The sequence below is a fragment of the Brachypodium distachyon genome, chromosome 3 (assembly GCF_000005505.3).
Source record: "Brachypodium distachyon strain Bd21 chromosome 3, Brachypodium_distachyon_v3.0, whole genome shotgun sequence".
Classification (NCBI taxonomy): Eukaryota; Viridiplantae; Streptophyta; class Magnoliopsida; order Poales; family Poaceae; genus Brachypodium; species Brachypodium distachyon.
Window position 1 is genome coordinate 33,728,352 of NC_016133.3, and position 138,719 is coordinate 33,867,070.

The 138,719-nt window shown below is 49.6% G+C and overlaps 15 protein-coding genes across 16 annotated transcripts; 13 read left to right on the forward strand and 2 right to left on the reverse strand.

Moving 5' to 3' along the window:
• The first annotated feature begins 20,208 nt into the window (after positions 1–20,208).
• On the forward strand, positions 20,209–24,893 carry LOC100841867. Its single transcript, XM_014900527.2, has 4 exons — positions 20,209–20,788; positions 20,907–21,287; positions 23,922–24,260; positions 24,369–24,893. Exons 1-4 carry the CDS (start codon positions 20,459–20,461, stop codon positions 24,708–24,710), a joined length of 1,392 nt encoding a protein of 463 aa, XP_014756013.1. The 5' UTR covers positions 20,209–20,458; the 3' UTR covers positions 24,711–24,893.
• A 2,277-nt stretch (positions 24,894–27,170) lies between these two features.
• LOC100841559 (probable glutathione S-transferase GSTU6) lies at positions 27,171–28,441 on the forward strand. The gene is made up of 2 exons (XM_003574183.4): positions 27,171–27,734; positions 27,849–28,441. The coding sequence occupies exons 1-2, from the start codon at positions 27,408–27,410 to the stop codon at positions 28,188–28,190; spliced, it is 669 nt and encodes a 222-aa protein (XP_003574231.1). The 5' UTR covers positions 27,171–27,407; the 3' UTR covers positions 28,191–28,441.
• A 1,390-nt stretch (positions 28,442–29,831) lies between these two features.
• LOC100841253 (translation initiation factor eIF-2B subunit gamma) lies at positions 29,832–38,620 on the forward strand. Its single transcript, XM_003574182.4, has 13 exons — positions 29,832–29,992; positions 30,078–30,173; positions 30,245–30,322; positions 31,926–32,006; positions 32,098–32,314; positions 32,396–32,454; positions 34,970–35,019; positions 35,114–35,201; positions 35,271–35,513; positions 35,605–35,697; positions 36,336–36,440; positions 37,976–38,092; positions 38,331–38,620. Exons 1-13 carry the CDS (start codon positions 29,927–29,929, stop codon positions 38,394–38,396), a joined length of 1,359 nt encoding a protein of 452 aa, XP_003574230.1. The 5' UTR covers positions 29,832–29,926; the 3' UTR covers positions 38,397–38,620.
• Positions 38,621–44,203: 5,583 nt separating this feature from the next.
• Positions 44,204–46,519, reverse strand: LOC100842160 (probable xyloglucan endotransglucosylase/hydrolase protein 26). The gene is made up of 4 exons (XM_003574185.4): positions 46,297–46,519; positions 46,086–46,186; positions 44,995–45,188; positions 44,204–44,884 (listed from the first exon to the last, which is right to left on the reverse strand). Exons 1-4 carry the CDS (start codon positions 46,469–46,471, stop codon positions 44,485–44,487), a joined length of 870 nt encoding a protein of 289 aa, XP_003574233.1. The 5' UTR covers positions 46,472–46,519; the 3' UTR covers positions 44,204–44,484.
• An 11,794-nt stretch (positions 46,520–58,313) lies between these two features.
• On the forward strand, positions 58,314–59,348 carry LOC100843078 (probable glutathione S-transferase GSTU6). Its single transcript, XM_010236635.3, has 2 exons — positions 58,314–58,734; positions 58,826–59,348. Exons 1-2 carry the CDS (start codon positions 58,411–58,413, stop codon positions 59,204–59,206), a joined length of 705 nt encoding a protein of 234 aa, XP_010234937.1. The 5' UTR covers positions 58,314–58,410; the 3' UTR covers positions 59,207–59,348.
• Positions 59,349–60,836: 1,488 nt separating this feature from the next.
• On the forward strand, positions 60,837–62,596 carry LOC100825008 (probable glutathione S-transferase GSTU6). Its single transcript, XM_010236636.3, has 2 exons — positions 60,837–61,365; positions 61,458–62,596. The coding sequence occupies exons 1-2, from the start codon at positions 61,042–61,044 to the stop codon at positions 61,845–61,847; spliced, it is 714 nt and encodes a 237-aa protein (XP_010234938.1). The 5' UTR covers positions 60,837–61,041; the 3' UTR covers positions 61,848–62,596.
• Positions 62,597–66,915: 4,319 nt separating this feature from the next.
• LOC100843378 lies at positions 66,916–73,250 on the forward strand. Its single transcript, XM_024461425.1, has 4 exons — positions 66,916–67,709; positions 70,536–70,561; positions 72,203–72,532; positions 72,616–73,250. The coding sequence occupies exons 1-4, from the start codon at positions 67,007–67,009 to the stop codon at positions 72,988–72,990; spliced, it is 1,434 nt and encodes a 477-aa protein (XP_024317193.1). The 5' UTR covers positions 66,916–67,006; the 3' UTR covers positions 72,991–73,250.
• A 1,668-nt stretch (positions 73,251–74,918) lies between these two features.
• Positions 74,919–79,255, forward strand: LOC100842777. Its single transcript, XM_003574187.4, has 2 exons — positions 74,919–75,753; positions 78,243–79,255. The coding sequence occupies exons 1-2, from the start codon at positions 75,036–75,038 to the stop codon at positions 79,073–79,075; spliced, it is 1,551 nt and encodes a 516-aa protein (XP_003574235.2). The 5' UTR covers positions 74,919–75,035; the 3' UTR covers positions 79,076–79,255.
• An 847-nt stretch (positions 79,256–80,102) lies between these two features.
• On the forward strand, positions 80,103–81,234 carry LOC100825619 (probable glutathione S-transferase GSTU6). Its single transcript, XM_003571949.4, has 2 exons — positions 80,103–80,605; positions 80,692–81,234. Exons 1-2 carry the CDS (start codon positions 80,282–80,284, stop codon positions 81,088–81,090), a joined length of 723 nt encoding a protein of 240 aa, XP_003571997.1. The 5' UTR covers positions 80,103–80,281; the 3' UTR covers positions 81,091–81,234.
• Positions 81,235–84,594: 3,360 nt separating this feature from the next.
• Positions 84,595–85,598, forward strand: LOC100842469 (probable glutathione S-transferase GSTU6). The gene is made up of 2 exons (XM_003574186.4): positions 84,595–85,028; positions 85,115–85,598. Exons 1-2 carry the CDS (start codon positions 84,705–84,707, stop codon positions 85,475–85,477), a joined length of 687 nt encoding a protein of 228 aa, XP_003574234.1. The 5' UTR covers positions 84,595–84,704; the 3' UTR covers positions 85,478–85,598.
• A 25,500-nt stretch (positions 85,599–111,098) lies between these two features.
• LOC100844797 (probable glutathione S-transferase GSTU6) lies at positions 111,099–112,217 on the forward strand. Its single transcript, XM_014901061.2, has 2 exons — positions 111,099–111,550; positions 111,662–112,217. Exons 1-2 carry the CDS (start codon positions 111,218–111,220, stop codon positions 112,046–112,048), a joined length of 720 nt encoding a protein of 239 aa, XP_014756547.1. The 5' UTR covers positions 111,099–111,217; the 3' UTR covers positions 112,049–112,217.
• Positions 112,218–112,362: 145 nt separating this feature from the next.
• On the forward strand, positions 112,363–113,898 carry LOC112268493 (probable glutathione S-transferase GSTU6). The gene has a single exon (XM_024461245.1). The coding sequence runs from the start codon at positions 112,648–112,650 to the stop codon at positions 113,389–113,391; it is 744 nt and encodes a 247-aa protein (XP_024317013.1). The 5' UTR covers positions 112,363–112,647; the 3' UTR covers positions 113,392–113,898.
• Positions 113,899–113,930: 32 nt separating this feature from the next.
• On the forward strand, positions 113,931–118,541 carry LOC106865377 (uncharacterized mitochondrial protein AtMg00810). Of its 2 annotated transcripts, none has more exons than XM_024461244.1 (2): positions 113,931–115,076; positions 115,310–118,541. In XM_024461244.1, the coding sequence occupies exon 2, from the start codon at positions 117,069–117,071 to the stop codon at positions 118,044–118,046; it is 978 nt and encodes a 325-aa protein (XP_024317012.1). In that variant the 5' UTR covers positions 113,931–115,076; positions 115,310–117,068; the 3' UTR covers positions 118,047–118,541. The 2 variants fall into 2 exon arrangements, with proteins under 2 accessions (XP_024317012.1, XP_024317011.1); XM_024461243.1 differs by having other exon boundaries at positions 115,310–117,069.
• A 646-nt stretch (positions 118,542–119,187) lies between these two features.
• LOC100844487 lies at positions 119,188–121,460 on the forward strand. Its single transcript, XM_003574193.4, has 2 exons — positions 119,188–120,062; positions 120,496–121,460. The coding sequence occupies exons 1-2, from the start codon at positions 119,379–119,381 to the stop codon at positions 121,300–121,302; spliced, it is 1,491 nt and encodes a 496-aa protein (XP_003574241.2). The 5' UTR covers positions 119,188–119,378; the 3' UTR covers positions 121,303–121,460.
• Positions 121,461–132,291: 10,831 nt separating this feature from the next.
• Positions 132,292–134,811, reverse strand: LOC100845104 (transcription factor RF2b). The gene is made up of 4 exons (XM_003574195.4): positions 133,887–134,811; positions 133,659–133,791; positions 133,484–133,568; positions 132,292–132,771 (listed from the first exon to the last, which is right to left on the reverse strand). Exons 1-4 carry the CDS (start codon positions 134,666–134,668, stop codon positions 132,545–132,547), a joined length of 1,227 nt encoding a protein of 408 aa, XP_003574243.2. The 5' UTR covers positions 134,669–134,811; the 3' UTR covers positions 132,292–132,544.
• Between the last annotated feature and the right edge of the window lie 3,908 nt (positions 134,812–138,719).

Sequence of the window (138,719 nt, forward strand, 5' to 3'; positions counted from 1 at the left end):
GCCCCCGGGACTTGCTCTTCCCTCTCGGCAACGAGCACGGAGCTCACTACCTAGTCTGTCGCTGCCAGGTATAGCAGCAACGGCTTGCCCGGCTTGGGGGCGACGAGAACCGGCGGCGATTTTAGGTACTGCTTCAAGTACTAGAATGCCGCTTCCGCCTCGGGAGTCCAATTGATTGGACCCTTCTTCTTCATCACCTTGAAGAAAGGCAGGGCTCACTCGTCCAGCCTTGAGATGAAACGCCCAAGTGCCGCAACGCACCTGTTGAGGTGATGGACGTCTCTAACCTTGCGGGGTGCCTCCATCTTCTCGATCGCCTCAATCTTCAGTGGGTTGGCTTCGATTCCCCTGTGAGACACCAGGAAGCCCTGCAAGTGCCCCGAGTCCACACCGAACTTGCACTTCTTGGGGTTAAGCTTGAGCTTGATCCTGCGGAGGTTGTTGAACGTCTCCTGCAGGTCGCCGAGGAGCGAGTCCCTACCCCGCGACTTGACGACGATATCGTCCATGTAGGCCTCGATATTCTGGCCTAGCTGGGGGCCCAGACACTCGCGCGGGGCGCGCTGAAATGTCGAGCCCGCGTTCTTCAGCCCGAAAGGCATGCACGTGTAACAGTAGCAGCCAACTGGGGTGATAAACGTTGTTTTCTGCTCGTTTTCGACTGCCATCTTAATCTGATGGTAGCTGGAGAAGGCATCCAGAAAGCACAAAGACTCACAACCTGTTGTAGAATCTACTATTTGATCGATTCGGGGTATAGGAAAGGGGTCCTTAGGACATGCACGATTAAGATCAGTAAAGTCTACACACATGCGCAATTTATTTCCAGCCTTAGGGACTACAACAGGGTTTGCTAACCAAGTGGGGTACAACACTTTCCTGATCGCCCTGGCGTTCTTGAGCTTCTCCACTTCTTGCTGGATGAAGTCTTTTCGTTCCTATGCTTGCCAGCGAACCTTTTGCTTGACGGGCCGATGCTTGATCACCTCCGTAGGGACTCTGAGAAGATCTGACGGCTCCCAAGCGAACACGTCAGAGTTCTCCCGGAGGAAGGCGACGAGGGCGCTTTCCTATTTGTCGCTGAGGCCCGCACCGATGGAGACAGTGCGTGCCTCGTTGCCGGCATGCAGGGGCACCTTTTTGACCTTGGTGCCCTCCTCCTTCAGCTTCGCGCCCTTGCTGACGCGTGGGCTGGAGCTAGAGCTGCCCCCGGTGTCCGGTCCGGGAGCGGCTCGTGCCTTCATCTGTGCGGGTTGTTCACCCGCAAGTGGATCCTCGTTCCTGGCAATGTCATAGTCACCGGGATCCGCCACTGCGGAGGTCTTCATGACCTCGCCCACGCACCAAGCAACGTTCTTCAGGTCACACTTCATGGAGAGTACGTCGTATGTTGACGGCATCTTCATCACGCCATAGACGCAATGGGTTGCCGCCATGAACTTGATCAGCGCTGGCCGACCAATGATCCCGTCGTACGGCAACGGGGTGTGAGCTACATAAAAAACGATGAGCTCATTCCGGAACGCTTTCGGGAACCGAAGGTCACCGGGAGCGTGATTTGCCCCATGGGTTGCACCAATCCGGTGTTGATCCCTCGGAACAGGTCGGTGGGCTTCATCTGCTCCAGGGGCAGCTGAAGCTTCTGCAGTAGCTTGGCGAACAGCAGGTTGAGGCTTGCCCCGCTCTCCACTAGTACCTTGGTCAGCGTCACATTGTTTATGATCGACGACACCACAAGGGGGAGTACCCCTGACCCCAAGGGACGGATCGGGTGATCGTCCGAGTTGAAGGTGATCAGCATATGCGACCACCTCAACGGCTGCTGCACCTCCATACTGGGGAGGAGGTCGCAGACCTCACGCATAATCCGCTTCACGGCAGTGTGAGACGTGAGAGCGTACGCTCCCCCGTGGATGTAGGCGATGTCACGAGGCTCCTGGAGGCCGGGCTCGTCGGTGCCGGTGCTGCAATCATCCTCGCATTGTTCGGCGTGAGGCTTGTCGTATCCTCGGGGAGGCTTGACTGCGACCCCCCGCGGGTTCTTCTTTGTCACCGCTGACTGCGCCCCGGCCTGCTCCGCTGCGGGGGTTGTTCGGGCAGTCCCGGGAGAGGTGTCCAATGTCCCTGCAGTTGAAACAAGCCCCGGCAGCGCGGCGCTCCTCGTGGCGCTGCTCGTGCTTCTCCTTGATGGTCTGGAGAGTGCGGCAGTCCTGCGCACCGTGGGTGGCGGTAGTATGGATGGGGCAGCGTGCGGCCACCGCCGGCTTGCTACCCGATGCTCCCACCAATGCCGCCTTCTTGGTGGGCCTCTGGGGAGCTCCCGGCTCCGCGGCAAGCACTTGCTTCCCGCCGCTTTTACGGGAGCCCTTCTTCCCGGAGCCCTCGGGTGGGTTAGCCGCCGCTTTGGCGGCAAGCACTTGTGCGCGAGAGCGTAGAGATCCCTTGTAGTCCGGATCCAGTGCGTGTTCAGCTTCTCGCGCATCTTCAGGACGCGGACGTTGATGGCGTACGTGTTGATGATGGCGTTCGCTTCCGCCTTAGGGATGGAGTAGGAGAGGTTGGAGAACCTGTTGGTGAAGTCCCGCAACGTCTCCTCCAGTTTCTGCACTACCGTGTGCAGTTCCACCATCGTTCCCGGACGCTTGTAACTGCCCTGGAACACGTTCACGATCTGCTCGCGCAGGTCAGCCCAGGAGGTAGGGACCCGGCGGGCAGGTTGAGCAACCAAGTCCTCGTTGATCCTTTGAGGACTATCGGGAACCAGTTGGCCCTGATCTTGTCGTCGGCACCGATAGCGTGCATGCCCAACGTGTAGGTCAGGAGAAAATCCTTGGGATACACGGTCCCGTCGTACATCCCGAGCGTCGGCGCTCGGAACTTGCAGGGCCATGTCCCCTGTCATCGCACAGGGCTCCGACACCGGTGATGCGCGGGCACCCCCTTTTAGGTTCGGCAGTGGGTTGCGGGGATCGCTCCGGCGATCGCCAGCGAGGCCAATGCGAAGCGTAAGAGCACAATAAACACGCATGCATACACTTTTTACCCAGGTTCGGGCCACCCGGCGGTGTAAAACCCTACGTCCTGCTTGTCTGAGCTTATATTACCAGGAGATTTTGCGTTTACAACTTGCCGGGGAAGGGTCCCCGGGTGCTCTCTTTTTGGCTAAGTGCTCCTTACTATTCTGGGCTAGTGGTAGTGAACTGTGACTTAGTCCACCGAAAAGCAAACAAACGAGCCAAGCAAAGACCGAACTAACTGAAAAACGAACCAACGACTGAACCCTTTGACCGTTGGCGGGCGTCCTCCTTTTATAGCCAAGGGGATACCACAGGTGCCATGGTGCATGGATTACAAGTGGCGAGCAGGGAGCTTGGGCAGCTCCTCCTCGGTGCGCTGGCATGCATGCAAGAGCGCCAACCCCGCGACTAGGGGTCTAAAGCCTAAAAGCTAGCCCTGAGCAGCCACTGTTTGCCTGACTGGACGGATAACCCCCCTCCTGTCGGGTCATTAAATGCGCCGTGCGCCTCACTCCTCGTCCTGGCGACCCTGCACACCGGGCGCCTGTCGCTCGCCCACGTGGCGCTGCTGCTCTGTCCGCTCGGCCCCGCCCTCACGGCGGAAACCTGTGCCCGGGAACGCCTCCTTCCGGCAAGTGCCTTCCAGGGAGATGCCCAGGCGGAATTATTCCCCGAAGCCCCGCTAGCCTTGCCGGGCTGGTAGCTTGCCGGGCAGCTTGCATGTTGCCTCCCGGGGTGAGATCCTTTCGGGAACACCGCGATGCGACCCACGTGTCGTACAGCAGTGGCACCCTGGGTGCCACTGGTGCGACAGTAGCCCCCGGGCGTGGGCCAGCAACACCTGTCCCCAGGCGAACCCTTCCCTGGTCGGTTGCTGGGCTGCGCCCCAACCGACGCGTGGGTCCCGACTCGCCTCGGGCCTGCGTCTCTTTGCCGTCCCAAGGACCCCGCCATTACAGACGGAGTAGTGGGTGCGAGATTTCCGCCGTAACCTCCCCCCTTGAACAGGGAAGTTAAGTCCACTCTTCGCATTATCCTTTTGATTAGCAATTATCCCAGCGCACCCGCTCGGTGCAGAAACAGCGTTACCGAACGGCGGAGTGTTATAAAGCTTTTACTGCTGCGCTGAGGGGGAAACACTTAGCCCCCCAGCCTTCTTCCTCTAACTTTTCGCATCCTGCGCCCAAGAGCCTTGCTAGCTTCCCCTCTCGCTCCCCATGGCGCCCCCCACGACCAGGAAGGGAAAGGAAAGGAAGGCCCCAAAGAATCCGGCGGCCAGCAAGAGCGAGGCGGCCACCAAGGCCGCCGCAGACAAAGATCAGAAGAAGCATGCGATGAGGGCCACGCTCACCTTCTACCGGCCCGGCTACAACGGCAAGGCGCTGGACAAGATCCGACACACTGTTGCCTCCGGGTTCAACGAGCACGAGGAGACCCTGATCTTCCCTGCCGGCGCCGACCACCAGGAAAAAGACTTGTTACTCCATGCGCTCATGGAGTCGTACCAGCTGCAGGTGGCGCAGCTCCACCCCATGTCCCTCTATCTCCTCGCCACTTTCCAGTTCCTCTGTGAAGCGTTTGTCGGAGTAATGCTGTCGGTGGCACTGTTCCGGCATTACTTCTACCCCCGCATCGATAACGCGAATGCGATGTCGTCGGGAGTGGTGTTCCGCGCCCGCGACCGGATGAACTCTGAGTTCATCGTCTGGTCGGAAAAGAAGATCGAAAAGGAATGACGGGGCGACTGGTGCTGGGTCCGGGTGGAAGACCCTGAGGAGTTCATGCTCTCGCCCACCGAGCTGCCGCAACCCAACGACGGCTGGCAGGACCGGTATCACCGCGATGCCGATCTCCTCCCCATCGTGGAGAAGATCAAGGCCTTGCGGCTAGTGGGGCTCACCGACATTGACGTGGCGTGCACCTTCATCAGCCGGCGCGTCGCGCCGCTCCAGCTGCGCTCCCTCCCCGCGTGGATGTACACAGGGTCCGGGGACAGGACACGCGTCCACCGCGAGGGCGTGGACCGGGAATCTCCCCAGGTGTGGGTGAAGGGGATCTCCGGCGAGGACATCCCCGCCACGGGGTTCCCGCCGGGGGTTATCTCCCTCCACGCCAGCGTTCTGGGGCTGAATGACATCATCGCCTCCTTCCCGCCACACAATGAGTGGGGGCTGATGGACAACTCCCCCACTCGGATCCCGCACGCTCCTCCGCCTGCACCTCGCAGGAAGCAGGTGCTTGAAGAGAGCGGGGGCGAGTCGGAAGTCAGCTGGCCCTCCCTTCCGTCCTCAGACGACGAGGCGGGCCCGCCTTCCGCGACCCGGGTAGTCGTCCTCGTGGACGACGAGGAGGAGGACAGCGACGACGCGCCCCTGATCGTGCGCAGATCAAGGGCGCACGTAGCGGCTGCAGCGGCATTCGTCCCTGCGGCGGCTCCCAGCTCCGTGGCGGCGACCACCAGCCCCGCAGCGGTTGCCGGAGCCCTGGCGGCGACCACCCTAGCAGCAGCTGCTGGAGCCGCGGCAGCAGCCACACCCGCAATGGCCGCCGATGCCGTGGTGGCTCCTTCGACGGTTCCCGCGGTGCCCCGGGCCGCGGCACCCCACAGGCACCCCCAGCTCAACCCGCTCAAGGGATCTTCTGGGGATTCGTGCTCCGGTGCAACCCCCCGAAGGCCGACTCGTCGGCAAGTGCCGGCAAAAGGGGGAGGGACGACTCTCCGCCTACCGCGCCGAGCAAGAAGGCGCACACGGACACCGGCAGCGGCGCCAACCCGGCCGACACCAAGGCCAGCGGCGCCGCCCCTGCATCGGCTAGCGACCCGCCCCGATGGAGGTGGCGCCGGGGACAGGTACAGCCCCTTCCCGCTTACTTACCTGCACTTCCATTTACCAATTAATCCTGCAACTGTACCTTCTCTTTCCGCAGGCGACACTCCGCCCGCAGCAAACCTCCCGGAGACACTTGCCGGGACGGTCCCCCCGCAAGACCAGTGGCTCCGCAAGGTAATCATCCGAAGGCCCCACGTCTGCCTCCGGGCAACTCGTTTAGCTTCCCGCTTCTCATCCTTCTCGCTGTTGCAAGCCCAAGCACGCCTGCACCGGGAGCGGGCGCTACGGTGGTTGACCTCGACTCCAATGTTGAGGTTACGGGGGCGGCGGAGGAGCTGGAGGCAGTCCCCACGCCAAGCCCTGCTGCGCCGGGCGCAGCGGCAATGGCGACCACCGTCGCCACCGGGACGGCGTCCGGAGACGCGCCAGTGGCCGCAGACGCCACTGACACGGATTCTTCTTCCGCCCAGCAGGGGGCGGTCCCTGCCAGGGGCGCGGCAACCTCACCAGCGGGTGAGGGGGAGGTTGCGGAGGAGGAGCAACAGGATGCTCCGCCGCAAGCGGATGACCCCCCGCCCAGCTATACGGTTGCGGCGGGGGCTTCGTCGGCGGCGGCCACCACCTTCGACACCGACCTCGGCACCCTTGTCGGGGTGGCTTGGAATCCCATCACTTGGGATCCGAGCGTCTTCGACCGGGGGCATCGGTTCCTTGACGCTGTCAAGGACCAGCAGCTGGCCTTTGTCACCTCCTTCAACGAGGTGAGGGAGCACCACGCGATTGCCAAGAGCCACCTTGGCGAGCTACGGCTAGCCATGGAGAAGGTGCGGCAGGAGCTCTCCCGGCAGCGGATGCTGCCACACCAGTCGTCCCCGAAGAGGAGCTCTACCGGCGACTGGAGGCTCAGCGCGCTGAGCTCCAGGAAGCTCTGGATTCACTGGTGGCGGCTCAAGCGGAAACCAAGAAGGACCACGCGGAGGTGCTCGCTGCGTCCCAGGCTCAGATCGACGAGAAGAGCGATCTGATCGCCAACTATCTCAGCGAGATCCAAGGCCTGCGTGTTAAGCTGGAGGTGCAGATCAAGGAAACCGAAAGTGCGGTGGATGCGTCAGCCCGGCACGAGATCCAGCTCAACGCTGCTAGGGACAAAGCGGCCCGGCTCGAGACCGAGCTGGCCACTGTCCCGGAGGAGCTCGCCAAGGCCGGCGAGGACAACGCGGCCCTGGCCACGGAGCTCGTGTCGCTAGCGAGCTGCCTCCGCAAGGCCAAGAAGGCCACGCTCGACGCCCGGCTCCACCACGGCACGCCGATCGGGCAACGACAGCTGGAGACCGAGAAGCTGCTCAAGATCGCCCAAGCGTTGCGCGACCTGCTGCCTCGATTCGAGCTGCAGGCCGCGGAGGTGGACGGCACGGACGTCTCCACGCTGATCCCGTTCTTCTCCGACTTGGTGGGGAAATTCGCGGCGCTCGACGTCTGGATCGCCAAGTGGGGCGCTGACGAGGTTGCCAACTGCACCCGGGAGGTTTCCAGGACGATCCTTCCGAGGGTACACCTCCGGGACCCGGAGTTCCCCTTCGAGACGCTGCTAGACGCCTGGTCGGACAGCGAGGACGAACCCACCCACACTCAGGCGGTGAGTGGGTTTGTCGATGAGGTGGTCGAGCGGATGCAGTGGAAGCCGGACCTCGAGCCGTCCCCGGAGCCCCCGACGGAAGGCACCGGCAACTAGCTGCCGCAGCCTCCTGCCGGCCCTTGCCGTTTCTTTGTTTACCTTCTTTTGTTTTCGATCCTGCAGGTACGGCGCTTGGCGCCGTTTGAACAATTATTGTTTCATTAGTTCATGTAATCGCTTGCTACTTTGTCAATCCAGCTCTTCAGTTCTGTTTAATCCTTGTTCCTTGTTCCCGGGGCTGCCTCGCTGGGTGGATCCCTTCGCCCTTGTGTGTTGTGCTTTGTGTTGCCGGGGACTCGCACGTCTCACCCTTGACCTGACCAGGGACCCGGGACGAACCCGCAGTGCCGACCTGGGGTCAAGCAGCAGTGGCGAGCCACTCCGCTTGCAGGGTAACTACTCCAAGCCATGCCCTCCCGGGACAGACCCGGAAGCCGCACGGGGAGCGCACTCCCCCCGCAAGCGTCCTTCTAACACCCCGGGCACACGCAGGTTTTGGGGCCACACTTAGCGAGGCAGCGTTCAAATACATTTAGTTCCTAGAGAGTCTATCGTTCAAATTCAAGCACTTAGCTTTTCGTTCGGTCCCATGCTCGGTATGCTTGGCGGAGGGGTGCACCTGGTACGTCGCCCTTGAGAGAGCCTGCTTGAGGGATGCGGCAGGAACGCCGCGGCAGGATCGCGGCCGGCGACAAGCGCCGATGATGATGCTACCGCCGCGTCTCCGCATCAACCCTCGCCTTTGTAAGAGCCCTTGCTTTCGAAGGAACCTATTCCGAGGGGTGCAGTAGGGACGCCGTGACATCCTCGCCACCACCGGCAGACGCGGGTGGCGAAGACATCACGGCGTCCCCACAGCAGCCCTTGCTGCTTGGGGAAAGTCCACCTGAGGGACGCAGCAGGGACGCTGTGGGGGGCCGGAGCGAACGGCGAACGCCGACACCGGCGCCATCACAGCGTCCTCACGACGATCCTCGCCTCTGGAGGGGTGCGGCAGGGACACTACGGCAGTGCACCCATCGGCACTGAGCGCTGATGGCATGCACCACCCTGGTGTCTCCGCGGCAACCCTCACTCCTTGCGGAGATACCCTCTGGAGGGATGCGGCAAGGGGCACTGCAGCAGTGTACCCGTCAGCGCATGTTGCTGGAAGCCCGGCAACTGCATGTCCCGTGCCGGAGTGATCCGGCAACGGGTTTACGTTTTCGAGGCTCCGACAGCCCCCTGCTCACAACCAAGTATGGAAAGATACTTCTGTGCACCTAGAGCAGGAGACAAAAGAAGGAGTAATATGCAAATAAACGAGGCAAACTTGAAACTCAGGAAGCAGCACTTATCTTTATTCGAAGTAACTAGTGGTTTACAAACGGGGGTTGCCCAGCTACACTAATTCGAGAGGTATGCATCGGCGGCATCACCTGAGGGTCAGGCTCCGCTGCTTCACGGGTAGAACTCGCGCAAATGCTCAATATTCTAGCTATTTTGCACCAGCAAGCCTTCTTCGGTTTCCAGCCGGACAGCCCCCGGCCTGGTCACCTGCACTACCCGGAACGGGCCCTCCCATTTCGGAGTCAACTTGTTCCCGGCCTTCGTTCCTTGTATCCGGTGCAGGACAAGGTCTCCGTTCTCGAGCCCCCGGATACAGACTCGCTTGTCGTGATAACGACGGAGTCCCTGCTGGTAGCACGCGGCTCGCACAGCAGCCCGACATCGGACCTCTTCGATGAAGTTCAGATCATCAACCCTTTGCTCGTGTTGGCTGGAGTCGCCGTATGCGTGTATTCGGGGAGATCCGTGCTTGAGCTCGAGGGGCAGCACCTCTTCTGCCACGTAGACAAGGGCGAAAGGAGTTTCGCCCGTTGCCCGACTAGGTGTGGTCCTGATTGAACACAGCACGGGCTGGAGTTCTTCAACCCAGTGCTTCCCGTGGCCTTTGAGCTTGTCAAAGGTTCTCGTCTTGAGCCCCTGTAGCACTTCTGCGTTGGCTCGCTCCGCTAGCCCGTTACTCCTTGGGTGAGCAACAGACGCGAAGTGTATTTTGGTGCCCATGCCCTCGCAGTTGGCCTGGAACGCCGCGCTCGTGAATTGCGTGCCGTTGTCGGTGATGATGCCGTTAGGCACACCAAACCGGCACACAATGCTCTTGAAGAACTTGATGGCCGCCTGGGCGGTCACCTTCCGTACCGGTTCTACTTCCACCCACTTGGAGAAATTGTCGATGGCCATGAGCAAGTACTCGTAGCCGCCAACCGCTCTCGGCCGCTTGCCGATGATGTCGAGCCCCCAGACCGCGAAGGGCCATGAGGACGGGATGACCTGCAGGGCCTGCGCCGACTGGTTGCTCTTCTTCGCGTGGAACTGGCACGCCTCACACGTCTTCACCGGCTGCTCCGCATCAGCCAGGGCCGTGGGCCAGTAGAAACCGTGCCGAAACGCCTTGCCGGCCAGCGCCCGGGAGGCCACATGATGGGAGCATGTGCCTCGATGTATCTCCTCCAACAGTGCGCGCGCTTCGTCTTGTCTCTACTGCCATCTTGGACAGCTCGTCAGCCGCGAAGTTGTCCTTCCGCTTTACGTGCTCGAATCGCAAACCCTTGAATTTGCGTTCTACTGTGCAGACTTCCTCCACGTACGGTGCCATCTACGGGCAGTCGTAGTCCTCGTTAACCTGGTTGATCATGAGCTGGGAGTACCCGCGAACGACCAGGCGCTTGATATCCAGGGCGATGGCTGCCCGCAACCTGGCGAGCAAACCCTCGTACTCCGCCGTGTTGTTAGTGGAGTTCGGGAAATCGAGTTGGATAGCAAACCTCAACTGATCCCCGTCGGTGACTCGATGACGACCCCAACGCCAGCCCCCTGGAGGCTGAACGCGTCGTCGAAGTAGAGGATCCAGTGGCCTTCGTCCAGCTTGCCTGGCAAGCTGGTCTCCGGCTCCTCCTCTACTACACCCGTCGACGTCCACTCCGCGACGAAGTCCGCCAGGGCCGCGCTCTTGATGCTCTTGGAGTTGGTGAAGTGCAGACCAAACTCCGACAGCTCCATCCTCCACTCGGCCAGCCTCCCGGTGGCTTCACGGTTGGTGAGGGCTCGCTCAAGGCAGAATCCCGACACCACCGTGACACGGTGCGCCTGGAAGTAGTGGCGCAGCTTGCGAGACGCGAGCAAAATCCCCAAGAGGAGCTTCTGCACCTGCGGGTATCTCGTACGGGCGTCGCACAGCACCGTGCTGACGAAGTACACCTGGTGCTGCACGAGCCGCTTGCGTGGTGCCAACGCTGCTGGCTCGGGGGTGGTCCCTGGGTCCGAGGCGGTTGCCGGGGGCCATTCAGCCCCCTGCCCCGCAGCCTCAACTCCCGGAACTTCTTCCTCCCTCTCGGCAACTAGCACCGAGCTGAGCACCTGGTCAGTCGCCGCTAGGTAGAGTAGCAGTGGCTCGCTCGGCTTGGGGGCGACGAGGACGGGCGGCGAGTTCAGGTATTGCTTGAGATCCTGGAAAGCCGCCTCGGCCTCGGGGGTCCAATCAATCGGACCCTTCTTATTCATCACCCCTAAGAAAGGCAGGGCGCGTTCACCCAGCCTTGAGATGAAGTGGCCCAGCGCGGCAACGCAGCCGTTGAGGCGCTGGACGTCCTTCACCTTGCGGGGAGCCCCCATTTTCTCGATAGCTTCTATCTTCTGTGGGTTAGCTTGTATCCCCCTGTGCTAAACCAAGAAACCCAGAAGCTGGCCTGAGTCTACACCAAAGGTGCACTTCTCAGGGTTCAGCTTGAGTTTGATTCTGCGGAGGTTATCAAACGTCTCCCGCAAGTCATCAATCAGCGAGTTCCCGCGCTTCGACTTGATGACGATATCATCCATGTAGGCCTCCACGTTCCGGCCTAGTTAGGGTCCCAAACACTCGCGCAACACGCGCTGGAATGTTGAGCCCGCGTTCTTCAACCCGAAAGGCATGCACGTGTAGCAGTAGCAGCCAACCGGGATGATGAACGATGTTTTCTCCTCGTCTTTGACCGCCATCTTAATTTGATGGTAGCCGGAAAAGGCATCTAAAAAGCTCAGCAAGTCGCAACTAGCAGGGGAATCAACTATTTGATCGATACGGGGTACAGGGAAAGGATCCTTGGGACATGCACGGTTAAGATCAGTAAAATCTACACACATGCGAAGCTTATTTCCCGCCTTGGGCACCACTATTGGGTTAGCTAACCAAGTGGGGTTCAGAACTTTCCCGATAGCCCCAGCAGCCTTGAGCTTGTCCACCTCTTGCTTGATGAAATTCTTGCGCTCCTGTGCTTGCCGGCGAGCCCTCTGCTTGACGGGGCGGGCGTTTGGGTGCACCGTGAGTCGATGCTCGATCACCTCCCTAGGGACTTCGGGATGGTCCGACGGCTCCCAAGCGAACACGTCGGCATTCTCCCGGAGGAAAGTGATGAGGGTGCTTTCCTATTCGGCAGTAAGGTTCGCACCGACGGTGACGGTGCGCTCCTTGTTGCTGGCTTGGAGGGGCAGCTTCTTCACCTTGGCGGCCTCCTCCATGAGCTTGGGAGCTTCTGGCCCTCGCCGGAGCACGAGCTCGAGCCTGCCCATCCCCCGACACGCTCTTGTGGGGTAGCGCGGGCCTTCTTTGTTGCCGGGCCGTCGTCCGACGAGCCTTCACCTCCGGCAATGTCCTCGTAACCGGCGTCGGCGGCGGCGGCGGCCCTGACAACCTCGCCAACACACCAGGCTGCGTCCTTGAGGTCGCACCTGATAGAGAGGACTCCATACACGGACGGCATCTTCATCACGCCGTAGGCGCAATGGGTCGCCGTCATGAACTTGATCAGCACCGGTCGACCAAGGATCCCGTTGTAGGGCAGCGGGGTGTGCGCCACGTCGAACACTATGTGCTCTGTCCTGAACGCTTCCCGGGACCCGAAGGTCACCGGCAGCGTGATGTGCCCCGGGGGGCGCACGATCCCGGGGTTTACCCCCCGAAACGGGTCAGTGGGCTTCAGCTGCTCCACTGGCAACTGCAGCTTCTCCACTAACCAGGCGGACAGGAGGTTCAGCCCCGCTTCGTTGTCCACCAGCACCTTGGTCACCGTCATGTTGTTGATGATCGGTGAGACCATGAAGGGTATGACCCCTGAACCCAGCTGCCATGCTGGGTGATCGTCGGCGCTGAAGGTGATCGGCACGTTCGACCACCTCAGCGGCTGCTGCGGCTCCGCGTCCGGCAACAGCGCGCACACGTCGCGGGTGAGGCGCTTCACCGTGGCGTGAGATGGGAGAGCGTAAGCTCCCCCATGGATGCAGGCGACGCCGCTGGGCTCCTGGAAGCCCGGCTCGTCGCCGCCAGTGCAGTCAGACTCGCGCTGCTCCTCAGCACGAGCTATGTCCCGTCCCCGGGGAGGGCGCTCCCTGCCGGCGCGGGCTTGGCCACGTCCCCCCTGGGCTTCCTCCCTGCCAGCGTTACCGCCAGCAGGCTTCGGCCCCGCTCTGGGGTCATTCGGGCAATCTCGGGAGAGATGCCCGATGTTGCCACAGTTGAAGCAGGCGCCAGCCGCTTGGCGATTCTCGTGGCGCTGCTCGCGCCGCTGCTTGATACCCTGCAGGATGTGGCAGTCCTGCGCGTCGTGGGTAGAGTTGGCGTGGATGGGGCAGCGGGACGCGTCGCCCTGCTTGCCGCCAGATCCGCCACCGGGCGAGGCCTTCTTCGTGGGCCTCGCAGTATCCCCCGACTCCACAGCGAGGACTTGCTTCCCGCTGCGCTTGCGGGAACTCTTCTTCTGCGAATCCTCTCCTGGGCTTGCGGCAGCTTTAGCCGCAAGTTTGGGCGCTAAGCGCCCTTCCTCGGCCATGGCACACTTCTGCGCAAGGGCATACAGATCCTGCGTCGTCCGGATCCGATGCGTGCTCAGTTTCTCGTGCATCTTGGGGTCATGGACATTGATGGCGAAGGTGTTGACGATGGCAGTAGCCTCCGCCTCTGGGATGGAGTAGGAGAGACTGGAGAAGCGGTTGATGAAACTCCGCAGCGTCTCTCCCGGCTTCTGCACGACAGTATGCAGCTCCGCCATGGTCCTCGGGTGCTTGTAGCCGTCCTGGAACGCGCTCACAAACTGCTCGCGCAGGTCCGCCCCAGTTGTGATGGACCCGGCGGGCAGGTTGAGCAGCCAGATTCTCGCTGATCCTTTCAGGACCATAGGGAACCAGTTGGCTCTCACCTTGTCGTCAGCGCCGATGGCATGCATCCCCAACGTGTAGGTCAGGAGGAAATCCTTGGGATTCACGGTCCCATCGTAGGTACCGAGCGCGGGCGCTCGGAACTTACGAGGCCACGTCACCTGCCATAGCTCGCGTGTGAACGCAGTGCAGCCATCCTCGGGGCCCATAAGAGCATCCTCCTGCTCCTGTGGGCGTTGGCGCTCTACCTCGCGCCGGCGCCGGCGCTCTAGGCGCTGACGCAGATCCTTCTGCTGGCGGGCATTCAAGATGCCGCGTGCGTCACCTTGCGTGACGGTGGGTGAAGAATCCGAGGACCCTGCCGGGTCCCCGCCTCCCGGGCCTCGCTGCGGGGGAGGGTTTTCCCCCTGTCGCGAGGCGCGGGGCGCGTCTCCGCGCCCCAGGTTCTGCCCGCAGCCGGAGCCTGCCGAGGCGCCATCGCCCTGTGGCTGTTGGGCGGCGAGAGCGAGGAGCGCATCCAGCTCCGCGCTCCATGCCTCGTGCGCCGGTGTGCACTGTTGCAGCTCATACCGCACCATGACCCGCGCGGCGATGATTGTTTCCACCGGGGTTTGGGCCGGAGGTAAACGATTCTCCGACCGGCTACCCTCCGCCCAATCCCCGGGCACACCCGGGTTCGCAGAGTGCGACCCCGTCGGCGTCGCTCGCGACGCGGTGTGCTCATGGCGCAGCTGACGCTATGCGCCTTCGGCCCGTGATTCGACTCGCTGGCTGGCGCGGGCGGCACCGTGGCCGCTCGCGCAACTGGCCCCGGCACTGGGAGCCGCCGGCCCCCTCAGCCGGTTGTCTACCGACGGCCGAGGAGGTGGGGGTGGCAGCTGTGATTGCTGCGCTCGTGAGGGTTCAGGGTTTTCCTGAACCCGCGACGCGGGCGGTGCGTCGTGCGATCGCGTGTGTGCCGCTGGGGCTTCACGCGGATCGATTCGTGGGTCACCAGCTCGCTTGGGAGGCATGGTGGTTGGCTCTGCCGTCGAGGAAGACGAGGCCAATGTTGGTGTGACGTCGCCGCCGACGGTCACCGGCGAGCTCTCCTCACGTGCCAGATGTCCTCGCACGGGGCTCCGACACCGGGGATGCGCGGGCATGCCTGCAAGAGCGCCAACCCCGCGACTAGGGGTCTAAGGCTGAAAGTTAGCCCTGAGCGGCCACTGTTTGCCTAACTGGATGGATAACCCCCCTCTTGCTGGGTCATTAAATGCGCCATGCGCCTCACTCCTCGTCCTGGCAAACCCGCACACCGGGCGCCTGCCGCGCGCCCATGTGGCGTTGCTGCTCTGTCCGCTCGGCCCCACCCTCGTGTCGGAAACCTGTGCCCGGGAACGCCTCCTCCCGGCAAGTGCCTTCCCGGGAGCTGCCCGGGCGGCATTATTCCCCGAAGCTCCGCTAGCCCTGCCGGGCAGCCTGCACGTTGTCGCCCGGGGTGAGATCCTTCCGGGAACCCAGCGATGCGACCCACGCGTCGTGTAGCGGTGGCACCCCGGGTGCCACTGGTGCGACATCACCCGGCGCCGCTCGCGAGTGAACGTGCCGCAGCCGTCATCGGCGCCCATGGGAGCGTCTTCCTGCTCCGATGGCGCGGGCGCTCTGCCTCACACCGGCGTCGACGCTGCAAGCGCTGACAGTGGTCTTCCTGCTGGCGGGCGTTCAGGGCGTGACGGTCGGTGACGAGTCCGAGTATCCCTCAGGATCCTGTCTCCTTGCCCTCCCTATGGGGGAGGGTGCTCTTCGTGTCCCGAGACGCAGGGCGCGTCTCCGCGTCCCGGGTTCTGTCCCCGGCCCGAACCGGCCAGGCCGCCCTTGCCTTGCGGCTATTGGGCAGCGAGCGTGAGGAGTGCGTTCAGCTCCGCACTCCACGCGTCATGTGCCGGCGTGCCTTGCGGTGGCTCGTAGCGCACCATGACACACGCGGCAATGATACCTTCGCCGGGGTTTGTGCGGGAGGCTGCCGGTTCTCCGACCGACTGCCCTTCGCCCTGTCACTCGGTGCCCTCGGATGTGTGGGGCGAGACTCCGTTGGTGTCGTACGTGACACGCTGTGGTTGTGGCGCAGCTGTCGCTGCGCGTCCTCAGCCCGCGAGTAGACTTGCTGGCTGGCGCGCGTGACGTTGTGGTCGCTCGCGTGGCTGGCTCCGGTGCTAGGCGCCGCAGGCCCACTCAGCCGGTTGTCCGCTGACGGCCGAGGAGGTGGAGGTAGCAGCTGCGATTGCTGCTTCTGCCGTGGAGGGGACCCCTGGTCCCCTTGAACTTGCGACGCGCACGCGGCATCGTGGGATCGAGTGCGCATGACGAGGGTGTCGCACAAGTCGACCCGGGGCTCGTCTGCCTTCTTGGGCGGCATGGTGAGCTAGTCGTTAAGGATGTCGCGGATGGAGAAGCCGGTGGTGAAGACGATGATGCCAGCGGTCACCCGAAGCTCTCTGCACGCCCCCCTACCTGGCACGCCAGATGTCGGAGCACGGGTCTCCGGCACCGGGGATGCCGAGCACCCCCTTTTTGGTTCGGTTGAGGGCGAGGCGATTGCTCCGGCGATCGCCGGCGTGACGATAGACACAAAGTGTTGACACGTGAATTTACCCAGGTTCGGGTCACCCGGAGGTGTAACACCCTACGTCCTGCTTTTTTGTTATATTCAAGGTCATGTATGTGGCTTACAAGGTGCCCCGGGATTTCCCGGGGAGCTACTTTGGCGATGACTCCAACTAGGGCTAGAACTAAGACTGATCGGAACCCTTTGACCGGTGGCATTGCTCCTTTTTTTATAGACAAGGGGATACCACAGATGCGAATGCATGCAGTGTGACACGTCTCCTAGACGCGTGTCACAGCCACATGAAACACTCTCCCGCTGATCCACGCTGGACGCCATGCAGCGCCCCGTCCACTGTACACGGTAGAAAAAATGGTTTGTAGAGTAGACGCCCTAGCCTTGCTAAGCAAGCCTAGGCCTGCTGATAAGACTTCTGTCGGTGCATTAAATGCACCGTGCCCGCCGTCTTGTCCTGTCTTCACTGTTCTGCGGGCCCCGCCGGCATGCCCGAGCGTGGGTTGCTGGGGTGCCGCTTCGCGGCTGGCGCACCCGGCCAGCTACTGAGGTGGAGTTTCTGCTATTTCCCGGGAGCTTCTTCTGTTCCGGCCCTTAGCTTCGCCTTCACCAAGGACCGTCTCCTTGAGGCAGGCTTCCCGGACGCATCGCTTCCCGGAAGGCCTTTCTGAAGGGACTTCTGTTAGGTTCGTTGCATAGGAAACAAAAAAAATTCCTACGAGAAGTGCGGAAGAAAACCCAAGAATATATATACTAGATGTATGTAACGAGAGGGATCATGAACACCATACCCTCGTAGACCGCTAAGCGTTGCGATCACGAGATCGTTGTTGGTGTAGTGGAACTTTCAATGAGATCAATCTCAGTGCCGAACGGACAGCACCTCCTTGGTATCCACACGTTCAGCTTCACGTTGTCCCCTCCTTCCTCGATCCCGCAAGCGAGAGGAAGAGGTAGACGAGATCCCGGCAGCACGACGGCGTGGTGACTATGGTGAATATTCTCACGGGCAGGGCTACGCCGTGCGCGTGAGAAGAGGAGGAGAGGAGGGCTCAGGGGAGAGAGATCCAACTGAAAGCTTGGGGTGTCTCTCTCCCTTGCCCCCCCTTCTATTTATATAGGGGTAGAGGAGGCGTGTGCCGGCCAGGACTATCCCGTGGCCAGGACTCTCCCGTGGCCAGGACTCTCCGGCGGCCAGGACTCTCATGCGGCCAGGACTCTCCTCCTGGCCGCATGGGCCCTGTGGGCTAGCCCCTCGGCCCATTAAGGCCAGGGTGCTCCCTCACAGGCCCATTTAGCCCAGGGATAGGTGGGCCTCAAGGTGGAACCCTCCGGATCCCTCCAGAACCTTCTAGAAGCCTCCCGGTCAAAACCGGGAAATATTCCAAACTTTCCAGAACCCTGAAAACAACTTTCCATATATAAATCTTTATCTCCGGAACATTCCGGAGCTCCTCGTTGCGTCTAGGATCCCATCCAAGACTCCGAATCATAATTCGATATCATCATCATTTATCTCATCTAACCCAAGCAACATGAAACGTTAAGTGTGTGACCCTACGGGTTCGAGAACATGTGGACATGATCAAATATCAATAACCAATAGCGGGACCTGGATGTCCATAATAGTTCCCACATATTCCACGAAGATCTCATCGGTTGAACCACTATGTCGAGGATTCAATTAATCCAGTATCCAATTCTCTTTGTCTCGCGATATATTACTTGCCCGAGATTTGATCGTCGGTATCGCCATACCTAGTTTAATCTCGTTACCGGCAAGTTCTCTTTACTCGTTCCGTAATATAATACCCCCGCAACTAAACACATTAGTCGCATGCTTGCAAGCTCATTAGGATGTTATATTACCGAGAGGGCCCAGAGATATCTCTCCGTCACAAGGAGTGACAAATCCCAGTCTTGATCCATACAACCCAACAAGCACCTTCTGGGATACCTGAAAAACACCTTTATGATCACCCAGTTACGAGATGACGGTTGATGCCCACAAAGTATTCTTCCGGTACTAGGGAGTGGCATGATCTCATGGTCTAAAGAAATAATACTTGACATAATAAAACATAAGCAACTTAAACTTAAGTGACACGATCAAAAGCTATGTTTAGGTTTGGGTCTGTCCATCACATCATTCTCCTAATGATATGATCTCGTTATTAAATGACAACACATGTCTATGGTTAGGAAACCTTAACCATCTTTAATCAACGAGCTAATCTAGTAGAGGCGTATTAGGGACACGGTATTTGTTTATTTATCCACACATGTATTTGAGTTTCCAATCAATACAATTATAGCATGGGCAATAAACATTTATCAAGAACAATGAAATATGATAATAACAAATTTATTATTGCCTCTAGGGCATATTTCCAACAACTTCGTCACTGACGACCCACGCGTCTCGAATAAGTGGGACCCCGTGGGCCACTGGTACGACACCTAGAATTGCCCACCGTGTTGCCTCTGCTCCGGGCAGGGTAGGGACAATCAGGGAAAGGACCGCGGAATGAGTAAAATTGAAAGGTTGGGACTATTTGCAATTTCCATCGACCCGACATTTAGCCAGCATGGCAGTCAACTTGCCACCTGACCGGTCAGCAGCGGCTCAGGCTCGAATAGGAACACACGTGAACAATTTACAAAGAATTAGGGTCCAAATATGCACTTTGAAAAAATGAAGACTCACTTGGCACACCCCGAATAGTTTTAGGAACTGCGGTGTATTTTACTCTCAAAACAATAAAATATCAAAACATCGCCATTCGTCGCCTTCATTCAGGTCCAGCAAAATATCAGACCTCGCCTACAGCCTAAGTCACCGTGGGGCAGCATCATGCGGCCTGTCCAGTCACCATTGCGGGTGGCCGTGCCGCCATAGCTAAGCAAGAAACGTCGAGGTGGACGCCGCCGACATTGAGTGGGGCAGCGCCGCCAGGCCGTGCTGCCGCCCCATATCCGCTGGATCATGGGGGCCGCACCGTCGTGGCCTCCGATTTGCCCTGGACAAGAAAGGTGTGCTAGTTGTTGCTATGCGAGGGGCCGCCCAGCAGAGGGGTGGGGAGCCGTCTGCCTTTGAGATGAGAGGAGTGGTCGGCGGCCCCCGTCGCTAGGAGATGGGTGGGTCGCCGGCGTCGGTCTCCAAGCTCCAGGTCGCCACGACGCCACATCGGGTGGGGAACAGGAAGATGAGGGGGTTGTTTGAGTTGTGAATCGGCTTTTCCTCCTCTCAATGCGCTGAAGGTAAGAATTACGCGGGGGGTTTCTGCGAAAGTGCGTTTAAGTGATGGGTAAGTTCCCACCTCTTGTCTGGACCATATGTTTTTAATCCAACGGCCTATGACAAAAGTTTGCAAGTTTTCTCCCAACAATGGTTTTCACTAGATATTTCCCCATATAAGCTGCTCATCGCTGCAATCTAACGTATTATTAAAGGAACATCTCAAATTGCTTTGACTGCATGAGTCCTGATGATGCACTCCTGCTAATGTGTCCAGGCCGGATTGTTGTTTCAAGACAACTTAGATTTCCATATTCTATTGTGATAAATCTAGATTTAGTCTCAGCCGTATGATAACTTTGAAACGATGTATACCATAAAATTTCTGCTACTTTAACTAGATATATATTAGGTTTTGAGCTTTTTCTGTTACGCGGTAAACCGGTGAGCACCAAAAGATGCAGTTACGGAATTAACCGAAAATACCACCGTTAACCAAAATATGCTCCTCTACACTCGCACCAGATTGTTCCAAATTAAATACTGGCGTGCACTGGGTAACACACTGAGCTAATTGTGCTGCAACCCTCCAACTCCAATGATATATTGCCATATGGTTGCGTCGGTAATGACGTCAAAAGGCTTTTGGAACGAAAAATGTCAAACTTCTTCAGTTTTCAGTCTCCCTGATCTCAAAGTCATAGGGATTATCGGCAGGAATATACTCATACTTGTCCAGCAAGTCAATGATATTTTTTGATGGTTACAATGTCAAGCTAATAACACTACATATATCGCTCGTCTCACTCAATCCTCAACAGTCAAAAGAACAACGTACGCAAGATAAACTGAACAAGACACAAGCTAGGCACACAGCTAAAGCTACCTGCCAAGTTGAGACCTTGAGCTGATAGAAAACCAGCAATGGCCGGAGCAGGAGATGAGGCGGTGAAGCTGCTGGGCATGTGGGCGAGCCCCTTCGTCCTGCGCGTCCAGCTCGCGCTCAGGCTCAAGGGCGTCAGCTACGAGTACGTCGAGGAGGACCTGAAGAACAAGAGCGAGCTGCTCCTCAAGTCCAACCCCGTGCACAACAGGGTGCCCGTGCTGATCCACGGCGGCAAGCCCGTCTGCGAGTCGTCGGTCATCCTGCAGTACATCGACGAGGCTTTCGCCGGCGTCGGCCCCCCCCTCCTCCCCGCCGACCCCCACGACCGCGCCGTCGCCCGCTTCTGGGCCGCCTACATCGAGGACACGGTAATATACACACTAGAGTCTTGTTCCAGTTGGTGCGTCGCGTTAGAGTGTCCTGAGCATTTTGATCGATGGTTTTTATTGGGACAACACTAATCGTGGCATGGGCAAAACTGCGCAGCTCCTGAAAGCGTCGAGCCAGGCATCGAGGGGAAAGACAGAGGAAGAGAAGGCGGAGGGGAAGAAGCAGGCGGCCGCGGCGGTGGTGACCCTGGAGGGAGCATTGAGGGAGTGCTCCAAAGGGAAGGCCTTTTTCGGCGGCGACAGCCCCGGGTATGTGGACATCGTCCTCGGCGGGCTTCTCCCGTGGGCGCTCGCAGGGGACAGGCTGACAGGTGCGACGACCTTCGACCCCGCGACGACGCCGCTCCTGGCCGCCTGGGCGGACAGCTTTGGTGGTCTGGAGGCGGTCGAGGCGGTCATGCCGGACGTTGGCAAGCTGGTCGAGTTTGCCATGGCGATGTATGCCCGTGCCGCGGCTGAGGCAGCCGGCAAAACCGACTGAAAGAGGCGCACCTCTTCTGCATCTCTGCTCGATCGTGTACCCAACAGGGATGCCTGCTTGTTTTCCATGTTTGTTCGCATGTCATTTTTAATGTATTTTATGTACGTATCTTGTGTACCTTGGTAAGATGTAAACGTGTTTAATTAAATATATTTGTGGGGCAATGTTGTGGGAAAATGTCCCGGCCGGAATGGAGTGCTTTTCCTTCGAAGGTGCTGTTCGTACATTCTTGATTATTTTGATATTTTGACTACTCTACCACACAGAAAAGCAAAGATTTTATGTTCATGTATAAAAGGATATTACAGTAAAAGGGCTGCACATTGGAAAAAAAATATTTTTTACCCCACAACTTGTCAAAAAGTATGCAAATCACCTCTTAACTTTTTCTTATACTTTTAACCTCCCCAATCGTCGAGACCGGACAACAATGATCACTCAATTCGGCTAAAGCAGTTTCGGTCCAACATGTCATAGTTTGTACCCCAAATTGTTATGTAGGCATTTGGTTGACTAACCGGTTGAACCTGACCGACCTAGCTCATGGGCGGACCAAAAAAAATTTAGAGGGGACAATTCATGGGCTTGAGCGGTGGCAAATTCATGGGCTGAGGGAGAAAATTTACTTTGTAGCATGGGCCTGATACCGATGGGGCTAAAAAAAAAAGAATGGGGGCAGTTGACCCCATGGGATTCAACGTGGGTCTGCCCATGCTAGCTAGCATCTTTCTTGTTGACTTCCCCTCTACCCCGTTGACCCTAAAGCCACTAGCTCCGGCGGCGACGGCTAGTATCCCGGCGGTTGTTGTTGGTGGTGGCGTAAGAGACGAACAATGTTGGCTGTTGGGACGTCACTTAGCTCGGCAACTTCGACGACCAAGCGGGTGGTGCAGCGATGGTAGCGGCTACCGACGACTACGATGACCGGGGCAACACATGATGCAACCAGAACGACGGCTGCGACATCTCCATCTGGTGAGTTGCCGATATCTCCATGTTGCTTAATTAAAATAGCGTCCTGGATCCAGATGTGAAGAAAATTTAGGTTTGGGATTTTTGTGTAGGTTAGTGGCAAAGAGGCATGTTGGAGGGCGGGGGAGAGAGAGTGAAGACGGCGATAGAGGGTGTTGATGACGGAGCGGCTGCTCACCCGTCACCCAAACCGTCGCCGTTGCGGTTGAACACGGGCGCTGCCGGTTTCACCTTTCCTCTCGTCGAGGCAGGTCTACTTGAGTCTTTCTTGGTTTCTAAGGTAAAAACAAATTTAATTGGTATAGAATGCCAACATGACGTAACAACGTGCAAATCGAGAGGGCAGAACCATGACATATCGACACCAAAACTGCTTCAAACAGGACGAATGACCCGAAACCACTTCAAACGGGGTAATGAGTGACCATTTGTGTCATGAATTGAAGAACGAATGATTTTTGACAAGTTGAGATACGAAGAAAATACTTTTGTCTGCACTTTATCATGATGTATGATGTATTAACACACGGATACGTCTCCCGCCTACATTAACACGGAAAACAAGTGTAATGTAGTTTAAAAAAAACAAAAAACTACTTATTTAGAAACATTTTAAAGAGTCGAAGGATAAAAGTACTTTTTGAAAGAAAAATCGTAGCACAACTTTCCAAACCTATGACGTATCCAAACATGTACATTGACAATGACGTCACATGGTGGAACAAAAGTCAAACTTCTTCATCACATCATCAACGCGGGTTGGGAGGTACCTCCTGGCCCAGCTGCTTTTGTTCTGCTTTTCGCATAAGCTTATAAATATGATTTGATATTTCAAGCATTGCAATGTGGACTTTTCTCAACTCTTTCCCATGTGCTGGCGACAAGTTAAAATTCTCATTTTTCTGGTTCACTTTTACTTTTTAATACTTGCAAAGATACAAAAACAAGGCGAAAGCTTGTTTGTTACCAACAAGCGACAAAATGCAGTATATACTGAGAAAAGTGTTGAGTACGATGTAATCTTGTACTGAATTTTTTTTTTATATGAAAACTACAAACCCAAATTGTATGGCCACTACTGTCGCTTTTGACCGCGTCTTCGTTACTCTTTCCTTTTCACAAGGTTGGTGTATTTGGTTTCGTTAATAAAAGCCTTTGAACAAGAATTACTCTATCATGATATGAAACCATAATTCTTAGCAAGAACTTTTAAAGACGAATCCATCGATATAAATTTCATGTATGAAAAAATACATATGAATATAGTTTTTATTGATCAAAGTTTTGTCCTAACAGAACAAAATACGCAACGTTTGTCAAAAGGAGGGAGTATATTTTTTCTTTTCTCTGATGACCGGAGAACGGATCTTGACACCCGGTTGGTACGCACCCCGGCACCCCCTTTCATCTAAAAGGTTGTCGTGGATTGCCGGCTGCTGTCACGTGCTCATACTTGATTAGAATTTTAGACGGTTCTAAGATACCAATTGCAGTTGCCCATCGATCGTCTCGTTTTTGCGAAAAAGTTCTCTGCTCTGCTCTGCTCCTGTAATCTATTTATACCTAGCTCGTTACATCTGTACATCCTCAACATTCAAACAATCCAACACTGAGAAGGCAAGAGCATCCAAAGCACAAGCCAAGCCCAAATTAAGCTGATCGACAACAGCAATGGCCGGAGGAGGAGGCGACCTGAAGATGCTGGGCATGTGGGCGAGCCCCGCGGCGCTGCGAGTGCGACTCGCGCTCAGCCTCAGGGGCGTGAGCTACGAGTACGAGGAGGAGGACCTCAAGAACAAGAGCGATCTGCTCCTCAAGTCCAACCCCGTCCACAACAAGGTGCCCGTGCTGATCCATGGCGGCAAGCCAGTCTGCGAGTCGTTGGCCATTCTAGAGTACATCGACGAGGCCTTCGCTGGCGTTGGCTCCTCCCTTCTCCCCGCCGACCCCTATGAGCGTGCCGTTGCTCGCTTCTGGGCCGCCTTCGTAGACGAGACGGTATTGCATTCATCACGGTCGTTTAATCTGGCGAGCGCGAGCTTTGAGCTTTTTCACCTTTTGATTTGACAATGGTCAAAGTCTAACGGAATGTGGCTTTGTGCACAGCTCGTCAAGGGAATGTACCAGGCATCGTGGGGCACGACAGAGGAGAAGGAAGACGGGAAGAAGAAGGTGACCGCCGCGTTGGAGACTCTGGAGGGAGCCCTGAGGGAGTGCTCCAAGGGGAAGCCGTTCTTCGGCGGGGACAGCGCAGGATATCTGGACGTCGCGCTCGGCTGCCTCCTCGCGTGGGTGCACGCCGTTGATGCGATCCAGGGTGTCAAGATCTTGGACCCGTCAACCATGCCGCTCCTGGCCGCGTGGGCGGACAGCTTCGGCGCGCTAGATGAGGTCGAGGCAGTCATGCCGGACTTGAACAGGCTAATCGAATTTGTCATGGAGCAGTAAACTGGCGCCTCGATTGCGGCCGCGGACACAACCAATTGAATGGACGTATAGGAGTACGTCTAGATCTCTTCTTTTATGCAGCCCTCCTTGGTTCTGTGCCGAACAAGGAGATAGTGTATCTGCAATGTTTATCTTCGTGGACGTTAATTCATGTGGCTCCATCAGATATGAGCTTTACTTCAATAAACATTTGTGTTAGTGTTATTTGGAATGTTTATATTCGTCCAAGTGTCTCATGTGGCTCTATCAGATATAAGACTTTACGAGGTTGGTCAAACTTTGAAACTTGACCAAGTTAGAACATACTCCCTCCATTCCAAAATGCAGGGCATATGACTTCTGTTAACTGCCAAACTAAGTGTTTAAATTAATATACTATGGAAATATATTTCATAATGGATCTAATGATCTTCATTTGGCACCGTAAATGTTGATATATATATTTTCAGCAACTCTCGCCTTCACCAAGAACGATGGCAGCCCCCTCGGCACCTCGGCTACCCGCGATTTCAGCAATTAGATCTTCACCATCACCACTGCGCCGCCGGATCTTCGGCGCAGTAGTGCCACCGGCGAGATATTCGAGGGAGGAGGGAGGGCAGCGGTGGTTAGGGTCCGGTTCGAGGAGAGTGGGGGTTTTGGATCGAGCTCGGGGGCAAGGGGGTGGGTGGTGGCGGTAAACTGTATGTGGTGAGGTGGGACCGGATCGGATCGAGGGTGTGATATTTTTTAGTTGGCCCAATAAGGCTATCAAAATGGTCCAGGTAGACCACCAAAAAACATACGCTGTTTTGGGCAAATTGTGTGTATTATGAACATGGTTTGGTCCTCACTTACCCACGACAACATATTACCTATAGCACGGCAGCTATAAATCTGTGTTGTTGGATTTTCTTAAACACTATCTCACCGTAGACATTTGCCCGCACTATGTTCAAATGTAGTTAATTTTGTTTTTTATCCGCACTTTTAGCACTTCAACCGCAGATGTGTTCAATAAAAGTGCGTCAAATACTTTTGTCAACATGATTATATTCAACACTTTTAAAATGCTACAAATATAAATTGGACATACTATATATGAAGCCAAATTGATGCATTTTGAAATGTATCCGATAATCTACCATGACGTAGCGCTTCCACCATTACTCGATGGTAGGATGAGTCGGTGTGTCCATGGCGATGGCGGCGGCGAACTAGCGGTCTTTTCAGAGGTGTAAATGGAAACATGAATCGACTGGATATTTCTTTGATCAACAACTTCTATATAAAAACTGCTTATCCAAACAACATAATTACTCATTTCTGTGGAAACTCAAAGGTGAGCATCTATTCCTAGCTAAAAACACTAAGGTTTGAACGTGATGTTCGAGTACTCTATGTGCCAAATTTAGTGCAGGGAACAACAATGACTATGTTTTCATAAAATTTACAAGCATACAGGAGACCAGAACATCTACGTGTGCAATGTTTCCAAATTTTGTTGACGTTCCTAAGTACTTTATTTTTATTCCAAATTTATTGTTCATCCCAAAAACATATCCTAGGAGCCCAATTTTCCAGAAAACTCGGGACTATCTGAACAAAGCCGACTTTGCGCGTAAATGAAAAGAGTGGATGCTTGAACTTAGGGTCTATTTGAAAGAACAAAGAACGCATGGGGATATACATGATGTTAGAACGCTGAAGTTCGTTTTTGAGAAGCTACGGCCGGGAAAAAAAAGCCGAAATAATCAGCAAAATATATATCATAAACGAAAAACACAAAAATGACTTATTTAAAGACATTCAAAGAGTCACAGGATAAAGATACTTTTTCGAAGAAAAAACCGTAGCACAATTTTCCAAACCGCAAATATGTATACATGACAATGACGTCACAGGCTTCCGGATCGAACAAAAGTCAAACTTGTTCGTTATCATCTACGTGGGCTGAGAGGTACTTCCAGGTTAGCTTCCGGCTGGTTTTGGTGTACTTTTCGTTTTGACCAGTAACTTACATTTCAAGCATTCTAATGTGGACTTTTCTCAGCTTTTTCCCATGTGCTGGCGAGAAGGTAAATTTCTCATTTTCCTTTTTGGGTTCACTTTTACTACTCGCAAAGATACAAAAATAAGGCAAAAGCTTGTTTGTCACCAGCATTTTAGAAAACAGAGATATATAGTTGCTAGTTTTATATTAGTTGTAGAACATTTCAACTATGGTTATCTAAAACTCTGTGCAGCGACAAAATGCAGTATATTGAGAAAAGTATTGAGTACGAACGCAATCTTCTGCTGACAAAAACTCTTTTTATATGAAAACTACAAACCAAAAAATGTACGGTCGCTACGGTCGCCTGTGACTGCGTCTTCATTATTTTCTAGCTTTTCTATAAAGACCGGGGTACCAAGATTAATTGTCATGCCCATCCCTTTTTCATCTAAAAGGAAGGTTCATGATGGAAGCCGGCTGGAACGTGCAATACTTGATTACTTGTCGAAGTCGGAGAATTGTAGACGGTTCTAAGATCAACCAATTTCAGTTTGCCCTTCGTGTCGTTTTAGCGGAAAAATCTCTGCTCTGCTCTCCTGTTGTAGTCTATTTATACCTCTCGTTACATCTCTACATCTTGAGCATTCAAACAATCCAACACTGAGAAGGCAAGAGCATCCAAAGCACAAGCCAAGCGCAAATTAAGCTGATCGGCACCAGCAATGGCCGGAGGAGGAGGCGACCTGAAGATGCTGGGCATGTGGGCGAGCCCGCCGGCGCTGCGAGTGCGACTCGCGCTCAGCCTCAAGGGCGTAACCTACGAGTACGTCGAAGAGGACCTCAAGAACAAGAGTGATCTGCTCCTCAAGTCCAACCCCGTCCACAACAAGGTGCCCGTGCTGATCCATGGCGGCAAGCCAGTCTGCGAGTCGTTGGGCATTCTAGAGTACATCGACGAGGCCTTCGCTGGCGTTGGCCCTTCCCTTCTCTCCGCCGACCCCTATGAGCGCGCCGTTGCTCGCTTCTGGGGCGCCTTCATCGACGAGACGGTATTGCGTTCATCCTGACCGTTTAATCGATCTGGCGAGCGCGTGCTTTTAGCATCGATCTTGATGATGGTCTGAATTTAACCGAGCGTGGTTTTGTGGCGTGTTTGTGCACAGCTCGTGAAGGCGATGTACCAGGCATCGTGGGGCACGAAGGAGGAGAAGGAAGAGGGGAAGAAGAAGGTGACCGCCGCGGTGGAGACTCTGGAGGGAGCCCTGAGGGAGTGCTCCAAGGGGAAGCCGTTCTTCGGCGGGGACAGCGCCGGATATCTGGACGTCGTGCTCGGCGGCCTCCTCGCGTGGGTGCGCGCCGTTGATGGGATGCAGGGTCTCAAGATCTTCGACCCCTCAACCATGCCGCTGCTGGCCGCGTGGGCGGACAGCTTCGCCGCGCTAGATGAGGTCGAGGCGGTCATGCCGGACGTGAACAGGCTAATCGAGTTTGCCAGGGCGATGTAAGCTTGCGCCTTGACTAGCAGCGGCCGCAGACACAACCTCTCTTCTTTTATGCAGCACTCCTCGATCGATTCTGTGCCGAACAAGGAGATAGTGTTATTCGCAACGTTTATTTTCGTCGACGTGCATGTCTCATGTGACTCCATCAGATATAAGCTTTGCTTCAATAAATACTAGAAATAAAGGAATGTAAGTGCATATTGCTATCAAGTGACACAAAATGATAGTCCTGTTTGTTCAAGGTTATGCTGAAATTCAACATCATCTTAAAGTTTTTAATTAATGCACTGCTCTGTTTATCTTAATCTTTGGTATTCCTTCAATTTCATAATTCTTGTCTTACCAAAAAATAGATGTATTTATTCCTAAAAAGTGTCTAGATACATGTAATATTTCGACAAGAATTATGGAACGGAGGTAGTACTAGATAGTATCACTACGCCGCGAAGTATTAGTGAGATGTGGAACAAGTCTCAACAATAGAATGCGATGCCCATATGAATGTGTATCAATTACATTTACGTTATTTGTATAGTAAAGTAACTAGTCTTTTATGCTATATTCGTGTCACCAAATTTAGGAGAGGGTAGACATGTGAATCCATGTACCCCGGTCCTATTTTAATAATAAGAAAACACATTCATCTTATTTACCTGATGTATGAGCTGGCAAGCATCAACATTTCACTCATGTCTTGGATGCCTCCACATTAGTTGCTGTATGAGTTCGAAAAAAACACCAAGTTTTATTAATTTGTCATTGTCCTGAACAAATTAGTCAATATAGCCATGAAACTCTGATGGATACACACCAATCCTAAACACCAATAGGAGAGGGGGAAGATCCCAAACTCTATCTCTTGCTTCAATTAGGGTACTGAAATGGAAAGAAGTGACGCCATCCAGACGATGGCGTTGGACGCAATGGTGACCAGCTCTGGCGTATTGCGGGCAGAGTGGCAGGAGGAGGGGTCGAAGCAGTGGGCTGTTGTGCAGAGCTTTGGTGCGACCCAAAATAGAGGCTGCTCACGCCGTCGCACCGCTGCTCCAGCGTCGCCGCCGCTGATGGCTGCCAAGAAGAGTAGGAGAGCTGCGAGTGTAGAAGAGGTCATTGTCTTTGCTTGCTGCTGCTTCGATCCGGACCGACCGACCGACCGAGGCAATGGTAGTAGTACAAGATTTGATTTCTGTTTTTCTTCTGCAAAAAGAACGCAAATGGGAGGAGGGGTCTGATGGTCGCCACATAACCTTGGGAGCACAGATTGAAGAAGAGATGCGGAGCAGGCAAGCCCATCCTTATTTTTAGCCTCAATTAAGGATAAAACACCATTAGTATCTGATCGGACGACAAGCACCCACGCCACACCACACCCACACCCACACCCACGAAAACTCACACCCACATATGCGCATATCAAGATCTACGACGTGTACACTACACTTCCTTGAGAAACTTCGGAAGGATCCGACTCTAGGAGCGGCGGGCATTTGACCAAAACGTTGGCTGCTAGAAACCGTTCAGAAAGACAACAGTGAACTCACACACTGCCGTCGGAAAATAAAATAGACGACCCACAAACGGCCCAAACGGCCCAAACATGGTCTCCTGTGTTTTCGGTTTGGGCCGGACTAAAACACGAGACATGACTAAAAAACCTGGCTGCCAAACATGCTCTGACCTGACCCTTCCCCGTGAGTCGTGACACTCATCCGCCTCAGCCGCTGCTGCTGCCGCCGGAGATGGATTTCCAGGTCGTCGTCCTCGCCGGAGGCACCTCCGAGAAGCTCTCGCCCCTCGTCTCCAAGGTCCTTTATCGAGCGCGAACCCCGCCCATTACACCGACAACCCTAATTAATCCTCGTCCTCCTCCTTTTGCTCTTCTTCTCGCAGGACGTCCCCAAGGCACTTCTCCCCGTCGCAAACCGCCCCGCGATCTCCTACGTGCTTGATCTCCTCGAGTCCAGCGACCTCAAGGACATCATCATGGTGAGCGAGCGAGCGACCGAGTTCTTCTATTTCCCAGTTTCCTTGATGCGCCGCCTGTGCGTGTGCTGCAGGTTGTGGAGGGGCAAGAGGCGGCCCGCCTCGTCAGAGCATTCGTCTCTAGCACCTACCTGGACCGCCTTCTGGTGGAGGTAAGTTAAATACCGATTTGGTGTTCTGGATGCTGCTAATTCATATTCCAATTCTTAGCTTGCCATGTAGTTCCTCTTGGCAATGAATAGGCTAATAATTTTCTCCAGATATTAAATCATCGTTTTCCCGGGGAGATCCTAGCTGAAACTATGGCAGCTACCACGGAAGCTATTTCAGTATTTCTCATAGTGATTTGTTATTTCAAATAGAAAATATATTAAATATACACGCAAATCGCATCAAACACGTTAGAAGAACACACTATTTAGAAGTAAAATACATGCCCAAAACACCATGATTCAAGTATGGAACTGATCAAAGTAGCATGACTAAATGTACTTTTGCCTTCAAATACAGTTTCATTTCAAATTTACAACACTCCGCTATTTTTTATAATAAATATACCTCTATGGAATAGCTGATTTATCATTAGCTATAAGCTAAGTCAAAGAAGTGGGGCTATGTGGAGGTATAGTGCCAGTCGCTAGTATAGTGGTAGCGGAACATCGGCCCGTCGCTTAGCTTTGGTGTCCCAAAAAGATATCACACCTATAGCTAGCTATTTAAAACCTTAGTCTCCTCATATATGGTCAATTTACAAGAATTTAGCTTGCTGAGATATAACTAAAAGCATCACCTTGGATTGCTAACTTTTGTGAATCAACTTTTTTCATCTGTTGTTTAGCGGAATTTCACTTCAATGTGCTGCTTCCGGTGGTATGTATGTTTGGGCTATTAAAAGTCAAATGCTAATGGAGTTATTGTATTTGGCTAAGGCTCTGGTGAAGTTGTTGGTTGCTTAGGTCTGTGAAAATTGTGATATCAGTCAAAATGGCTGCCTGGCTGTTGTACTACTATATTAATTGACCGACAATTTCACAGTATGCATCCATTTGGCTAGGATTTCCATTTGACTATAATTCTTGTTTGTTGATGAAATCAGAAATGTAGTTATACCTACTCCTACCCAAGCTATTAAAGTTGCAAATTGGCAGGCTTCACTGGCTAGTATAGTTCATATGATAGAAGCAGCTTCATACATGCCTATTATTTTACTATTCGTTGTTGCTGATTTTGTTTTGATGGGTGGGCATGCTTTGGTCGACTGATTGACAAATATACTGAAATGGAGCCGTACTATTCTTTCTGTATCTTGCACGGTCACATGCTCATTTGCTAGCTATATTGCATTATGTTACATAAAGGAGATTAAGTATAGCAATTTTATTTAATATGGCCTATTATTTCTAGCCTTTTTTTACATGACATCCTGCATTTTGCTGACTTCGAAACATTTTTCTATTGAATGAAACTAGTTGAATTTGAGTGATCCATTAAATAAAAATAGTTTGCGAAAGAAGCATAATCAGCATATTCTATTTAAGATTAAGCCAAAGCGCTAATCAAGTTCTCAATAACCGACCTGCTTGACGCCATATCAGTTTCCTATTAAATTTTTCTTTAGGTGCACGTTTCCTTTTCCTTTCCTTCTTGGCATCATTTGAGCTGCTTGCTCAATTTCTCACAACGATACACGCCCATGATGACGGGTGGTATAGGGTTCTCAGCTGTCTGGAAGTGACTCCTTTCTGTCTTGCGCAGGTAGTTGCAGTTCCTGAGGACATTGGAACTGCTGGTGCACTACGAGCTATTTCAAAGCGGCTGGTAGCAAATGATGTTCTGGTAATATTTGGAATCTGCCACATTTTCAGGAATGCATAAATATGCATGCTAGAAGAATCAAGATGCTAATGCATTGCCTCGTCTTAAATAGGTGGTTAGCGGTGACCTAGTAACTGATGTACTTCCTGGGGCTGTTGCTGCTACCCATAGAAGAAATGGCGCAGCTGTTACTGCCGTACTATGTTATGTTCCTGTTAGTGGTCCTTCAGATGCTCCTTCCGGAGTGAAAGATAAGGCTAAAAAACCAAATCGGTTGAACATAGTTGGGCTGGACATGACAAGGCAATTTTTGTTGCATATCGTATCAGGTTTGTTTTATCGTATTGTTTAATTGAGTTGGGTAGAACCTGTAATTCATAACTCATATGCTTGTCAAATATGGCTTGTAGGAACTGATGTTGAAAAAGATGTCCGGATTTATAAGAGAAAAATCCAAGCTGTAGGTCAGGTAACGTGCATCTAATCATATGCTGAATACAGTGTACATATTTCCTTGCAGAAGTTCGTGTCACTTTACATAGCATACATGTTAACATGTATGTTCTATAACATTATCACATGCCATGGAAAAAAAGCAGTCAATAATTAGGTTGTTTGTACTTGATTTTGTTGTATCTTGGCATTAGTCCTATGATTAACTAAGGGTGTTAGTACAGTATTTTGAGTAACTGAAAGTCTGAAACATAATATTCAGAATTATATACCAAATTCACTAAAGGAATTTTTCATTAGTCCGTGAAAACTGAATTGTTTTTGTGGTCAGCTCAGTAAATGCCGTACTCATCAAATTAATAGGAATTTGTGGAATAATATGATGTGGATGAAACAGCTTGTAAAACCAGCCAAAGTCATGACATCATTCAACCAGTCCTTCACTGAACTTAATAAAATTATGTCAAAGAACCATCATAATGCAATAACTAAATCTCATATGCCATACATATTGCAACCCCTTGACAATAAATAGACTGCTCGAAGTGCTATCGATCTCTTCAAACTTAGACCACAGGCTCTCATGGTCACTGTCATACTGTTGGTGCCAATGCTGTGTTGTGCGGGGGAGTCGAGGTCGTGTGCCTAAGAGCTGGAGGCCTCTGCTACTTGTGTAGATTCTGGAAGTGTGAGCTGCACCATCAGTGTGTGGAGGATTAGCCCATTCTTCTATGGTTTGGGGCGTATTGCATGTTGGACTGGGCCTGACTGACTAGCAGATGCACTTGGATATGATGGTTTTTAGAATTTGTTTTCAGTTTGTTTTTACCATGTTATATACCCAAAATACGCTATTCCACAACTGTCTTTTTCTCTACCACACTGAGTCCTGTATACCGGTCAAACTAGCCAAATCAGTTTCGATGAGGTATTTCTGTCCAGGAGTTAGGATCAACAGCAATAGGAGTAACTTAGTCATGCATAGACAGAGCTTGCAGGATCTTACAGCATGTTTGTTTCAAGGGTACTATGCCACAACTAAGCTTAGGAAATGTGTTGCTTGCTACTCCCTCCATTTGGGTTTATAAGACTCCTATTGAAGTTCGTGCCACACTTTGGCCAACAATTATTCAAATTATATTTAGTATTTGTATATAAAAGTTATACCATTATAAAGAGTTATTCAATACGAATCCAACAATATATCTTTTGTGCCGCAATAATCTCATATTACCAATGTAATTTTTGGTCAAAGTTTGGAATAAATTCTGCGTGGGCCTTATAAACCTAAACGGAGGGAGTACCTAAGTGTGGTGAACTAAATTGAAGCCACAAGCGTGCAAATTTGGCAAAGAGATGTCGATGATACCGCTTGTGTCACTTTTTATTAGGTTGGCAAATTCTGACTGGTGGGCATGGTTGTTAGGCATATCTATTTTTGTAGTGGACTAGTGGGCATGGTTGTTAGGCATGGTACGACTCTACTATGTTAGTAAATGTTGAACTACGTTTAAGGGCATTAATTTATATTAGTTCACGGAGTTCAGTACTATTTAGAACTATTATTTGCATTCGGTGATATATTCAATGTTCTTAGTATGAGCAAAACAAATTCGACATTCTTTCACTGGAACAATATGGTATACTGTCAGTGGCTGGCAACATCTCCAGGCTAAGTTACATTTCGGGAAACCAATGTTGACTTTGGAGTATCCACTGTGAAGTGGAATTAGGACAGCTTGTGTATGTGCTGAAATGAATGAATGATTAATAATTTGTTGTTGGGTATGTTCAAAACAATATTTCATTTATGTTATGAACTAATGTTGAATATTTGCGCACTACATGGGGTGCACCATTTGACTCAAATAAGGTAGGAAAACTCTCTGAAGGCATGAGCTAGTTAGACCCTTGCCACTTTGGGTGATGAGAAATGTTCCTTGCAATCTACCTGCTAGACGTTACTCCCTCTATCCATTTATACAAGGCCCCTCTCTACAATCTCGGATACCAAGTTGAACTGACAGGAAATTGTGATCAGGGAGTAGTTATTTATCACTAATAATCTCGGATACTAAGGTGTGGGGCTCTTGGATTCGGAGCATGTATTGGTTGTTGAGTTAGAGCATGAAACATACGCATTAAAAACAAGTGAGAAACTTGGTGTAAAACGAGGGAATTCATCTCGGGGAAGGGAGGGGGAGAGAATGTGGCCTGTATTTTTGGAGAAGCCAGATTTGGAGGGGGGCCTTGTATACTTGGATGGAGGGTGTATAATTTAGTTGCAAATTCAGATTTATTGAGAGTTCAAGTCATATATAACTTGTCTTTTTTATGATGAATGGTTTATGAGGCAGGAGATGTTGTTTTTCCTGTTTTGATAACATGCTGTTTGTTAGGTGGCCCATCATGTTGTTAGTCATAACTGGTTCTATCATGATTTAACTTCATTTCAGCAATATCAAAAGCAGTTTGGATGTTTACTGGACCATTAACTTAATTTTGTATCTATCTTGCCTTTCTTTCGCTAGATGGAAATTCGAAGTGACCTGATGGATGCTCATCTTTATGCCTTTAATAGGTTTGGTTATTTTCCTTTTACCTCGTTTCATGTCTCATTCCTGTGTAAGTGCTCTTGCTCAGTACTCTGTTGCTAAATATACTGTTGGTCACAGGACAACATTGCAGGATGTACTGGAACAGAAAGAAACATACCGTAGCATTAGGCTTGAAGTCCTCCCATACTTAGTGAGGAGCCAGTTGGTATGCCCATGCTTAATGCATAATCATTTCTTCCTAAGCACTATTTAACTGTTTCTAAACTTTTTGCAGATATCAGCTCCATCAGGTGGTGAGGGAACAATAGTTGATGAGACTGGGAATGGTGTAGTCCCATCCAACAGTAATTTACAGTGCCTGTCACAGCATCGTGCAATTGCACCATCTGCTTTCAAGCAAGAGTTTCTATCAAGGTCAGGTGGTGGAACTCGTAGGTGCTGTGTTCATATTGCTAGTAAAAGCAAGTACTGCCACCGGCTGAACTCCATTCAGGCATACTGTGATATTAATCGAGATGTAAGGATTCTCATAGTGCGGTGGATATTTATTTTTCTATCATACTAGTGTTGGGTGTTGCTTGAAAGTTTAATTAACCGCAATATCACAGGTTGTAGGAGAAGCTAGTCACCTCTCTGGCTATTCCTTCTCTACACATAATAACATCGTCCACCTATCTTGTGTACTTGGATCAAAGACTACAGTGAGTCAAACTTCATTCTTTTTCCTTTAATAGCATCTTTAGATTGTTGCCTGAAAATTACAGAAGATGAATGCCAAAATGCAATATAGAATTTCATGTATTCTAGATGCTACCAAGTTCTATAAACAAATATTACAGTATGTTGGGTTGAAGATGATATTGAGGCTCAAATAATCAGTACTTGACCCGTGGCATGAATGTTATGATCAAATTTTAGTCTTGGCATATACCTATATTACTTCAATTATTTTCTCGTTATTTGTGATAAAATGAGGAAACATTAGAATTATTGTTGGTGGCACTATGACGCAACATCTCCATCAAAAAATTTGTTTGTAGCACCATATTGCATCTTTCTTTTGTGTTCTTAATTCTTATTTACATGTACAATACCTGTCTTCAAGTTATGCTTTCCTTGGAATTATTGGTTGTAACTTGCTCCTTAATTTCATACCCCTTGATTTAATATTTTTGGTGGACGATCTTGGTGGTGTTTCTGATGCACAGATTTATAACTGATTAAGTGCTGCATATATTTAGGAGACTATGTGCTAAGTTTGTTTCAATGCATTTTATGGTGAAGTTGGCCTAATTGTTGATATTCTGTCTTGGCTTATCTCCCGTGTTGCTTATGGTAGATCGGGCCACAATGCATGCTTGCTGAGGGTTCACAGTTAGGTGACAAGTGTAGTATCAAACGATCTGTGATTGGTCGTCATTGTCGAATCGGTTCAAATGTAAAGGTAATAAACCAATATTTCTTACATGCTAATATATCATGCTTCGAGGCTTTGGTAGCTTGCACCACCTTTATTGAGCTGTCAAGGTCCTACTGTGTGAATAATCTTCCGTATTTTGTCGTCTTGTTTGACTATAATTGGCTGGAGATCAAACGGCATTCTTAAGTGAGTGTTATTGACATCTGTCCCCTGGATATTAAAATATGTATGGTAAAGGTTGGATGACAGGGGATAGGGCACTCGCCCTGGACAGTCTGGCGATAGGGCTTGTCTCTACCGTGGAATAGATGCTCCGAGGCTTACCTTTTCTGTTTTATTGATTAATGCTGGGTTGCTCATATGGCACAAGCCTTGACCCGTAATAGACTCCTTGACTAACCAAATGGAACTCTTAACTCTGTTAGTTCACATTTCAATCTTCAAACCGTTTTATTTTCAACCACGAACTATGAAAACCATTCACTTTACCCCCTTGGTCCGATCTCAAATGGTTTCCTGTTGATTTGGATGCCACATGGTGGGCAGCAGCTGCTACTTATCCACATTAGTGAAGTTCTACATCAGCATCTCTTGCACCTCATCATTTTTCTTCATTAACACGGAGAGGGGAAATTTCTGGTCGGATTATTCTGCTGTTCAGTCCACTCTTAACACACAGAGCTGGGAGGTCATTTGTGGACAAGCACACATGCCACATAGAAGAGTCGTTGACGTGGCAGAGATGACGACGTGGATAAGTTCATAGGTCAGGGTTGGAAATAAATGGTTTAGGAGCTGAAGGTTGAGAAATGGACTTATTTTTATGTGGCCGTGCAACCTAGGTGTCCCCCCCCTGCTTGGTTTCATGTGGCTGGTTGGCCGGCCAAAACTCTTATTCAGATAGAACAAGACTGTGTTTATAGTTTAAGTTGCAAAGTTGGGATTGTCAAATCATTAGGTCCAATGTGTAATGAAACTTGTAATGGTCTGTTTGTTTATTATTGCAGTGCATTATGACAACCTAATTTCTCTAACCAATAACAAATTTCCATGTACCATGACAATTTTTCCACAGAATTCATTTATAAAATAAGTTCAGTATAGGACAGTTCAGCAAGCACAACAGAGATTAAGTAAATAACCAGCATTTTTAAGTAGTTCATCCATAATCTTGTTGAGTTACTGTTGTTGGTGAGTTTCATACTCCCTCCGATCCTAAATTGTTGTCGTGGTTTTAGTACTAAAACCACGACAACAATTTAGGATCGGAGGAAGTAGTGTATTTCTCTTGCTAAGGTCTTAATGTGTGAATAATGCTAAGATCTAGCTGCTCACATCTGGTTTATTGCTGGCCCCTTGCCATGTTGCTGTTAAAATTATCTTACAATATTCTGCCGATGCATTGGTATGTGCCAACCTTGTCGAAATCAGGCATGCTGCCAGCTCTATTGTCGTTACAATATTATGACATTATGAAACCATTTTACTGTGCAAGTTATTTTGAGTACAGCGATGTAAGTTATTTTGTATAAAAGAATAATTTTGTCTCGCTGTTACAGATTGTCAACTCTGTTGTTATGAGCCATGTGGTTATTGAAGATGGCTGTCACATCCAAGGTTCTGTTGTATGCAATAATGTGCAAATTCAAGAGCGTGCTGTTTTAAAAGACTGCCAGGTAAATTTTCTGTCTTACCAATTGTTACCTGCAAGTGGTTGAAAGTCAAGGGTTAAAAACTACTCTCTCCGGTCCATAATAATCCCTGACACTTATTATGGATATGAGGGAGTACATTTATTTCCAAGTGACGGTAATGCTGTCGATTGTGGCAACGAAGTATATTTATATTTAACCTTTGTAGAGGAAGTTCACTTCAAAATAATTCATATAGGATATGTTATTGGTGAAATTTCAGGTTGGAGCTGGTTATACTGTGACTGCTGGTAGTGATCACAAAGCAGAATCTCTAGCAAGAAAATAGAGCAATTTTTGATAGCCTTGCAGTGTATTTTGGAACGTTTTGTGTGCATATCAGATGCACCCCTATCAGTAAAGAAAGGGGATACAGTCTTGACTTGAAGATTTTTATTACTTCTCGTATGAGATAATAGCATAGTTTTGATTGCGGTGTAACATTCTGTAAAAGTTATGTGCTCCGAGTTTGAACTGCAGTAATGAGATAATTGCGATACCTTATCTGGATTACCAACTTCTTTAGATGGATTGATATCGGACGACTTAAAAGAATGGCTTAATAACTATCAAGTTTATACTTCCTCCGTCCATCAAAAATATATATACGGGAGTATGCGATGTGTTTCCTGTGCAATGTTTTTGTCGCCTGCGAGAACGTGTACACCGGGGATGAGGACACCCCGTTTGTTTGTTCGGCCGGTGTTAGGGCATGAGAGTGAACTTCAACGAACTTTGAGACAAAGTGATTTTATTCAGATTTAAGCCATCCAGAGATGCAAAATCCTACGTCAGGTTTGATTGTAGGAGTAGACTACAGAGCGGCGCCCGCGCACGCACGGCACGTCTCCCCAATTCCCGCTTGCGCATGCACACTGGCCCGCGTCTGTGCTTCTCGCGTGCACGCTTCGCGTGGAGTCCAGCACTCCAGCCCCATGCGCACGCATGGCCACCAGGAGTAACTCGAGAACTCACCAAGCCCATCTCGGACCAGCAAGCGCCACCAGCCCAGCTAACAGCCACTTTGTTTTTTTTTCCTTCTAAATTGCACCTTTTTTCCAGGCCCAATTTTTGACCGGTTATGTGAAATCCGATTATTGGTTGATCATCACGAGACACTCCCGACGTCCATTTCACATATCACGGAGTCACACTTAGCGGTCTAACTGTATTTATTTGTTCGTATATCAGTATATATTACCCGATTATATATGTATGCTTATGGACTTGTCAGTTTATCTAAACCTACTTGACAATTTAGTTGTGCATATATGTAGGTTTATCAATACCTATTGTCAGTGTATCTAGACCTACTTACTGTTATCCACACCAATTTGACAAGTTAATTGCATTAACTTGCCAGGTTAACAAGGCCTAATTGCCAGATTACTTATGCTTAATTGCCAAGATAGCAATGCCTAATTGCCAGGTTATATATGCCTACTTGTCAGGATAGCAATGCCTAATTGCCACGAGAGCAAGGACTAATTGCCAGGTTATCTATCCCTACTTGGCAGGATAGTAATGACTAATTTCATGTTAGCAATGCCTACTTGCCAGATTAATTATGGCTAATTGCCAAGTTAGCAATGCATAAATGCCACATTACCTATGCCAAGTTGTCAGGATAGCAATGCCTAATTGATAGATTTCCTATGCCTAATTGTCAGATTACTTATGCCTACTTGCCGGAATAGCAACGACATAATTGACAAGAAAAGCAAGAGGTCTCACGGACATCCGGACACATCAAAAGAACATTGCAAAGAACACACAACAAATCATCATCGAGCCACCAGGCATCCTCTCCGTCGGCGTCGATCTAATCCTCTTCCGCGTCACCATCGAGACCGACAACCCTCTCCTCTAGGTCAAGATGTGCTCTGCATCCGTTCCGGTCGCGTGATCTGCTCCGTCGTCCCCTGCTTCAGCTGACTCGCTACCCATAGGAGGAATCCCAACGGCCCGGGGGGCATCAACACGGCCCACCTCAACGTGCTACTCATATGTTATGGCCGCCGCCGCCGCCTCCTCAGTGACGCCCAGCAGCTATTTGACAAAATGCCCGGCCGAGGTGTCATCTCCTGGACCACACTCTCACCTCTACGCCGACGACGGGGACCTGGACTCCTGTGAACAAGTGCAAGCAATATACATAGGACAAATGGACCAAAAATTTGGGCATCCAGCAGCATGACGTGATGAGACCAGGAGCATGGTCTCAGAGATCAATGGCAGATGAACTCCACCAGCGATTCGTGGATGTCGTCGCAAGTTCAGTGGCACGCAGTGTCCTCTCGCCGCTGCTGCGGGTGGCCGCAGATGCTCTCTGTGCCGCCGCCTGCCGCCGCTAGTCCCCTATGGCACGTCGTCGCCTGACTCCGTGCCACCGCTTGCCCCTGCGGCCGCACGCTGCCGCTTGCCACCGCGGCTGCACGCCGCCCCCTGACTCCGTGCCGCCGCCTCCGTTCCGCGCGCCCTGCTGCCGATTGCATCCGTGGCAGCGCGCCGCCGATTGTGGCCGCGCCGCCCTTCCGCATCACACCGCCGCCGACCGGCGACACAACGCGCTGGAGAGGGACAAGGAGAGAGAGGAGGTCAGGGAAGTACATCTGGGCAGGGATGGAGAGAGAAAAAATCGGGGGAGAGAGAAGAGATCGAGGCAGGCAGGGCCGCAGAGGAGGGAGGGAGAGAAGAAGAATCGGGAGGAAGAGAAGAGATGGGGGACGGGGTCAGCGCCGCCCCGTAAGACAAAGTGGGGCACGTGCCCCACGTAGATTAACCGTTGATTGTATTAAAAGTTTATGGAGGTTACAAGGATGAACTCTCTGATTGAGTTTTTGGCATTCTAGATCCGAACCGGCCTACGAGATAAAGGGATCACCTCACCCTTGCCTTTCCTATGACTTAGGATCGGACCCCTCGTCTCTCTACGAATTAATGGACCTCCTTTTATAAGGGCCACAATGGCTTGGCACGTTCTACCCGGTGTGCGTGGTAGAAATGATCATCGTGGGCGTCACGCATGGACGAAGTCTTTGGGGTTCTGCAAACGGTTACATCGTCAGGTTTGATGACAGAAGCTTTATCAGCCCTGTCGGTACTGGTTAATTGTTCCTTGGTGCCGGAGGCATGGTGGATTGTTAGTAGAGCGTGGTGTGGCAGCTCATGCTGGTGCCCTGACTTAGCAGCGTCACGTCAGCAGCGCATGTTGCCCAACATCAAGAGCCATCATTCCTGCAGCGCATGCCACGCGCCAAAGATGCAGTGAACTAGCCCAACGGTGGGCCAACAATGACCTGAGCTTGGTCACGCTAGTACCAGCGCAGGAACAACGCGCCAAAGCGCCTGCCCACGGATGGACGGGAGTGCGCCTCCGCGACAGCCTCTCTAGCGCTTTCCGGGACGCCCAACTCCAAATGGGAAGAATGGAGCGAGGAGTGGTGTTATGTGCGCGTTGAAGACGACGATCTGGATTCGTACCAGGATCCCGCGAGCGCTGCCTTTCGCTAGGATGAATGCAACTCGAGGTTCACCCTTGCGATGGAGAGCATCATGGCCCTATGGGAAAAGGGCTTGATCGTTAACACAGTCATCGCAGACTTCCTCAAAAGGCGACTGGGCGCCGCTGCAGGCGCGCTCCCACTCAGCGTGGGCGTACTCAGGTCCTTTGGACACCATGCGACTGTGGCCCGGGCAGGAGAACGCCTTAACAGAGGAGAAGGCTTGAAAAAAAAAATATGCGGGAGCTCTTCGGGCCCAACTTCGATGGAAGTCGCCCAGAGGACGTGGTCTCTCTCTACGGAGACGCCGAGCGGGACCAAATCCTGGCGCTCATGTCGGCCTGCGACGTACGGGGAATCTAGGAGGAATGTTAGAGTCTTGTTAGTTTAGGAATGAAGATCTAAGTACTAGTTAGAGTCGGAGCAGGTCAAGTCAGAGTCCTAGTCGGACTTGGTTCTGTTGGCTGGTTTGCTAGCCGTACGTCCATGTATAAATATACATGTACACGGTGCTGGTTGTATCAAACTTGTAACGTAAGAGATATTGCGATAAGAAATAAAGAAAAGCACGGCAGGTGCTTTTGGCCATAATCCGGTGATTATCGTGTGAGCTTGTGAGTCTTTTGATCTTTGAGCAAACCCAACATTTGATATCAGAGCGAGGTCCAAGATTTCAAGATGCGCTTGCCCCGGGTAGGTGTTGTGCTAGCGCCTCGAGACGGGCAATCAGCGACGGAGCGGTGTCCGCGGATAATTGCGGGCGGACTGTGGCTGTGCGCGGAGCGGCGTCAGCGGATTGGATCAGGCAATCGGTGGCTATGCAGTGGAGCGACGTTCAGCAGATCAGATAGGACTATCGTCGCAGTGGACCGATCTCCTAGTAATGGGAGATCATCCTGATTGTCGGAAAGTACTCGACATCGGGTCAAGCTGCGTATGTATGTCCAGGTCAGGGTCTGTGAGTCGTGGTTGTGTCCAAGTGCTCGTCTGCGTGGGACTCTATTCAAGCGGAAGTGCGTCACGGTTGAAGGGCTATCCAGTGAGGTGTATCACTGAGGGCGAAGACGTGTGTGCAAACAAGGTGGCGGGTGTCATCTGTGTGTCTCGACGAGAAGACGGAAGCTCAAGCGTATAGTGGGACGGTAACCAGTGAAGGTGGGTCTCTTCAATGAGGACATGTCTCTACGTGGAGCTTTGGGTTTAGCTAGCACGTATTGCGCTAGGTGTGGGCGGTGTAGTCCATGCGGAAGCTAACGTGACTGGGAGTCTGGATCATACGTTGAGTGTAGTCGACGAGTCGTGAAACTGTGGTGAGTCAAGATCAGGGGGAGCACGGAAGACAAAGTTAAGATTAGGGGGGGATTGTTAGAACTAATCTTTCCTAGTCGGTTTAGGCTGTCCGAGTCCTTGTTAGTTTAGAACTGAAGTTGATCTAAGTACTAGTTAGAGTCGGAGTAGGCCAAGTCAGAGTTCTAGTCGGACTTGGTTCTGGTGGCTGGTTTTCTAGCCGTACGTCCATGTATAAATATACATGTACACGGTGCTGGTTGTATCAAGTTTGTAACGTAAGAGATATTGCGATAAGAAATAAAGAAAAGCACGACAAATGCTTTTGGTCATAATCCGGTGATTATCGTGTTAGCGTGTGAGTATTTATGTGATTGATCTTTGGGCAAACCCAATAAGGAATGTATTGCGCCTTCACAGGCTGCCACTAACACCACGATTTCCTCGCTCCAAGGTTTGTATGGGCCCGTGTAGCCCAGGCTTCCTTCACCACCTCCGTTGGGAGTCGGATCCGGAGGAGAGGAGGATGAAGATGACTGCAGGGGTGTTCGCATTGGGTTTTTTTTAGGAAATACCTTAAGAGAAACCCCTACAACATTTGTGAGCACTAGATTTGAACTCTCGTAGGTGGAGTCATACGCCCACAATTCACCACCACACCAAGAGGTGTTTCATTTACATGCTGGGTTCATTGTGTCTGGCAGGTTGGCTTATCTTGTATTGAAGCCCTTCCCCAAGTAAAGGAGGTATTCCATAGCAAGTTTTTCTTCGAAATCTTCACCATTGCTGCTCAGAATATTTGGAAACAAATGAATGATATTATTTTTTGAAGGGAATGCTCCTTGTTTTCAAGGCCGGCGTGCTAGTTTTTTAGCCGATTTCTCTTTATGGGGTTATATGGTCCTTCAATCCCTTTCTCTTATTCATTCTTCACTAGTTGTTTCCTTTCAATAAGATTTAGGTGGAGATGTCCACTTGTACAGATGTAAATATTTTTCACGATTAACATATCACAGTAGGAGTTTCCAGTAAAAATATCCTTCTCCCAGACTAGAGTCCACGGTATAAAAAAAAATGCAGCTCGATAGCCAAAATCTTGGTGTCTATATCTGCTTGTGCTCGGTGCATGCGCATTTATGTACCACTACTGATCATTTTCTTTTTGTTTTTAAATCCACCAGTGATCATTTTCGGCGCAAACACCATTTTACATCTATCTTACCAAAGCAAATGTGCATTCACGCTAAAAAAGAAAAACCAGGACCCGCAGGGAGCAGACAGCCTCCAGAGCCCGTAACCATCAAGCTAGAGACCCTGGCATGTGTATTCAAGCTTACTGGCACATATACAGTTATACACATTTTCTTCGCAACATACTACAGTAGCATACATACACGACAATGCGTCAAGGCCAACAAAATGTGCACAGATTCCGGAAAGAAACCATCAATTAGTTACCAAATGAATAAATGTAGCCAGAGATTCGAAGCCATGGCTCTCAAACTATGCAGACAAAAATGAAACCAAAAGAAAGGAGATTGAGCTAGTAGTAGTAGTAGACATCACTGGATGGGCATTCTGTATCCATCAGTACTGGTCCATGCCGCACTCGAGCGGCACCTGTGTGCCGTTGGGCCACTTGGCGTCCTTGCAGTAGTCGTAGATGGTGTAGCCCAGCTGCACGGCCTTGAGCTCGCGCAGCTGCTTGTCGGTGAGCTTGTGCGTTCCCGGCGCGGCGTACCTCGACGACGCGCAGGTCTCCGCGCAGGCGGCGCTGGCGCACTCGCAAACCTGAAGGCTTATCTCGCGGTACTCGGCGACGAAGGGGGCCTTGCTCCAATCAGTCTTGACGCGGCCACCCTGCGTCGCCCAGTCCTCCGCCGCCCAGATGCTGGAGAACCCGTACATCGGACGTTTCGTCGGGTACGCCACGCCCTCTTTCGCGTAGTTGCGGAAAACCCGGATCGGGATCCTGTCAACCAACCACCTGTATTATATATATAAAAGCATCAGTAATCAGTAACGATCAGTATAATTTTACAGAGTCGATCGATCTCAGCAGTTGACATGCATGTGTCCAATCCACGGTCTGCTTACACGATCATGGAGGGGTTCCAGAAGATGGTGTAGTTGTGGAAGTCGGCGGTGGGGTCGAACCACGGGCGGAACTGCATCTCCTTGGCGCCCACGCCGTCGGCGAACACGTTGGTGTGGATGGTGTAGGGCTGCCCCGTTTCGTTGCCCAGGAACTCGAAGTCGATCTCGTCGTGATCGTTATCCACGGATGACGTCTGTAATTTTCACATGCCATTAGATTCTCAGTTACTCCTGTTAGGAAGTCCAATTTAAGTTTTGCTCCCTCAATTTTAGTACCATACGAAGCTGGACATTTTTTTTCTTTTTATGAAACTTACGAAGTTGGAAACTTAGAGTGTTTTGACAGATTTGGTCATTAATATCAAACAAAGCAACATAAAAGACTTGCGGTTGATCCGCACATGCACGTAACAATTCAGGTGAAAGGAAAGAAAAATCTACAAAAACGAATCTCAAAACATAAATAATCTAAAAATATATGAATAAAATCATGGAATTTGAAGAACATAAATATTCATCAAAATATGCGACCAAACACGGAATAGGAAGAAAGAATATTATATAATTGAAAGATATTAGGACAAGCCAGCTAATCCAGGAAAGAGCATATCTACACGATATTCAAGCAAAATTACATATTTTCTTGAATTTTGCTTATAATTCCTATTTTCACTTTTCTCAAATTTCAATCGTTCCGGATGCTTCTATATTTATGATTTGTCATATTGTATAGCACATGGTTTTTTGAAACTTTTTTATGCACATCAGAGTTTATAGCTTTTTAAATTTCTAAATGAAATTTATTTTTTAAGAAGGATATGTAATCCTCGATTTCTATGATTTTTTTAGATTTGTGAGCTTTTGTTGTGACAACTAGGCTGCCTTGTGTGCACAACCACCGCCATGATAGTCGGCATACTTCTAGTCTTGTATCTCAGATGTCACGAAAAAAATTGTAGTAGTATTTGATATTTGTAAAGACTAACATAACCATCCAACAGTTGAGGGAAAAAAATGACTTCTGATTAGCAACGCAAATGATGTGCTCTATTTCCAAAAAGGGAAAAAAATAGTTGAGTCGCTGGGCTCACGTAGTACGTGGTAACAGTGCCAGCAGAGTTGCCCTTGACCAACTTCATCATGGTGGAGACACTGCCGAAGATAAACTGCTTCTTAGTCCGGAGCATAGAGCCTGAAGGAATTCGCAAAATCCTACTGAGCAATGATCAATATATATATCGCAAACATCAAAGAATATACACCGTCATCTTGGTTCTTGGCAGACCGATCGAGTTGCCTTACCTGAGGAGTTGCTGACGAGGGAGAGCGTGAGGTGGTTCCCTCCCTCCGTCATCTTGGCGTTCTGCGGCTCCCACGTGATGTCACACTTGTCCAGAAAGTTTGCGCCCACGAGCCCGAGCTCCAGCACGGCCGCCATGGCGACGGCAGCGAGAAGAGCCTTCGTCATCCTCTCCATTTACTCTTTCCTCTTTTGATGTGCAATGTACGCTTCCCTGCCTGTGACGACTTGGTATGGGATACAGAGGGCCTTATATAACAGGTTGACAATCGTGTTTTTTCAGGCTGAATCGTGGAGTTTTTGGTACGCATGTAGGCACAAACTAACAATGTGCTGTTTCCAGCCCCGGCGGATTTTGCCAGCTTTTTCGTCCATGAATTATTTGAATAATGGAATCTCCTGTTAGTCAAATGACTGGTCGTGGCAAAGGTTTAGTAGTGCTTCGCATGAACAATGTTGTTTTCCATGCTCGACAGACAGGCACCACCAACGACTACTGCTATAGTGCTTGCCATCACCTCCACCCTATGCGTCGGTTGGTCAATGACTACTAGGGTCCGCGGTCTTGATTGTTAAAGATTAATCAATTAAGTTAATCATCGCTTGTGATTAGCACCGTTGGGCTTGCACGCCTTGCAGGTGCGCGTCTCCTCCTGCGCGGACGCGCTGCTCGCATCCCTGCGGACAAGACGCGATCCTCTGCAACATAATAAAGATCACTTGAACCATTTGGTTTGTCTCAATCTCGTTTCCTCTCAATTCTCAACACGTTATCAGCACGCTCTACCGAGAGCATAAGTACGAGAGAAAAGTGATCTGTTTGGAGGCAAGAAAGTCATGCCGAAGGCCTATTTGTCCTCACAGGATAAATGGGGCCCAAGGACAGGGCATCTCTAAGAATAAGACATTTTTAAAAGTGAGCTCCCATTTGTTCTCCTCATTTGCTTATTTGGAGGTCTTTGGACAAATGAGGATGAGCAAAATATCAAGTTGTCCAAAGATAACCCCTCATTTATCTTTTCATGTCTTGTTTGGTGCTAATGTATTTTTTAGTTACTAGTGTTTTGGTATTTGAGGGTTTTGGGTGTTCACCCAAAACACTAGTATTTAAAAAAACACTAGTTTAAGAAGTGTTTTAATTTGGTACAAAAATGTAGTGTTTTGTTGGAGAAACTAGGGATAATTCCTCTAAACCCTTTCTACCAAACAAACATTTGAGGTTTGTAGTGTTTTTCAATTTGGAGTGGTTTATACCCTAGAAAACACCTCAAAAACTCCAGTACCAAACTGGGCCTCATGAGTCTTTGACACGTAAACCAAGAAGACAAGTGAACAAGGTTTGGAGAAGTTTGCACAATGGGGACTCTCCCAAATTTAGGGGGACTGGGGGACGTGGACCACTTTTGGACTAATGGGGTTTTCGTTTGATTGTGTATTTTGTTCATCTACCTTCATATGGACAAATGTGGAGGATTTGGGGGGGGGGGGGGGGAGGGAGGGGTTCCCTTGGAGATACCCTAAGCACGCCCCAACGGTGATGGAGCCCTCTCCAAAGCGCCGCCAGTGAACTCCTTCCTCTGGCGGCAAGCTCCTCGCCCCCTTCCTGCTCTACATCAGCGGTGGCGACGCCGTGCCTATTCCGCTATGTTGGTTAGGGGATTTCAATAACTGTAAAATGCTAAATGGCGTTGAATGTTCTGTGTGAACATACATCTTATTGAAAGCAACGACTTTTTCGCGTACTATCGAGAGGTCTACGTTATGTCAGAAATTGACGTAATGACTACCTTAAATGTGCTCTCTTAAATATATAAATTAAATATAACACAAGTACTATAGATTTTCAATAACAGTAAAATACTAAATGGCGTTGAATGTTCGATGGGAACATACACCTTATGGAAAACAACAAACTTTTCTCGTAGTACTCAGAGATCTACACCAGCTTTGGTAACCATCTTCAGCGTGTTATATTAACAATTTGAGGTCTACACTATATTATTCAGGTCTTCACGACCTTGAACTCACAAATTTTGCAAAAGTTTATTACAATGTAACCACGATGATATTTAATTTACTCACAAGTAATTAATGAAATCTTTGGTTTCTATACATGTAGGCCAAAATGATCGAAACAAATACAATTCGATGAGCTTGTGCTCAACGGTAACAACTATATCCTACATGTGCAATGGACAAAAAAATTATGTTTATCATGCCAAGTGATTGCGGGTGTACTCTAACCTCTTCATGGAGAAGATGCCCAACTAACAAAAATGCAAACCCATCCAGATCTCAAGTTTGAATACTTCATGGATAGAAATATCCACTTGGTTCAAACCGTAAGAAAGGCATCACAACTATGTCAAAACTAGCATTTATTCAAAGTGTGTATGCTACACGCATGTCACCAAAACATGCCATACCTCATAACATCTGGTCAATTTATATCAACAATCCTGGGACAATAGACGTGCTCAAGGTCAAAGATTTGAACTCACTTCAACGTCCACCTTGACAGCACCAATTAAGTTGATTGTTCGCAAGATGTTCCTGTAGAACAAAACAACAATGAGACATTCCGACTATCACAAATTCTATGGGTACGGAGAACATGATAATCGAATTTACCTCGATGACATTTGGAGATTGTAACTAGTCCCATCACTCCATAGATATTACATCAAAGTACATTAGCTTGCTGTAATGACACATATTAGTGCCGTCGTCGTTGTCGTCGTCGTCGTCGTTGCTGTTGCTGTTGCTGTTGCTGTTGCTGTTGCTGTTGCTGTTGCTGTTGCTGTTGCTGTTGCTGTTGCTGTTGCTGTTGCTGTTGCTGTTGTTGTTATTGTTGTTGTTCAATATAACGTATCAGCACTTTGATACAAATAAAGTTGATGTATTCTTTGTATCGAAATAAAATGTTCATATTGAAAATTCTATATTTCCATATATAGATTTTACGGGAGTCAATCTGAGTGTGCGAGCTTCTCGGCCACGAGCACCATCAGCTTCATCCCTCCCCCACCGCCCCCACGGCGGAGGAAGGTGGGGACATGGTCGACTCTGCCGTGGCGGGGGGTACGGTGGCTGTAGAGAGGCGGATGCGCGTGCCGGGTAGCCCGAGCACCTCCACCGACAGCACATCCTCCTCCTCCTCCTCCTGGTATTTCCCCAATGAGAAAGGAGACAAAGTTGCAGGGATGGCAACGTGTGACGGCCGCTCAGATCCCAAGAAGGATTTGGAAGAAGAACAGGAGAAAAGGGGAAAGAAGATGAGTGCAGAGGGAGGCTAATTTGATAGAGATAATTGTTTGCTACAATGATTGACGCCTCAGCTCTACTCGACTTTCCTATTTATCGTTTCACTTGCGATCTCAACTTTACATGGGCCAAGCCCAGCCTTTCTGGTGCACAGCACCCAAGGTCCAACACTATTTAGCCTGGCGTTGTCGTATGAGACACAGTAGGAGTAGCACCTTCTGTGACACTCCCGCCGCCTTGAGCTCTAGCTTGGGGGTGGAAAATGCTTCTTTAGCACTTCGTAGTTCTCCCAGGTGGCCATCTCCACAGGTAAAGTAGCCCACTGAATTTTCACCAGAAGATGAGCACCATTGCCGCGCTTGACCAGCCGACGCTCCAAAATGCACTCAGGAAAGACCGTGTCAGCATGTAACGCGACAGGTGTAGGTAAGGAGGAAAAGACTGAAGTATGATCTGGCACAAACCCCTTCAGCTGAGATGCAAGGAAAATAGGATGGACCTGACTAGATGCAGGCAACTCAAGCTTGTAGGCAGTATCACCAATACGAGCCAGAACTTTGTAAGGACCATAAAACTTGTAAGATAATTTGGGACATGGGCGGCTCACCACAGACATCTGACGATAGGGCTGGAGTTTCACAAAGACCATATTGCCCACAGCAAACGTACGAGGAGAACGATTACGATTTGCCAACAGTTTCATGCGCAACTGAGCCTTAGCAAGTTGAGTCTGAAGATGAACCCGAAACTGTTCCCTTTCTTCCAATAATTCCATCAGGATGAGAGGCTGAAGGTATATCAGGCACCTGACCAACACTTGGCTCAGTCCCATATAAAGCTTTAAATGGTGAACAGCCCAGAGCTGAATGGTGGCTGGAATTATACCAGAATTCTGCCAAAGATAACCAATGAGCCCACTATTTAGGAGTATCATGAATAGCACATCTGAGATACATTTCCTGACATTGGTTAGTGCGTTCTGTTTGCCCATCAGTCTGCGGGTGATACGCAGAACTCATCTGAAGTTCGGTGTGCAACAGTTGAAACAGTTCCCTCCAAAAAGAACTTGTAAACACTTTGTCACGATCAGATACAATAGAGTTGGGAATATCATGCAACTTAACCACATTAGCCATAAATGCTTTTGCTACTTGAGGAGCAGTATAAGGAGCTTAAGAGGAATGAAATGGTTGTATTTAGTAAAACGATACCACAAAAAGAATGGAATTATAACCAGCAGAAGTGGGTAAACCCTCCACAAAATCCATGGAAATGTCCTTCCAAACTGATTTAGGAATGGGTAAAGGGCTCAACAACCCTGGTAACTTACAGTGCTCATGCTTAGCTTGTTGACAAATTCTGCATTGTTGTACAAATTCCTGCACAGATTGTTTAAGACCTCACCAGTAGAACAGTTTCTTCAGACGATGGTAAGTAGCATGAATACCTGAATGGCCCCCAATAGGAGAGGAATGGAAAGCTTGAACCAACTTTGTATGAAGACCAGCATTAGCTCCCACCCAAATTTTGCCATTGTACCTGATTAATCCTTCCTGTAAATGATAACCAGGATTGTCAGCAGAAGATATAGCCAACTGTTGCAAAAGAAGTTGAGCAGCAGGATCCATCTCATAGGAATTCAATACTTCCTGAAGCCAAATAGGCTGAGCAGTGGAAACAGCTGCCAATGTCATCAAATGACCCACTCTGGACAGGGCATCTGCAGGAATATTGTCCACCCCCTTCTTATACTCAAATTTATACTGCAGCCCAATGAGTTTGGTCATAGATTTCTTCTGTAGATCAGAACCCAACACCTGATCTTCCAAGTAACAAAGGCTCTTATGGTCAGTCTTGATGGTAAAATGACCATTCTGCAAATAAGGGTGCCACTTCTCCACAGCTAGCATAATAGCAAGAAATTCTTTCTCATTGATGGATAATTTCTGATTTCGAGGGCATAGAACTTTGCTAAGATAAGCTATAGGATGGCCTTCCTGACTCAAGATAGCACCAACCCCAGTATCACATGCATCGGTTTCAAGACAAAAAGGCAGAGTGAAATCTGGCATGGTCAGAACAGGAGTATTAGCCATAGCAGTTTTCAATTGCTGAAAAGCAACATCACTCTCTGGAGTCCACACAAAAGCTTTCTTCTTCAGTAAATTAGTGAGTGGTCTAGCCGGCACACTGTAATGATGAACAAACTTTCGATAATATCTTGTGAGACCCAAGAAACCCCTAAGTTCAGTTATGTTGGTGGGCACAGGCCAATGTTGCATCACCACTGTTTTTTCTGGATCTGTAGCCACACCTTGAGATGTAATGATATGACCAAGATATTCTACTCTATCCACAGCAAATGTGCACTTGCTTCGTTTGGCATACAAGGTGTGCTGCTGCAGAGTAGTAAACACCAACTCCAAATGGGTGACATGCTCTGCCAAGGACTTACTATAGACCAGAATGTCATCCATAAAGACCAACACAAACTTCCTCAAGAAAGGTGCAAAAATAGTGTTCATCAAGCACTGAAAAGCGGCAGGGGCATTAGTGAGGCCAAATGGACCTTGAACTGGTATTGACCATGGTGTGTCTTGAAAGCTGTTTTAGATTCATCTGCAGGATTCATACGAATCTTGTGGTAACCAGACTTAAGATCAAGCTTGGAAAAATATGTGGTGCCAGCCAGCTCATCCAGCAATTCCTCCACAATGGGCATGAGAAACTTGCTCTTAATAGTAATAGAATTGAGACGCCTATAATCCACACAGAACCTCCATGTTCCATCCTTCTTCTTCACCAATAACACAAGAGAGGCAAAGGGACTCATGCTAGCTGTGATAATACCAGCTTGGGGCATCTCAGCAACCTGTCTCTCAATTTCAGTCTTCTGAAAAGGAGCATATTTGTATGGTCTGGAGTTAACAGGAATGGAACCAGGTAACAGATGAATAGAATGATCATAAGTTCTACAAGGAGGTAAAGTTTGAGGATCTTGAAACACAGCTTCAAACTTAGTTAAGAGTTGCTGGACTGGAGGTGGAATAGTGGAGCTAACAGCAAGAACACAAGGCTCGATCAATGCTGAAGCCCATATATCCAAGCCTTTAGAACATTTAAGCACTTGCTGGGCAGTTATCTCCAGTAGTGTGTCAGGCACATCAGGAGTTGCAATTCCATGTAGATTGTTCATCCCAATGGCATGTCATGGCACCCCACTGTTTCAGCCAATCCATGCCTAAAATGGCATCATAACCACCCAACTGGACAACCCTGAAGTCATATTGGAAAGTTTGGTGCTGAACCCACCAAGTCAGCCCAGAGACCTTACTGTCACACTGCAACAGAGCCCCATTCGCCACTTGTACTGCAGTTGAAGGGATAGGCACATCAGAGCAGTTCAATGAAGGAAGTAAATGAGAATCAATAAAGCTATATGAGCTGCCAGAATCAATGAGCATCATCAACACCTTATTTCCCACTAAATAGCGCAGACGAATGGTGTTTGGATGGTCAGCGCCAGACACTGCATTGAGAGACAAATGCATGTCTGTTTCATCATCCATGTCCTCACCTTGTGCTATGGCATCTAACACTTCGTCGGACAGGAGCTCCACTGGTTGAACTGCTTTGATCTGAGGAGCTGGGACAATAGCACATTGATGACCAGGGTTGAATTTCTCCCCACACTTATAGCACAGGCCATTTGCTCTGCAAAAATCTTTGAGCTGCTTAGCCTTCCACATCTCACCCTTGTCAAATTTTTGTCCAGTAGTGGTGTGGCCGTACCCTTCCACTAGAGGAGCACGAGCTGACTGAAGAGCAGACAAGCGAGCAAGCACACCTTCCTGAATAGAAGCATACAAGGCGGCTTCAGCCACGGTAGAAGGGAGTTGAACCTCGACTGCAGGTTTGAGTTCATCCTTGAGGCCGAGAATAAACTGCGAGACCAGCATCAAGCCACCCAGAGACTCATCATACAGGCGAATCTGGTACACCAACAGATCAAACTGACGTCTATATTCAGCAACAGAGCCAGTCTGACGGAGAAGTAACAACTCACGAATCTTGTCCCGCTGGGTGTTTGTATCAAATTCCTGCAACACAGCCGCACTGAACTGATCCCAATCGTGCCAGCGAGCAGTGCGCTTGAACGCTTGGTACCAATGAGAAGCACTGTCTCGGAGATACATTGTCGCCGCGGCCACACAGAAACCAGGCGGGATCTGATACATGGTAAAGAAGGTGTTGCACTGATCTATCCAGATACTCGCGTCTGTGCCATTGAATCGAGGAAAGTCCATCTTAGGAACCCAACTCTTACGATGCCCTTGATTCGACGAGCCAAACACATTATCCATAATATCCACAGACATAGGGGCCGGAGAGGGAAACTAAACCTGCGGGCCGAAGGAAGAGGACGCCACACCGGAACGCGGGGGCAGCAGAAGGCGTGGGGGAGGCGCAGCTGGACCTTTTGGTGGAGGTGGTGGTGGTGGTGGAGGCGGCCGTCCCTGAGTGAACCCGGCCAAACCCAACTCCGTGCCCGGATTGGGGATGATGAGCGGAGGCGGGGCCTTCCCCCGAAGGACGGGGTCGGTGGAAGACGCCAACGCTGCCGTCTGCTCCTGGTGAACCTTCCTGAGCGAATCCAGAGAAAGATCCACCTTCGTCTGCACCTGGGCGATGTGCAGAGCCTGCTCGGTGAGGGTGGTGGAAATCGTGGAGAACCGCGTCTCCATCTCCTACGTGTGTGCATCGAACTTGGTGGCAAGCGGCGACAGGATCCGCTCCTCCATGCCCTCCATAGCTTCGACCACTTGCCGGATGGCGAGCGTAGGCTTGGCGGGTGCCGTGTCGGCGATTTCAACTCTCCGATCAACCATAGATCGGTATTACAGCAGCAGACGAATCTGCCACCAACCTCTCGTTGGATATTACGATCAAGGATGAGCGAAAAGCGAGGAAAAAATCGAACCAGAGCTCTGATACCACATGTGACGGCCGCTCAGATCCCGAGAAGGATTTGGAAGAAGAACAGGAGAAAAGGGGAAAGCAGATGAGAGCAGAGGGAGGCTAATTTGATAAGAGATAATTGTTTGTTACAATGATTGATGCCTCTGCTCTACTCAACTTTCCTATTTATCGTTTCACTTGCGATCTCAACCTTACATGGGCCAAGCCCAGCCTTTCTGGTGCACAGCACCCACGGCCCAACACTACTTAGCCTGGCGTTGTCGTATGAGACACAGTAGGAGTAGCACCTTCTGGGACCCAACGGCGGCGGTGGCTAGGCCAAGATAGAGGGGTTGAAGCCGGCACCGACGGCGCTGGCTGGAGGTAGAGGAGAGGCGTGCGGGGTGGGGCTCGAGGAAGAAAACAAATCAGGGAAGGGGATCGCATACTGGAGAAGAGAAAGGCGGGGCGTGCGCCCTGCACCGGAAAGCGACGATTCCCAGCCGGACCCCACCTATGGAGACCAATAGGAATGCGACGAGCACAATGGCCGTCGACATGGGTTTCACAGGACCACGCAGCAGCCAAGCGCGCGTGAAAACGCTCCCCCGACGCGCGCACAATAGCCTACAGTGCGCATCGATGTGGCCACCGCGAGCGGGCACCTGTAGTGTCACCATAATGTTTTGGATTTCTATTTTTCTTTTTTTTGGAGAAAGTATTTTGGCCTAGCTTTGTACGTAGTGCAAAAATAACAACATGATATCATGTACGCGATTTGGGTTGTTCGTACGCGAGGCTATTTGGCGATCAAATTTTTCTTTGGAAGTTTTTTTTTCTTGAGAATATTTTTTTTGAAGGTTTACAGATCAATTTTGAGTCTCCGCTCGTGGTTGTGGGCACATATCCTGTACGGATTCCCTACTGTTGTAGCTTCTCCATCATCGATCCAGTCCAGTTCGGTCAAGATTATGGGCCAGCTGGCCAAGCCCATGGATGGCCCGGTCTACAAAATACTACATAGGCCTAATACACGTACTCCATAATAATCCTGGGAGCCCCCTCAATTTCATGGGGCCGGGCTGAACACAACATGTTTAATGTCTGTTTTACAGATGAAAGGTTTTCCTCAGAAGTTTATTGATATGGTCATGCAAGTGGTCGCTGGTGGTAGTGTGGGTATAGTTGTTAATGACTTGTTGGGTCCTTATTTTAAAACCAAAAAGGGACTTAGACAGGGTGATCCCCTCTCCCCCCTTCTGTTCAATATTGTAGTAGATGTGCTTAATGTACTGCTTAAGCAAGCCCAAGAGCAGGGATTGATTAGAGGCCTGGTACCTAACTTAGTTCCAGGTGGACTAAGTATGCTCCAATACGCTGATGACACTATCTTTTTGTTTGATGGGGACCTGGAAGGTGCTAGAAACCTTAAGTTCCTACTCTGCATTTTTGAACATATAACAGGTTTGAAAATTAATTTCCATAAAAGTGAGGTCTATTGTTTTGGGGCAGCTGTAAATCATAGTGATGCTTTGTCACAGATTTTTACTTGTAAAATAGGTACTGTTCCTTTTAGATACCTAGGTGTACCTGTCCATAATAAAAGTTTAAGTAATGCTGACTGGAAAGATATTGAGGAAAAGGTAGAAAAGAAGTTGGGTTGCTGGAAAGGAAAACTTCTTTCTTATGGTGGTCGCCTAACTTTACTAAATTCTAGTTTAACACATGTCCCCTCATATATGATGTGTCTTTATGATTTACCTAAGGGAGTTAAGAAGCGTATTGATCATTTTAGAACTAGATTATGATGGCAGGAGGATCAGGGGGTGAGAAAATACCATCTTGTGAGTTGGCCAGTGGTGTGCCACCCCAAGAACAAGGTGGGCTTGGGGTGGTGGATTTAACTGTTAAGAATATTAGCTATCTAGGTAAATGGTTATGGAGATTAGAAAATGAAGATGGCCTTTGGCAACGTTTGCTGAGAGCTAAGTATGTGTGGTAGGAAGCAAGCTCAATCCCAGTTCTGGAATGGACTTATGCAAGTTAAAGATCTGTTCTCTAAATTCTGTGTTAAGATTGTAGGAAATGGTAGAAGAACTCTGTTTTGGCAGGATGTTTGGATTGGTGAATTCAGTTTGCAACATAGATATCCTCTTTTGTTTAATATTTCCTTGAATCAAGATAGTACTGTGCATGAGGTTCTGGGTAAGGGGTTGCATAGTCTTTCTTTTAGAAGAAATTTTAATAATACTACTTATTTAATGTGGCAGGATCTTAGAAATATATGCTCTGCAATAAGCCTTGATGATAAAGAGGATAGATGTAGATGTGTCCTGGAGAAGAGTGGTGTTTTTACTGTCAAATCTTTCTATAATGCCTTATAGGATTAGACCCCCCTTTAAGCAATTCTGGAAACTCAAAATGCCACTGAAAATTAAAGTTTTCATGTGGCTGATTCATAAAAAAAGCATCTTAACTAGAGATGTGTTGATTCACAAAGGATGGAAGGGCCACAAAGAATGTGTTTTCTGTGAACAAGTGGAGAGTATTGATCATTTATTCCTAGATTGCCCAGTAGCTAGATTTATGGACTACTATTAGTTGTACCTTTGGTATTAAACATAGGCCGGTTTGGTTACAACTGTTGCACAGATGGATAGTTAGCTTTCCTATTTCTGTTCGAACCTGTGTTGCTATTTGTGTAGCTGCTTTATGTTGGTCTATTTGGAAAGCTAGGAATTCCACCTGCTTTCAAGGAATTTTACTTAAGGATTCTGCTAACTTGATTTTTTCTCTCTGCCATTGGATGGAATTCTGCAGAAAATTAAGGTTAAGCAAGATCTGCTACTTGTTGCTTTGGTGCTCAAGAAGGTGATGAATGAAGCGATGCATAAATCTCATGGCTGGGGTTCCCTGCGACGTCTGGAGCATTGAAGAAGTTTTCTTTTTGCTGTTTTAGATGATGTAGTGTTTCCTTTTTGTATCGGTTATATTGGTTCCATTTGTTTTATTGTTCACAGGCGTGTGTTCCCAGCTGTGTCTGAACATCTGAACTGTGGACCGATGCGGTTTCTTCAATAAAATCGGGAGCGTGGCTCCTTTCTCTTAAAAAAACCATGTATTTGTAACGTACCAATCAACATGTCTCGGAATAGAACGTTAAACGTTTTCTACGCCTTTTCGTGGCTCTTATATCTGTGATCAAACGGTTAAAATAGTTAAAATGACGTGAATCAACGTGGAGTCTCTTCTCGGTACCCCTCGTAATAATAAATATATTCTCTGGCCGTAATTACTTGTCGGTGATTTACAACTTTGTACTAAATATGAGACAAGTAATATGGGTATGTAATATGGGTCGGAGGAAGTAATATATACTCCACATAATACATGTGTGAATCCATCGGTCGCATGAAGAGGCTAGGATTTTCTTCTTTTTGGAAAAAAAAAGCAAAAGCATTTCGAAATAACAACTGCTGGTACTGTTAGTAGACTAAACTAGTGCGTCATCCTCTACGCATTACTGGTAGTTTTGTGCCGAAATTAATGCACAGACACCAAACTAGCTTTATGTCATGGAACCATTGCTTCGATCTCATGGACTCTCAAACCAGTGGTCAAAGACAGCATTAGTCAGCCAGCAAGTTGTCACATGCCTCCGTCTACTACCGAGCCTTGTTGTCCAAGATGGGCACGTACATCTGCTTGCATGCTTCAATTTGCAAGCATCACGGATGACGCATCGATGCCTGAATACCTCCATACACCAACCCAATCCTAACAGCATATATACATGCAGTTCCCTGCCACAAAGTACTCAGTTACTCACCCAACAAAATACACAAGCTAAAACAATCACGACCTTCGTACACAAATCAAGCAGGAGATCGATCATGGCTGGAGGAGACGACCTGAAGCTGCTCGGCGCATGGGCAAGCCCATTCGTCACCAGAGTGAAGCTTGCCCTCGCCTTCAAGGGCCTGAGCTTCGAGGACGTGGAGGAGGACCTGAGCAACAAGAGCGAGCTCCTCCTCGCGTCCAACCCGGTGCACAAGAAAATACCCGTGCTCCTCCACAACGGCAAGCCCGTCTGCGAGTCCGTGGTGATCGTTCAGTACATCGACGAGGCCTTCCCCGGCGCCGGCCTTTCTCTCCTCCCCTCCGACCCCCACGACCGCGCCGTCGTCCGCTTCTGGGCTGCGTACATTGACGACAAGGTTTGGCACGCACGCCTTCCTTTCTTTCTGCAATTCAAGCATTATAAAAGCTGAATTCACTGAATCGCTGAATTTGTGTGTGCCTGTGTAGCTCGTGGCTCCGTGGGTGCAGTCGATGAGGGGAAAGACGGAGGAGGACAAGGCCGAGGGGATTAAGCAGACGTTTGCGGCCGCAGAGACGCTTGAGGGAGCCCTGAGTGAGTGCTCCAAGGGGGAGGGATTCTTCGGCGGCGACAGTGTCGGGCTCGTCGATGTTTCGCTGGGGAGCCTGCTCTCGTGGCTTAAAGCTACGGAGGTGATGTCCGGTGCCAAGATCTTTGACCCCGTCAAGACCCCACTCCTTGCGGCGTGGATGGAACGCTTCGGCGAGCTTGAGGCCGCCAAGGCGGCCTTGCCGGATGTCGACAGGGTGGTCGAGTTCGCCAAGAAGAGGGCACAGGCTGCCGCGGCCGCTGCAGCTGAGAACCAGTAATAAAAATCTAAAAATACAATCTGCTTCAAAATAAGAAAAACATTAGTTATCATATATTCCAGTATATTGATTGATGTTTGTACGTCAGCTGCTTGTTGTAATTTTGTTTGGAATAAGTATTGAATATGTTGTTTCTCTTGCATGCCTGATAAAAGGGGATCCCGTTTAACTGTTTAGATGACTTGCAAACAAATTTTATTTGATTTAAAAAATTGGAGGTTGGACTACAGAATATGCATAAAGGATCCTGACATACTGACGGTGAAACGTTTGCCGAACAATTCGAATGTGTACCCAAGACACAAGGGCACATTGCCTGGTAATTAAGAGCGAATTTCACTTTTTACCCGCTCTAAGAAAGTGTGACACGTTTTACCTTATTTAGCAAAAAATTCTTTGTTTTACCCCATTTTAAAAACTTTGGACATGTTTTGTTTTTCCTTTTAAAATATTCGGTTATCCTGACAAAGTGAACCCACATGTCTGGCCCACGGGGTGCCTACACGTTACAGGCGTATCTCCTAAATACGAGGGGTTCAATTCTCACAATTGCAAAAATTTGAAGATCACGGAAATTTCGATGAATTTTGGCTGAACTTAAATTTCAGGATTTAAATTTTGTTTCAGTCCTGACAGGGTGGTCCCACGTGTCAGTCCTATGTTGTGCTACTCTGGCCACAGGCGACCCTTGCCCGGTCGGAAGCAAACTTCAAACTTTCAATGAAAATTTAACATTTTTTCCAAAAAAAAATTGGTAATTTCGGCGAGTAGCAAAATTTCTTCTACCTCGCAGTCGAACTAGAATAAAAAAAAGTTAAATACTATTCCCTCCGTCTAGTATTATGTGTCGCAAACTTTCTCTATGTACACACGTATCTAGACTCGTTTCAGTGTAGAGATACATATGTATCTAGAAAAAGTTGCGACACTTAATATCGGACGGAAGGAGTACATTTTAATTTCAGCCTAAATTCATTTAATTCAATGAACTTCGGTCAAGATAATATACCAAATATGATTTTAAATTTTAAAAAAATTGGCGACCTTTGAAATTTCATGTTGCCAAAAAAATAAAACTTGATTGGAAGAGTATTTAGAAGATATGCCTTTAGCACGGAGAAACCAAGTAGGACTGCATGTGCGGCACCTCTGCCAAGATAACATTTTTTTATAAAGGGGTAAAACCGTGTCAAAATTTTCCTAAATAGGGTAAAAAGAAGTATTTTTTTTTCTAAATGAGCTAAAATGTGTCACAAACTTTCTTGTGCGACTAATTCAATTCTATATTTCAAAATATTAAATGTACCAATTTTGTGCATCTTTTAGACTAAGCTAGAAGGAAGCAAAAACAAAAGTTATACCCAGATATGAACAAAAGCTTCCACGCTGAATCTTGAGTACAACTAGGAAATCCCGCGGTTGAACTTGACGAGAAAGAACTAAGAACTACGGAATCCTCATTCAACAAAATAATAATTTCAAATTGCACGCACACGCACACGCACTAGCACTAGTGCGTCATCCTCTACGCACTACTAGTGTGCAGTCATGCATGTGGCCTTGGGGACGTGTAATAGTTGGCTCAACCTTCCCGGAACTACATCGTCAAATGTGGCCGTTCATTCACCAGCCTTCTTCTCCAAGTTGAGCACATACCTCTTGCTTGCATGCTCCTAGTTTCCAAGCATCATGGATGACGCATCGATTGATTGGTGCAACCCATCTCACCACACCATATATACATGCCATTCCCTCTGATCCTGATCCACAAAAGCACCCAAAGAAACACAAGCTAAAGTAATCTCAGCTTTCGTACACAAATCTAGCAGCAGATAATGGCCGGCGGAGATGACTTGAAGCTGCTCGGCGCATGGGCAAGCCCATTCGTCACCAGAGTGAAGCTTGCCCTCGCCTTTAAAGGCCTGAGCTTTGACGATGTGGAGGAGGACCTCGGCAACAAGAGTGAGCTCCTCCTCTCGTCCAACCAAGTGCACAAGAAGGTGCCCGTCCTCATCCACAACGGCAAGTCTATCTGTGAGTCGCTCGTTATCTTGCAGTACATCGACGAGGCGTTCTCCGGCACCGGCCCCTCCCTCCTCCCCGCCGAACCTCACGACCGCGCGGTCGCCCGCTTCTGGGCCGCCTACATTGACGACAAGGTTTCACAAATTTGTCTTTCTTTTTTTCCGATCCGAGCATTTAGAAGCTGAATTCGTTGATCACTGAAGTTGAATTGCGTGCGTGTGTGCAGCTCGTGGCTCCGTGGGTGCAGTCGATGAGGGGAAAGACAGAGGAGGACAAGGCCGAGGGGATTAAGCAGACGTTCGTGGCGGTGGAGACGCTGGAGGGAGCCCTTAGGGACGGCTCCAAAGGGGAGGGATTATTCTTCGGCGGGGACAGCGTGGGGCTCGTCGATGTCGCACTAGGGAGCCTGCTGTCGTGGCTCAAGGCGACCGACGTGACATCTGGTGCTAAAATCTTTGACCCCGTCAAGACGCCGCTCCTGGCCGCTTGGATGGAACACTTCAGCGAGCTTGATGTGGCCAAGGCAGCCTTGCCGGATGTCGACAGGGTGGTCGAGTTCGCCAAGAAGAGGGCACAGGCTGCCGCGGCCGCTGCAGCTGCAGCTTTGGAGAACTAGCACGGAGAATAATATCTATTAGTAACCGATCATGGTGGTATCGGAAGCACCCCTACTCCTCTGGTCTGTCCACCTTACCTTCTGGCGCAACGCTCCGGTCATCATACGACTAGAACGCAACGAGGCACTGGCGGAGCTTTGTTGAGGTCAAACTGGACCATGGCCCGTCCAGGTTTTTTGAAAATAACAAATTGCTACCGGTAGTCACAGGCCCAGCCCAGAACCAACCCCCTTCACGGCTTCACCCGATGCCAGCCTGCCTCCTGGTCGCCACTCGCCCGTCGAGCCAGCAGCCAGGGGCTCGCCGCTGCCTCGTGACGACGACGGACCAGCAACGCGACGGACTGAAGCTAGGCATGGCCGCCCCGCACGCCGCCGCTCGCCCCCTGCCCTGCGATGCGCCCGGGCGCTGCCTCGCCGCGCCCGCAGGCCTGCTCCGCCAGTGCTCGGCTCGCCCGCAGCCCTGCTCTGCCGTGCGCGCCGCCGCGGCTCACCCGCGCCCACTGCTCCTCCTCTTCACCAATTTCTCTATCCAGATAATTTTTTTCTTTCATTTTCTAATTCCTAATTTGCAATTTGTCAATTTCATAGCACGGCACCGATTGCGATTTGTCAGGGTGAAGTGGTACGACTTTGAACAAAATTTTGTGTTTTCTTTTAGCCTGTCCCGTCCATAAATTTTATTGTAGCTCCGTCGCTGATACGAAAGGCACCGAGAAAAAGCTTCACGTTGATCAACATCATCCCAATTATTCTGACCGTTAGATCTGAGATCTAAAAGGTATAATTTTTTTATCCAAACATGTGTTATGTTATGGAGTCCCACATGATTTTCCTTTAAAAAACATGACCGCTGCTGATCTAAAGTCCCACTCCCATACGATTTCCTGAAAAAAAAACACGACAATTCGCTAAATGAAACATGTCACGTTAAAATCTTGGTAAAGAAAAAAAAAACATGTCACGTTAGGCCGGCCGTCTGGCCAGCAGTTATCCGACCGTGGCAAAAGGCCTGCTCACGCCATGTATGACAACAACCCAATAATTCCCAGAAGCAAAAGATCTAAGAGAAAAGCTCTGGATTGATCCGTGGGCACAATAGGTAAAATTGATGTTGCTGCTGCAGAAAAGTGTATGGATGCGTATAACTTATTCCTTCAAATTTCAATTGCTCAAGAGTATTGAATATGACATGCAAATATATTAGACTTGATTAATTTAGTGTACTAATCTATTCCCTCCGTCTCAAAATAAACGACGTGAATTTGTATAGAATTTTATACAAATACACGTCACTTATTTTGGAACGGAGAAAGTACATCATTACAAGAGATAAATATGATGGTTTGCGTGCTATTATATATATATGGAAAAATAGAGGTAGGCTACAAATCTACTACTCATTCCGATCCATAAAAAGTCTTGCACACATAGTACAAAAATTGTACCGACTTAGTACAGAATGGACGACACTAACATGTGAGGTCTCACTGGAAACGAATCCCAAACAATTTCCCTAAAACCGAATTCGAAATCTTACCTTCCCTACCTTTATATGCGTTTTGCACGCACATTCAACGACAGATCAATTAACCCTGATGTAAGTTCTTCAGTAGTGATCGATAAACACCACTCACCACTCTATATGCTTTCCACGCACGTTCAACAAGGACTAAAAGCAGTACGAGGGGTACCGACATGAAACACAACACAACTCCACATCATCGGAATTATTTAAAACACGTTAGCTCTCATATTTGATGGATAAGATTTAACTAGCTGGATATATCCAGGTTAGGGACGACACATCAAAATGTTTTGAGACCCGCATAGGCCGTTATAAGATATTTATCGTCTAACACAGTATGATGCAGCACTAAGTAATAATCTCACCCCACTTCGTTGTAATCTATATGGTTACACACGTGACATGATGCAACATATTGCGTTAGACGATAAATATGTTATGACGTCAAAGCTTATTTTCATTTTTTTTCATGGATCATGTGAATATTAAGTAGTAATCTCGCCTCAATCCGTCATCTGCATTTTTGCACGAATCAGTTATCAACGGGCATTTAAAAATTATAAGTTTGCATCCTAAAACATGATCATATGACATATACTAAAAGCACAATGAGTAGTACCAAGGGGAAGCATTGCTGATCTGCATCATCCTAATTATTTAGACCATCAGATCTCATATTTGAACGCTAAGATTTAATTAGGTGGGTATATCTCATGCGAATTGAGGTCCACGTAAGCCGTCATGAAATATTTGTCATCTAACACAGTACGATCCAACAATAAATAACAATCTCACCTCAATTTGTCGTAATCTTTTTTTTACAAAGATTAGTTATTAACATGCATTTAAAGAATTATAACTCTACATCTTAACACGTGATCGGAAAATATTGCGTTAATGATGAAAATGTTACAACCACGGGCGAACCCACAGTGGGGGCACAACGGGCGTGTGTCCGGGTTTTTCCCGCGACGCATCCATATGGAAGTAACGACTCTAATGCCTTCATGTGACATAAATCGTGAAGCTTAATTAAGCCGGAGTGCCCATGCCTTAGGCTAGCTCCGCCAACAGTTACGAGATTACCACTTCTTTCTTTGTTTTGTAGGATCATGAAAATATTATATTTAAAGAATTATACGAGCGACTGTCTACATATCAAACAAAAACACTTACTAATCAAATGTCACTAGGAGTTCAGAAAAAGGACTAGCAAGCGTTTGAGCAAAAGTATTGATAGAATAATGATGGAAAAATTGAAACTCCCATGAGGATTTATTCTTGAAAAAACTACAAAAGATTGACCAATTCAGTTTGAACTTTAAAATTTTGTACATATATGAGTTATATATCACACATGATCAGTCGTCTCAGGTAGGGACCTTTAGTTCGCAGTTGATCGATCTGTACATTTTTTAGATGCACAACTAGATATCATCTCAAACAATCTATTAGTTTGACACAAACATTGGTCAACCAACCTGCTCGCATTATAAACTTAAAATTGTGGATTATGATCTAAAACCACATAAACAAAAATATGTGTCATATTCAAAACACGATATAATTTCATACTTGTAGGCGTAGTTTGATTAGTTAAATCTACTTTTCTAGATGTACGTTTTTAGTAAAACTGTCTATATAGCGACTAATCTCTAAACTTTATTTGAGTGTATTTGTGTAGTGATGTTTTTTAATTAAGTGTTTGTAGCTACTAATCATGCTCCATGACACAAGTTTTCATTTCTTAATTATATACTGGCATATACAAGTGACATACCACTATCATTTATTTGGTGCTTTCAAAATAATACATCGATACATAAACTCAGTGAATCAAAATACGAATAAGAATGTTTCCCGCGCCCGCGCAATTGCGCGGGACACCATGCTAGTTAGCTGAAATACAGTATATGTGATTGTTGTTTGGTACCTTCCTTGGATGCTTGATGCACGCAATAGAATGAAGAAAATGTTGTGTTTGGTTTCGCCTAAGATATACGCATAACCTATGCAGTGGACTGGTTAACCTAGCGGAAGAGGGCCAAAACTTCCTCTGTTTCAAAATATAGATGTATAATTTTTGTTTGCTGTCAATGTTTTAAAATTCGATCAACTTTATAATAAAATATATCAACATCTACTATGACAAATGTAGATCATTAGATCCATTATCAATATACTTTCATAGTAAATTTTGGTTTGACACAATATATAGGCAATGTATCCTGTGAGTCTCACCTCTTCCGTGTATCCGTGCATCCGAGCTGGCTCAGCCCAACAATTTACATCCAGCGGATCAAGTCTAAAGCAATTCTCTAACGGCATCTCCAAACGCAATGGGCAAATCCTAGTTATCCGTCCGTTTTAGTCCGCGGACAAAAATACCAATTCAACGGGAGTTGATAAACGCCGGCCATCCGTCCGTTTGTTCGCAGACAAGCAAAAGGACGCCACATCATCAATTTGAGCCCAGGAAAAAGGAGAAATAAATACTTGAGGTTAGGATAATAGTTGTGTATTGCTGTGGACACTTGAGGTTAGGATAATAGTTACAATATGTATTAGCACCAGCGTGCTGCTAGCCTGTATAGCAGCTTGCTTGCTGCTGCAATCCCGTGGGCTTGCTTGCTGCTGCTAATCGTACTAGGTAAATGTCCATGCCTGTTACAAAATTGAAAATCAGCATTATGCATGAGTTGCTGTGTATTGCTGTGTATATGCCCGAACTGAGGCTGCATGTTGAGTGTATCGTCTCATTGTTGTTTATTGTTGGGCTCAACGTGGTACTTCTAGGAGTATCACGAAGAGTGTATGATGCATTTGATCTTGTGATTGCACCGCATGATTAGTGTTTATTTTGGTACTATGTGATTTGAGATGTTTGGACCATATCGTTTTAATCAATTTACACTCTACTATTTATTGTTGCATTGATATTGTTTGATAATCATTCATTGAGAAATAGACGTGGACAATTTGAAAAGTGGACATTTGACTTTTGTACTTTGGGTGATATGTAAATGGACACCTGCCAAATTGTCCGGACGGTGGACAAATAGACGGGTGGCTTGTCATTTGGCTGGTCATTCTTGGAAATGCTCTGACTCTTGCTTTGTCCGGCTGCCCCTGACCCTGGAGGTGCTCGGAAACCTAAACCTCATTTTGAAGGGCTCCGGCAGGTCGGCGATTTTTGACCGGCGTGCAAACTTTAGGAAATTTGACAGCGTACAGAAATTATACTCATTATATTTTGAGACGAAAAGAGTATATGACTATATCCTATATATCCTAGTTTTCTCAAATAATCACCATATCTCAGTCACACCAAAGATTATGCACCGATCGATGTCCAGAAGCTGGGGACTCTTTTCCAAATAAATCACAAACATGCACCAGATGACTCGTTATCTTAAGGTGTATACAGAAAATCCTATCCGTCAAACATGTTTTAAAATGGCCGCATGGCATCACAGATGACGCATCGATGCCTCTGCTCCACTCCCAAGTCCCAACGCAGCTGGCACCTTTAGATACAGTGCCCTTTACTCTGATCCACCGAGTACCTAGCAAACGACACGATAGTGCAAAGCTCGGCCTGTCAATCCTCGCACGCACAAATCTAACAGAGATGACGACCGGAGAATGCGAACTGAGGCTGCTCGGCCTATGGCTAAGCCCATTCGTGACCAGGGTGAAACTTGCCCTCACCCTCAAGGGCCTGAGCTACGAGAACGTCGAGGAGGACCTCTCCAACAGGAGCGAGCTCCTCCTGAGCTCCAACCCGGTGCACAAGAAGGTGCCCGTGCTCATCCACAACCGTGCTCCGGTGTGCGAGTCCATCGTCATCTTGCAGTACATCGATGAGGCGTTCGCCAGCACGGGCCCGTCTCTCCTCCCCTCCGACCCCCACGAGCGCGCCACCGCTCGCTTCTGGGCCGCCTACATCGACGACAAGCTCGTGGTGCCGTGGGTGCACTCGTTCAGGGGCGAGACGGAGGAGGTCAGGTCCCAGGGGAAGAACCAGATGCTCGCCGCCGTGGAGACCCTAGAGGGAGCCCTGAGGGAGTGCTCCAAAGGGAAACCTTTCTTCGGCGGCGACGGCGTCGGGCTCGTCGACATTTCGTTGGGGAGCTTGGTCTCGTGGGTGCACGCTACGGAGGTGATGTCTGGGATGAAGATCTTCGATCCTGCCAAGACCCCGCTCTTGTCCGCGTGGATGGAGCGCTTCGACGAGCTCGACGCCGTCAAGGCTGTCATGCCGGACATCGGGAGGATGGTCGAGTTCAAGACGGGGCAGGCAGAAGCTCTCGCTGCCGCGGCAGCTTCACAAAGCTAGTAACTAAACTAAGCCGGCAAGGAGATCGACTCACATGTGACCCCCATTAATCGCGATATTGTTTTGTACTGTACTGTGTTGTTGTTTCGTGTCATTTTGTCAGCTGCTCGATGCATTAATCATCATTAAGGAAGTGTCAAGTGAAGGGACTGCCCATTTCAAGGTGGGTTGTCATAATTGAAATTTTCTAGCCAAGTTTAATTTACCTGTTTTACTACTATTTAACCATTCTTTACCGCGGTATGCAATCCATTTCTCTATAGGAAATTGTGCACCTACACATTTTCGACATCATGCCCAACTTGGTCGAGAAAAGTTATTTCTCAACGGAATCGAGAAACAGCAAATCTGATAAAAAGATAATCTTCCCCTTAAAATAATCATTTTGTCTTAGGTGAGTAATTCACTATTTCTAGGAAGATCAGAGTACTTGTGAAGCAACAAACTGACACGTGCTCTTAGTTTGTCACTCTCGCTTCTCTCTACAAAATTGTCCGACAAAATTAAGGCTAGACCAAGACCACCTCCTGTAACCATCTCAAACTCTATCATTCTCTCAATCTCCCAGCTCTCAGACGTAGTTCATACTGCGGATTCCTTCATCCCCGTATTATCATATTGGTTCTTCAGGGGTTTTTTAAGAGGGAAAACTATTCCGGCCTCTGCATCAACTGATGCGCACGGCCATCTTTATTGCAAAGTAAACAAAAGTAAAAGTAAACAAAAGTAATACAATTCATTGATCAGCGATAGTGGATATAAAGATAAACCAACCGAGCAGCTCTAACAAGACGAATTATGCATCTAGGCATCTAATAAACCGCCATCCAACCCGGCTGAAAATATATCGATTGACCATCTCCAGTCGGTTGCATCCAGTATCCAAAAGCTCCCGCAAATGCGTAGGAAGCAAGAAAACCTACAGTCGAATCCTATGGGTAGCTCTAAAGACGACCTAAAAAAAATGTGGAACTCTGGTTCAATTAAAAACAACATTATTTATGCAATTCCAAATAGCCCAACAGAAAGCCGAAACTCCCATCCGAATATGTGTCTTGTTTTTTATCTAACCCATTAAGCCAATTGTCAAACAAATTAGTAATCGAAGTCGGTGGAGGCAAATTAAAAGAAATATAAATGATGCGCCATACAATGCGAGCTAAAGGACACGAGAGAAAGAGATGTCGTATAGTTTCACCAGAGTCACAAAAGCAACATTTTAAACTCCCCTCCGAATATTGTTTAGCAAGATTCTCTTTAGTTAAACAACTTTGCGGTCGAGAAACCACATAAATATCTTCACTTTTGAAGGAATATTCCACAGATATTTCTGACGAAAGACCGTTTGTCTTCCGTGAAGTGCGGGTACATAGACTTTACAGTAAAAATGTCCGAGGAAGAAAGACTCCAAACAAACGTATCCGGCTCACCAGAAAATTGCGCCAACATCAAGCGGTGAACCAAATGCAGCCAACATGCCATTTGTGTCCGTGAGGTTCCTTCTAAAACTTATATTCAGAGAAACCAACACAATTGTAGCAACAAAAACATTTTTGTGCTGCACAATCCGAAAAAGCGAGGGGTATTGGTAAGCAAGTGGTGAATTGCCCAGCCCCGTGTCCTCCCAGAAACGAATTCCAGTACCGTCCCCTAGGATAAATATACCGTGGCTAAACAATGTCATCTTTAACTTTCATGAGCCCTTTCCAAAATGGAGAATCAATAGGTCTACCAGACGTCTGGGAAAGAGTGTCACCATGAAGGTACTTGTTATATAGCAACTCTTGCCGCATCCCTTCCTCATCGAGGAGCTTGAAAAGCCATTTGCTTGGCAAGCATCTATTCTTAATTTCTATTGGTTCTTCAGTTAACATAACCAAATTGGCGAACAGGAATAGGGGGGATGGAGTAGAAGAACCAGACACTAGGTCCAAGGTCAATAGGACACAGTGAATCGATGCATGTTCAGAAGAAAAAAGAACAGAGCATAGGCGTCCGGCACTCCCACATCACAGAGATAACCTTCTACTCCCTCCGTCCTGAATTAACCGACGTGGATTCTTATACAAATCCACATCCGTTAATTTGGGACGGAGGGAGTACAATACTCTCTCCACCGTTTTAAAGTGTCTGTGACACATTTCGAAATTTATTTGACCATTAATTATATCGTCATATGAGAGCGCGTGTTCTCCAGTCGAGTGACAGTTTAGTTTTGCAGAGTTGAGATTTCAGTTTATTGGTTTGACGTCTCTGATTGTCACTGCTTATGTTCCGAAATATAATATGTTATAGCTTTAAGTTAAATTTATCATTTTTTAGAAGAATCTATCAACATATATAACTCTAAATTAGGTCAAATCCGTTATGATATTTATATTTTTGTAGTAGAATTATTTGATATATCAATGTTAGTATATCTCTCGATAAACTTATTCAAATTTCAAGAAGTTGTATTTAGGAACGGAGGCAGTACATGACATCTACGCATAGAACAACTTCCTGGGAGGCCTAAAGACGCCCTTGCAACTTCGTATTTTGGCCCCAGCTGTACAAGAGTCCATTCAATCTAGAAACCCAAATTGCTAATTTTTTGAAGGGATAAGAAGTAATTGCGAGTTACGAGCAACTCAGTCAACTACTACACACTGCCGGCTCTGGCCTTGAAATGCGGGGAACTAGAATCAACCTCTGGCATCTAGTTTTGTTGTTTTACTTATTACGTTTTGTGTGTTCTTCATGGCGGCATCTGAATGGTGGAGACTGGAGATGACGTCGTCTAGAAGATTAGTGTCTTAACTCCTTCTATGTTCTGGTATAGGCATCGTGGCCTACTCCATGGAGTTAGTGCTTATCGCGACTAATCTTTAGGTAGTATTTTTCCTTGTCGATTCATCGACGATGTAGCGGTTTCACGGCTTACCATGCAAGGGGCGTGTCACCGGCTATGGTGTGTTCAACAATCTTATGTTCCCACTGTTTGAAACATGCGATACATGTGGCTTCTCAAAACCAATGAGGTTGGTACACTTTGTGCAAGGTTGATGTCTTGCAATTTTATCACAGAGTACCTGGAGAAATATCACGAATGATGAATCTAATGGAGTCCATTTCAAAAGATCATGATGTAGCTTTTAATTTTATCGAAGATCTTCCTTTCTTATGTTTATCTCAATTTATCGATCCAGTGTAATTTATTTTATGAAATATAAAGCCAGATCGTTGTTCTAAAAAAAAACTACACGCCAGACCACCTACTAAGACTCTAAGAGTAATAGGTAGCATGACCATATCTCAGACCAAAAATACACACAAAAAAACCATTACGTTCAATTTCAGAAGTGAAAATATACAGCTTACCTAATTGCGTATTTCTATATCCAAAATTAATTACATAACAATAATAATTTGGGTTCTGAGATTTAGAACAAACTATCCCATTTGGCATTTATAAACCTAAATTGTGCATAAACAATTATTATTTATATACTCCACGTTGATTCATATCATCCTAATTATTTTAACCTTTGAATCTTATATTTAATGGTCAATATTTAATGAGGATTACACGTTTTGATTAATGGGCTAGAAATAAATATCACTCAGGCCCATTACGAATTAGGAAACGATTTGTATCTTTCGGCCGCTGCAGGAAGCACCTCCGGACGTGCTTCTCAGCGTCATGTGTAAACGGAAGAAGTGTTTTTTAAAGAGTTAGAAGCATCAAAAGCTGAAGCTGAAACCAAAGTAGAAGCCCAAACAAGCACACCCTAAACCGGTAACGCAAGTGACAGTCAGAACTGAGCCTCGTATGAGAAAATTAAAAGAAAGATCATTTGTTGCGGAATAGGAGTACTTGTCAATTAGCCTATCTCAGATAAAAATAAACAGTATGTAAATCTTAGCTGACAACATGGGCACGTCATTTCTGCACTCTTTTGGCCGGCAATTCATTTCTTGGGCGACCCTGGATAAATTTATCGGTCTTGTATTTGTGCCCCATGACAGTCAAGACATGTAGCAGGTAGCTCGTACTTGGTGTGCCATGTCAAATAGACATTTTTATTTGTTCATGGCCTCGTAGGCAGTGTGCTAAACTTGATTACGTACACACCTTGTCGGAAGGAAGAAAAAAGATGCTTCGGCGGGAGCAATGCCACCAACGACCGGCCTTGGCATCCACTCCACAGCACAGATTACAGGATTTAATACTGGAAAGATTGGTTGCTTCGATGGGAGTAGTATTGTTTACACAGCCCAAAAACTAATGGGGAAGACATTGGAAAGTAACCAATCTTATCAACAAGGTTATCGTCACGGCTGATCCATGCAGTGCTGCCTCGGTCGAAATCTTCCGAATTCCATATAAAGTGTAGTTCCTCTTGCTCGATCCTATGATGAAAAGAAGAGCACAGCACCACAACCGAAAAAAAAAACTATTCCTCCAAGCCCCACCACAAAATACACAGTATTGCTGGTACAAGCTAGATGGCCGGAGCAGGAGACGAGCTGAAGCTCATTGGTACCTGGGCGAGCCCGTTCGTCTTGCGAGTGAAGCTCGCGCTCAGCTTCAAGGGGCTGAGCTTCCTGGACGTCGAGGAGGATTTCACCCACAAGAGCGAACTCCTCCTCGCGTCCAACCCGGTGCACAAGAAGGTTCCCGTGCTCATCCACGGAGACAAGTGCATCTGCGAGTCGCAGATCATCGTGCAGTACATCGACGAGGTGTTTTGCGGGACCGGAGTCCCTTCTCTGCTCCCTGCCGACCCCCACGACCGCGCAGTCGCTCGCTTCTGGGCCGCCTACATCGACGACAAGGTATCACCTTAATCACACAGTCGTGACATGTCCTGTTACTTGCACCAGAAATTAATTGGTTGGGTACTGTATTTTGCTTGCAGCTCCTGGCATCGTGGCTGCAGGCAGCGAGGGGCAAGACGGAAGAGGAGAAAGCGGAGGGTTTGAAGCAGACGTTCGCGGCGGTGGAGACCATGGAGGCGGCATTCAAGGCGTGCGCCAAGGGAAAGCCCTTCTTTGGTGGCGACAGCGTAGGCTACTTGGACGTGACGCTGGGTGCCCTGGTCGCTTGGGTGCACGCGGGCGCCGCTTTGTACGGCATGCGGCTCTTTGACGAAGCAAAGAGCCCTCTGCTGGCGGCATGGGTTGAGAGTTTCGGCGCGCTGGACGCGGCCAAGGCGGTCCTGCCGGACTGCGACAAGCTAGTTGAGTTCGCCAAGATGAGGCAAGCGCAGGCGGCGGCCGCGGAAGATAACTAGGCATGGCAGAACCTGGTGACCCGTGCCGAAGATCGAAACCAAAGATGTGGGCATTTTGGTGCCCTCTGCAGATTTATGCATGCAATGTTGCTGATTTTCATCTTCACTTGCTTTGCCCTTTCAAATAAAGTTATAATGTTTCTACCAACCCGAATATGCAAATGCTTGAAACAAGAGATCATTTTGATACAAGGAAAACAAAACCTATGAATTCGGCCCGTAAAATAAGAATAGCAGTGTACTCTCTCCGTTCCTAAATACGTGTCGTTGTTTTAGTGCAAGTTTGTACTCACTCCATTCAAAACACAACTCATATAGATTTTTCTCATTTGTTCCACAATACACCTCATTTTTCTCTTGAAACCCGCACCCGGCCAATAACTACTCACGTCCATTTACTATTGATCCAATATGAGTGGTCAGGCACTGCAAACGAGAGCTACCTTGGTCCAAGTGCACAAATCTATATGAATTGTGTTTTGGAACGGAGAGAGTACTAAAACAGCGACCAGTATTTAGGAACGGAGGGAGTACGTATGAACGAGTTTAGCAGTGACTACATGTATGGTTATGGCTGACTTTTACAGTAGCGTGTAATGTTCAAACCGCCCGTTGCTCCTTCTCCAAGACAGACTTTTACAGTAGCGTGTAATGTTCGGCGGGAGAGAAGATTCACCTCAACAGTTGGGGGATAGGGATCCCCGATGGCTCTACTCCATATGGGGAACCCCGAGGCCGATTTGGGGGACGGCTAGAGATGAGGAACCAGATGGGGCTTCTGCTGGAGGATGATTTTGGGCCAAATTCCCTATATTTAGCTACTGGGCATGCGATAGGGCTTCTCTGCTCCAGCCAGCCCCGCTAAAGGCCCCCCAAACGCGAAATGGGTGTGCCGGCGTTGAAAAACCGACCCTGTCCACCCCCTAAATCCAAAAAGTAGCCGGTGCGGCTCAGAAATTTAGCCGGCGCCCTCAGACCACTCCCTACTCACAGGGGAGCTAGCGGGGGCGCCGGCTGAAGTTAAAAAGTAGCACGGGCCACCACTGTCGGTGAGACAAACCAAATTTGGGGGACCAATGTTTGGGGGGTGCGGCTGGGTGCCAACGGCTCCACCCCAAACAAATTTTTTGCGCCTGCGCCTCTCCATATTGCCATGAGCCGGATGCAATATGCGGGAGAGAGTGGGGATACCCTTATGCCGAGGGGTTCAATGCCACGTTCGTAGAAGAATCCATTAAAGGGGAGGCTGTACACCCCCACTATCTACACCCCCTTCATATCCACATGTTTACTTTTTCTCCTTCTCTCTCTTATTTAATTTATTACAGGTGTATTTAACAGAAGTGTTAGGATACAATGGACAAGGGTGCATGTGTGTGGACAGCACCGGGTGTGTAGATAGTGGGGTGGTACCGTGACGTTTAACGTGTGGACCCCTCAATATCTACCCCACCTTCCTAGCCACACATTTGCTCTTTCTCATCTCACTTTTTCTTATTAATCATTGTTCTTTCTTATTAATCATTGTTTTTTCAGTATAAGTGGACACGGACAACACGGTGGATGTAGCCAGCTGGAGGATACCGGAAGGTTTGGCCCGTGACGTTCGGCAGAATCCACTGAACGTTCCCATCGAGCAATGTAGAAGAAAATTTCTCTGTCGAGCTAATTCGTGCCCAAGAAAACACTGTAAAAGCTGCACGTGCATCTGATACGACGCAAAATCGGTCCGTTGCTCCGTCTCCAAGCCAGACTTATACCGAGTGTTTCAATGCCGCACCCGTAGATAAGTCCACCAAAGTCCAAAGAATCCGTTGAACGTTCCTGCTGGAGCTAATTCGTGCCAAGGAAAACACTGCTAAGAACTGCACGTGCATCTGATCTGAAGAAAAATCATCGGCACCAAACATCACGGATGACGCACGCATTAATTAATTGATTGCCGGCTATATACAGTCCACATGAGTCGCCATACAACAGTAAACCACCCCCAAATCCCAATCGCACGGAACCTTGACGGTTGACGCACACATCCACAGTAGGAAATGGCCGGAGGAGGCGAGCTGAAGCTGCTGGGCATGTGGGCGAGCCCGTACGTGACGAGAGTGAAGTTGGCGCTCCACCTCAAAGGCCTCACCTACGAGTACGTCGAGGAAGACCTCGGCAACAAGAGCGAGCTCTTCCTTGCTTCCAATCCGGTGCACAAGACGGTGCCCGTGCTCATCCACAACGGCAAGCCCATCTGCGAGTCGTTGACCATCCTGCAGTACATCGATGAGGCCTTCGCCGGCACGGGCCCGTCCCTCCTCCCCGCCGACCCCTACGAGCGGGCCGTGGCCCGCTTCTGGGCCGCCTACGTGGAAGACAAGCTTCTGGCGCCGTGGAGGATGGCGTTCCGGGTCAAGACGGACGAGGAGCGGGCCGAGTGGATGAAGCAGACGGTGGCCGCGGTGGACACGCTGGAGGGCGGCCTGAGGGAGTGCTCCAAAGGGAAGCCCTTCTTTGGCGGCGACAGCATCGGGCTGGTTGACGTGTTGTTGGGGGCAGTGTCTTCGTGGGTGCGCGGCGCCGAGCAGCTCTCCGGCCACGTGCTTTTCGACGCCGAGAAGGCGCCGCTGCTTGCAGCGTTGATGGAGCGGTTCGGCGAGCTCGACGCTGCCCGGGAGGTTATGCAGGACGTCGACAGCCTGGTCGAGTACGCCAAGATGATACTGGCGCGAGCTTCCGCCGCCGAGCCGCCGAGCAAGTTAGCAACTAGTGGTTGAATGTTTAATCCGGTCACAGGCGACGTTGCCGCCCAGCAGGAGATGGAAAATTTGGACAGTCATCGTATTGCTTTTTATTAAAGTCTTCCCTCCATTGCTGAGCCTAAACTAAGTATACTACGTGCCTACAGTTTCAACGCTATCTTTGTCAGTGAGTTTCAGTGCAATTTCAACGTTTTGTTGTTTTTTCTTCCTAAGGTGTCACGATTATATATAAGTCTACTTTACCAAATACTTTCACTTTTTCGCAAAGAACGATATATTTGGTTTTGTTAAGACAAGTATTTGATCAAAAAATTACAAAATTAATACGTGTTTTTCATACATGAAAAATACATCTATAAATTCATCTTCAAAAGGTTTTTGCTAGTGATTGTGGTTTCGTATCATCTTGAGAAACCAAATAAGTGAACATTTGTGAAAAGGTTGGAGTATTATTTTTTATTTTTTCTATCTTTAGATCCGAGCGGTTATAATTAGATCTGAGCGGTTATGATCTGGACCCATAATGATTAAGGGTGGAGATATTTACCCTACATGGATAAAGGTATTGGCCTTTTGTTCTTCCTTTTTACTTATACAATAGATATTCCTGAACAAATCATATGGATCAACAAATCGGCAGCGAGACACACAAAATGCTATATGGTGATCAAGAGATGGAATATGTTGCAATCATGTAGGGCTTCTCCAAAATGACTTTGGAGAATTATAATTTTTAGGATTTCCTCCCTTAAAAGAGCTCCTTGTAGCATGGGTTTGGAAGTAGCAAAATCTTATGGAATGCCTTACTTTGGCCTCAATTTTATAGGAATACTAACATGAGCACAACCCTCATTCTTTTCTTCTTTGAGAAGTTCAAATGCATCTTTTCTCTACATCCCTCTACGCTTTCTCCCTTAGTTTCTTTAAAATACACATGTTCATTTTCTATGCGCCATCCAAAAGACACCACTATACAAATTCTATGTATTAATCTTGTATGTTTCATGTTTCTACGTTTTTCTAATCCCGCAATCCAAAGAAGCACGTAACTTCTCGGTAGGCTGATAAATTTACATCCAACGATATAGTTATATAATGAATCTTTCGAGAATGTGTGCCTAATTCCCTTCGTTTGGGGGACCAGATGTACAACTTCGGTTCAAGTTCTCGTCGACACAAATTTTAAGTTTGCCACTTGTTTTGGAGGACTAGATCCATTTATAACTTTAGAACCTGGTCCAAGTCCTCATGGACATAACTTTGGGTTCCTCTTTACTCCACTCTAGAGGTTTTCATTTAAAAGAAAATTTGAATCATTCAATCGCGAAAAAACACTATATATATAAAAAGGAGAAAAATTGGTTAACGGAGGATATATGAAATGTGAAGTTGATACCTGTTTAAATAAAAAAAGAGAGGTGCAAACACGCAACCGACTTATCACTTGGAAGAGTGAGTTTGGCGGTGGCCAGGAGATGAAAAATAAATAAATAAACACTGTTGAGTATACTTAGTTATTATTAATCACTAGCTAAATGCACATGCGTTGCTACGGAACTAAAGTAATTTTAAATATTCATGTGACCGTGTTTTCAAATTTTATGCTAAATAAGAATTCTCAAAATATTTACTTAAGAAATAATTATCCCAAAAATAAATATCAAACCAACTAAAAGATCGTGATACGTAAATGTACTACATTGAAATGGGATGCAATCAAGTGACGATCATCTAACGAGCTACGAAGTACTCTTCGTAGGCTGAATTCACGACCATCAACTCGCATCTTTGTTTGATCCACTTTTGTACTTTTAATCGGATAAAGTGTACCAGAGGTCGTCAAAGTATTTCGACTTCCTCACATACAGGGCAGAATGAGCTTTGTGTCAACTGAGTTGAAGAAAAACAACTTTCTCAATTGGCGCAAAGCTTCTTTCGCTATCTCAGTTGTCAGTTGGTACAAAGTGACGACCGGCCGTCACTTTGTCTGAGGTGGTTCAGGCCCTGACTGCTGCCATCTACGAAGATTGCTTCAGCATGCTGGAAGACCTGATCCAATTCGACATATCCCATTGCTATCGCAAAACGAACGCAGTTGCTCATGAGCTTGCCCAGATGGCGAAGCATCAACCTATTAGATCCTGGTTTAATTCCTCCCTACTAGCATTTTTGTACCTCTCTTTACCGAGGATGTAACCTTTATTTCTAGCTAATATAAAGAGGTATCTTGCGTTAAAAAAAAAAGTGACGACCGACCGTTCATTGATACCGGCAACGACAGTCAATACGCACACAAGGTAACAGGAGACAGGACGTCACGCCTCACGTATGACTGTGACTCGACATCACGCGTGACATAAGAGTATTGACCAATGCACATATAGTACTAGTGTTACTGTAGACCATGATCACGACACATGAACCACTCTACAACAGTACTAGTAGTATTTATCACTTTGCACCGCTGCAGTCCTACTACTCCGGAGTAACACGGCTGACGGCATAGCTGTCGAAAAGAAGAAGAAAATAGTACTAGTCGGCACAAGCAGAGCACGGCAATTGATTGGGCAATGGCGGATGAAACCGGCACCAACGACGGAGCCGAAGGCAACAAGCCGGAGCTGACGCTGCTGGGCTACTGGTCGAGCCCGTTCGCGATGCGCGCCCGCATCGCGCTCAACCTGAAGCGCCTCCCGTACGAGTACATCGAGGAGGTCGGCCTCTTCGACGGCAAGAGCGACCTCCTCCTCGCCTCCAACCCCGTCAAGAAAAAAATCCCCGTGCTCATCCACAACGGGAACCCCATCCCGGAGTCGCAGATCATCGTGCAGTACCTCGACGAGGCCTTCCCAGACACCACCCCACGGTTCCTCCCCGACTCCGACAAACACGCGCGCGCCGCCGCCCGCTTCTGGGCCGCCTACGTCGACGACGTGCTGCTCGCCGCGTGGGGGCCGGTGTACGCCGGCCGGACCCGGGAGGAGAGGGCGGAGGCTGCACTTCGGGCCGTCGCCGCCATGGAGACGCTCGAGCTGGCGTTCGTGGAGTGCTCCAAGGGCGAGGCCTTCTTCGGCGGGGACGGCGTGGGGCTCGTCGACATCGTGCTTGGAGGCTTCCTCGGGTGGCTGGACTCGTCCGAGGCCATGTGCGGCGTGAAGGTGGTCGACGCCGCGAAGACGCCGCTGCTGGCGGCATGGGCGGAGCGGTTCCGCGCGCTCGACGGCGTGAGCGAGGTCATACCGGGCGTGGAGAGGCTGGTGGAGTACAGCCTCATGAGGCGGGCGCGCCTCGGGCTCCCGTTGCTGCCGCCGGTCGAGCTGGAGCAGCACCAGTAGAAAATGGGGAAAATGTGAAACGAATAACTTCCAGGCGAATAAACTACTCGGTGCGAGTATCGCTGCTGCATTTTCTTCTTGTTTTTCCTCGTCGAATTCCCTGTCGACCTATGTACCTTGGACAGCGTGGAGCCATTTCAGTTTGACTCTAGTTCAGCTATTCTTCTATTTCGGCTTGAATCTCTGGTTCAGTCTCCTCTTCAATTTCAGCATCAATCTTGAACAGAACTGCTGAGCCCGATTGCTCGGTGTGGATTGCAGCCGAGATGACTGGATACAGACCCAGGGACTGCTAGAGATCAGTCAGACACTTAAACAGCATGTGCATAATATAATTCAAACTCCGTCCAAAAACAAGGGGCGCGTTAGCTTTCGTTTGACCAATGCTTTGACCATAAATTACTCTATTAACATATAATTATATGACATAGATCATATCCATTATATTTCTGCTCAAGAATATTTGCTTATGGTTATGATTTTGATCATATTAGTTACATATTTATAAAGTAATTTATGGTCAAAAACTTGGTCAACCGAACCGTAATATGCCCCGTATTGTTGGCACCCTGTGTACAGATCATACATTGGCCATTCGTAGGTATGTGCCTGTTGGCCAAAACAGCTTTGGCAGGAACCATTTCCATGGAGAGCTCTCCGACACAAAATCGTTGCAGTTATTATAGCTCAGTGGGATCTGAAGAATGCGCTGAAAATCAACCTGATTGAACAACGTACTGGCAATGTCTTCATCCCAGCTGTTATTCACTTGATTAATGAGGTTGATTACTTTAATGACGATGATAGCAGATCTTCTATCTACACAGTAATAAAAACATTAAACATGGATAATGTTTTTCGCTGAGTATCCTGAGCGTCCTGTGGGTCGGCAGTCGCCACTCGCCACTCCCAAATCTTGTCGTTGGTGCATCAACATTTTGGCGACCGGCCACGGAATCGTATCAACGGACCCTAATTAAATTGGGTTTAATTTAAAAAAATTGGAGTTTGGACTCCAGCGATCCAATTTGGCCTCCCGGCATTAAAACAAGCTTTGTTCTTCTCCGTTCCAACAAAAAGTGCCCGACAGACCCGGAGAGCTGCGTCACCGGGGACGCACATGGCACATAGACACACAGGTGTCCGCACTATACAAACACTGAACGCCACCCAGAAGCAACGCCCAGAGAGCTGAAGAAGAGAACAATGGCGAGTGCATCAGAGCTGATGCTGCTCGGCACGGCGGAGAGTCCGTTCGTGGTCCGCGTCCGCATGGCGCTCCACATGAAAGGACTCCCCTACGAGTACCTCCAGCAGGACCTCTTCGACAAGAGCGACCTCCTCGTTAGCTCCAACCCGGTGCACAAGAAGGTGCCCGTGCTCATCCACGGCGGCAAGCCCGTCCTCGAGTCGCTCGCCATCGTGCAGTACATCGACGAGGCCTGGAGCGGCAAGGCCGCCACCATCCTCCCCGCGGACCCTTACCAGCGCGCCACCGCTCGCTTCTGGGCCGCCTACGCCGACGACAAGGTCCGTATATCTCCATCTTCCAGAACCTCTGTTCCGTGCTTGTGGACTACGGCGGGGACCAATTCTGAGGCGTGCCTTTGTTTCAGCTGTATGACGCTTACGTCGGTATTAACCGAGCGGTGACGGAGGAGGGCAGGGCGGCGAAGGTCGTCGAGACATTGGCAGCGGTCGAACAATTAGAAGCGGCGTTCGCGCAGAGCTCGAACGGGAAGCCCTTCTTCGCTGGCAACTCCGTCGGGTTCCTCGACCTCGCGGTGGGGTGCCACCTGTTCTGGCTCGAGACGATGGGAAAGATGTCCGGCGTGGAGTTCGTCGACACCGGCAAGACGCCGCTGCTGGCAGCCTGGGCGAAGCGTTTCGGGGAGACCGAGCCGGCAAAGCAGGCCGTGCCGGAGCTGGACGTCGTTGTGGAGTATGCCAAGAAGCGACGGGCTTCTCGTGCCGCTGCTGCTGCTGCTGCTGCGGCGGCGGCTACTGCCAATTGACTGGCTTCGGAGTTCAGATCAGCCCGATCGAGTTGTATCAACGAATCTATCTCGAGGACTCGAACGGGATGCATATTGCTATGTACTTACTCCGTAATAAAGAGGAAAACCCGTGGAAATGGAATCATTTTAACCATTCGTTTAGTTCGCAATGCTTATTTGAACTGTGCTTGTGTTTCTCGTGTGATTTCACAATTTATGCAGTTTAGTCGTGCCATTTCCAAACTGATTAAAAAATTGTTATTTTTAAATCGACGAAACTAGAGAGCCTGAAAGTGTGTACAGAAATATGCCAACAACTATTCACATTCTGTGACATAAATATTCAACGCTCAGAGTGATCAACATGAAAATAGAACATCTTGATCAACATGAAAATAAAATACTCTCTCCGTTCCTAAATGTAATAAGTTCTAAATTGAACTTGTTAAAATTTAATCAAGTTTATAAAAAAAATGTGACAATAGTTAGAATATCAAATAAGTATACCATGACAATATGTATCATGATGAATTTGACACAACTAATTTAGAGTCGTACAAGTTGATTGGTTTGTCTATAACAAAGTTTAAAAGGTTTGACATAGGAAAAAATTATAACTTCTTACATTAAGAATGAAGGGACTATCTTAAGTTTTTCATTTAGACTCGATCCTTTAGTTGTTTGTTTTTGTCATCGTCGTTCCTAAACTTTCACTACTTTCCCCTCTTTCTTATCTACTCCCTCCATCCCAAAATAAGTGACGTCCTATACAAATCCACGTCACTTATTTCCGGAAGGAATGAGTATCAATTATTAAAGATTTGTTTGGTTTGGAGAACCACATAGAACGGACCCTTGATACCACTTGTGACAAAAAAAAAGTGGAGGGAAGACAATGAGTGGCCCTCTTTCGGAACATTCTATTCAGGGTCCATACATAATTGAGATAACTGTATTATCTGTATCAGACAAAATTCTAGTCTAATCATCTATAAAGAAAAAAAACCAACTTGTATCCGATCGTCAAAAATAAGATTATTAGATTTATCATGAAATATGTGAGGTTGTGTAATTTTCTTTTGTGAGACGACGTGATTGCACATATAGCGTGCGAGAAGGGGTATAAGTGTGGATCGGTTTGGCATCACACGGGAAATGAACTCCTGTTCGATGGGCCTAGAGAAGGAACATGAGCACTGTCCGTGACGGCGCTTATAGTGAGGCTTTTGTTGGGTTTTTTTAGACAAAAGGCTCTAAGAGCCCGGCTTTAAATTAATAAAGCCCCAAACGGCCACAAGTCATACAAGGAGATACTGGGATTACCAGTTTCAGATTACAAGCCCATAAATCGGCCAACAGAACACAAAAGAGAAAGAAGAAAAAGAACAAGTAAAGCTAACTACTTGATCCTCTCGAATGAAGCACAGGTTCTGTTGAGCAAGGGGAGCAACAAGAAACTCCCCACACCGGCAGAAAAAGAATGAAGCTCCAATGGAGCCCAACATGCGCAACTGCCGCCATGAAGGCCACCGACCGACAACCAAGCACGAAACCACAAGTCCAAAGGAGAAGAAGCTACAATGGCGATGTCCCCAAGAAGAAAACGACGTACAAGGACGTCGACGACGCCAGCATTGTCAAAGGCAAAGCACGGTTTTCACCGGAGCTCCATCCACCCACCTCTCACGACTCCAACTGTGCCCGAACAAAAACGAAGTCGGCCAACGGAAGAAACTACCGGTAGACCCTGCGGCAAGACACCGGCATCGAAACCACCCTAGGTTCGAGAGAGGTCGCCGAGACCAAGATACACACCGTCTAAATGTGCCCTGGCGGACGTCGAACAAGGTCAGCGACAACAAAGAGAGCCAGAGGTAGAACCCACAACCAAGCGCTGGTCAAAGTCAGACCATTGACGGAAGAACAGCACGAGATGGTGGGGTAAGAAAGCGACACCCCACCCACCAAGGCAACCCACACCGGCGACGGGGCGAGCCGACCAAGAATGGTGGCACGACAAGGCACTCCGCAGCAGAAGAAGGACTAAACTCTCCAAAACGGCGCCTTCAACAAGAAAATGATGAGGAACGTCGACATCGTCCGACCCAAGAGGGTCTAGGTTTTCACCCGGAGAGAACGGCAGACAACACAACGACGCCTTCAGGAAGGATGCGACGTCAAGGCGCCGCCACCGTCGTCTGCACTGACATATCAGGCAAGGTTTTCACCCGCATCTGCAGCCTCCACCCCAAAAGCCGCAACTTTATGTTCGCCAATCGAAAACTCGAAGGAGCCGCAAGGAAGCAAGCAGAGAAGAAGGGCACGAGGCAGTACATAGATGACAGCTGGCCAGCGACCCCCAAGAGCCTTCGATGCAGCCATCCGCCCATTCCCACGGCCAAACCGACCGGATCTGAACCGCAAAATCCGGCCGGCAAGACGGGGACCCAACCCGGGCAACGGACACTCCACTCGAATCCCAAGAGATGGTGCCCACGTAGCAAAGAGGAGACGAGCGGAGCAGCCGGAGAACCGCCTCCCGCCAGGACCCAGATCCACAGCCCCTGCTGCAGATCCGGCGGGGCGTCAAGCAGGCCGCAGCCGCCGTCACGCCCGGAGGGCCGAGCCCAGGAGACCGGCTGCCAGAGGAAGGGAAGGCAAGCGCCGCCGGACAGCCTCCAATCCGGCGCTCAGACGCAGCCACCCGATGACCAGCAGGGAAGCCCCGCCGCCACCTTCACCGGCAGCCCCGGCCGAAGCCCGGTGACCATCTCATGCGGCGGCGAGGGGAGAGAAGGGAGGGAGAAGGGGCTGGCGGTGGCGATTTAGGGTTCGCCTCCCGCGTCGCCTGGCTTTTGTTGGGCATCTAGTTGGTGCATATGAAAACGAGGAGTCGGCATGTTTGGCGCTCGACTCAATGGCACTATGGTTGATCTGACGTGCTGAGAAGTGCCAAGATTTTTCAAAACCCTAAGTTATATGAAGTCATCAACAAAAGGGACGTCTACTTGAGCGCCGGTGGGAAAAGGGCTCCCCTAAATGGGTTTATCGTGCCGTTTGTGTTGAATCGAGTCAGAAGTGCAAATAAGTAGAAAAACATTTAAAGTTAGAGCGGGCTATTTAGAAAGAGAAATTAGAAATAATTACACCCAGTAAGGTGCTCTTCCAATAATGCTTTTACTGTTGGGTTGGTTCTGTCCGGTGACGACTGATAAGACCCTGTTATGCAGCCGCTGGCCCGCTGCCGATGCCGTGGAGTAAACTCTGTCTGCAGAGCAAATCAGTATATTTTCCACGCCGGCTGCTGCTAATTGACAAGCCATGCCTAGTTAAATTTGTTTTTAAGGACAATTAAATTTGTTTGGACTAAATGGAGTTGGACTCGAGCGAGCCAAACTGGCTTCCAACAAAAAGTGCACGAGAGATCAGGAGACCAAGTTCAATTGTACCGTAGAGCTGCGTCACCGGTGATGCACGTAATACGCACTATATAAACACCGGAACGCCAAGTTACTTATAATCACACAAGAGCAGAGCACGCACACCCAGAAGGCCAGAAGCAACTGCATAGGAGTTACGGAGTACCTTTCAAAAACTGCATAGGAACAGAGAGCGGGAAGAAGCAGAGAACAATGGCAAGTGAAGCAGACCTGAAGCTTCTCGGCACGGCGGTGAGCCCGTTCGCTGTCCGCATCCGCATGGCGCTCCACATGAAAGGACTCCCCTACGAGTACCTCGAGCAGGACCTCGTCAACAAGAGCGACCTCCTCGTCACCTCCAACCCGGTGTACAAGAAGGTGCCCGTACTCATCCATGGCGGCAAGCCCATCCTCGAGTCGCTCGCCATCGTGCAGTACATCGACGAGGTCTGGAGCGGCAAGGCCCTCAACATCCTCCCCGCGGACCCCTACCAGCGCGCCACCGCTCGCTTCTGGGCCGCCTACGCCGACGACAAGGTCCGTATATCTCCATCTTCCTCAACCTCTGTTCCATGCTTCTGGACTACAGCGGGGGCCAATGTTGTGGCGTGCCTTTGTTTCAGCTGTTCGCTGCATACCTCGGCATTTTCGGAGCGGTGACGGAGGTGGACAGGGCGGAGCAGGTCGGCGAGACGTTGGCGGCGGTCGAACAATTAGAAGGGGCGTTCATCCAGAGCTCGAACGGGAAGGCCTTCTTCGCGGGCGACTCGGTCGGCTTCCTCGACCTCGTGGTGGGGTGCCACCTGTTCTGGCTCGAGGCGATGGGCAAGATGGCCGGCGTCGCGTTCCTGGACACCGGCAAGACGCCGCTGCTGGCCGCGTGGGCGGAGCGGTTCGGGGAGACCGAGGTGGCGAAGGAGGCCGTGCCGGATGCGGACGTTGTGGTGGAGTATGCCAAGAAGCGACAGGCGGCGGCTGCCAATTGACTGGCTTCGGAGTTCAGATCAGTCCGAATTGTATCTACTGCGTATCTCAAACTCAAACAGGATACACGTCGTTATGTAATCAGGTCCGCCAGATCCCGTACCGGCGGACGATTTCAGACCAGGTTCCCGCGTGGTCCCGCGCTTGTTCCTCCCGCGCTCGTTCCGCTAGGCCGAGGCAGTTCCGCACAAAACTGTCTGGGCCTAGCGGAACGAGCGCGTCGTTTCCCCATTTTATTTTTCTTTTCCGTTTCCATCAAGCAATCAGCCTGGTCCCCATGCTCATGCTCGGCCTTTTCCGTGCGATGGGCCTTCTGCTAGAGCCCAACGACCACAAGCAGGTTCAGCCTTTTCCTCTTTTTTCGTTTTCCGTTTTTTTTTTATTTTGGAAAAGTGCTGCTCTCTTGGGCTTTTTTTCCACCTTTTTCCTTTCTGGGAGAGTGGTTTTTAGGAAATTAAACGGGTGGCGAATAACACTTTCAATAAAAAGACTAGGCGCTTTCAAATTATATTGGTATTTTAAAAATCACATGGGAAGGTTTATATGCCAAATGTTTATGTCTTCCCTGACGGGTATTCAAACTTTTTTGAAAACTGACATAGAACATCAAGATTTATGTTCTACGAAGGTTCGAACCTGTTGTTTTAAGAGAGAAACAAACAGACACAAAGTATTTGATGGTTTCTACCGAAAAGAAATAAAAATCTGACATATGAAAAAGGGATCCGCATGTGTTTTGCCATGAATCCTAAGCTATATTAACCCATATCAGTAATAAATTTTTGCAATGTCAAAGAACTGAATGTGCTATCTCCAACACTTTAGTTTCTCAAAAAGTTTGACTTCATAAAAAATGTTCCCCTATGTCCTTGGGCAATAGCCTGTTGTCTACAAAAAAAATGAAGAGGTAAAACATCTGTTCAGTAAAATAATTGTCATAAAAAACAGTATGGAAAAAAGATTAATTGAAATAAGTGTATGTAAACATCGAAGTTTCCATTTACAAAAAATACCTTGTAATCAAAAGGAACATTCTGCAGGGTGTAATCAAAAGAACAAAGAGAACGAAGAGTTAGCCAATTTTGTAAAGGAAAAACTTTGAAATGAATTGCTAAATAAAATACACAAAAAAGGAGGCCTATGAGACTTACTGCTTAGACAGGATTTTCTTTGTTTCTGGCATTAAACACTCATTGCATGGATGCGCAATCAAGTAATATGTTAGCATTTCCCGCAATGCGTTTGACTTTTCCTGCCAGATGGAAAAGGAGAGTTTATACAAGTATTTGAACTTGCTGCAGTTCCACCGTAGTTTGCGGAAGAAAACCGAGTCTATCCCAGCTGCCCTATCCTATTTGTTTAATCAAATATGTTGTAAGGAATTAAGAAAAAAAAAGTTGTACTTGCTGGCTCAAAACATAAAATAGTATCTCCATCATGGCATCATCGAAAAAAGCTCGTTATTAGAACATTAAAAGGACATGATGCGTTTGTTGAGAAGCTCATTATATAAAGTTAAAAGGTGTCGGAGCACGGTCTCCGGCACCGGGGATGCCGAGCACCCCCTTTTTGGTTCGGTGGAGGGCGAGGTGATCACTCTGGCGATCGCCGGCGTGGCGATAGACACGAAGTGTAGACACAAGAGTTTACCCAGGTTCGGGCCACCCGGAGGTGTAATACTCTACGTCCTGCTTTGAGTTGTATTCACAAGTTTGTGTGTACAGATCACCCGGGGAGTTCCCGGGTTGGCTACTTGGGTGAATGCGATGCTATATTCTAATCACTCGGGTTGGAACCCTTTGACCGGTGGCATTGATCCTTCTTTTATAGACAAGGGGATACCACAGGTGCCAATGCATGCAGCGTGACACGTTGCCTAGACACGTGTCACAGCCACACGGAATACACTTTTGCTCATCCATGCTGGACGCCATGTAGCGCCCGGTTCACTGTAGACGATAGAAAAATGGTTCTCAAGGTAGACGCCTTAGCCTTGCTGAGCAAGACTAGGCCTGCTGATAAGACTCTTGTCGGTGCATTAAATGCACTACGCCCGCCGTCTTGTCATGTCTTCACTGTTCTGCGGGTCGCGCCTGCATGCCCGAGCGCGGGTTGCTGGGGTGCACCCTTCCGGCTAGCGCACCTGCTAGTTGCCGGGAGGCGTTCCTTCGGCTTCCCGGGACCGGGGTTCCCGGGAGCATCTTGTACTCGGCCCTTAGCTTTAACTTCGCCAGAGGCCATCTCCTCGAGGCAGGCTTCCCGGACTCGCCGCTTCCCGGGTGGCCTTCCTGACGGGGCTTCGTCACTGGCGACCCACGCATCCCGAACCAGTGGGACCCCGTGGGCCACTGGTACGATAGTAGCCCCTGGGCGTGGGCTGGCAGCCTTGAAGCTTCCTGCAAGTGCTCTCAACGGTCGGTTGTCGGGCTACACCCTATCCGACGCGGGGGTCACAAGGGGGAAACCCCCTGGCACCCGGCCTCGTGGGCCGCATTTATAGTTCCCCTCCTCCGAGTGGAACGGTCGGACGCACGATTTTCGTGCCTTATCCCCCTTAAACACCAGAGAGTTAAGGCCACGTCGCGCACCCCCCTCTTAATATCCGATTCTTTAGGGCTCTTTATTGCCGATCGTGGGGGTGTCCGTTGCAGTCCGCCAGCCTCGATAAATACCCATGGCCAGCGGCGGGCACTCCCCGTTGTCTCTCGCTCCTGCCATTGCCTCCTCCCAAGCTCCCCACGCCCCAACTCCGACCAAATCTCCTCTCCACCTCCGCCGATGTCTTCCAAGGGCCAGAACTGTCCAAAGGGGAGCACCAGCAAAGAGGAAAAGCGCGAAAAGGCCGGCAAGAAGGAGCTGTCGGACAGAGCCCGGAAGGATGATGAAATGTGAGCTAAGTTCGATTTCTTCTCCCCCGGGTACAACAGCGAGGGAGTCAACAAGCTGGTCTTGCCGCTCGCCACCAAGCACAACGAGCACGGGCCGACACGGGTCCTCCCCGTCGGCGCGGAGCGTGACGGGCACTACTTCCGGATCTTTAGGAGGTTCATTCTTGCCGGATTCGTGCCGCCGCACTCCTACTTCCTTTCAGCCATCATGGAGACCTATGGGCTCATCATGGCGCAGCTTCACCCCACGTCATTCTTCACATTGGCTTTTTTCCAACACCTCTGTGAAGCGTTCGTGGGGGTGATGCCGTCGGTGGCGCTATTCCACCACTACTAAGAAGAAGGCTCCTCTGTCCTCGGGGGTAGTGTTCCGATTCCGTGACAGGATCAAATCAGAATTCATCGAGCTGGGGAAGAAAAAGATCGAGCACGAATGGTGCCGCGACTGGTGCTGGGTGCGAACCGACGAGCTCCAGGAGTTCCACGAGGAGCCCCTCGGGTCTCCGAAGGGCTCTGACGACTGGACGCTCCGCGACCAGAAGGACGAGGAGCTGGCCCCAATCTGTGTGAAGATCAAGGCGCTCCGTGAGGCTGGGCTCACGAACACGGATGTGGCGCGCCACTTCATCGGGAGGCGCGTGGCCCCCCTGCAGCGGCGCTTGCATCCAGCGTGTATGTACATCGGGGCCGGCGACCGGACCTGGCTGCAGCGCACGGACCTCCTCCCGGAGGAAGTGCAATTCTGGGTGAAGGGTATCACCGGCGAGGACGAACCTTACCGGCTGCTCCCGCTTGGAGCGCACCCGCTCCACGCCGGGATCCCGAACCCGGGAGCCCGGGATCTCCCACTCTGCGATGAGTGGGGGATCGTGGAGGACCCCTCGGTGCAACCCTCCACCCCGCAGCCCAGGGCCCAGAAGGGCAAGGAGCCGGCGGCCGACTCCGACGACTCCTCGCTGGGCCTTTGCCAAGGCAGAGGGCCAAGGCCAGACCTTCGCCAAGGCAGAGGGCTCGAACTCCGACGACTCCTCGCTGGGCGTCGGAGGAGACCTCAGCGACGACGACGTTCCCCCGGCAGCCGGCAAAGTCCTGCCAGAGGAGGATGGCGAGGAAGATGACGTCCGACTGGTGAGGCGGTCCGCGGCGGAGCGGGCGGGCAGGTGGGACGCCAGCCCGCTACTCCAGGAGCCTCACAGCGACGCGCGGGCTGGGGCCTCTGGCGACAGTGGCGCGGCGGCAGCCGCCGCCCCAACCATCCCGGTGACTCCGACAGGGTGCTCAAGCTCAAGCCGACGGGGTAAGTCCAATGTTGTCCAGAACAGTTTTGATTTCACGAAATTATTTTGTGCCTGACTAATCTATTTTTGTGTTTTCCAGTTCGTCGAGGAAGAGGGGGCAGACCAGCACATCATCGGCAGCCCCAACCAAGAAGCCTCGCCCGGCATCGGGCGGCGGCGACCAAGATGCGGCTGACGCAGTGGTTGTGACTGCGGTAGCGGCCGCTGGGGACCCAAGGGTCCCCGATTCGAGCTCGCAGGGCACCGGCCCGGCGGCAGGTACGTGCAAGTTCGAACACTTCCTTTACCTATTCGCGCCAATCCCCATGCTTGACGCAGGTGCCGTTCGTGCAACTGCCGGAGGGGTTGCGGCTGCGCCCGCGCCTACCGAGGTGCGGGTAACCGACCTCACTGGCGAGGTCTACGATGATGCTCCGGCGGAGGTTGCCTCCGCCGGAGCACTTTAGCAATCGGTCATGGCGCCTGCCGGGGCCGTGACTGCTGCCGCAGGTGGTGCCACGCAGGGGGCGCCATCTGAGGCGGGTGACACAGAGCAGCCCCCACCAGCCGGGGCGGGCGGCAGTGCCTTGAAGAAGCCCCCGAGCCCCCGGCTCGCCCCTTCTGACGAGCAGGGAGCAGCGGGGCTCGGCCAGGACGAGGGCACGCCGTCAAATCCCGACGCGCCCTCGGGGTCATAGACGGTCGCGGCGGGGTCCTCCTCCTCCATCGGAGCCGCCTTCATCCCGGGAGCAGGGGAGCTCGCCGGGCGGACTTGGGGTCGGATCACCTTCGACCCCAGCGTGTTCCAGCAGGGACACCAAGTGATCGACAACATCCGGCAGCAGCAGCGGATGTTCGTTGATTTCTTCAACAACGCACAACAGCACCATGCCCGCATAGTGGCGGAGCTGGGAGCTGCACGACGGGAAGAGGAGGAGCAGCGTACCGAGCTGCAGCAGCTCCGAGAGGAGCTCCAGCAGGCACGGCAGGCCGGGGAAACACCTGTTGTGCAAGGGGTGCCGGAGGCGCAAGTCCTCCAGCAGGTGTGGGATCTCCAGCAAGAGCACCAGCGGGAGCTCGAGCTGGTGAAGGCCACACACGCCAAGAGCGAGGAGGAGCACCAGGCGGTTCTGGACTCGTTCCAAGGGCGTCTCCGGGAGAAGACGGACTTACTGTTCGGCTGCTCCCTGGAGATCCAGCGCCTCCGCCGTGAGGTCGGAGAGCTGGAGACGGCGGTTGCAACAGCGGTCGAAGCCTCAGCGCGCCAGGAGAAGGAGCTGCAGGACCAGGTCCGCTCCTGGGAGCGCGAGCTTGTGGGGCAGCTCAAGGCCGCCCAAGATGCTCGTCCCTTCAGGGAGAGCTCGACATGGTGTGGCAGGAACTCCAGCTGATCGACGACGACAACACGAAGAAGGCGTCGGAGATCGGTAGATTGAAGTTCGAGTGCCGCGAGCACAAGCTGCAAGCTCAAGAGGCTCACGATGCGTGCACCGAACTGCAGGCCCGCAGGACAGGGGAGGTGGCCAGGCTGAAGAAGGTGGCCGACTCGGCGGTGGAGGCGCTGCAGGGGTTCGACATCCCTGTGGTTTCCTTCGACGGGGCAGACATGGGGAGCTTCACTTCGTTCTTCGCAGACTTCGTCGGCCGGCTGAGCGGCCTACAGAGCTGTGTCTCGGCCTTTGGGGACCGGCAAGTCGGCCTTGTGGCTGAGCAGGTTGCCGGGCAGATTCTCACCCGGGTCCACTCCGCCCAGCCCGACTTCAAGTTCGAGTCGGTCTTCGACGCCTGGTCGGACGAGGAAGAGGCCAAGACCCATCGGGAGGCGGTGTAGGGCATCATGGACGAAATGGTGGCGCAGATGCAGGGCAAGGTCGACGAAGATGAAGCCGCTGCTGAGGAGGTTGCCGTAGAAGCCCCCGATGCCGAGGATGCCCCTGACTCCGTCTGCCCCGTAGACGAGGGCAAACGGAGTTTGACCCGTCGCCCGACTTGGTGTGGTCCGCAGCGACCGCAGCACGGGCTGGAGTTTTTCAACCCAGTGTTTCTCGTGGCCTTTGAGCTTGTCAAAGGTTCTCGTCTTGAGCCCCCGCAGCACTTCCGCATTGGCTCGCTCCACTTGCCCATTGCTCCTCGGATGAGCGACGGAGGCAAAGTGAATCTTAGTGCCCATGTCCTCGCAGTAAGCTTGGAACACCACACTAGTGAATTTCGTGCCGTTGTCGGTGATGATGCCGTTAGGCACACCAAACCGGCACACAATGCCCTTGAAGAACTTGATGGCTGCCTGCGCCGTGACGGCTCGGACATGCTTCACCTCGATCCACTTTGAGAACTTGTCGATGGCCACGAGCAGGTACTCGTAGCCGCCAACTGCTCTCAGCAACTTGCCGACGATGTCCAGCCCCCAGACCGCGAACGGCCATGAGGACGGGATGACTTGTAGGGCTTGCGCTGGTTGGTTTCTCTTCTTGGCGTGAAATTGGCATGTTTCAGAGGTCTTGACTAATTGTTCGGCATCGGCTAGTGCTGTCAGCCAGTAGAAGCCGTGCCTGAACGCATTCCCAGCTAATGCCCTGGAGGCCACATGGTGCGAGCATGTGCCTCGATGTATATCCTCCAGCAATGCACGCCCTTCTTCCTGGGGCACGCAGAGGAGCATGACTCCGTTAGGACACCTTCGGTAGAGTTCTCTATCCACCAGGGCGTACATCTTAGCTTGCCGGGCTACTCGCTCCGCGGCAACGTCTTCCTCCGGGAGGGTCCCGTCCCTGAGGTACCGAATAATATCCGTCCCCCAAGGTGGTGGCTCCCGGCTAGTATATGCTACCAACTTGGTGGCATAGTCACCTGCAGCTGCAGGGTCACCTTGAGTTGCCGGAGGGGCTTCCCCGACAACCGTCTTGGGGTCGACAGAGGGCTTTGACTGCCTCTGCACGAACACCCCAGGAGGCACCTTGATGCGTTCCGCTGCCCATTCGGAAGTTCATCCGCAACAAAGTTGTCCTTGCGCTTTATGTGCTCAAATCGAAGTCCTTTGAACTTGGACTCCAATTTTCGCACTTCCTCCACGTACGCTGCCATCTGGGGGCAGTCGTAGTCCTTGTTTACCTGGTTGATCACGAGTTGGGAGTCTCCGCAAGCAACCAAGTGCTTGATGTCGAGGGCGATTGCCGCGCGCAGCCCGGCAAGTAGTCCCTCGTACTCTGTTGTGTTGTTGGTGGAGTTGGCAAGTCGAGCTGTATCATGAACTTGAACTGGTCCCCGGTGGGCGACTCGATCACCACTCCGGCACCGGCGCCCTGCAAGCAGAAGGCGCCGTCGAAGTACATGACCCAGTACCCCTCGTCCAATCTGCCAGGAAGGCTCGCTTTCGACTCTTCCTCTTCTATGCTTGTCGATGTCCACTCCGCGACGAACTCAGTGAGAGCGGTGCTCTTGATGCTCTTGGTGTTTGCGAAACGCAGCCCGAACTCCGCCAGCTCCATGCTCCACTCGGCCACCCTCCCGGTGGTTTCACGGTTGGTGAGGGCCCTTTCTAGGCAGAACCCCGACACCACCGTGATGCTGTGTGCCTGAAAGTAATGGCGCAGCTTCCTTGAAGCGAGCAGGATCCCAAGCAACAGAAGCTTCTGAACCTGCGGGTACCGTACCCGGGCATCGTGCAGCACCGTGCTAACGAATTACACGGGATGCTGCACTAGTCGCTTGCGGGGGGCAGCCTGCGTGGGCAATCCCTCGGATCCAGTGGCAGAGGAGGTAGCCGGGGGTTACTTCGGCTCGCCGAGAACCCTCAGCCAATCCGCCCCAGCCGCCGGGACTTGCTCTTCCTTCTCGGCTACGAGCACGGAGCTCACTACCTGGTCCGTCGCTGCTAGGTACAGCAGCCACAGCTCGCCCTGTTTGGGTGCGACGAGTACCGACGGCGACTTCAGGTACCTCTTCAAGTCCTGGAACGCCGCTTCCGCCTCGGGGGTCCAATTGATTGGACCCTTCTTCTTCATCACCTTGAAGAAAGGCAGGGCTCGCTCGCCCAGCCTTCAGATGAAACGCCCGAGCGCCGCAACGCACCCGTTGAGGCACTGGACGTCTCTTACCTTGCGGGGTGCCTCCATCTTTTCGATCGCTTCGATCTTCTGTGGGTTGGCTTCGATTCCCCTTTGAGAGACCAAGAAGCCCAGCAAGTGTCCCGAGTCTACACCGAACGTGCACTTCTCGGGGTTAAGCTTGAGCTTGATCTTGCGGAGATTGTTGAACGTCTCCTGCAGGTCGCCGAAGAGCGAGTCCCTACGCCGCGACTTGACGACGATATCGTCCATGTAGGCCTCGATGTTCCGGCCTAGCTGGGGCCCCAGACGCTCGCGCAGGGCGCGCTGAAATGTCGAGCCTGCGTTCTTCAACCTGAAAGGCATGCACGTGTAACAGTAGCAGCCAACCGGGGTGATAAACGTTGTTTTCTCCTCGTCTTCGACTGCCATCTTGATCTGATGGTAGCTGGAGAAGGCATCAAGAAAGCACAAAGACTCACAACCCACTGTAGAATGTACTATTTGATCGATACGGTGTACAGGGAAGGGGTCCTTAGGACATGCACGGTTAAGATTGGTAAAATCTACACACATGCACAATTTATTTTCAGCTTTAGGGACTACAACAGGGTTTGCTAACCAAGTAGGGTACAACACTTCCCTGATCATCCCGGCGTTCTTGAGCTTCTCCACTTCCTACTGGATGAACTCATTGCGTTCTTGTGCTTGCCGGCGAACCTTTTGCTTGACAGGCCGCGCGTCCGGCCGCACCGCCAGCCGATGCTTGATCACCTCCCTAGGGACTCCAGGAAGATCTGAAGGCTCCCAAGAGAACACATCAGAGTTCTACTGGAGGAAAGCGACGAGGGCGCTTTCCTATTTGTTGTCGAGGCTCGCACCGATGGAGACGGTGGGTGCCTCGTTGCCGGCATGCAGGGGCGCCTTCTTGACCTTGGCGCCCTCCTCCTTCAGCTTTGTGCCCTTGCTTACGCACGGGCTGGAGCTGGAGTTGCCCCCGGCATCCTGCCCGGGATCGGCTCGCGCCTTCTTCTGTGCGGGTTGTTCACCCGCACGTGGATCCTCGTTCCCGGCAACATCGTAGTCGCCGGGATACGCCACTGCGGAGGTCTTTACGACCTCGCCCACGCACCAAGCAGCGTCCTTCAGGTCGCACTTGATGGAGAGAACGTCGTATGTTGACGGCATCTTCATCACGCCGTAGGCGCAATGTGTTGCCGCCATGAACTTGATCAGCGCTGGCCGACCAATGATCCTGTTGTACGACAACGGGGTGTGAGCCACATCAAAAACGATGTGCTCAGTTCGGTACGCTTACCGGGAAAGGAAGGTCACCGGGAGCGTGATTCGCCCCATGGGCTGCACCACTCCGGGGTTGATCCCCCGGAACGGGTCGGTGGGCTTCATCTGCTCCAGGGGCAGCTGAAGCTTTTCCACCAGCTTGGCGGACAGCAGATTGAGGCTTGCTCCGCTGTCCACCAGTACCTTGGTCACCGCCACATTGTTTATGATCAGCGACACTACGAGGGCGAGCACCCCTGAACCCAAGGGACGGATCGAGTGATCCTCCGAGTTGAAGGTGATCGGCACATGCGTCCACCTCAACGGCTGCTGCGCCTCCACGCTGGGGAGGAGGGCGCAGACCTCACGGGTGAGCCGCTTCACGGCGGCGTGAGACGTGTGAGCATACGCTCCCCCGTTGATGCAGGCGACGTCGCGAGGCTCCTGGAAACCGGGCTCGTGGGCGTCCTCGCTGTAGACATCCTCACGCTGCTTAGCGCAAGGCTTGTCGCGTCCCCGGGGAGGCCGGTCCTTGCCGCCGTGGGCCTGACCGCGACCCCCCGCGGGTTCTCCTTTGTCGCCGCTAGCTGCGCCCCGGCCTGCTCCGCCGCGGGGGTTGTTCGGACAGTCCCGGGAGAGGTGCCCGATGTCCCCGCAGTTGAAGCAAGCCCCGGCAGCACGGCGCTCCTCGTGGCGCTGCTCGCGCTTCTCCTTGATAATCTGGAGAGTGCGGCATTCCTGCGCATCGTGGGTGGCGTTGGTGTGGATGGGGCAGCGCGCGGCCGCTGTCGGTTTGCTCCCCGATGCTCCCGCCGACGCTGCCTTCTTGGTGGGCCTCTGGGGAGCCCCCGGCTCCGCGGCAAGCACTTGCTTCCCGCCGCGTTTCCGGGAGCTCTTCTTCCCGGAGCCCTCCGGTGGGTTTGCCGCTGCTTTGGCGGCAAGCTCGGGCGCCAAGCGCCCTTCCTCGGCCATCGCGCACTTGTGCGCGAGAGCGTAGAGATCCCTTGTGGTCCGGATCCGGTGCGTGTTGAGCTTCTCACGCATCTTTGGGTCCCGGACGTTGACGGCGTACGTGTTGATGATGGCGGCCGCTTCCGCCTCAGGGATGGAGTAGGAGAGGTTGGAGAACCTATTGGTGAAGTCCCGCAACGTCTCCTCCAGTTTCTGCACGACCGTGTGCAGTTCCGCCATGGTTCCCGGGCGCTTGTAGCCGCCCTAGAAAGCGTTCACGAACTGCTCGCGCAGGTCAGCCCAGGAGGCTATGGACCCGGCGGGCAGGTTGAGCAATCAAGTCCTCGCTGATCCTTTGAGGACCATCGGCAACCAGTTGCCCCTGACCTTGTCGTCGGCGCGAATGGCGTGCATGCCCAACGTGTAGGTCAGGAGAAAATCCTTGGGGTTCACGGTCCCGTCGTACGTCCCGAGCGTCGGCGCTCGGAACTTGCGGGACCACGTCACTCGGCGCAGTCGTCATCGGCGCCCATGGGAACATCTTCCTGCTCCTCTAGGTGCGGGCGTTCTGCCTCACGCCGGCGCCAGCGCTCTAGGCGCTGGCGGAGGTCTTCCTGTTGGCGGGCGTTCAGGACGCCTCGCGCGTCACCTCGTGTAACGGTTGGGGACGAATCCGAGGACCCCACGGGATCCTCGCCTCCTTGTCCTCCCAGCGGGGGAGGGTGTTCTCCGTGCTCTGAGAAGCGGGGCGCGTCTCCGCGTCCCGGGTTCTGCCCCCGGCCTGAACTAGCCGGGGTGCTCTCGCCTTGCGGCTTCTGGGCGGCGAGTGCAAGGAGCGCGCCTAGCTCCGCACTCCATGCTTCATGCGCCGGCGTGCCTTGTGGTGGCTCATAGCGAACCATGACACGCGCGGCTATGATGGCTTCCGCCAGGGTCTGGGCAGGAGGCTGCCGATTCGCCGACCGGCTGCCCTCCGCCCTGTCACCCGGTGCCCTCGGGTGAGTGGGGCGAGACTCCGTCGGCGTCGCACACGACGCGCTGTGCTCATGGCGCAGCTGCCGCTGCGTGTCTTCAGCCCGCGAGTGGACTCGCTGGTCGGCGTGTGCGGCATTGTGGCCGCTTGAGCGGACGGCTGAGGAGGTGGAGGTGGCAGCTGCGACTGCTGCTGCTAGCGTGGAGGGGACCCCTGGTCGCCTTGTGCTTGTGACGCGCGCGCAGCGTCATGGGTCCGAGTGCGCATGGAGAGAGTGTCGCGCAAGTCGACCCGGAGCTCGTCTGCCTTCTTGGGTAGCATGGCGAGCTAGTTGTTGAAGATGTCGTAGACGAAGGAGCCGATATTGATGACGATGACGCCGGCGGTCACCCGAAGCTTTCTGCATGCCCCCCTACCTGTCGCGCCAGATGTCGGATCACGGTCTCCGGCACTAGAGATGCTGAGCACCCCCTTTTTGGTTTGGTGGAGGGCGAGTTGATCGCTCCAGCGATCGCCGGCGTGGCGATAGACACGAAGTGTAGACACGAGAGTTTACCCAGGTTCGGGCCACCCAGAGCTGTAATGCCCTACGTCCTGCTTTGAGTTGTATTCACAAGTTTGTGTGCGTACAGATCACCCGGGGAGTTCCCGGGTTGGCTACTTGGGTGAATGCGATGCTATATTCTAATCACTCGGGTTGGAACCCCTTTGACCGGTGGCATTGGTCCTCCTTTTATAGACAAGGAGATACCACAGGTGCCAATGCATGCAGCGTGACACGTTGCCTAGACGCGTGTCACAGCCACACGGAATACACTTTTGCTCATCCATGTTGGACGCCATGCAGCGCCCGGTCCACTGTACATGGTAGAAAAAATGGTTCTCAGGGTAGTCGTCCTAGCCTTGTTGAGAAAGACTAGGCCTGCTGATAACACTCCTGTCGATGCATTAAATGCACTGCGCCCGCCGTCTTGTCCTGTCTTCACTATTCTGTGAGTCCCGCCTGCATGCCCGAGCGCGGGTTGCTGGGGTGCACCCTCCCGGCTAGCGCACCTGCTAGTTGCCGGGAGGCGTTCCTTCGGCTTCCCGTGACCGGGGTTTCCGGGAGCATCTTGTACTCGGCCCTTAGCTTTAACTTCGCCAGAGGCCGTCTACTCGAGGCAGGCTTCCCAGACTCGCCGCTTCCCGGGTGGCCTTCCTTATGGGGCTTCGTCACTGTCGACCCACACGTCCCGTACCAGTGGGACCCCGTGGGCCACTGGTACGACAAAAGGCTTAATGGTTTTTGGAAAAATTAAAAGTTCATGGTGCGTTCATTAAAAGCTAATCAAGGACACTTAAACATCTGATTGTTAGAATGCTAAAACTTCACATTAAGATCGCTAAAAAGCTTAATGGTTTTTGGAAAAATTAAAAGTTCATGGTGCGTTCGTTAAAAACTAATCAAGGACACTTAAAAAAGCTGATTGGTTGGATGCTAAAACTTCACCATAAGATCGTTTTTGGAAAAAATAAAAGTTCATGATGCGTTCGTTAAAAAGCTAATCAAGGACACTTAAAACACTGATTGTTAGAATGCTAAAACTTCACATTAAGATCGCTAAAAAGTTTAATGGTTTTTGAAAAAATTAAAAGTTTATGGTGCGTTCGTTAAAAGCTAATCAAGGACACTTAAAAAGCTTATTGTTAGGATGCTAAAACTTCACATAAGATCGCTAAAAAGCTTAATGTTTTTTGGAAAAATTAAAAGTTCATGGTGCGTTCGTTAAAGGCTAATCAAGGGACACTTAATAGTTGATTGTTAGAATCCTAAAATCTCATAATAAGATCGCTAAAAAGCTCAATGGTTTTTAGGAAAAATTGAAATCTCATGATGAGATCGCTAAAAATCTCATGACGAGATTCTTAAAAAATAAATCTAAACGGCTGAAAGTTAAAAGCTCAATGGATATGAAAAGTTAATAGCTGATTGTTAGAATGCTAAAACTTCGTCATGAGATCGCTAAAAAAGCTCATGGTGAGATCATCGAAAGCTCGTCATGAACTTACAAAAATTATTGAAAGCACGAAAACATCATGCTTTCTTTAAAAAGCTCATCATGGAATCCTTAGAAAGCTCGTCCTATGTACATTCGAAGCTCAAAAGATTAATAAATCTCATTTACAATGGAGTAGAAAAAATAAACTTAGAAAACTAATTGGGAGCACGTCTCAAGGAATTTTGGTGAAATTAAAAGCACATGATGTGTTCGTTAAAAGCTCATCATCGAATCCTTAAAAGAAGCTCACCATTGGAATTCTAAATTAGAATGTTAAAACACACAAGTATTAGAATGCAAAAAATGCAAGAAATGATGGTTTTTTTATTTTTAAACAAATGGTGAAATTCCCTGACCAAAATTTTAGATGACGAGCTTTTTGGTTTGATTCATTATCACTCTACCGAGACATGCATATGCATCCTTGAGGCTTAAACGTAATAATTGGAAATGCAAGAAAGTTCAGGTTAGAGTAATTCTAGATTATTGGTTAACTAAAAAAACTACGGCTCCAACCAGAACCACTGAACCCCCACTGTAATAAAAAAAACTTCTGAAATAACAAGCTAATCTCAAGAAGCTAAACTCATTGCTAATTCCAAACAGAACCACTGGGATAAAAGTAATTGCCACTAGACCCACTGGGATAAAAGTAATTGCCACTAGACCCACTATGCAGATTTAACTAAAAAATGATATAAAAAGTCGCTTCCAGATTTAATCCAACTAAAAATATGGCTATGCAAAAGTACCAGAGCCTGAACTGAAAAACAATCTCTCTAAAATAACCACCGTGAACACTTGCAACAACGGACTTACATAGACAATTATATTCGGAAATCGATCAGTAACATCTCACGGAAACATGGGCAGAGAAATAAGTGAGCCCACCTATTGACTATTCCAACAATGATAGACCTGCAGAACGAACACAAACTACAAATTCCCGTGTGGTCGCCCCCCGACACCTGAGTCTCCACATCCAAAGTCAATCTCGCCCCTGCGTGCATAGGACCAACGCAGCCATGTAAAAAGCCAAAGAAAAACCAATGACGATTATCTTAAACAACATCCGAAAACAGGGTGCCAATTCCAGAATTGTCAATACTCTTACTTCAAGCATTATCTTCACTTGTGAATTTATCAGTTCGATCGTTATGCAAAAATAGACAAAATGTGTGCATGGTATATGTATATGTCATCAATTTTAACTCCACTCCCATGCTGCACATTCGATGTTTCACATAAATAAAACTCATAATAGTGCAAAAAATTAATAGTCATATTCCAACGGCAAGTATCACATTTTAATTTGTAATTCTCATCATTAAACCATCCTAATGTAGGTGAACAATAATTCAAAATTCCCAAATGCTGAGTTACAATATGCGTCAATGTGCAATCATGCCACAAGTTATTTGTTCTACAACTATCACCAATATTAGAGGTCATATCAAAATGATTGAGCATACGCAAAATATTGTTGTCTCTCAAATCAAGAAAGTTATCACAAGCAATGTAAATCTGATGCACCAAAAATTTATTGTTGACATCATGTTCTCCAATTAATTGAATAGTGTATCTATGGGCATTAGCAAAAGATTTTGAAATTGTTAACTCAGAAACTTTATCCATTGCATGTGACAAATATATAGGTGCATCAAGTTTAGTAGAACACAAAGAATTATTAGGCTTAACCATAGGAAACACTTCTTCATGTTTAATTAATTCAACGCAACATAAATCAAATTTAATCATCGCATCACAAGTCTCTTCCAAAACAGTAAGTAACTCCTCACATAAATCATTATCATTTGAATAAATGGGTGTACTCAAATCAGCAAGTAAATCAACAATTTTACATGGGGCAGAAAATTCATCAAGTATCTCATTTATTTCATCACACGTCATATTCAGTTCATCAACATGATCCTCTTTATCATTACCTTGTAGGCTCAACTCACTTCTAGTACGCCTTCTCTGCAATTTTTTCTCAGCTTCACGAGCAAGATTAAGCAAACACAATATTGAGTCGTATTGTCCATATTCAATCATGTAAGAAATTTCAAAATTAAGCCCATAATAAAACCTATCCATGTTTCTTTGTTCTGTTTCATCTAAACCAGATCGCAAGGTTAAAATTTGGAACTCATGGTAGTAATCATCAACAGTTTTATCATCTTGTGTCAAACGTCGTAATTTGGAACGCAACTCATAAGCATAACTTGGAGGAACATATTTTTCTCTCATGATTTTCTTCATATCAATCCAAGTGTGAGGTATTTTGTTTTCTCTAACTATCTCACTCCACCATGATAATGAATCAAAACGAAATCTACTACTAGCAATTTGGACCTTACGACTATCTAGTACATGGAAGCATGTGAATTGCTCAATTAAAGCTATTTCCCAATCAATATAAGCTTCAGCATCATTATTTCCATCAAAGAAAGGTCCAAAACAATTGTTGACATTACAAGGATTGCGATATACCTTTTCCTTGCCAATGTCAACAAGAGACGAGGAGGATGGATGTGGTGAAAAACGCTCATGTCGGTCACTTGATAGCATAGGCCTATTTTTCATCCTTTGTGTAAGTCCTGTCATGGTTAGTATAAGACAAGAAACAAAATACAGCAATATGTTCCTATCAACTAATAGGATGTGGCTACAAGTCGCTCAACTCTCAAGCTAAAAATCAAGTTCTTACAAGTTCTTACCATGCAAAACAGGAAGGTGATGGCCAGCGGCGTAACCAACACCTCCGGAGATTAAATGTATCGATGCCTCGGTAACAAACCAACCTAGGTGTAGAATCTGTGGAGCTTGGAGGCTTTTGTGAGTAGCAAAGAATAGTAAATAATCAAATCAGCAATGCAAAGTTGAAAATATGCTCAATAATGCTAGTCCTAGCTGTTGGAGTCGATAAGAACGAATTAAAGAAATAATCTAAGCCTAAATACTGAAGAAGGTAGGATAGAAAGATGGCACAACAAGTAAATCCCTAGGATTTTTTTTCTTTTTTTTTCTTTTTGTGGCCTTCTGTTTGGCTTCTTATTCTTTTCTTCTTCTTTTTTTTTCTTTTTTTAACCCCAGAAACTCACGCAAAAGAAGGACCGGAAAACTGTACGTCGGTCTGTCGAAGAACAGCAAAGGCTGCAGTAAGAAAAATTCAGAAAAATATGGAAAAATATGGGTTAGAAGGGTATCGACACAAGCTTTCCAGCAAGGGCAAGATCACTCAAAACGGATGTCGGACGGTGGAGAAAACTGAGAAACACTGGGCTGCAGCGATACCGGAAAACGGATGCAGAAACTTGGAAGCTCCGAAAGTCCACCTTACAAACCGAATTTGAGGGTCAAAGTGCAGGGCAAAGCCCTAGATATTTCCTGATGCGCCTCGTCATGAGCTTTCCAAAAAGTCCAAGAACGTCCAAATCCGAGTTGGTACGCAAAAGATACGCCCGTTTTACTGAACACGGGTCAAACCCACCCGAAACTAAAATTCTACTCGGACTCGGGTCCGAAACTGACTCGAACTCTTTCTCTTTTTTTTTCGTTTTTTTTCTTTCTTTCCTTTTTTTTTCTTTCCTTTTTTTTTTGACAACTTTCTGAACAACTTGATCTCTAAACAAAATTCGATCTATTATGAAAACTTTCCAAAAGCACTCTTGATTGGACTCGGACGCGAACTTGCGGCTGAAAACTATAACTTGCCGATTCAATGTAGGACTCGATGTAGGACAGGGTGTAGGACTCGGTGTAGGACTCGAAGAGAGACTCGGTGGGAGATATGGTGGCGGCGGGAGATTATGGCGGTGGTGTGGTATGAAGTTTGGCGGCGGAAGATTGATGAAGGAAACCTGCGTCACACGAAGAACAAGAAAACCAAAAGCAAGTTCGATCTAGTAGAAAAAATCTGAAAAACGATCAAATCTAATCCAGCAACTCGACACGATTAATGCAGCAAAGATTCAACAATGCAAATACTAAAGTGAAAATTGCAAGGCTCAGATTGGTTCTAGGACAAGGTAACTAATTCTAATTTTTGTTTGGCTTTTTCTGGACGATAGGTAAAAACAGATCTAAACTACGGATAAACTGGAAAAATCTCACCGAGCAACCTTAAGCTCTGATACCACGTGATACGGGTGCGGGTGGCCCGATCTTTCGATGAGATTGGTAACTCTCGATTTGGGTAGGAGGTGACGTTCACGATCTGACTACGGCCTAGGAGGCAGCGCCTTAGCAATCGATACACCAACTCCAAAGGATTATTGATCACGCGGGGACACGATCAACCTGACCACGAAGGTCTTTGTTCCTGCAAGCAATCGAAGAACAAGCAAGAACAAGATAAATAGCAGATGCAATCTAAAATTGCGAATATACTATATCAAACCAATGTCTCAACGAGACGATAAGTTGGAATCTTGACGACGATAAAACAGGTGGTCTAACCGACACACGCGATTACACGAAAGTAGCAAAGATGGCTAAATTTTATCTAATCAAAACCCCAGGCTCGTTAGGGGGGGCTCATGGAGTATATAAAGGAGGAGAGAGAGATATTTTCGTCCACCTTGAATAAGGAGGCCGAAATCCAACTCTATCTCTAACTTTCCTAACAAACTACAACTCTTTAGAAAACAGAAAAACAGATCCGTCAGCTTGTTTTGTCCGTCACGGTCAGCACGAGTCGAATCTCTTGATGGGGCCAAATCCGTTGGAAAGGTCTTGTAATTACCTTTCCAACAAGTACTTGTTTGCTTGATTTGGACTCCGTATGCGTCCTGGGTGATTAAAACAAATTCGGGTCTCCTGACAGTTCGGATCCGAATCGGATTCAACTTTAATTCGTGATATCTTTCTCTAGCAAGCTCCGAATCATGTGCCGTTTGATTTGTTGTAAAGTAGACTTGATAGGCTTCACTTTGAATCTCCCTTTGCAGGCTTTCACACTTTATCTTCACTTTGGACTTGTAAAGTTCAATAAGATGCCTACATAATAAGATTACACAAGATAGTAGCTCCGCCTCTTTGCAAGTAACATATTGAAAACATTTTGTAATTGAATTCACCTAATTATAATTGTTATTAGATATACCAACAATTAGGGTTCCAATGGTCATATCCATGGTTAGCATGTCCATATCAGCTTACATGTCAGTGCGTTGCTGGAGTAAATAAACAGAAACTACCCATAGTTTATAAACAAGCATCAGCGGATGTAAAAAAAACCATATGCATGATTCTGTAAGGGGCAAACTATGCGATAATACACACTGAAGTCAAGAAGAAATCACATGACAAGTCTTAAATTTCACAAGGAGCCTTAACACATTGCAATGTACAAACAAGTTCAAGATTACTGTGGTAAAATACAATCATAAATGCAGTCATGAAGGAATGAACTGAAGTAAGAAATTGTAGGTCGAAACAAGGAAATACAACAGGGAAGAAAATGACTGACCTCGGCACTTAATTTGTGTGTGGATAAATTCTGCAACTTCTGCTTCATCTTCTCTAGGATCCAGGTTCCTGCTAATTTGCATGTCCTCTCTCGTATTTCAGCAAATGGCTCAGCTTCAGTTACTCTTGATGACAGAAGAAACAGGGGGATAAGACCTCCTGTTACTTAAACCCGTTATTTAAATCAATCCAGCCAAAGTTATCTCCCTTGATCTATGAACATGATCCACACAACACAAAAATAGAATCAGGTCCATATCGCACAAAAATCATGAGTCTATTCTATGGAGAACACAGGGAGGAGAAGACCTCCTGTTCAGGCTTCAGCCATGATACAGCAACATCCACGGGTACAATAGGGGAAGGGAAAGCATAGAGCAGTTGAAGGGAGCCGAACCTGTGGTTTCGTGCTACCATGGAGTGGCTCGCCGGCGAAGCCTCGCCACCGCATGAATCCATTCAGCCCCAGTGATGCACCACATCGGCATCTTGCACCGCTACTGGTATTTGGTGCTGCAGTCGGCCGGGCCTACCGCCGATGACACGCTGGAGGAAGGGGAGGGTTTTGCAGGTCGCAACATTGTGAGAATCTCGGCCGGCCGCGGGGAACCACCATGCCGACGTCTCTCACCGCCTCATGGATAGACCCTGCAGCCGTCGACTCCCCCGATGCACAATGGAGGAAGGGGAGGGTTTGGGGATTTCGCCTCGCCCTAAGAATCTCGCTCGGCGAGGGGAACCACCACACCGACAGCTCTCGCCACCACAGGGACAGGAGGCGCAGTCAGCGACTCCCCGACGCATGTTGGAGGAGAAGGGGAACGGTGGTCTGGCTTACTGGTCAGGGGTTTGGTGGAGAAGGGGAAAAGGGGAAATGTTTTGTCTGTGAAAAAAGGGAAAGGAGGAAAGTGGCGAAGCGATCGGAAGTTGTCCGCGCGAGGCGGACGAGCGTCAAAGAGTTCTTTCGTATGTAATAATGAAGACAATTCGTGGAAATTCGTTTAGTTCCCAACATTTATCTGAACTGTGCTCGTGTCTGTCGTAGTTGGTGCCAATTCCAAATTGATGAAGAGATTGTCTAAATCGACGAACCTGAAAGTGTGTAAAAATATGCCACAACTATTCACATTCTTCTACAAAAAAAATTCAATGCTCAAAATGATTGATTTCGAAATAAAAAATATACTGATGAATTAAGAAACGAGGCCTGATTCAATACACCCACTTCCCAAACTCAGAAGGATATAACGGTCTTTTCACGATTTTTCTTCTTCTTCTTCCTCTAGTTCTCCGTCCACCTACTCTTTTCTTTCTCATGCCTCCTTTCTCTCTCGCAAGCTATCCCACGTCTCAAGAATTGTTTCGACGATCCCTCCGGTGAGATTGTGAGGAATTGTGTCTACTACGATGTTGTGAAATTTCATCGCGATCCAACGGTGAATTCTCCGGCCAATTCCAAAATACCGAATGTTGTTCGAATTTCTCACGGCCGTGCGGGACAATACGAATGTATGACTTGTTCGCATGTTTTCTGCTGATTCAAGCATTGTTTCGACGATCCCTTCAGTGGGATTGTGCGGAATGTTTTCTACTACCACATTGTAAAATTTCATCGTGATCCAGCGGTGCAATATCCAGAAAACGTCAAAACAACGAGTATTGTTTGGATTTCTCATGACCGTGCGGGACAGCACGAACATCCGACTTGTTCGCATGTTTCCTGAGTCGCGATCCAACGGTGGAATCTCCAGAAAACTGTAAAGACACCGAGTGTTGTTTGAATTTCTCGCGGCCGTGCGTGATAACACGAACTTCCAACTTGTTCGCATGTTTCCCGCTTCCTGAAGAAATTTTTTCGCTGATCCCTTCGGTGGGATTATGTGGAATTATGACTACCATAAGCTCATTAAATTTCGAGGCGATCCAACGGTGCAAACTCCGGCAAATTCGAAAACACCGAGAGTTGTTCAGAGCCAGGTGAAAAAGAAAGAAGGAAATATTATTTAATGCCGATCGTGCACTTTTTTATTTTACGGGTACGGAGTGAACTATACCATCCTTGTGTTTTTCTTAAGATGAGGGGGTGTATAGAATCAGAAGGCTTAAGAAATAATGTAAACTACTCATATCTTAATTAAGAAAAAAATGGTCTATCCGCTACACGGGCTTACGTACATCTCAACAATCAATCCGATGTATTCTCCTGGGATCTGAAGTCCTTGGACCAGTGAAACCTTGTACCAATACCTTAATCGATCTTTCGTCATATAGAGGTACTCTGCCTTGGAGGTTTTTTATGATTTATGGAGACATAAGGTATGTAAGTTAATAACACAAATAGTAAAATAAAATATGCGTTTAAAATATCCTGGATAAAAAATTCGCATCATATGTATGATCTTCATTCTGAAGATCAAGTAGATGATAGATTCACCAAGCCACCGTGGGTCAGGTTGTTGAATCGGTTTTGATACGGTCTCAACCTTGGCGAGCTGAGATTGAGGAGGGCAGTAAAATGATAAGGCTAGGGTTGTTAATTCCTCAAGGGAATTCTATGAAAGCAGAGAGGCAAGATTAGATGGGTGAAATTAGGTGACGAGAATTCTAATTTTTTCCATTTACTTGCCACCATCCAGAATAGAAGAAACAAAATCTCATGCCTTCAAAGGCCCAATGGATCTTTGGAATTTGAACATTATGGGAATACAGCTATGTTTTGGCAAGCATATAAAGATATGCTTGGAAAAACTGAAAGGCAACAAATGGCATTTGATCAATTTTATTTTTCATAATCAAGTTAACCTTTCATCACTTGATGCACCATTCACCAAAGAGGAAACTGATGCAGTTGTTAAGAACTTGACATCAAATAAGTCTCCTGGGCCAGATGGATTCAACACTGACTTTATCAGAAAATGCTGGCATATCATAAAGGGAGACTTCTATGAGCTTTTTAATCAGTTTTATGCTGGAGAGATCTCCCTGGCAATCATTAACACCGGTTTCATAACCCTCATCCCCAAGAATGATACACCCGGGACTATGAATGATTATAGCCGCATCTCTCTGCTGAATTGCACCCTTAAGATGATCACCAAGCTGTTAGCTGACAGACTCTAGAGTCTCATTATGCAGATTATCCATCATAACCAATATGGATTCATCAAAAGTAGAACCATTCACGACTCTTTGGCATGGGCAATTGAATACCCGCACGCCTGTCACAAGTCCAAAAATGAGGTGGTTCTTCTCAAGCTGGATTTTGAGAAAGATTTTGCCAAGCCGGAGCATTCTGCCATTTTACAGATTTTGCAGTCCATGATTTGGGGACCGATGGTTCAAATGGATCGAGGCTATTCTATGCACTGCTACATCCCAGGTCTTACTTAATGGTGTTCCTGGCAAGGTCATCCACTGCAAGAGAGGGGTTAGACAAGGAGATCCTCTATCTCCTCTCCTTTTTGTCATTGTTGTTGATATCCTTCAGATTGTTCTCAATCAAGCTATGCAGCAAGGCATCCTGAACTATCCTATTCAATCGATGTCATGCCCTGACTTTCCTATCATTCAATATGTTGATGATACACTTATCATCATGCAAGCTGATGAAGCTCAAATTCAGTCCCTGTAGCAAATTCTGAACCGGTTTCATACATCTACTGGCGCCTCAAAGTCAGAGTGAATTTCCAAAAAGCCAGCCTCATCCCCATCAACGCACCTCCTGAGAAAGCTGAAGTCATTTCTACTATTCTTGGATGCCAGGTTAGGACCATTCCTCTTTCACATATTTGGGCCTCTCGCTTGGCACCACTAAACCAAAGATTGATGAATATTTGCCACTAGTCCAAAGAGTTGAGCAGAGACTTGCCTGTTTTTCTGCTATGCTTTCCTATGGTGGAAGGCTTTAGCTAGTTAACTTGGTTCTATCATCACTGCCTACGTCCTATGTGAGTACATATTTGCTTCTAGCTGGTGTCATTTCCCAGCTTGACTAGTATAGAAGGGACTGTCTGTGGCGTGGACAGGATATTACCAAAAAGAACACATTTTCCCCCTTTGGTTGCTTGGAAAATGGTTTGTAGACCTCAGAAAGAAGAAGGTGGACTGGGCATCACATATCTCCCTCTTCACAACAAGGCACTGGTTATGAAAAACCTCCACGAATTCTTTAATCATGCTGACCTTCCCTGGATGAAGATGATCTGGGAATTTCACTATTCACATGGCATTCCACCTAAAACCGCTGCTGCTGCATCCTTTTGGTGGAGAGACACACTGAAATAACTACAGAATTATAAAAATCTTGCCACTTGTATGGTTCACAACGGTGCATCTATTTTATTCTGGAAAGATAATTGGATGGAGGTCCAACCTCAGCTTCTCTAGCCCCACCTGTTCTCTTTTGCACTTAAGAAAAATGCTACAATTGCTCAAATTCGGCTGCAGGGACCGCATTCAGTTCTTCAAGCTACCTCTTTCCATTGAAGCATACGAGGAATTTCGAAATTTCTCTAACCAATTGGATCAGATTGATCTTGATGATGAGTATGACTCATGGTCACTTCTGTGTTCACCGGGGGCATATAACACAGCCAAGATATACCTCTCAATGGTTGATTATTGAGGTCGCTGACACATTCACATGGCTTTGCAAATCTTGCAGTCAACTGAACTACTGAAGCATAAATTCTTCTACTGGCTCCTCATTGTTGATTGCCTCAATACTAGAAGATTGGTGCAGAAGAACTTTACACTGCCATCATATGAATGTATCCTATGCCAGCAACACTAATTGAATCTAGGGATCATCTTTTCTTTGAATGCCCATTTGCACTATGCTGCTGGAAATATATATGCCCACACTTTATCCATCTCATAATGTCCATGGGAATATCAAAGCACTTATTAGAGACCAGCTTTAGGTTCCTTTTTCGATGGAGATCACTAACCTTATTTGCTGGAGCATATGGAAAGTCAGGAATGACTCCATCTTTGATGGAACCACTTCATCACTCTACAGATGTCGAAGGATCTTTAAAGAGGAAATGAACTTGATCTTTCATCGGGCTAGAAGAAAAGCATACGCTGGTTTCAAGGAATGAATTTCACATCGTTGATTTCATCTTTCCTCTATTTTTCTTTCTTTTCTCGTTGCGACAATCTTCTTGATAATTCATTATACATTGGACTTTGTCTTTGAAATTTTTAATATATTTGTAGGAGATCATTGATCTACTGCCTTACCCTCAAAGAAAAAATTTATGAGAACTTAAATTTCCCTGAAAGTTAAGATTTTTATATGGTTTTTAGATCGTAAAGTGCTTCTAACGAAACATAACTTTGCCAAAAGACGGGATGTATGAAATATAGTTTTTCTACACATCAGAGTTTATACAACATTTATTCATCCGGTGCCCACTTGCAAAAATCATGTGAAAATTATCTACTTTGCCTTTAACACCCCCCACCCACCCACCCACCCACCCATACACGCGCGCATAATATGTTCGTATGTTGGTTAGATGGGCTTGAGAAAATGATTAAACTCACATACGGGTGGAAGTTGCTGTTTTTTTGTTGGAAATTGGAATTGCATAAATGATTTTATTTTTAACGTATTCTTATTATTCTTATTTGACCACTTTTTACAGGTTTTCTTCGGAGCCATTGCTTTGATACATCTTTGTTCTTTCCTTCTGTTGGTGGACAACCGGGAGCATTTGGTTTTTGAATGCATCCGGCTTTAGACGGTTGCACGGGATATATTCAACCATGTTGTCTGGCAGCCTGTTGCTAGATTACAAGATGCATCGCCATGATCTGCACAATTTTTGTTTTCTTTGATTTGTTTTTGTGATCTGTAAACTAATTTGTTCGACTACTTTAACTTCGCAACAGAGTCATTGTGTTCGTCATTTCGATGTAAAGGCCTAGGGTTTTCTCCTTTTCAATTTTTTTGTTTAAATGCTAACTTGTATATCACATTTTCTCTTTAAACCTCCGTTATCTCTTATCTCTGTCACCGATTCTAGTACCTATTTTGGAAATCTTTTTTAACCATTGGCATTGCAGAACCTATGTATGAGATGGCCGCTCCGCCCTTTGACAGCACGAGGTTTACTCACAGCCACAGGTTGTTGCGGAGGTTCTATTTTCTAAGAGATTTTAAGCACGAAATTGAGCAATGGTCCAAAGCCACGCATGCTCTTCCGCTCATATCTCTGCAGACAGCATTATCCATTTTGATATTTTTCCAACATCACTGCAGCAGATCGAGCACCAGGCCTCCACATACGAGCAAATCAATGAGATTTATTAGCACGGCATCCCGAGTCAACTTGTGTAGAACGAGCGTCACGTGTGACGTCTCTCCAGCTGCATTTGGGCGAGATGCATTCACTTTTCCAAAGACAGAAGTAGGTGACCAAGGAACTCATTAATTAGAGGGACTCTAATCGGTACTCCATGTTGGACTCCATCGACACATCCATTTCCTCATACAAGCTGAAGACATCACGAAATAGATCACCCAATTATTATGGCTAGCAATTATTATGCCCAGAAATATCAGGAAGATACAGTGCCCAATTTGCCTCACTCCCTCTAGTTTACCTGCATGCGTCACCGGTGATGCCCTCCGTAGTCCACTAGTCCGTACTCGACAATTGTTGACTACAAGTAGGTAGCCCAAAAAAAAAGTAGGTAGCCCAAAAGCCTACTCCTACATAAACGCCCAAAATCTTGGCTGTTCTTGCACAGGCAGAGCAACCGAGCAAGAGAAAGAAACAGGGAGAGAGAAAGAGAGGAGTCATATATCAATGGCAGGCGAAGGGGACCTGAAGTTGCTGGGCCTGCTGGTGAGCCCATTCGTGGTGCGCGTCCGCATGGCGTTGCAGATGAAGGGCTTGAGCTACGATTACATCGAGCAGGACGTCTTCGACAAGAGCGAGCTCCTCCTCGCGTCCAACCCGGTTCACAAGAAGGTGCCCGTGCTCCTCCACAACGGCGTGCCGCTCTGTGAGTCGCAGATCATCGTGCAGTACATCGACGAGGTCTGGGCCGCTGCCGAAGAGGGCTCCCCCACCATCCTCCCTGCCGAACCCCACGACCGCGCCGTCGCCCGCTTCTGGGCCGCCTACGTCGACGACAAGGTGTGTGATATGTGTTCTCTCAGCCTTTTCTATTGTGTTTTGGGAGTCTCTTGTACTTTCAAGTTTGAGCAGAGGGTTTTAGGTGTCACGACGCGTCTTCTTGCTCTGCAGTTGTTCCCTGCTTGGATAGGCATCATCAAGGCGGCGACGGAAGAGGCGAGGGCCGAGAAGACGAGCGAAACGCTTGCTGTCCTCGCGCAGCTGGAGGTGGCATTGGCAGAGTGCTCCAAGGGGAAGGCCTTCTTCGCCGGCGACGCCATCGGCTACCTGGACCTCGCAGTTGGGTGCAACATGTTCTGGCTCGAGGCGCTACGCAGGTTGTTCGGCGTCGAGCTCCTCGACACGGGCAAGACCCCTCTACTGGCCGCGTGGGCGGAGCGGTTCGCCGAGACCGAGACGGCGACGAAGGTGGTACCAGACGCCGACAGCGCGGTGGAGTTCGCGAGAAAGCTTGCGGCTCGCTTTGGCTCTGCGTCCCCGGCTCCGGTTGCCAATTGACTGGCATTTTCTGTTCACTGGTTCAGCCCCAAGCAGTACGGATTGTCGTTGATGAATTAACTCGGAGAATGGATGGACGATCGATCGGACGTCGTGTAATAAAGGACCAGATAAGTTGAGTTAAAAAAGGACAAAGATCATTCACGGATATGGCATCATTTTGACATTTGTTTATGTTCGTAGCTTACGTTGTGTTATGTCCTGTCCTAGACAAGGCTTGACATGTTTGACAGTATCGGCCTGATAGCGACCGCCAACGAAGTGAACAAGCAGAGGCTTGCAAATGACCAAATAAAGAACATTCCTAAGCCTAATTGCTGATCAAATAATGCTGGTACGCAGAAACATGAGAAGATCAAATAAGATGGACCGAAATGCCGAATGCTATGCGCCAAGGAATATGCGGAAGGACGACGTGTCAACACCTATCAGTGTCGAAAAGAAATATTGACTGAGTGGTGCATTTTGATTGTAGGCTCTGCGTCACTGGTGACGCGCGTAGCTACACAAACGCCCGGAATCAATGTTTATCTTGCACAGACAAAAGAACAAGAGAAAAACGATTACCCCCAGAAGCAAGAGAGAAGAACAGAGGATCGATGGAGAAGGAACCAAAGGGAGACGACGGAGGAGATCTGAAGCTGCTCGGCTTGACGGTGAGCCCGTTCGTGATCCGTGTACGCATGGTGCTGCAGATGAAGGCCGTGAGCTACCGGTACATCGAGCAGGACCTGTTCATCAAGAGCGACCTCCTCGTCACCTCCAACCCGGTGCACAAGAAGGTGCCCGTGCTCATCCACGGCGGCAGGCCCGTCTGCGAGTCATCGGCCATCATGGAGTACGTCGACGAGGTCTGGGCCGCCTCCACGACGGGCGCATCGATCCTCCCCGCCGATCCCTACGAGCGCGCCACCGCCCGCTTTTGGGCCGCCTATGCCGACAGCAAGCTGCTGCCCGCTTGGGTAGGCATCATGTGGGCGGCGACGGAGGAGGAGAGGACGGAGAAGGTCGACGAGACGCTCGCGGCGATCGGGAGGTTGGAGGAGGCCTTCGGCGAGTGCTCGAACGGGAAGGCCTTCTTTGCCGGGGACTCCGTCGGGTACCTCGATCTCGTGCTCGGATCACAGCTGCTCTGGTTCGGGGTACTGCGTAAGATGTTCGGCGTGGTGGTCATCGACGACGACGCGGGCAGCAAGACTCCGCTGTTGGCGTCGTGGGCGAAGCAGTTCGTGGAAACTGATATGGCCAAGGAGGTGGTGCCGGACGTTGACACGGCGGTGGAGTACCTGAAGAAGCTTCAGGCTCACCGTCCCGGGTCCACGGTTACCCAGTTATTGTCTTGACACTTGTTCATGTCGACTTGGTGTAACTGGAGGCTCTGGAGCCATCATCGTTAGGAACACACAACAAGAACGCACTGCAAGAGAGCAGAACAGAGAGAGAACACACAACAATGGCCGGCGGTGGAGACCTCAAGTTGCACGGCCTGCGGGTGAGCCCATTTGTAATCCGCGTTCGGATGGCTCTGCACATGAAGGGCCTGAGCTACGATCCTACGAGTACATCGAGCAGGACCTCTACAACAAGAGCGGGCTTCTCCTCGCCTCCAACCCAGTGGAGAGGAAGGTGCCCGTGCTCATCCACAACGGCAAACCAATACTCGACTAGCCATCCATCGTGCAATATATCGACGAGGTTTGGGAAACCAAGGGGCCCTCCATCCTTCCCGCGGACCCTTACCAGCGCGCCACCGCTCGCTTCTGGACCACCTATGTTGATGACAAGGTGTGATTGTGTCTCCAAAGCTCTCTCATCTTATGCATGCCATTTTTATACTTTTTGAACATTCCCATGCCAAAGTTGTGATTTCTTTCCTGTAGCTGTCTCCTCAACACCTCCACCACCCGCGGCCCTACTGCTGCCGCGCGCTCTGGCCGCTCCTGCTCTCAACCACCACGACGGCGTGGTCATCGCCGAGCGTGTCCCGCTCGTTCTCCAACTGCAGCCGCCGAACTACTCCTCTTAGCGCCTGATGTTCGAGCTCCTCTTCCAGCAGTGCGGCCTCACGGATCACATCACCGGCGAGCCCCATCTCAACGACCCGGCCTGGCTGCAGGACGACGCCCTCATCGTCTCCCGGATCTATTTCCGCGTCTCGCCGGAGATCCTCGGCCTCATCATCACGCCTGCGCCCACGGCTTCTACGATCTGGCAGGCTGTGCGTGGCCTCTTCCTCGACAACATGGAGATGCAGGCGATCTACATCGGGAACTCCCCCAGCACCCTGGAACAGGGCGACTCGCCGGTGCTCGCGTACTTCGGCCAGCTCAATGAGTATGCCGATCAGCTCCGTGATCTCGGCGAACCCCTCACCGATCGCAGTTGGTGATGCAGATGTTCCGCGGCCTCGACGAACGCTTCCACGTCTACATCCTGATCCTCTCCGGCCGGACGCCCTTCCCCTCCTTCCTCGAGTGCCGTGCGTTTCTCTCCCTGGAGGAGAAGGGCAAGGCCACCACTCGGGTCTCCCACAACACAGCTCTCCACGCGGCGGCCAACACTGGCAACTCCGGCTCCAGGAACACCAGTGATAACTCCAACAACTGTGGCGGCTAGAACAAGGGAAAAGGAAAAGGACGCCAGCAACAGCAGATCGGTGCCTCCTCCACCTCGCCGGGCCACAATCGCTCCACCGCGCCGATCCCTCCTCTGCCTGCACCGACCACTCACCCCTGGGCCGGGCTGGTGCACGCCTGGCCTGTCCCATGGCGTCCTCACGTCCCCGGCTCAGGGATCCTTGGACCGCGACCCATGGTGCCGCCCGCGTTCGCCGGCGCATCTGCTCACGTCCCTGTGCCGTCTGCGTACCCGTCTGCACCACCATCGGTCCCGGCTCCGTCTGCGCCTGCCTCGGATCAACAGGGCCTGATACAGGCTCTCAATGCGCTCTCCACCCAGACTGCTGCTTCGCCGACCGGTGACTGGTACGTCGACACCGGCGCCACTGCCCACATGACCGCGGATCCTGGTATGCTTCACTCCCTTTGCCCGTCTTGTAGTTCCCGTATTGTTGTTGGCAACGGATCTTCGCTCCCTGTGACGCACACTGGCCACCTCTCTATACCCACCTCTGGTCGCCCCCTCTCCCTACCTAACGTTCTTGTTTCTACTTCCTTAATCAAGAATCTTATTTCTGTCAAAGCTCTCACCCGTGAAAATCCTGTTAATATCGAATTTGATGATCTTGGTTTTTCTGTCAAGGATCGGCGCACCAAGGTGGTCCTCCTCCGCTGTGATTCCTCCGACGATCTGTACCAGCTCCGCCCCACGCAGCACTACCTGAGCCTCCACACTGCCACGACGCACACTGATCTTTGGCACCAACGTCTAGGCCACCCTGGGCGCGAGTTCCTCTCCGACGTGCCGCATGCTGTCACTCCCCATCGCCCCTCATCATCGTCTCACACTTGTCATGCGTGCCAATTAGGGAAAAACACTCGTCTTCCATTTAGTTTGTCTTCTCACGTGTCATATATTCCGTTTAGTTTGGTTTATTGTGATTTGTGGACATCCCCTGTGTTAAGTGTCTCTGGGTTTCAATACTATCTGTTGTTACTCGATGATTACAGTCATTACTCCTGCTATTCACCGCTTCCACGCTTTCTTGCAGACCCAATTCCACCTCCCTCTCCTTACCATTCAGACCAACAATGGCCGTGAATTCGACAACCATGCTAGCCGGACCTTCTTTGCTTCTCACGGCATCCAACCCCGTATGTCCTGCCCCTACACGTCCTCCCAAAACGGGCGTGCCGAGCGAGCTCTACGCACCCTCAACGACATCACCCGCACCCTCATGTTTCATGCCTCCATGCCTCTCCGGTTTTGGGTTGACGCTCTGGCCACGGCAACCTTCCTGCTCAATCGGCGCCCATGTCGCCCTTGCCAACTCACCACTCCCTTCGAGCTTCTCTATGGCGTGCCTCCAGACTACAGCCCTCTCCGCGTATTCGGTGGCCTATGCTATCCCAACACCCTTAGCACCACACCACATAAGCTCGCCCCACGTTCCACGGCCTGCACCTTCCTCGGTTACTCCCCCGATCACAAGGGCTACGTTGCCTCGACAACTCTTCCCAACGTGTCATCGTGTCCCGTCACGTTTTCTTCGATGAACACATCTTTCTGTTCGCCCAAACCACCCCACCTCCTGCCTTATCCGATCCCAACCACTCCCGACGCAACCTCCCTTCGGGATCCCCACTGCCCGCTTCTCCGTTTCTTCCGGCCGCGCCTTCCATCCCTCCACGCCCACCCCGCGTTTCTCCCTCACCTTCCGCGCCGCAATCTCCTGCCACCCCACCTCCTTCGGCGGCTCCATCGCCTGCCGCAATCCCTGCCGCAGTTACTATCCCTGCCGCAAATCCTGCCGCCATTCCTGCCGCGGCACGCTCTCCTGTCGCAAATCCTGCCGCCAGTCCTGCCGCGGCACCCTCCCCTGCCGCAACTCCTGCCGCCAGTCCTGCCGCGGCACAATCCCCTCCCGCAAGTCCTGCCGCCACTCCTGCTGCGCCCCCTCCCGAGCCTGCCGCTCCACACCCCACACATTCCATGCGTACCCGCGCCCAATCAGGCATCTTCTTCCCCAACCCCAAGTATAGCCTCTCCTGCACCACTTCTACCTCCATTTCACCCCTTCCCACCTCTGTGCGCACAGCTCTGCGGGATCCTTGTTGGCTAACAGTGATGCAGGACGAGTATCGGGCGTTGATGGAGAATCCGCACCTGGACACTGGTGCCTCGACCGGCCGGCGCCAACATTGTCTCCAGGAAGTGGCTCTTCCGGCACAAGCTCCGGTCAGATGGTAGCCTCGACCGCTACACGGCGCGATGGGTGCTTCGTGGCTTCTCGCAACAACCGGGCGTCGACTTCGACGAAACCTTCAGCCTGGTCGTCAAATCGGCCACGGTCCGCACCGTCCTCGCCGTGGCTGCCGCTCGGGACTGGCCCGTCCATCAAATGGACGTGAACAACGCCTTTCTTCACGGCTTCCTGCGGGAACTGGTCTACTGCCAGCAGCCCGCCGGCTTCGTCGACGACCGCTACCCCGATCACGTGTGCCTGCTGGATCGGTCCCTCTACGGCCTCAAGCAGGCGCCCCGGGCCTGGTACGACCGCTTCACGGCGTATCTGCGCACCATCGGCTTCATTGTCACTTGGTCGGACCACTCCCTGTACGTGCTTCGCAGCGGCGCCGACACGGCGTTTCTTCTTCTCTACGTCGACGACATTGTCCTCACGGCCTCCTCCGACGCCCTGCTGCGCATGGTCACCGCCCAGCTGCGCTCTGAGTTCTCCATGAAGGACTTAGGGCCGTTGCAGTTCTTCCTCGGCATCCGCGTCTCCTGGAGCCCGGCAGGCTTCTTCCTCGACCAAGAACAGTATGCCGAAGACCTGCTCGAGCGTGCCTGCATGACGGCCTGCAAGCCGGCCTCCACGCCAGTTGATACGCGGACAAAGCTGGATGCTGACTCTAGTGCTCCAGTCGCGAACGTCTCGGAGTATAGAAGCATCGTTGGTGCCTTGCAGTACCTCACGATGACTCGCCCGGATCTCCAGTACGCGGTGCAGCAGGCGTGCTTCTTCATGCACGCCCCTCGGGAGCCCCACCTTGCTCTGGTGAAGCGCATCCTGCGCTACGTCCGTGGCACGTCGTCCCTCGGTCTACATCTTCGCCGCTCTGCCAAGCTGGACCTTGTCACCTACTCCGACGCGGACTGGGCCGGGTGCTCGGACACGCGCCGTTCTACATCGGGTTACACGGTATTCCTTGGCGATGCGCTCGTCTCCTGGTCTTCGAAGCGCCAGCCCACTGTGTCCCGCTCCAGTGCGGAGGCGGAGTACCGGGGCGTCGCCAACGCCGTCGCGGAGAGCTGCTGGCTCCGTCAGCTGCTGGGCGAGCTCCACGTCCACCTCGACAGGAGCACGGTGGTCTAATGCGACAACATCTCCTCCGTCTACATGGCTGCACCCACGATCTCTTGTACAACTCACGATATAAATATGAGAGCCATGCAATGGCCGGCACCTACGGTGCATTCTCTCACTCTCTCTCAAAATCTTAATCTTCTACACTTAGATCACATATCAGTCCAAATGGAGTAGACTTGCAATAAAGGATATGAATCAGGCCTCCAAAAAAACTGAACTGCCTGACTCCTGAGTGTTCCTTTTCAGTTTATTTTCCATTCCCAGATTTATTTCTCGTCCCTCAAAAACAATTCATACTTTTTTCGTCCCTCAACTTTCAAAACCGGACACTTTTAGTCCTTAAGGCTATCCGGAGCAGTTTGTCTAGCCACGTGTCCGGTTTGCACTTAATCCCGTGACCGCCGAGGCTGTTGAAATTGGCCGTCGTCGTGCTTTGGATCTCGTCCAGGCACTGATTGTACTTCTCCTCCATCTGCATCATCCATATCTTGATTGGAAAAAAAAATAAGTGAAAAAAATAATGCGAAAACCAGACAGGTGGCTAGGAAAACCACTTTGGATGGACCGAGGGACTAAAAGTGTCCGGTTTTGAAAATTAAGGGACGAAAAAAGTACGAAATTTTTTTGAGGGACGAAAAACGAACTTTCCGACAAGTTGAGGGACGAAAAAAGTGCTTTTTAAGCACATCACTGTATTCCATCGTCAACGTCTCATCGATAGCATAACATAAGCATCGACAGCAAAAAAAAAAAACGAAGAACATAAAATAACCAGTTTTATTCTGTTTTTTTAGGGACGGCCCTGTCCATTAACCTCACAGCTTACAGGGCTTCAGCGTGCTGCGTGCCTCCCTTGACAAGTTGACATAGCCCATCCCCATTTTCCCCCACATGACCCACCATTCCAGCGGTCCAGATCCTCCCAGCTCGTCACGCGCGGACGCTCGGACCACCAAGAGTAAGGCCGGAGCGGTACGCGCAGCACGTTGCACGACAGCTCGAGAATCGCAGGTCTCTGATTCTCTACGATAATCAGATGTGCAGGGGGCGTGCTAGAGCCGTTACCTACCGCGTACCTTCCGAAGATGAAGTGTAATCATGCCATGTGGTTGGCCACTTGGCCCATCCATTCATTCGATTCCCACGATCCAAATAATTCACCACCCTCCCCGTTTTGATTAAACAACGTAACATGCAGCAGCACTGAACTCCGGCCTGAAAGTCTGGAATCTTCCCCCGTTCACGTTTATAAACACGCACACCTTCTGAACAATAGCACACCCCAGGAATTCAAGCATCCAAGTGTGTGGTTGAGCTGGTAGAAACCAAGCACCAGCAATGGCAGCGGCGGCAGGAGTAGGAGAGGGAGAGGAGGTGAAGCTGCTGGGTTGTTGGGACAGCCCGTTCGTGAACAGAGTGCAGATCGCGCTCAACCTCAAGGGGATCCCCTACGAGTACGTCGAGGAAGACCTCCACTGCAAGGGCGCCGTCCTCCTCGCCTCCAACCCCGTGCACAAGAAGGTGCCCGTCCTCATCCACAACGGCAAGCCCATCCCGGAGTCGCAGGTCATCCTGCAGTACATCGACGAGGCCTGGGCCGGATCCGACGGGCCGAGCCTCCTCCCCGCCGACCCGCTCCAGCGGGCCGCCGCCCGCTTCTGGGCCGCCTTCGTCGACGACAAGGTGGGGGCCCCGTGGTTCACCATCCTCTTCGCGCGCGAGACAGAGGAGAAGAAGGAGGCGGCGGCGAGGGCCGTCGCGGCCATGGAGACGCTGGAAGGCACCCTCGGGGAGGAGAAGGCCTTCTTCGGCGGCGACGGCATCGGGTTCGTCGACGTCGTGCTCGGCAGCTACCTGGGGTGGTTCGTGGTGATCGAGAAGATGATCGGCGTGAAGCTCCTGGACGCGGCGAGAATGCCGGCGCTGGCGGCGTGGGCCGAGCGGTTCAAGGCGGCGGACGCGGTGAAGGGCGTCCTGCCTGAAGATGTTGATAAGGTGCTCGAGTTCTTGCAGACGTTCCTTTGACAGGGGCGTGGTTGAATGGAGTTTGAGTTGCTCTGAGACTGAGCAGTTTGGAATATGGTTTGGATTGTTTTCTGTGAGGTTGTAAACTTTTAATGGGCCGCACTAGGTTCGAGCCCAATAAATCAAGGGAATAAAAAGGCATACATGTTCCAGCCGTGAATAGTTGGCCACGTAGACGATGCCATGTGCTTGGAAAAAAAAAACGCAAAGATTTACAAAGTGTGCTGCTACACTTTTTCCTTTCCACTTTTCTGTTTTTTAGATGGTGGCGGCTACTTTGGCAAGATAGACAACATCTTCTTATTGACTTTAGCATCCGACTGACGACCGTGCTTACGAACATCAAAGACCGCTGCGTACTAGTCAAACAGCATGTATACTTTACAGGTACCCTTTATCTGCTCCTATATAATCCTCGTAACCTGACTAGCGTAACCAGAGACCAGAAAACAAGCTTTCTCCAGTTAAGCCTCTTCCACCAACGCCACACACATATCTCCTTACTCGATCCGAATCAACAGTCGTTCCGATGGCAGGAAGCGGAGAGCTGAAGCTGCTGGGCGTGTGGACGAGCCCGTACGTCATCAGGGTGCGCGTCGTGCTCAACCTCAAGTCGCTGCCGTACGAGTACGTCGAGGAGGACCTGGGCAGCAGGAAGAGCCCCCTCCTGCTGGCCTCCAACCCGGTGCACAAGAGCGTCCCCGTGCTCCTCCACGGCGGCCGCCCCATGAACGAGTCCCAAATCATCGTGCAGTACATCGACGAGGTCTGGTCCGGCACCGGCGTCCCGTCCATCCTGCCCGCCGACCCGTACGAGCGCGCCACGGCGCGGTTCTGGGCGGCGTACGTGGACGACAAGGTCGGGCCGGCGTGGCTGGGGATGGTGTTCACGTGCAAGACGGAGGAGGAGCGGGCCGAGGCGTGGGACCGCGCCGTGGCGGCGCTGGAGACGCTCGAGGGCGCGCTCGGGGAGTGCTCGAAGGGGAAGGCGTTCTTCGGGGGCGAAGGCATCGGCTTCGTGGACATCGTGCTCGGCGGCTACCTCGGGTGGTTCGCGGCGATCGACAAGCTGATGGGGCGCAGGCTGATCGACCCGGCGCGGACGCCGCTGCTGGCGGGGTGGGAGGCGCGGTTCCGCGCCGCGGACGCGGCCAGGGGCGTCGTGCCGGACGATGCCGACAAGGTGCTCGAGTTCATGAGGACTCTGCTCGCCTGGAGCGCCTCCAAAGCAGAGTGAACGCCCGCGAGGTTGAGGTTGGTGAGTTGCGTGATGTGGGGTGATGTGTCTGTTTGTGTGCGCGTGTTTGAGTCCGTTTTGCCCAATAAATGTACTTACGAGACTACTCGTAGTAGTGCGTAAATGATGCTGAATAAACCATGTTAGTTATGTCCGAAGAAGCGGAGCTTGACAAGATGCGTGACGAACGGTCACAATTGGTGCGACTGAATGAAATGTTGTCGTCACCACTCACCGCGCAATGCTGACACACAGGCTTTCCCACGGTCTCGAGCAGCGGCGGACCCAGGATTCGAACGTGGCAGCACTAAATTTTAATGGCAAAAAAATGTTAAATTAATTTGTATTTAGATACATCATGTATACTTTGATGGGAGTGAATACGGCGGATGTATACTTTGATGGGAGCGAATACGGCGTGACGGTCGCGCCATAGTCCCAGCGCGCGACGTCGAACACAAAGCTAGGTTGCCACGTCGACGGCCACGTCAGAGTTGCCACACAAGGGCGCGTGCATGCGGGATCACGAGCCGAGACCGAGTGCAGGTCGTTCGTGCGGAAGAGCACCAGCGCGACACCATGCTGCGGCGCGAGCGTGAGCCGTGGGCGTCTGGGCGAGCCCAGATCGTGCGTGCAGAAGGGCACCACCACACCAGCGACGCAGAAGATGGCAAAGTTGCCAGGCCCTACTCCAGAACTAGATCGTGCACGCGTTTGTACCCGTCAAGTCCAAACAAGGCCGACCCAAATTCTAATCTAGATCAAACAAAGTTGCCAGGCCCATCTACCCCTCTCCCTCTTTTAGCCCATAACTCTAGGTCATTTTCTTCTACTGGTTTCACGAAGAAGAATTGTCAGCAATCCCTTATTCTCATCTACGTATATGTGATCTGATTCCAACTTCCAAGCATCTTACGATCGTATACTGGTTTTTTCACAAATTCAAAACCTAGAAATAGCAATCTGGAACTCTTATAAATCTTGTATCAATTTCCCCCTAAAGAAGTTGTCATGTCTTGCAAATCTAGATTTATGATCTGTCTAAAACAAGTTGCCATCTAATTGTAATATTTGAAGGTACTCTCATCAATGTGGGATGCTTTTTATGCAAAACAGCACAAAGTTGCCACCCAACCAGGGGACACCCATTTAAAACTGCTAGGGTGCCTACCTGAAAGTTGCCATTCTCTGTCAGGTGGACAAATTGCATAATTATCTGAAAAACCTATTAAATCATGAATTGTCCCTACAATGTTTCATATGAAAACTAATTGGGTGCCTAAAAAACTGAAGGGTTAGAAATCCTAGGTGCACTTCCTTCCCTAGTTTACTGTGCCCAAAAAGTTGCCACTGCACCGATGAATAAACTGCCACGGTAATACATCTAAAGCTGCCACGGTCTATGAAAATATTTTGCTTATGGAAGGAAATCAACAAACAACCATATATTGTTTTCAAACATCTTACAACCTGAACTTCAAAACACCATTGCAGCACGTTGCAATTTTCAAGCATTCATGTAGCTGCCTACATTACAGAAATACTCAAAAGTATTTAATATGTGCAGATATATCTGGCCATGATGTAGTTCTCCATTTTGATCGTGAAGAAACAAAACATATCGTGTCCCCCTATACAAAAATGTTTAAAAAAATATTAGCTGCAAACACATGACTAGATAGATGTAAAACTGCAAATTTTTGCACTAGATTATGCCTCTTATTCTCGCAGGAAGAAGTATATAAAAAAAGGGAAGGGAGGAATGGACAAAATATTTGGTTCATGGGCCTTCCCGTTATTGACGCCAACCAATGATGTATTCTCTAAAAAATTCCATGGTTTGCATGCCTCTTATATCCACTACTGCACCAAGTAATATTGGAAAGTAAAACAGCAATATGAACAATGTGCTATAATAAGTTGCCATGCTATGCCTACTGGAGTTGCCATGCTAGGACATGTGTAGTTTCCAGCACAAAAATATTTGAAGTGGCCAGAGAGTTACCAAAGGGTGCGTGGCATCATCTGCAGACCATGTTGTTTGCACACTTTTGATCATATTTCATTTCAAATTGATACATGTAGGTTAAGACACTATGGGGCAGCCTCAAGCTTATTGACATATTGAATTCAACGGCGACCATGACCTACCGCAGTGTGAAATCATAAGTGATGTGTAACATTGGCAAGTGTTTTAGATGAAACATTGATGTGGATACTTTGGATAATATGGATATTTATGTGATGACATGTATCTTGTTTGGACTTAGTGCTTTGCTGGTGGTGTGCTGATCCATTAGTTTCTTATGTGAAAACATGGCGTGAGTTGTGTGGAACTTACCCTGAGTCAAGTCGTGGACTTGTGCTCGTACTGGTTATTTGTGTGTTCGCTTTCAGGTGTTGCCGGAGCTAGAGGAACGTGGTCGGCTTGGGAGAAGCTGAGGTCGAGGATCAAGGTCATGCGGGACGTTCGTGCGAAGGACCAATGGAAGTGAAGGCTACGATGATCCAGAAGGGCACCGGTTTGTCGTGGTTGTTTATACCGGATATGTACGGTATTGGAGATATTCGATACGTGAATGTCGAGTTTTGAAGACATCACAAGAAGAGTTGATGGCACGGAGTGGCATCGACATGAAGATATGTAGGTCCAGCCGTGGCTGGATGAGAGCTGTTTAAAGATTAAACAGTAGCGTCATCAAGATGGCGTCGGATGGAAAAGTGGTCTACATATTGCTGCAGGTTTATCACGAGATCAAGTGAAAATTGCAATTAATTCATCTTTCTTGTTATTCCTCGAAATTGGTTTTAGATTAATCCTCGTAACTTTCTGTCAGCTGTTACTATTTTGATCATATCTTTTTATTAGTATGTCCGATTGAGCATATTCTTGTTGCGTTGGTTAGATAATTTCAATACCTTTCTTTTGCATACTCATATGTATTTTTTGGTTCATCCAATCAAAAGTTACGGCTGTTTTACTATCACGGACAGAAAGGTGATTTAGGGTTTGAACTTTCGGGAAAAGTTTTAATTTGCTTCCACGCAATCATTCACCCCCCCCCCCCTCTGATTGCCTATCTCGATCTCACACGCAGCAAGTAGATAAAACATGTCAGTTAAGAAAATGGCAGTCCAATACAAGTTGCCACACGAGATGTGCAGAACTAGGCATGCAAAAATATATGACAAAAGTGAACATAATTACCTTTTCTATCTTCAGTCACCAAACCAGTAGCCTTCCGTTTCTTAACCATCGCTATTTCCCTCTGAGATGCAAAAACCAAATAAAAATGAAAAACAAATATGCACCTATTTTGAAAAAATGAAGAAAGCAAGGCATAAATCGATAAAACAACCCGCCTAAGAAAACTCATTATGTAAATGGAAATAATTGCCATCTAAAAATACATAAGTTGCCATATCTATTTGAACATAGTTGACATCTATTTGGACATAATTACCACATCTATTTGGACTATGCCATGAAAGACCAGATAACCAAAAAAAAGAGCCAATCCATCCCAAACTCCCACCTAAATAATGACAAATAAGTAATAATATATCCCCCTCCCCCGTCCACTTGCACATAAATTGCCGCCTAACAAGGACATAAAACGCCATATCTGATTTGTGCTACAACAAAAAACAAATTGACCCAAATCTTAATCCAAATACATTCCCAAACTTCCCGCTAACTAAAGTTGAACATGCAGTAAATTACCACCCTTTTGCACATGAACATGCCACATAACAAGTGAATAAGTTGCCATATTATGTCATATTTGAGCCAATCTGTGCAAAAATCACTATTTGGACATATATAACTGCCAACTAAGAATACAAAAATATGATTGCACTATGCAATGAAAGGAGGATAACCAAAAATTGAGCCAATCCATCCACAAACTCCCACCTAAGCATATGCGATAATTTACGACAAACACAATTAAACACAAAATTTCGATTCCAATCCATCCCAAAACTGCCAATTAAACTTTGCCATATAAAAGTGGCCTTATTCTATCATATTTCAGCCAATCAAACCCAATGCACACTAAGTTGCCACGAGTGGCCCCTTGTAGTTGCCACCACACTGGGTAACAAATTGAATGTTAATGTAAAAAACAACATGCACGCTACAAATTACCCTGCAAAAATAAGACCGAATCAAAATCACCTACGTTTGTGGTTGGTTTAAAATTGCAATGTCTCCATTACCAAACAACCTAAATATTTGATTCAAAATGTTCCAATTGAAAAATCTAACATCCCTAATTCCACTACTAAGTGCATAAGTAATTTTGACCATAAGTAAAATTGTCACCCCTATACACATAAACTTGCCACATAAAAGGTACATAAGTTGTCATATTCTGTCACATTTGATCCAAACAAATCCAATGCACACTAAATTGCCATGAGTGGACCCCTATAGTTGCCACTACAGTAGGTAACAAATTGCCATGTTATTGTAAAAACCACATGCACATTAAGCCTCTTCAAACTCCCCTAATCTTTGATTAAAAAACGTTCCAACTAATGAATCTAACATCCCTAATCCCACAATTAAGTCTCTTCTACTGTTCTAAAATTCAAAAACCAAAATCTAAACATGAGCAAAAAGGGACAATCCATGGTCCCCATTCTAACAACACCCATCCCACAGAAACATATCGTGAATCCACCAATGAAAACCATCCAGCACGCGGCCATAAATACACTGAATAGAAGGGACAGACGCAACCAAAAAATCGACTGAAACATCTAACACCACCATCTTGCAGAGACATCTTGCGAATCCGCGCCCCAAAACCACCCAACATGCGCCCATAATACACTGAAGGGTAGAAGTACCAAATCCACACAAAAATGGGGGCGGTTGGTTCAAATGTTTCAAAATGGGGACCAAAATCGACCAACCGGATTCATTTTGAACCACCCGTGCCCAAAATCCGTCGAACAAATTCTATCCACTGAAAATCCCGACAAACACAAACCCAAAAATCATCCGAGAACACGACAAAATCAACCAAATCATCTGGAATCCGCACACAAAACAACTGTGGTCGAACTCGCGGCGGCAATCCAAGCAATGCCGCAGACAAACTCACCTAGAATCCCGACCCCGAGGCGATCAACAACACCCTGACACACTCCCAACCAATAATTCCCACCGCAAAACCCTAGAAAACAAAGGAGGATGGTTCCCTACCTGAGAGTCGCGAGATTTGACAGGAACCGAACACCAATTGTAGACGAACACGAATGCGGCAGAAGGCCGGAAGCGGATTAGCGGAGAGCAAGCAAAAGATTGGAGAAAGCAAAGCGCGCGGTGGAATGGAGAAAAGGGTCTTACGAGAGCATTTCAGAAAGATTAAATGCTAGGCTCATTAACAGCAGACGTTAAGGGGAACAAAAGTGGGCGTGATTCCCAAAACAATTGAACCGCTGCACCATGCAACGCCACGCTGGCACTGACGTGGACTTCAGGCGGGACCAGCACGCGACGAGGACGAGCTCCCCATCTCGATCGAACGCACGCAAGCGCGTCGCGCCAGGAAGCACTGGGGAGAACATTCTCCTGATATAAATTCCATTCTTTGATATGTTCAATGTTTGGATACGCTGAAAGACGTAGCAAAAATAAATTGTGGCATGGGTGTGTTAGACTTAATCATGATTCTCATATGTATCTGCATGTTAGGTGTTCATTTGCATGTAAGTTTAGGACTGTAGACAGGTGAAGCTCCGTTTGAGACCTTGGAGAGGTGAGATGCCAACCTATATGCGATGCAGAGAAGCTAGCAAGGCGTGATGCCGGTGCTGTGTGAAGCAGCGGAGCCGTGTGAAGCGGACGAGTCAAGGAGAGGTGGAGCGCGAGGGCCTGATCCAACTTTGGCCGAGAGATTCGGTCAAGGAGGTAGCCATGCGATGGGGCTGTTAGCTGTTGTGTCGTGGGCAAAATAAAAGGAAGTGCTGGAGAGATTCCATGGTGCTTAGATGTGGGATTGATTAGGGGCGTGAGACCCGGTAGGATTAGTTATTTTCCTAACGTGTGCATGGGTTATATAAGGCATGTAATCGGGTTTGTTATGGTAACTGAAGAGCAGAATAGAAAGGAGAAAATCCGGGCCGGTGAGAGGCTGCCCGTTGCCAAATATTCTTGTGCTCTTTCTGTTCTTGTTTGTGTGTTGTTGTGAGAGAGAGAGAGAGGGGGGGGGGGGATTTGCAGCTCGAGGAAGAAGAAGGAACGGCAGCGGCTAGCTGCTCCAACAATTGGTATCAGAGCCGTTCACGGTTCTGCTCCGGGAGATGACAAAGACTATGCCGCGTGACGGGGATGGCTCGCCAAGCAAGGCCATTGTGGCCGGTGGGTTGGGCGACTCGGCGATGACCGCTATTTCGGCAGCAGGGAGACTGCTGTACCTGATGCTGACAACGACGAATTACGCGGCGTGGGCATTGAGGATGAAGTACCTCCTGCGAGTCAATGGCGCATGGGGTGTTGTTGATCCAGAGAACTCGTCCAAGTCCAAGGCCGTGGACGAGATCAAGGAAGAGCTGGCCATGACAATCATCTCCCAGTCGATCGACGACGGGATGCTGCTGAGAGTTGCGGAGAACGAGACCGCGGCTGATGTGTGGGCGGCGCTGCGCTCCATGCATGTCGGTGTCGAGCACGTCCGAGAGGCGAGGATTCAGTCCTTGCGCTCGGAGTTTGATCGCCTCAAGATGGGTGATGCAGAGTCCGTGGATGATTTCGCGGCGAGGTTCACGACGCTCGTGGGGCGAATCCGCGAGCTTGGAGACAAGATGGAGGAGAAGTACATCGTGAAGAAGTTGTTGCGAGCCGTCTCCAACAAGTTCATCCATGTAGCTTCGTCAATTATGATGTTCAGCGACACCAACAAGATGGCCATGGAGGAGGCCATTGGGTCACTGAAGGTGCATGAGGAACTGATCAAGGGGAGGGAGGCCGAGACAGAAGAACAACTTATGATGGCAAGATGAAGTGGTCGCGGCCGTGGCAGTGGAGAATGGTGCAAAGATAAGAGCAAGGTACAATGCTTCAACTGTGAAGACTATGGCCATTTTGCTTGGGAATGTCCAGAGAAGAAGAAGAACCAAGCCCGTGAGAAGAAGAAGGCACAAGAAGAAGAGGAGAAGGCCCTGCTTGCTGGTTACGACAGTGAGGAGCCAGCACTCCTCTGAAGCTTCGTGGGTTTTGGAGAATCAAGATTAGGGGGAAAATTGTTAGACTTAATCATGATTCTCATATGTATTTGCATGTTAGGTGTTCATTTGCATGTAAGTTTAGGACTGTAGACAGGTGAAGCTCCGTTTGAGACCTTGGAGAGGTGAGATGCCAACCTATGTGCGATGCAGAGAAGCTAGCAAGGCGTGATGCCGGTGCTGTGTGAAGCAGCGGAGCCGTGTGAAGCGGACGAGTCAAGGAGAGGTGGAGCGCGAGAGCCTGATCCAGTTTTGGCCGAGAGATTCGGTCAAGGAGGTAGCCATGCGATGGGGCTGTTAGCTGTTGTGTCGTGGGCAAAATAAAAGGAAGTGCTGGAGAGATTCCAGGGTGCTTAGATGTGGGATTGATTAGGGGCGTGAGACCCGGTAGGATTAGTTATTTTCCTAACGTGTGCATGGGTTATATAAGGCATGTAATCGGGTTTGTTATGGTAACTGAAGAGGAGAATAGAAAGGAGAAAATCCGGGCCGGTGAGAGGCTGCCCGTTGCCAAATATTCTTGTGCTCTTTCTGTTCTTATTCGTGTGTTGTTGTGTGAGAGAGAGAGGGGGGGGGGGGGGGGATTTGCAGCTCGAGGAAGAAGAAGGAGCAGCAGCGGCTAGCTGCTCCAACAGGGTGCACAGTTAGTTTGTTTTGCTAGGTTTAGAAGAAGTAGATGGCTGTCTTGTATATATATTTTCAGAGGGTCGGTGATTGATTGAGCACCTGATTACAAGCTAGCCTATACACACGGTATCTATACGGGTACAAAGTAAGGCAAATATGTCTTGCCATATACTCACTTCGTCCACTCTTTAGGTTTGTCCTAAGTCAAACTTTTCTACGTCTAACCAATATTGTTGAAAAGAGTAGCAACATATTTGACATCAAATCGGTATATTGTGAAACTAAATTTCAAAACGGATCTAATGATACCAATTTAGTGTAATAAATGTAGATACATTTTCCAAAAAAATTGGTCAATGTTTAATATCTTTTACTTAGGACAAACCTAGATGTACACTTATTTACGGAAGGAAGAAGTACCTAAACACACCAACGGATAATACTACTAGCCCTTGTCAATCCGGACCAAAGTCCAGGGCTAAACTGCTGGTAGATGCTACTCCCTCCATTCCATAATTCTTGTCTCAAATTTGCCCAAAAATGGATGTATCTATTCCTAAAAAGTGTCTAGATACATGTAATATTTCGACAAAAATTATGAAACGGAAGGAGTATTTTCTTAGTGATTTACTAATGGATTACATATGCTAATTGAGCCATGACAAGGTTATAGCCCAGGTAGCCTTGGGTGCAGATCCACCCCTAGTCTCTGAGAAAGTCCCGATCACTTTGTCCCGGCTGCTAATGAAATGACTTAAACGAATCTAAGAGCATTCATCAACGTTGAACCCTTCCCGGCTTGATAAATACTTGCCCTCCTCTTGGTAGAACACCTCGTGGACATAAAGAATCCCATGCACTCCACCTGGTCGCAAGGAAACCAACTCTCTCCCTGATCCCTAGCGTCGTGCCATACATCTCGTCCTCCCTCGCCGTCCCCCAAGAAGACCGTCGGGCAAAGCCTTGCAGCCTTCGGTGAAGGGGACGGCGGGGATTCCACGCGGGCTGGTGGCGGTGAGCACCTTCAGACGAGAAGGGAGAAGGTGAGATTGAGGAGGCAGGCCGGAGGTGGTGGGTCGGCGGCCAGCCATTCCCATTACGTGGTGCTGCAGGTGGCGCCGCCGTCGACCCCATCGTCGCTTGATGTACATGGCAAATAGTGGATGCAGATCTTCTTCCCCGTCCTGGCAGATCGGCGAGTGGCCGAGGTGGCTATGGAGGAGAGAGCGTGGCCGCCGGAGCGGCATGGAGATCGGCGAGGAAGAGGGCGGCATCGCGGACTGTTGGGTTGCGTGCTGATCGTCCTAGATTGGCAGCGATGGCGTGGATCGGTGACGGCAACGGCACGCGTGCGGCGCTGATTCATTGATCCATATGATCGCGGTGCAAGTGGTGGTATTGTTGGCTTTGGCCGGGGTATTGGAGGTTGAGCGCCGAATTTGTTGCAAGATGGTGGTGACGGTGTCATGCTTCGGCCGGTTCATGGATCGTTCCCCGTGATTTGTCTGGCTGCGACGGCTGATCTTTGGTCTTGTCCTTTGGCGATGACAACATGTTTGTTGGGTTCACTTGGGGCATGGACTATCAGGAATAGGTGCTACACGCGGCGACTCATGGTGAGGTGCCAAGTCATACCTGTTGCTGCTGGTCCGGAGGCGGTGACATAATGATGGTATATGTAGTTTCAACGACAAGTTTGCGCACTCTGGTGCAAACACTTGGTCTTAGATCAGGCAATGTCGACGTGTGCTTGCGTCGTGCCCTTTTTGAAGGTGGTGGATCGAAGGTTGGCTTTGGGAATAAAAACCCTGAGTTCGAGCTAAGGTCAAATTCGTCATCATCGGCGCATGTGTGACCTTCTTGAAGGCTTTGCCAAGGAGTTGTGTTACTTTTTGTTTGTTTCGGCCTGTATCATAGGGTTAGTGGTAGTTTGGCGGAGTCTCTGTTTTTCTTTTTTGGGTCGACTTTGTTGACTGGGTTTGCCTGGTTTAAAAAATATATGGTTGTGTGCATCAGTTGATGCAGAGACCGGGGTTACCCTCCTTTTGAAAAAGAAAACAATCTCATGCACAGTAGCAAGGCTCTCAACGAGTAGGGACATTCATTGCATTCCCTCGTGACTTTCCTGATCGATTGCCTGGCACGTGCCACCGATTTTTCCACCGGAATATCAGCCCATAGGACATCTAGCACAATTGCGCGATTAGGTTTTAATCACTCTCATCTGACAGCCAAGAATGATCAAGTCATTAAAATCTGACAACTAGGAGGCCTGATGGCCTGAGAGGGCTTCCAAGATGTCCAGTTTTACTGTTCTAAATTGCTTCATTCAATAGTTATTGAGAAAATTGAGAAGAGTAGAAAGACCTAAACTTGTGAGTTATTGAGAAATCGATAAGAGTGTGGAAGGACCATCTTGCCAGTTATTGAGAAAAATGATAAAGACTAAAAGGATCTTCTTTTGGCAAGAAGGCGGTAGTAAATGGAAACATCGTCCTCACCAATATAGGGTTAGAGCATTTAGAACAAAGACCGGTAATTGGCAGGCCATTGTCAAAAGGAAATATACTTGAGAAATGCCTCTGTGTCCACTGTATAGGCCGAAACTAGCGACTTTCTCACGAGAAGGATGTGATTAAGGTGAAAAGGTTCTGTTTGAGAGGCATTTATTTTTGTATTACTATAGGTGACAAGTACAGTGAAAAATTTAATTGACACCAAAGCTGGAATAGCTCAGTTGGTTAGGACGTATGGCTGTTAACCATAAGGTCGGAGGTTCCGAGCCCTCCAACTTCTAGCGTTTTGTTCGCGTGGTTTTTGGATTGCTTGGATCATTGGACTAGTTTCAGAATTCAGACTTGCAGAAATAAGAGGGTATGGGCCTATGGGATAGCTGCACTTGAGCCGGGGTACTCGGGTTCCCATCTTTTTCTGCGGCGAGGGACTCGATCTCCAGCAAGCAGCAAACCATGCAGGCACGAGCAGGAAAAACAACATGCCGGCGTTCGTTTACAAACGCCCCACAGAGTTACGTTTTGATACAGCACAAACTAATGCTCATAGGATCAGGCTCCCAAGCCACGATATAGACGTCAATGGCGAATGTGCTTGCGTATGTGGCTTCTATTAGTAAAAAAGAATACTCAAACATTGATACTACAAATGAATTTCAATTCGTTACATCTTACCTCCAGCGACAATATGTGTGTTCTGAAAGGGACGAAAAAACATGCAGAAAAAAAATAGTGCCGGATCCTTTCCCGGACAGACACAAGCAACTATATGGATCATTGTCCAAACAAATGTGTTAGGGAAAGTAAATGCAGATCATCTAAACGACTAATAGTAGAGCTTCTGTATCTTCTCCCTCCTGAAACCATCATTTGGACTCGTGGGTCCTTGACGCCGCGCCGTTCTGCTCCGGCTGCTCCAGCTGATAGAACGGTATCTGCTGCTGCTGCTGCTTGTGCAGCTCGAGCATCTGGTTCTGGCAACGGAGCTGCATCTTCTGGGCCAGGTTGCTAGACGAGCCACCGTCGCCGAGCTCCGACGTCGTTGCCGAGAGCTTCAGACGCTGGACTTCCCCTGTCAGCGCCTCGTTCAATGCTGCCCGGAGAGAAGGAGCATACATGGTTGTCAGGACAAACCGGTTGCTAACATAGATGATCCACACACACATGCTCTTACAAATGTAGAGTGCTCAACTAACAAAGCAGATTAAGAATCGTTAGCACAAGTAATTAATTTATCATTAGGAATTTATTGTGATTGAATTATGTACTGTAAGAGGATTGCAGTAGCTACTTGTGTTATCTTAAGACTGCCGGCCTCTTGTGACAGGGCTAGTACCCATCCATCAACATCGTGACATGAACTAGGCAAGACGAACTCTTTATATAAACGTCAACGTGTGGAGTATTCAGTTGGCTGATACGAGAAGAACCCCCCAAATATGCCGGCGTCTGACGAAGTCGCCTCGGAGTCCGGTTATTCCAACGAACCCCATTCTAAATTGTTTGCCTCCTCCGGCTACATGCCGGCAACTAACAGCGTCAGACGACAAACTCTCCATTAGAAAAATGAATTTTTTTTCTTTGGCTCCCCCTTAGATTGCTGATCGTATCAGTACGACGCTACATGGTAACGACTAATTGCCAAATGCCACATCCAACCGCCAACGCAATGAAACCACCCACGGCAGTGCGCCCATGATGCAACAATTCGAATGTAAATCGATTTGATTTGAACAAATCCGCGATTCAAACAGAGTTAATTGTTCTGAATTTTGTTAGAACGCGAGGAACCGATCGTTGCTCACCATCGCGCAGCTGCGCCTGCTGCTCCATGGCCTGCAGCCGGAACTTGAGCTCGTTGTTCTGCGTGGCGAGTCCCGACGTATCACGCTGCCACAAACAAGAAGAGGAAATTAAGGCCAAACTATGGAAGAATCATTGAGTAGCCACAAGGAAAGAACATTGCGTAGATGGATGTACCTGTAGATGGGTGAGCTGCGCGGAGAGGGTGGTGGCCTCCGTCTGCAGGATCTGCACCTTGTGCTCCAGCTCGGCGATGTACCGCATCCGTCGCTCCTTGGACCGCGCCGCCGACTGCCGGTTGGCGAGCACCCTGCATAATACGCCGGCACGGAGGTCACGTGAGGTTCATTCAGCCAGTGCATTTGTGAGTTGCGAATTTGCGATGCGACGGATGTCGGGGCCAACCTCTTGACGCGCTTCGGGTCGGCGAGGGCCATCTCGGCGAGCTTCTCGTCGGCCATGATCCGCTTCATCTCGGCCGGGGTGAACTCGCCGCTGCCGAACTCGAGGCTGAACAGCTTGCCCGGCTCCCCGTTGCCGTTGGCGCCCGAGAAGCTGAGCCTCCCCATGAGGCTGTCCATGGACAGGCTCCTCGCGTGCCGGCCCGCCAACGCCGCCGTCTCCCCGGCGGCATTCCTCTTCTTGCCGCCGCTGCCGCCGGCGTCGCCGCCCCAGAGGAAGACCTGGCCCTCGCCGCCGCCGCCGTAGTCCTCGGACTCGTTCTCGCTGCTGTCGGCGCCATTCCCCGCGGCCGGCACGCTGCTCCCGCGGCTGTACTCCCCGTCGGAGTTGTTGTTGCTCAGCCCCGCGGAGTCCATGCCTTCCATGCTCATGTACGCGCTGAACAGGTCGTCCCCGCCGGCGCCGGCCCAGCTGCCGGACTCCGTCTTGGGCGACGGCGGCGGGAAGTACCCGAACGGCACGTCGCTGCGGGACCGGCGGTGCGCCTTGCGCAGCGGCAGAAGCTGCCCTTCCTGCTGCTGCATCTGGACGACGCACGCGTCGGCGTGCAGCTGGGGGTGGGAGCCGCCGGACCCCGAGGAGGGCGGCGCCGGCGGCGGCAGCCCGGCCCGCTGCTTGCTCCCGTGCGCCGGCGCCATGCCGCCCCTACCGCCGCCCGCCGCGAAGGGCACGGCCGCTGCCTGGACGACGTGGCGGTGCATCATCTCGTTCGTGGTGTTCATCATGGTAAGGTGGTGGTGGCGCGCGCGCGCTCGTCTCGGCAGACTTGGTGGTGTTCCGCGCGGAGTACCCGTGCCGTGCTGTGGCCACGCGGTTTCGGGGGCGTATTATAATTGTTCCGTGGGCGAAGACTGGGGATGGATGGAGGCTTTCCGATCGGCCAGGTGGTGGCCCATGATTTCTTCGTGGGATTCCGCCGGCAGCGGCAGCGGCAGCGGCACTTGATTGATGTGATGTTTTTACACGGCCGAATTGGATGGAAGATAGTAATCAGAAATGCACGGTAACAAATGGATTGAACGCTGTACTTCCGGATCAGCAGAGAAGTTTTGTGCACTAGCAGTAGTGCTGGTATTTATCGCTTACTGTACCGGGTGTTGAAGTTTTCGGCCGTCGTTGTCTGAAATACAGTTGAGCAGTGGGCAACGGTGCTTCGGATCAATCGCCTGCGCCACATTTACAGCTCTCTCAACAACCAGCAAACTGGTTAGAGGCCCAGTGTTAAACTTGTCGAAGACTTGGGGAGAAAAATTCGTGCGAGGGGCGTGCACGGGTCAGATCAGATGCTAGAGAAAAAGGTAATGAAGCTGCAGGATGCTCGATCGAGTACTTGGGAAAGCATCCAAAAGGAGGCTTTGGAAAACCGTGTGGAGCCCATGCGCGCAGGGATACTTCCGTCATGAACATGCCGGGGTTTATCAAAGATCTAAAAAAGCCTCCGACGGGTTCGACAGGATGAAACCGACGATCCGAACGCCGACTGCGGTATGAACTGTTCTTGTTTGGACCGCGAGATACGAGATATTCGTCTCGTCCGGCCGGATGCGAGAGTGGGTGCTTGGCAACTGGCTCGTGCTTCCGGCCGGTACATGCCCGGGACGATGATGCTTAGGCCATTAGCACGACTGTTCTTTCGCACAGGCCAATTTAAGGGTGTGTCTGACAAGCATGCTCCCGAAGCTGATTTTGTTTTTTCCGTGGATCAAGATAATCTCGCATTGCTAACCAGTTTTTAGCTAGCTTGGCTAATTTCTGGTTTCTCGTCGTATTATAAAATAGAGTAATTCACACAAATGCGTTCCAATCCACGCAAATCGAGCTTAATGGGTGTGTTTGGTTTGTGTCCCAATATTTTTTGGACAAAAGATATCTCAATCTTCACTTTGCATCAATGGTGAAGGTTGATCGACGCGTTCGTGTCATGGCGGTCTCGACTGTGTGCTTTCCTTCGACTACGGCGACGACACGGTGTCTGGGTGGGATCGGCTGATCGACACCTTTCGACTGCATCGACGGTGCTCTTTATTGTGCATTTCTTTCGGCATTGGCATGTTTCGAGGGTCTAGATTTTCTTTGTTGTGTTTCTTTTGGCAAAAGCTGCCATTGTACTTGTTGTTTCCGATTCTTTCATTTAATTGAAATGTTGTGCATGCTGCCTTTTGCCTACCGTAGTTTCTTAAAAAACACTTCACTTTTTGCCGATTATTTGGCAAGAAATCGTCGGAAAATGAAGCGAGCAATCAATATTTTTATAACAAACCAAACAAGATCTAAATAAACATAGACTAATAATTCTTAACACATCATCAACTTGTTTCTCCGGAAGGTTAACATGATCAACATACATAACAATGGTTAGGGAAACCATCGCCTTGTCATCTTGTTAATTGTGTTTCATCTCCAAAAAGCCCAACTACTCTAGGAATTTCCATAACACACCAAAGGCCAAGGATCTTGGTCACAGCGGTCAAACCAACCCACCTTATCATCTAAGTAAGTTTTGTTATGCCCCAGGCCACAAATGAAACCACCATGGTTGATCTCCATAGTGAACCGAAAATGTTTCTAAATTAGCAGAAGGTGAACCAAAAGAAGTAAGATTGCCGAAAACTAAAACCTTAAAAACCCTAGTTCCGACATAGGCGAATAACAACACATGTAGCGAAGGGAATGAATAAAAAGCACAAACAAAATTGTCGTCCAGCCTTCACACAGGGCCCCGCGTCGCTCGTGTCGGGCGACTCGGGAGGCGACCCCGTCGCCCCAACTCTCGGCCGCCCCCTCCATCTCCACCCCCTCGCCGCCGCCGGTGGTCGCCGCCGGGCAAAGCCTGTGTGGGAATGGCGGCGGTGGGGCCTCGTTCGAGGCGTCCTCGTCTCCTCTGCGCCCTCCTTCGCAGCCCGGCCCCTCCGAGCTCGGGGGTGGCCAGCGGCGCCAGTTTGCGGCCTTTGGCGCCGGATCCATGGGGGGGCGCCGGATCCATGGAGGGGGAGGCCGGATCCGGGGCGGGTCCTCTCCTGCGGCGGCGTGGCAGCGCGCCGGGCCGGCAGTGCCCGATTTGCTTGCTTCGGCGGTGTCTGCGTTGGATCTTTGGCTGGAGCAGCTTGCTCCGTCTGTGGTGGTGCCGGATCCGTGGTTGCTGATGCTGGATCCGGCATGGCGTGGCTTCCTGTGGAGTTTCCCGGCGGTGGTGGCCGTCACGGCTCCGTGGGGTGGCGCGTGAAGGCCGCCGGTGCAGGACGGTGCGCTGTGGCGTGTGGGCGCATATCTGCTAGCGTGGTGGCTGCACGCGTGGTGCGGTGCGGCGTCGGGGTGGCGGCGGGGGGCCGCGTGGTGGCGCTCGGCCGCCGTAGGTGGCGTTGTGGGCCAGATCCGGTGCATGGGGCGATTGCGGCGCCCTGGCCGGTGCCCGTTTGGTGGTTTGGCGCGTGGCGTCGGCGGGCTTCGCCGGCGCTCATTGTGGTGTGGTGGCCTTTGGCCAGGTCCTTGGCCTTCGGGCTTGCTGCGGAGCTATCCGCTCCTGTCCGTGGTGGGTGCGGCGGCTACGGGTGAAAACCCTGCATCGACGTTGTCGGTGCCGGCGAGGGCGGCATTCTTGGACGTCGTTTTCTTCTTGAAGGCGTCGTTGTGCAGCTCCGCCACATCCCACCCTTCGCAAACGAGGTGCCTCTGAGCGAAAGCTCTGATTCGGTGTCCGGGTCGGGTAACGGCGGCGTCCTCGGACGTCGTATCCTCCTTGGAGGCGTTGCCTCCGGAGCCCTCATTTGGCGGCAGAGCATGTTTCGCTAGGGGGCCTGGCTGGGATCCTGGCCAAGGAGGACCTTGTGCTGCGCGGGCTTGCCGTTGTGCGAGTCATTCTCGTCGGGGCAACCTCTTCTTGCTCCGGTCGTCGAAGAAGCCCAGTTCTGCCTACCCTTTTTTGGCGCAAGGAGCTGCTCCCTGTTCGGCGTCGTTGGAGCCGAAGGGGTCTCGTCTTTGCGTTAGCGGCTTGCTCTTTCGGTTTCGTCTTGTGTATGCTCTTTGTCAGGATTTTTCGCACGGCTGTCCTGCAATAAGCCATGCATTGTATCGGTTTTCAGGTCCGGTTTTCCTTATAAACGGAGCCAACTCTCTCTTCTAATCAAATCACAGGGATCGACCGTTTGGGTCTAAAAAAAAGCACAAACAAATCCACCTCCCACGACCCAAAGAATCATCCCTTATCATCAATGGCCGGGGATCATGCAACGTCATTAATGTTGGGGGTCAATTGCCCCTTGCCACCTAAATTACAAAAAACAAGAAGGTCGCCCAAGCCTGTTAGGAGGGACCTAGCCAAGCTCACGTTGTTGTGGTGGCATCTTGGAAGAGAAGTTGGTCGCCCAAGCCTGTCCTCACTTCCGGACGGAGAGAAAGAGGAAAGGGGAGGGCCAGTTTATGAGTGTCAAATGTGGAAGGTAGTTATTGCAAATTTTCTGTGCTTTATTTACTTCTCAACTTACTCACGTGTGCCTCGCGTCAAATTAAGGATTTTCAAGTTGTTGGATTAAAATGAGCACATATACGGGTTATGATACCACGAGTGCAATTCACTCTTCCTCAATTCCCACTTTGTCAGTTACTCTTTTTGTCAAGAATTTGTCGGATGCATACGTTTCGAGACAAAGTTGCGATACTTAATATGAGACGGGTGAAGTATTTGGTAAGAAAACTATGAGGAGAATGTTGTAGCTCACATTGAAAACCAAAATTTTGGCAAAAAAAAATTGAACAAGGTAAAAATAAACATAGGTTTTG

Bases quoted from the DNA above. Each gene is read 5' to 3' on its own strand.
- LOC100841867 (XM_014900527.2), top strand. From the start codon at position 20,459: ATGGCCGGAGCAGGAGATGAGGCGGTGAAGCTGCTGGGCATGTGGGCG. The intron at 20,789-20,906 runs GTAATATACACA...AAAACTGCGCAG, and splicing joins CCGCCTACATCGAGGACACG to CTCCTGAAAGCGTCGAGCCA. The intron at 21,288-23,921 runs TGAAAGAGGCGC...AAATTAAGCTGA, and splicing joins AGGCAGCCGGCAAAACCGAC to TCGACAACAGCAATGGCCGG.
- LOC100842469 (XM_003574186.4), top strand. From the start codon at position 84,705: ATGGCAAGTGAAGCAGACCTGAAGCTTCTCGGCACGGCGGTGAGCCCG. The intron at 85,029-85,114 runs GTCCGTATATCT...CCTTTGTTTCAG, and splicing joins CCGCCTACGCCGACGACAAG to CTGTTCGCTGCATACCTCGG.
- LOC106865377 (XM_024461243.1), top strand. From the start codon at position 115,668: ATGATTACAGTCATTACTCCTGCTATTCACCGCTTCCACGCTTTCTTG.
- LOC100842777 (XM_003574187.4), top strand. From the start codon at position 75,036: ATGGCCGGAGGAGGCGAGCTGAAGCTGCTGGGCATGTGGGCGAGCCCG. The intron at 75,754-78,242 runs GAATGTTTAATC...ACGGCTGACGGC, and splicing joins CAAGTTAGCAACTAGTGGTT to ATAGCTGTCGAAAAGAAGAA.
- LOC100844797 (XM_014901061.2), top strand. From the start codon at position 111,218: ATGGCAGGCGAAGGGGACCTGAAGTTGCTGGGCCTGCTGGTGAGCCCA. The intron at 111,551-111,661 runs GTGTGTGATATG...CTTGCTCTGCAG, and splicing joins CCGCCTACGTCGACGACAAG to TTGTTCCCTGCTTGGATAGG.
- LOC100825619 (XM_003571949.4), top strand. From the start codon at position 80,282: ATGGCGAGTGCATCAGAGCTGATGCTGCTCGGCACGGCGGAGAGTCCG. The intron at 80,606-80,691 runs GTCCGTATATCT...CCTTTGTTTCAG, and splicing joins CCGCCTACGCCGACGACAAG to CTGTATGACGCTTACGTCGG.
- LOC100842160 (XM_003574185.4), bottom strand. From the start codon at position 46,471: ATGGAGAGGATGACGAAGGCTCTTCTCGCTGCCGTCGCCATGGCGGCC. The intron at 46,187-46,296 runs GTAAGGCAACTC...GAATTCCTTCAG, and splicing joins CCTCGTCAGCAACTCCTCAG to GCTCTATGCTCCGGACTAAG. The intron at 45,189-46,085 runs GTGAGCCCAGCG...TGAAAATTACAG, and splicing joins GCACTGTTACCACGTACTAC to ACGTCATCCGTGGATAACGA.
- LOC112268493 (XM_024461245.1), top strand. From the start codon at position 112,648: ATGGAGAAGGAACCAAAGGGAGACGACGGAGGAGATCTGAAGCTGCTC.
- LOC100843078 (XM_010236635.3), top strand. From the start codon at position 58,411: ATGGCTGGAGGAGACGACCTGAAGCTGCTCGGCGCATGGGCAAGCCCA. The intron at 58,735-58,825 runs GTTTGGCACGCA...GTGCCTGTGTAG, and splicing joins CTGCGTACATTGACGACAAG to CTCGTGGCTCCGTGGGTGCA.
- LOC100844487 (XM_003574193.4), top strand. From the start codon at position 119,379: ATGGCAGCGGCGGCAGGAGTAGGAGAGGGAGAGGAGGTGAAGCTGCTG. The intron at 120,063-120,495 runs TGACAGGGGCGT...TAACCTGACTAG, and splicing joins AGTTCTTGCAGACGTTCCTT to CGTAACCAGAGACCAGAAAA.
- LOC100825008 (XM_010236636.3), top strand. From the start codon at position 61,042: ATGGCCGGCGGAGATGACTTGAAGCTGCTCGGCGCATGGGCAAGCCCA. The intron at 61,366-61,457 runs GTTTCACAAATT...GCGTGTGTGCAG, and splicing joins CCGCCTACATTGACGACAAG to CTCGTGGCTCCGTGGGTGCA.
- LOC100843378 (XM_024461425.1), top strand. From the start codon at position 67,007: ATGACGACCGGAGAATGCGAACTGAGGCTGCTCGGCCTATGGCTAAGC. The intron at 67,710-70,535 runs GCTAGTAACTAA...GTTCTGGTATAG, and splicing joins TGCCGCGGCAGCTTCACAAA to GCATCGTGGCCTACTCCATG. The intron at 72,533-72,615 runs GTATCACCTTAA...TTTTGCTTGCAG, and splicing joins CCGCCTACATCGACGACAAG to CTCCTGGCATCGTGGCTGCA.
- LOC100841559 (XM_003574183.4), top strand. From the start codon at position 27,408: ATGGCCGGAGGAGGAGGCGACCTGAAGATGCTGGGCATGTGGGCGAGC. The intron at 27,735-27,848 runs GTATTGCGTTCA...GTTTGTGCACAG, and splicing joins GCGCCTTCATCGACGAGACG to CTCGTGAAGGCGATGTACCA.
- LOC100841253 (XM_003574182.4), top strand. From the start codon at position 29,927: ATGGATTTCCAGGTCGTCGTCCTCGCCGGAGGCACCTCCGAGAAGCTC. The intron at 29,993-30,077 runs GTCCTTTATCGA...TTCTTCTCGCAG, and splicing joins TCTCGCCCCTCGTCTCCAAG to GACGTCCCCAAGGCACTTCT. The intron at 32,007-32,097 runs GTAATATTTGGA...CGTCTTAAATAG, and splicing joins TGGTAGCAAATGATGTTCTG to GTGGTTAGCGGTGACCTAGT.
- LOC100845104 (XM_003574195.4), bottom strand. From the start codon at position 134,668: ATGATGAACACCACGAACGAGATGATGCACCGCCACGTCGTCCAGGCA. The intron at 133,569-133,658 runs GTACATCCATCT...TGTTTGTGGCAG, and splicing joins CGCAGCTCACCCATCTACAG to CGTGATACGTCGGGACTCGC. The intron at 132,772-133,483 runs GTGAGCAACGAT...CTCTCCGGGCAG, and splicing joins GCAGGCGCAGCTGCGCGATG to CATTGAACGAGGCGCTGACA.